This window comes from Alexandromys fortis, unplaced genomic scaffold, assembly GCF_014885135.2.
Source record: "Alexandromys fortis isolate MF-2015 unplaced genomic scaffold, M_Fortis_MF-2015_v1.1 scaffold_78, whole genome shotgun sequence".
NCBI lineage: Eukaryota > Metazoa > Chordata > Mammalia > Rodentia > Cricetidae > Alexandromys > Alexandromys fortis.
The window spans coordinates 4,804,796-4,927,293 of record NW_026067977.1 but is presented as its reverse complement, the minus strand read 5'-3'; the positions used below and the strand labels follow the sequence as shown (position 1 = coordinate 4,927,293).

The 122,498-nt window shown below is 44.7% G+C and overlaps 2 protein-coding genes and 1 long non-coding RNA gene across 7 annotated transcripts; all 3 read left to right on the top strand.

Moving 5' to 3' along the window:
• Nucleotides 1-3,228: 3,228 nt before the first annotated feature.
• Hipk1 (homeodomain interacting protein kinase 1) lies at nucleotides 3,229-53,944 on the top strand. 5 transcript variants are annotated; one of them, XM_050157481.1, is made up of 16 exons: nucleotides 3,229-3,312; nucleotides 15,279-16,356; nucleotides 25,997-26,120; nucleotides 30,699-30,818; nucleotides 31,521-31,607; nucleotides 32,594-32,778; nucleotides 33,085-33,247; nucleotides 35,014-35,239; nucleotides 39,060-39,181; nucleotides 40,029-40,163; nucleotides 42,421-42,563; nucleotides 42,953-43,135; nucleotides 43,778-43,984; nucleotides 46,151-46,392; nucleotides 48,234-48,364; nucleotides 49,265-53,944. In XM_050157481.1, the coding sequence occupies exons 2-16, from the start codon at nucleotides 15,281-15,283 to the stop codon at nucleotides 49,751-49,753; spliced, it is 3,633 nt and encodes a 1,210-aa protein (XP_050013438.1). In that variant the 5' UTR covers nucleotides 3,229-3,312; nucleotides 15,279-15,280; the 3' UTR covers nucleotides 49,754-53,944. The 5 variants fall into 5 exon arrangements, with proteins under 5 accessions (XP_050013438.1, XP_050013436.1, XP_050013439.1 ...); XM_050157479.1 differs by lacking the exon at nucleotides 3,229-3,312 and adding an exon at nucleotides 3,367-3,811; XM_050157482.1 differs by lacking the exon at nucleotides 3,229-3,312 and adding an exon at nucleotides 4,057-4,222 and having other exon boundaries at nucleotides 33,085-33,145.
• A 1,855-nt stretch (nucleotides 53,945-55,799) lies between these two features.
• Nucleotides 55,800-58,452, top strand: Olfml3 (olfactomedin like 3). The gene is made up of 3 exons (XM_050157496.1): nucleotides 55,800-55,986; nucleotides 56,621-56,906; nucleotides 57,208-58,452. Exons 1-3 carry the CDS (start codon nucleotides 55,873-55,875, stop codon nucleotides 58,029-58,031), a joined length of 1,224 nt encoding a protein of 407 aa, XP_050013453.1. The 5' UTR covers nucleotides 55,800-55,872; the 3' UTR covers nucleotides 58,032-58,452.
• A 48,949-nt stretch (nucleotides 58,453-107,401) lies between these two features.
• LOC126510792 (uncharacterized) lies at nucleotides 107,402-109,582 on the top strand. Its single transcript, XR_007594498.1, has 3 exons — nucleotides 107,402-107,589; nucleotides 108,008-108,243; nucleotides 109,415-109,582. It is a non-coding gene; the product is annotated as an uncharacterized lncRNA (long non-coding RNA).
• The last annotated feature ends 12,916 nt before the right edge of the window (nucleotides 109,583-122,498 follow it).

Here is a 122,498-nt window from a genome sequence, read left to right as displayed (position 1 = left end):
AAAAAAAAAAAAAAACAACTTCTCCGGGAGGCTGGCCTGCAAATTTCACTGGCCAGAGCTGGATCTTATACCCACATCCAGATTACCAGAAGTGGTTTATGCTAACTTAGTCTCTGAATTGTATGGGGGAACTTGACTTGTCTTCCTTAAAAATCAAAGGGTCGGCGGTGCACACCTTTAAATCCCAGCACTTGGGAGGCAGAGGTGGGTGGTCTCTGTGAGTTCAACGCCAGCCTGGTCTACAAGAGCAAGTTTCAGGAGAGGCTCCAAAGCTACTGAGAAACTCTGTCTTGAAAAACCAAAACCCAACAAACATCAAAGGATCTTCTACCTTACAGTCTGGGATTAGACTGCTAGGAAAGTGCCTTTGGTTCAGAGGTGGATTTTCCCTTTAAAACATTCTCTTTCCTGGGCACGTAGGCTCAGCTGTAACACCCAGCACACCTTCACATTAACAGCATCCATACCCTAGAGTTCCCACCACTGAAGATGTGCAGAACAGATGTGTGTGTTCATTGCACACAGGCCTGGCCTACAAAATCTTCCCACACTGGCCTGGAGAGATGGCTTAGAGGTTAAAAGCACTTGTTGCTCTTGCAGAAGACCTGGGTTCTGGCCCCAGCACTCACATGGTGGCTCACAACCATGTAACTGCAGTTCCTGGGGCTCTAACATCATGTTCTGACTTCTGAGGCCATGTGGTGCACATATAGACACCCAGGAAAAAAGCACTCACAGAAATCATTTGCCTCTGCTTCCTGAGCGCTGGGTTTAAAGGCTTGCACTACTACACTCAGTTCCAAATGAATCTTTTTTTTAAAAAAAAATTTAAATCCTTACAGTCCACATTCTTCCTTTCCTTTTTTTGTGCTCAGATAAAGGATTAGGTGGAGAAATGAAAGGCTCTAAAAAATAACAAAGCTAAAGAATCTGGTTGAAAGGTACACGAATCTCCGAATGCCTTCTTGGAGTCAAATATCCCTCGTACCCCTAGCTACCCAGTCTATTAAATAGAATTTGATAATCTTAAAACACCAAGGTATTTTTTTTTTTAAGACTGGATATCACTGTGTATCTCTAGGTAGCTTGGATCGTTCTATTTCTACCAGGTTGACCTCAAAGTCATAGAGATTAGTTTGTCTCTGCCTCCTGGAAAAGGTGCTTTAAAAAGTTACTCGAGCCAGGCGGTGTGGCACACACCTTTATTCCCAGCTCTTGGGAGGCAGTGATCACTGAGTTCAAGCACAGCCTGGTTCCAGGAGTGAGTTCCAGGACAGGATCCAAAGCAAAAGAAAGAAAAAAAATAATAGAGACAAGGTCCAAGGCTGTAGTCCAGGCTGGCCTTGAATTCATCTTCCAGCCTGTTCCTCCCAAGGGCTGGGACTGCAGGCCTGTGCCACTAGGTTTGGCTGCAAGTGAGTTCAGACTCTGCTTTGCCCTTCCAGCTTCTCATAGCCCCATCTCCTTTTCCAGCTGCTCTGCCCTTGTCCGGGAGGGAGTACTTCATCTGCCCCTCTCCGGTTTTCTTCCACTCCAGCCAGCTGTCTTCCCCACTCCCACTTCTTCCTTATTAGTCCTCTGATTAAGCCTCTTCATTAATTTTCAAAATGTGAGCCTCCCTGTTTACTAACCTGGCACCAGCGAGAGGAGCTGTAAACTGCAAGCTCCATCAGTGCATAGGCTGTGCCGGTTCATCTTTGGTTTCTAGCACGTCTGGCACACAGCAGTTACCCTAACTCTAGAGATTTGGTGAATCGGTTACTGACTTGTCGCTGCACCAAACTTGGAGCTTTGTTGACTAGTGCATGCTCGAATATGGTCTTCTCTGGTGGTGCTCTCTGACTCCATTATTCAAGTCATGTGTATTTGTATTCATTTTTCCTCACTAAACTGCAAACTCTGGGAGGGAAAAGACTGTATCTTACTCATCTTTCACCTGTGTCTAGGGAGTGTCTGGCATGAAGCAGTTTGTTGGATGAATGAGCGAATAACATTAGCAAGGAAAATACTAGACTTTGAAAAGTTCCCTGAAGATCAGAAAACAAACAAACAAAACAAAACAAAACAAATCCTGGAAGCTGGGTTGTAGTGACACACACCTTTAATCCCAGCACTTGGGAGGCAGAGGGAGTCGAGGCCAGCCTTGTTTACAGAGTTCCAGGATAGCCATGATTACATAGAGAATCCCTGTCTCGAAAAAACAAAAACCAAAAAAAAAAAAAAAAAAAAAAAAAAAAAGCAAACAAAAGTTCCCTGAAGAATGTGACAGATTGAGGAAAAGAGTTAAGAACAGTGGAAATAGAGAGTAATTAATGTAACAAAGGCACAAATAGCAGGCAGATGACGGTGCTAGATCAGACCTGGGAGTCAGTCAGAAAAGGCTCTCTACAGGTAAAATCGGAGACGTTTTACACACAGAAGGGACATAACAAGAGAGTAAATTAGGAGCCGGTCATGGAGTTCTGGTGAAATATGGCAAAATACGCAATTCATGACTAAAGCCTGCTTTTAAAGCAGGATCTGTTCAACCCCAGCCTCAAGTTTCTGCCTTTTTCTTGGCTCACTAAGCAGGCATGCTCATTCATTCTTGTGTATTGATATTTCCAGGGCCAGGCCAACGTGGGGACTTCATGTTCTCTAAACAGTCGAGAAGGAAGTTTCTGTGAGAATGAGCAAACAAACCTGCCCTGTGGGACTGAATGCTTTTGCTAACCCTGGCTCTCCAGGGAAATGAACTTCCCTGTTCCAGTGGTAAGAAGAGAAAGTCAAATGACTTTCCTTAAAAGGTATTATAGGATAGTCTAGAAAAATTTTGTGAGGTGAATTCAAAGAAATCAAGGATGTATATAGTAAGTGAGGTGTCAGAAACATAACAGAAAGGCTTCCGAAGTCTGCTCCCCTCCGCAGAGAGAACATGTAAATTAAATATCCATGGTTGCTGTGGCAGCCAGTCACTGACTTTAGTAATCTGTGAGATGGGACACGTGGATTCTCCCCTAACCTTACTTTGTAGACCAAGCTGGCCTTCAACTCACAGATCCACCTGTTCTGCCTCTTGAATCCTCGAATTAAAGGCAGGAACCATCACACCCTACTCTCATAAATACTAGCCTCTAAAAATGTTCCCCATTTCAGGCGTCAACATTTTACACGGCAGAAGGCATATCTCAAGGCCTACGACATCGCTTGAGGCTGAGTTGGCAACTGTGTATTAAGATAACCCTGAAAACTGGGTTTCAGTGTCCGTTTTCTTAGAACATTGTGCCCAGCGCGCTGTTTCCTGAGTCCTCTGCCTCTCTACCGTCTGTGGAGGTAAGAACATTTTCGTTTACTGCATGCATTTAGGAGCTGAGTTCGGATTAGTTGTTTTCTTCTTTCCTCTCACACCGCAATGGGAGCGCTTCAGTCAGTATAGGGAGGCGTCCAGATCCCGTCTGCTGCCAGAAAGTACTCGACATGGCAGCGAACCACTGAAGCCTAAACTGAGATAATTCTTCATCCTCGGGGCTTCTCAGGTAGTCTATGTCTCCCCGCGCTGCCCAATCGCTAGGATACGCCTGTGTGTGTGTGGGGGGGAATCACTCTGGTTTGGGGTGATGTCACATAGGCTGAGATGACATCTAGCAGCGGGGAAACCCGACAGCCTCCAGACGCCGGTCAACCACCTCGGAGACTGCTGAGCGGAGGGGGCCGGGGAATCCGGTCCCCACACGCCGTCCACGCTGGCTCCCCACGGAGGCCCACCCGCTCCTGCGGCCCGCAGCACGAAGCAATGATCCCGACCGGCCCGCTCCTCCGCACTTCCGCCTCAGTAGGTGTCATGGCGCTAGGAGGCTGAATGGTTCCGGCGAGGCGGGGCCGGCCGGATGAGGGCGGGCGTTCGGGGCTCCATTTGTCGGGTCTGGCGACAACGGCGGCTGCGGAGCGAAGGGCCGGGCCGTGGCCCCGGACGGCAGCGGGAGGGCGAGGCGGGAGCGCGCGGCGCTGAGGCGGCGGCGGCGGCGGCGGCGGCGGGAAGGGGCCGGGCGGCGGGGCAGGCGGGAGGCTGGCGAGGCTCCGGCCGCGGGACGGGCGCGGGGACGGCTCCGGGGGGCGGGGGCCGGGGCCCGGGCCGGCTCGCGCGGGGGGTATGATGACCCGGCGGCGGGGCCCCGGATCGCGTCTCCTCCGCCGCCTCCTCGCGGCGGCCCCGGCTCGCGGCTGAGAACTACACCCACCGGCGGTGAGTCAGGCCGGGCGAGGATGGATGGGGTCCGGGCGCCCTGGGGTGGGCGCCCCGAGGTGGCGCCGAGCGGGCTGCCGGGGGCGGCCGGCTTGCACCGGGAGCCTCTCTGGGCAGGCCCCGCGCGGCCCCGGGAGCCGCGTCCCGCTGCCTGGTCGCGAGCGGCGGGACGCGACCGTGTGCCCGGGAAACTCCCCCTGCCTCCTGCCACCTCCCTCCCGAGCTTGCTGTTGTCCTCAGGTGACAGGGGCCTGTCTGGCGGCTCCCCACCCTCCGGTTCCCCGCCCCTACCCCTGGCTGCGGTGGCAGGTCCCTATGAGAAGCTTGTGCGTGTGCATGTCACCCCACTGCCTGTCGCTCTAGTTCGGGCGTATTTGTGCTTTGGGGGACCGGGAAGCCGTGTCTAGAGAACATTGTGATGGTCGGGTTGGTGTGGAAGCTTTTCTGTTCTCTTCGCTCACGTTCTGTAATCGTTGAGTTTGTAGTTTGTGATGGTGTTGAGGCTCTGTGGGGACCAGCCACTCAGATGTGTTTTTTTTTTTTCCCCCAAGACAAAGCTAGAGGTCTTTTTCAAAAGAAACTTTTGCAGCCTGTCGTTACTTTCAAAGCCAAACCAACAAAAACCCCAAACGGTTAAAGGAAAAGGTGGAAACAACCAAAATGACTTGGGTAGGGCCCGCGCTATAAACAGCTCTGTGGGGAAGAGCCCCCTTTGTGCTTGGCACCTGAGACCTGAAACTTGGTCTCCAGGAGCGTCGGTCTAACCTCCAGTTTGTTGTGGTGACGAACCATGAGCAATGGCCTGTGTGTTTATGCTGGGCGAGCTTTCTTTCCTGTTTGGGGATGGGTACTGGGAATCGAAGGGGGGTGGGGTGGACAACCCCAAGCTCCAGTAAGTAAATCTTTATGTAACCACTGACTCGGTCGTGGATACTCATCTTAAGATGCTCATTCTTGTCTAGTTAGTGACACTGAGAAGTCTCAGTAGTGTGATGCGGCCACATTCTAGTTTCAAGAGTAGATTCTCCTGCCGGAGACCGCCCTTTTTATCTTGTTTCTTAGTAACTCTGAAAACAGCAGTATGGCTTCCTGCTCTAGATGAAGTGGGGTTAATTTAAGCGGCTGATGTCCTTAGCAGAACCTACAATTTTGCTCTTGTTTGTATAAAGCTATTTTTGATTCGTGGTCTGTAAGATTTTTTGTTGTTCTTAAGATTAGAGAGAATGCAAACCTTTGTCAGCTTTTCTTTTTCCATTTAAAAACCTAAAGCTTTCTGTAAAACACAAACTTAACTGATTTTACCTAATCATTGTTATTCAGCTGGTTATTTTGGGTATTTGCATGCGATTTCCTTAGGCGTCGGTTGTTACCATTTGATGAAGGCTTTAAGATAGCTTCTCAGCTTCAAGGGTATTTTGTTGAAGTGTTTGAGATAGAAGCTGGAGGCTTCCAAACTGGTAAAGCATCTGACAGAAACGGTGACTGCGATCTTGTCTGTGTGCCAGCTCTGGTTTGTGATAGTCTCATGGCCAGTTGATCTCTGGACATTGTATTATATTTTACAGATTTTAGACCAAGCTGATTGGTAATTAGATTTAAAATCAAACCAGATCTTCCTCCTGAACAAAAAAAATAAGTCAAAGTTCACATTTCTCTGGAAAACAGAATTCTTTCCTCCTTTGTTTTTGTTTTTATAAGCCCAGATCCACCGATCCACCAGTGGTTTGTTGGTAGAAATCAGTGAGCCAGACCTGCCTGCGAACTTCTTAGATTTGGAACTTGTGCAGCTTGTTGGTTATGTATTTTAACTGGGCCTTTCGTAATTTGAATAATTTTGTAAGCCTGAGCAGTCTGGTCTGTCAGCTGCCCTTTTCTGGACTGTGTGACAACCGTCTATGTTTGGTTAGGCCTTTCCCTACTAGTTCCTCTTCAGTTTCTTCCCTTGTAATTCATGTTGTTTTGCACACTGGTTATTAAAATTATTTTCTTCTTTTTGTTTGTTACTAATGCTTTGTTGACCAGGCTGACCTCACACTCCTGACGTGAAAGGATGGTTCTGAGTTAGCATCGCTGAAACTTCATGGTGCCTGGTGTGGGTCTATTTTTGCCTTTGATTTTGCCTTTTGTCCTTTTTTTATTGTAGAAATTCAGCTAGTGTATTATAATGTATTCCTGTAGTACATACTTTGTCACATGTATTTATTCAGTGTGTGCAGGAGAGGACACATTGCAGGAATTGGTTTTCTGTCATGTTTTCAGGCTTAGTAGCAAGTGCCTCTACCCACTGAGCCATTTTGCAGGCCCTCTAGTGCCTTTTATAGTTTCCTTTTCCTTTTAGGGTGCATATTACTTCAGCAGCCTTCTGAGGTTATTGAATAAGACGTTCTATTTCTAAAGTCACCTGGCACCATGTTTTCCTTGCTGCTTAATGAAAAGGAACCAGGAGACCTGAATTCTTTGCCAGCATTTTGCTCATTAGCTTTGTGTAAAACTTACTTGGCCTTCTTGAGTTTCTTTTTTTCCATATTAGAATTAGAGGATGTTAGAAAGATTCTTTTTAAAGTCTGTTAGCTATAAAAGTCCAGTACTTTCTTTTCTCTTTCTTTCTGCTTCTCCAGTCAAATATATTTCCTTCCTCTACACAGTTCCTCATTTTTCCATAGCCCCTGGATCCTGGCAAAAGGCACCCCATTATTCTTGAAACAGCCTCATCTCCTTCCATCTGCCAAGCCATTGTTACCTTACTTAAGCCCTCCTTCCTTTTCATCTTTGCTGGCTGATCTGAACTGGGCCCTCACTTGGTGGTGTTTGTGTTTTATAGTGATCTTCTACTTTGTTCTTATGTTGGGAACTCTTTGTGCTGTTGTTTTCTTTATCAAACTTTATAAATCTTGTTGATTATCTCTGATAAATATAAAATAATTCACATTTCTAACACAAAGGACCTATTTTCTTTTGTTCTGTTGCAATAGATTTGTTATGCAGAACCAGTCTAAGCAGATATTGAAACTGGGGGAAACATCCTACCTAGGAGGAAAGCATCCTTTTGTTTTGTTTTGCTTTTGTTTTTTGAGACAGGGTTTCTCTGTAGCTTTGGTGCCTGTCCTGGAACTAGCTCCTGTAGACCAGGCTGGCCTCGAACTCACAGAGATCCGCCTGCCTCTGCCGCCCAAGTGCTGGGATTAAAGGTGTGCGCCACCACCGCCCAGCAAGGAAAGCCTCCTTTAGCTTGCTAGTTTGTCAGAACTTGTCAGGGCATTTTTTTAAATGGCTGAAGGTACACAGAGTTGTAGATGATCTCCTGGCAGCTAACATCACCTTTCCCACACCCTGTTTTGCAATACCAGTTGGGAAACTGGTTTGTCATACACAGTCCCATATGAAGGAGGAAGTACTGCCAAGGGGGTGGCAAACTTTGATTCAAATGTTGTTCATTAGGGTTTCAAGCTTACTTTTTTACTTCAGTGTTACTATGCTTAGAACAGTAATATATTATTACAGACAAAAGACTGTAATTTCTGTCACATCATGTATTTCTCTAATTCAGTCGTAATTATTTCTGAGATTCCCCTACATTTATGTATGGAACAATAGTGTGATGTCTTTATAGTCAGTCATGCTAGGAAATACTTGGCACATACTGTATGCCAGCCATTATAATGGGTGCTAGTGATAACAGAAAAGAGAGGAAAACTGTGATGTCTCACTACCCTGATGTTAAGGATCATCCTTACAGAATGTAAACTTGAGAAAAGAAGCTGGCTTTTATTTTTTAAATCATGTACATGCACACACGCACACACACACACACAACATACACACATGTCAGGACAGTTCTCCTCTACTGTAGTTTTGGGGATTAAGCTCAGGTACCAAATGCTTGTATCTGCTCAGTTATGTTGCTGAACCACTACTAGTCGGCTTTAAAATACTTTGTTTCTTAGGTTTATTAATTTTATGTATATCAGTATTTTGCTTGAATGTGTATGTGTACCACTTGTGTGCCTAGTATCTGAGATCAGAAGAGAGTGTCAGCTCCATACACTGGAGTTGCATGTTTGTGAGCCGCCATGTGAGAGCTGAGAACTGAACCCTGGGTCGCCTGCCAGAGCAACAAGCGAGCCAACCATGGAGCCACCTGTCTAACCCTTCCCCTCATCTCCGGAGTCAACTTTTTTTTTTTTTTTTTTTTTTTTTTTTTTTTTTTGTTTTTTGAGACAGGGTTTCTCTGTGGCTTTGGAGCCTGTCCTGGAACTAGCTCTGTAGACCAGGCTGGTCTTGAACTCACAGAGATCCGCCTGCCTCTGCCTCCCGAGTGCTGGGATTAAAGGTGTGCGCCACCACCGCCCCGGCTCCGGAGTCAACTTTTAAATAAATAAGTCTAAATAGTGATACTTAAACTCCAGAGTGGTCTCTAAGTTATGTGAACTGTCCCTACTTTGCTCTTTGGGTCCTACATTTGCTTTCTCTAGTCTTCCCTGTCGTTTGGATCTCAGTTCAATTGCCAGCATCACACAAGGCTTTAATACCAATACCATGCAAGGCTTTTCCTGATGCCATCTCTATTATATTGTGTTTTCTTCATAGCTTACCACTATTTGCATTTCTCTCTCTCTGTCTCTCTCTTCTCTCTGTCTCTGTCTCTGTCTGTCTGTCTGTCTCTCTGTCTCTCTGTCTCTCTCTCTCTCTCTGTACATTAATTGCATTTCTCTTTCTTTGTGAGTGTGTAGAGAGAGAAGGGGTGGTATGGGAGAAAGAACAAACAATGCCCAGCTGGATATAAGCTCTAAGAGATAAAAGACCATACCTATCTTTAATACCACTGTGTCTGTTGTGTCTAGAACAGTTTCTGGCAGGCAGGCATCAGGTTCTCAGTACGTGTTTGTTAAGGGACTAAATTAAGCAATTGTAACTGTAAAGAAAGTAGCGTGTGCTTTGGGAGTATTTATCAGGAGCCTGACCTACTATAAAGTAGCCCTAGGGAAGACTTCTGAGTATTTTTGTCTGATTAAATAATTTAGTAGAAGGAAAAATGTTTCTGTTTTATGTAACAGCCTAAAGTCAATGTTCTGTGTCAAAGTGGTGTTCCAGGTTAGTAGTCTGCTCCCTGCTCCGTGGACACTTCAAACCCATGCTTCCATCTTACTCTGCCATCGCTTGGATGTTGTCTCAGGGTAGAAGCTCGGGGCTCTGCAAATCTTATCCACTCATTGTTCTCTGCTGGCGAGGAAGACTGTTCAACATAGTCTAGTCTTGCGTCTAATAAAGGAGAAAGTAGATTTTTTTTTTAAATAAAAATCAACAAGCTCTAACACACTGAAGTGAGATTTAAATGGGGCCTAGGACACATAGATGTTAGAGAAAGAAAAGGCTAAGAAAGGAAATGAAGTTCAGTTGAGAAAAGCACATTGTATATGAAGGAACTTGGACTGGAGAGGTCAGGGCCTGAGTGTCCTGGGAAAGGAGTGGGTAAACCAAGTCTGTAAAAGTAACCCTAGGCCAGACTCTGTAAGGTCTGCTGATAAACACTGGGGCTTTGGGCTCTTCCTGAAGGTTTAGATGGGGTGGGGGCGGGGGGATGTATATTGTTTTTCCAGATGTACATTTCTAAAGCAAGCTTCAGCTAGGAGGTGAAGAGTGAATTGGGAAAGATGAGCGCGGGCAGGGTGCTTACAAGTACAATTTGGGGAGACGAGGCAGGCTGTTTAAGTAAATAGTTCAGAATTTAAGTTTTAAGTAACTAGTGCAAGAGGACTGGAGAAAACTTGAGTGGAGTAGAAAGATTAGGTTTCTGGCGAAAGAATTTTCTCAAATTTTTATTTTACATTTATATGTGTATGTGAACACATCCATGTATGCCAGTGTGGAGACCAGGTTGGTGTTACGTGTCCCCATTTACTGGTAGCCGTTTTATTTTTGAGACAGTGTCATCTCTCACTGAACCTGGAGCTTGAAAATTGGGCAAAGAGCTCCAAGGATCCACCAGTTTCTGCCCTCTAGCAGCGGCGTGTACCCAGCACCTAACTTTTATGTGGGTGCTAGGGATCTGAACTCCGGTCCTCATGAGTGTACACTATTCCCCGAGCCACCTCCCTAGAGCTTGTTTTACTTTTACCAAACATGTACTCTTGGGCCGGGAAGACGGTCAGCGGTGAAGGTGCGTGTTGTCCATGCCTGGCCACCTGGGCGGAAGGAGAAACGGGTTCCACAGAGTTGTTTTCTGATCTCACATCACACTCACTAATAACAGAAATAATAAATAAAGCATGTTCTTTTACTTATCTAATCTATTGATAAGAATGTATGTCAGAATGTATATTGGAGAATATACATTCTGCATCCAGGACAGATACATGGGAGAACTCAAAATAAAGTATTTATTGGTTTTAGTTATTTAGGTAATCGGTTGTTAGATTGTGTCAGAGAAGAAAGATGGCACTGAAAACCCGAATTTGTTATAGGTACATTGGGGGGAACATGGAAGTTATGTACGCCTCTAATCCCAGCACTTGAGAAGCAGAGGCAGGGGGATCTCAGAGGCTAGTTTGGTCTACAGAGCAAGTCTCAGGACAGCCAGGGCTACGCAGTGAGACAAAAACTTGGAAAATGATTATCTCGCCTGTGGTCCCAACCATTCCATGCAGTGTTGTGTTTCAATTGCTGCAGGGTCACCTGCCTGTGGTGAAAGCGGTGTGCAGTACATGCCAGGGAGTAAGATGCTCTTACAGAGTGCATTTGAAAGCCTTTAACTCCAGCAGGGCACCATTGGTGAGCAGTAGATACAAGTACTAAACAGTCTTTGCCTCTTAGTTCTACTTTGGGATTATTGTGGGGAGCAAATTTGTTGTGTCACGTCTTTGGAAAGTGAATTTTGAAATAAAAAACTTTGTTCATTGCTGGAGCCAAGAGGTGAAATGTTTCAGGAAGTCAGAAATATTTGATTTATCGGAAGCTATCTTCATTTATCCTGAAAAGATTTGTGATTTCTTTAGCAGAGCATTATATACAGTAAAATACAGTCATTAATTCTGCCCCATATTTTTGTTTGACAAGTCTTGCCTAGGAAAATAATTGATCCCCATTTGCAAAGGCAGATTTGTAGGACAGTATCTGTGTCTAGAAATGGCCTTTTTAAGCCTTATTTCAGAGTGGATTTATAAATAACTGTTAGTTTTTCTAGGCCATTTTGATTCTGTGTTTTCTTCTCACCTTGTTACTGAGGTCTGAGTGAGTGTCAGCCACATGAAGAATCCTGGTGCTAAATATGTATGTGTGAGAAAGACTAGTGAAATCCTGCTTGTTTTTGTCCTTTGCATGGACTAGGTTTGTTTTTCTGAGTATGTTATATTCAAAATGTCCTAGGACATGTTTTCTTTCCTCTCTTTTTTGAGGGGTGGGGTCGAGTAATGTTGAGTGAAAATTTGAAGTCATTAGTATTTGTTATTTTGTTATAGGTCAAAAGTTGGCAGTAACATCACTCTGGCAAATGTAGTGTTTTTAAAGAGTATCTGGTAATGAAGGCTACAAAAAAAACAGTGGCCCAGAGTGGTAGTGCATGCCTCAGAAGAGCGAGGGAGGAGGAAGGAGGGGTTCAAGGTCATCTTCAACTAAATAGTTAAGTTTGAGGCTAGCTTGGACTCAGTAAGAAACTGTCTTAAAACTCAGGCAATAAACAAATGGGTATTTCATAAATTCTGATATTACTTTATGACCTTGTCTTTTGATTTTGGGTTTTGTGAGGTAGGGTCATAAAGCCTAGGCTAGTCTCCCACTTAGCTAAGGCTAGCCTTGAGCTTCTGACCCCTCTGCTCTACCATCTCAAGTGCTAATACAAGTGTGCCACCACTGGCCCACGACCCCTTGTCCTTTACAGTGGCTTCAAACTGTACATTTTATAATAAAACTTTTTTTTACGACTTTTAACTACACAAATATCGTGCTCCATGTTTTTGGATGAATTGTTAAATTTATATTTCAATAGGGAAAGCAAATTTGGAACATTTATTTCTTTTTAAGTTTGGCTCAATTTTATGATGGCAAGTAATACTTTGTATTTATTTTAATAGGCAAAATTTGTAAAGGAACTCCAAATTCAGTTTTGTTTTCTTTTAGAATTTTTTTTTTAAAGATTTATCATTTTTATGTGCATTGGTGTTTGCCTGCATGTATGTCTGTGTGAAGGTGCCAGATCCTCTGGAGCGAGTTAGAGACAGTTGTAAGCCCCTATGTGGGTGCTGGGAATTGAACCCAGGTCCTCTTGAAGAGCAGCCAGTGCTCTTAACCACTGAGCCATCTCTCCAGCCCCAAGACTTTTATTAACTTGGTTTTACATTGGTGATGTAGGTAGGCCAAAATACTTTGTATATACATGACCTCCTAAGTTGAAGTGCACTGGCCTTAGCTTTTAATTTGTACTTTTTTTCTCCTTGAGGTTCATATAAATTATGGAAACTTGCTTAAAGTAAAGCCAAACCGCATTTTAGAAATTGAAGGTTGAAGATACATTTCTTCTTTGCAGCTGACTACAGTGCAGATAGTTCTAAGTTGTAATCAGGCACAAAAAAGTCCATGTATTTCTCTCCTCCCTCTTTCATTTAAATCAGTGCCAGGGATCAAATCCAAGGCCCTGTGAATTCTAGGCAGACACAATCTCTGACCTCCACTCCAGCCCCTACAAAATGCTTTTCCATGTTCTGTAACATCTGTTGTCATGTTTCCTTCCTTTCTAATCATATGTTTATTTTCTTGTGACTTGTAAAATTGTACTATGGGGGTTGGAGTGGAGACTTCACCCATATCTTAAGAACCATGCAAACAAAAGAGAAGGACATGTAAAGAAAACAAAACCAAAGCCAAAGCATTTGTAAGTACTACAGTTTATGTCTTAGTGTTAGTGAGTTGTAGATAATGAATTGGTAGGGTCAAGTCTTTCTTCCAGCAAATGTTGTGTTGCATTAACAGATTCTGGAAGGGGCTGGGTGATAGAAGTGAGGAAGAAAACAGATGGTACCTGTCCTCATGGAATTTATACTGTGGGCAGGGATGTGACAGTAAATAATTTAAAATTATAGGAGAAGAACAGCAACTTCATAATGGAAGGGACAAAGGGATGTGTGTGTGCATGCTGAGGGAGAGAAGAGGTTTGTATTAGAAGCTGATGTTGAGAGCCTTACAGGAACTGATGAGCATAAGCCTGTAGTCTCAGCCCTTAGGAGGCAGAGGCAGGGGGAGATGGATCAAAGTAGGGAAGCTGGTCAGCAAGAACATTTTGAGAATTTTTTGGTGAGGCTTTTGAGTCTGTGGACATGTGAGTATGTTTGCAGGAACAGGGTGTGTGAATGTGTGTGTGTAGGCTACAGGCTAATGTCATATCTTTCTCAATTGCTCTCCATCCTTTTTTGAGACAGGGTCTCTCACTGAACTTGGAGCTTATTGATTCAGCCAGACTGGATGGCCACCAAGCCTTAGGAATCCATCTCCCCAGTGTTGGGATTATAGGTGCATACTGCTGTGCTTGGCTTTTATGTGGGTGCAAGGGATCTAAAAACTCAGGTCCTCATGCTTGCATGGTAAACACCTACTGGTCGAGCCATCTTGCTAGCCCCTTGGTTGATGGAGGAAGGTCATTGGCTAATAAAAAAACTGCCTTGGCCCATCTGATAGGGCAGAATTTAGTTAGGCGGAGTAAACAGAACAGAATGCTGGGAGCTACGTAGCAAGCTCGAGGGTAGATTGGATACTAAAGGTCCTGTCTCAACCAAAACAACAAACAACCCCAACAACAAATAAAAGCAGTTCTTTGGAATTGAGTGTGCTTGAGGCAGTTCTTTGGAGGCTGTTTGCACTGTGAACTAGAATGCTGACTTGAACTGTAGTTAGGTACAGATCAGACAGGTAGTGGTTTGTGAAGACAGGGAGAGGCGTGCATGCATGTAATGAGTGTGTCAGGAGCCACTGCTTTCCCTGCCTTAATACCCAATTCTCAGAAGAGCTCTGGACATGGCTGTGCTGTTACCATTATAGAGATGAGGAAGCCAAGGCTCTTTGCTCCCCGATTCTTGGCTTGAGTCGGGAGCTGTTTGGTGCCGTACCATAACTGGGATAGGAAATTGAGAGTGGAGTGAGGCCTGTCAAGTTGGATTTTGGACATGTTGAACTTGAGGTGTCTTATAGTTAAGTGGGCATTTGGATCAAATGTATAGATTTGGTGGGAGGGGTAGAAGAGAAGGAGGAGAGAGAGGGGTCTCCATTTGAAATAGAAATGTTAGTTGTTTTTTTTTTTAAGATGACATTTTGGGTTATAAAGAGGGAAAGTGTAGAACTAGGAAAGGAGTTTGCTGTAGAGCCCCAAGGCCTCTGAAGGGAAGGCCCAGCTGGTGAGAAGAGAGCAGATGAAGATGACATAGCATGTGTTCTATGCTAAGAGTTTGGACTTTATTCTTAAAAAATAGCTTTGGGGGGCTTACTGAACTTTAGATGTCTGCGGGAAATTCAGGACGGCCTGACTTATTTCCTCTCCCCTTATCTTTACATTTCTCTCTCCTTTCTCCTTCTCGCTTTGTCTCTCTCCCTTGTCTGACTCCATCTCCCTGTGTAGTCCAGCATGATTTCATGTACATGATGTGCATGGATGTGTCTGTGTATGTCATCTTCAGACCGTGGAGGTCAGAGGACAACTTGTGGGAGTCACCTGTCTCCTTTCTCCGTGAGCATCTTGGAAGAAAGCTCACATTGCCTGCACTTGCCTTTGTCCACTGAGCTGTCTTACCTCCTGACCCTGTTTAAGGATAGCTTTCTGTACAAAGTCCTCTTGCCTTGTCGACCTGGGTGACTTCTGGTTGGTGGCGGTCTCTCCAGGGCTGGAGAGCAGAACACTATTTTATGTGTGGCTTGTGCAGAGGAATGGACCTGTATCTGTGAATGTCGGTTAGGACTGAATTAGCCTTTGGGAGGCGGGAAACAGCGCGGTTTCAGTCTTTTATCAGCTACAATATGCTGGTGGTAAGCTTTGCATCGCGAACCCTTGTGGTCTCATTCTTGCTTTCTTTCCACGTAGGTATGGCATCACAGCTGCAGGTGTTTTCCCCCCCATCAGTGTCGTCGAGTGCCTTCTGCAGTGCGAAGAAACTGAAAATAGAGCCCTCTGGCTGGGATGTTTCAGGACAGAGCAGCAACGACAAATATTATACCCACAGCAAAACCCTCCCAGCCACACAAGGGCAAGCCAGCTCCTCTCACCAGGTAGCGAATTTCAGTATTCCTGCTTACGACCAGGGCCTCCTCCTCCCAGCTCCCGCAGTGGAGCATATTGTGGTGACAGCTGCTGATAGCTCAGGCAGTGCCGCCACGGCAACCTTCCAAAGCAGCCAGACCCTGACGCACAGGAGCAACGTTTCTTTGCTTGAGCCATATCAAAAATGTGGATTGAAAAGAAAAAGTGAGGAAGTCGACAGCAACGGTAGTGTGCAGATCATAGAAGAACATCCCCCTCTCATGCTGCAAAACAGAACTGTGGTGGGTGCTGCTGCCACGACCACCGCTGTGACCACGAAGAGTAGTAGTTCTAGCGGAGAAGGGGATTACCAGCTGGTCCAGCATGAGATCCTTTGCTCTATGACCAACAGCTATGAAGTCTTGGAGTTCCTAGGCCGGGGGACATTTGGACAGGTGGCAAAGTGCTGGAAGCGGAGCACCAAGGAAATTGTGGCGATTAAGATCTTGAAGAACCACCCGTCCTATGCCAGACAAGGGCAGATTGAAGTGAGCATCCTTTCCCGCCTAAGCAGTGAGAATGCTGATGAGTATAATTTTGTCCGTTCTTACGAGTGTTTCCAGCACAAGAATCACACCTGCCTTGTGTTTGAGATGTTGGAGCAGAACTTGTATGATTTTCTAAAGCAGAACAAGTTCAGCCCGCTGCCACTCAAGTACATCAGGCCAATCTTGCAGCAGGTGGCCACAGCCTTGATGAAGCTGAAGAGTCTGGGTCTCATTCATGCTGACCTCAAACCTGAAAACATAATGCTGGTTGATCCAGTTCGCCAGCCCTACCGAGTGAAGGTCATTGACTTTGGTTCTGCTAGTCACGTTTCCAAAGCTGTGTGTTCAACCTACCTGCAGTCACGCTACTACAGGCAAGTGCAAAATCCTGAAGAACTGTCCTCATGTTTAACATGCATAGCATAGAAATCTAACTATACTACCCAGGAGTCTACTTATTTCTAGATTCCAAGATGGGAGCAGGGTTTGTTTTAGCTCCTTACATGTATATGTGGCATTCCTATAAGTAACGTGCTTTTCTTGCCGACATCCTCTTTAGTACTAGCAAAATGAGCTCAAATTTCATTCTGAAGGTTGTTGCTAGCTGAATTGTGCTAGTTTCTGCCTCATTCCTGACTGCCATTACACCCGACTTTTCCCACTTGAAGGACTGACTGTACAAGATGATCCATCTGGGCAGATGCTGCAGGGGTTTCTTTAGTTCATACCTTGGCATGTAAATGTCTTAGGAACACCTTTAGATGTAACCTAGCAGCAGTTTATTCTTATTAGGTGATTGCTGTGATCTTCTGTTTGAACATCTCTACAGTATTTTGAACTTATTTAGTTATCCTAAGATAGCCTGACCTAAGTATGTTAGTGATTTATCTTTCTAGAGTAGTACTTCTATACAAGGCTCTTTTATTATTTTTTATTTATTCGTATTTTATTAACTTTAGCTCTTTTATTATTTTAAATTCTTGTAACAGTACTTATGTTGGTATACACAATTTTGTGTGTTTTATAACCAAGGCTTTAAAAATGTGCTCTTCTTAGATCTTTATTTTACCTAGTTATTGATCTTAAGAATCTGATACTTAATTTAGTAACATAAATAGCATATTGATTGTACAACCATTCAGTCAAGAAATGAAGCATGGACTAGGGTATGTAGCTCAAACACAGGACTTGCCTAGCCTGCATGAGGCTGAGTTTAATGCCCCCCCCCACACCAGAAATAGGAAACTATAAAATACATATTTATGTGTATTCTCTTAGGAGTGTGTGTGTGTCTTTTTTTGCGGGGGTTGGGAGGGGAGACAAGGTCTTACTATATAACCTTGTTTGGCCTGGAACTTGCTGTGTAGATCAGGCTGGAATTGAACTCACAGTGATCTGCCTATTAGGATTAATAGATTTGTTATCTGTTTTCTTTGAATTTTGTTTATTTTATGTGTATGGGTGTTGTTAGTATGTATGTCTGTGTACCAAGAGTGTGCCTGGTCCCCACAGAAGCTAGATCCAGTCCTCTGCAATGAAGTTACAGATGGGTGTGATCTGCCCTGTAGGAACTGGGAATTGAACACAGGTCTTCTAGAAGAATAGTCAGTACTCTTAACCACAGAGTCATCTCTCTAGCTCCATCCCTAGGTCTTAATGATTTATGGTTTTGAGGTTAATCTGTTCTGTAGCACCCAGCAAGGATGTCATTCCTTCTGTTGAGAAATGTCTCATTGTATGTATACGCCACATTTTGTTTATCCATTTGTTGATAGGCATTTGGGTTGTTATCACCTTTCAGCTCTTGTGAATGATGCTGCTTTGAACACTGCTGTACATGTCTCTAAATTCATATTTTTAGGCTTTTCAGTTGTAGGCTTGGGGTAGACTTGCTAGATCTTAGGGAGTTGTGAGTAGCTCTGAGAAGCTATTAACTTGCATGGAGGCTGTGCTCCTATATTCTTCCCAGCAGCGAAGGAAAGTTCCAGTTGCTTCATGTTTCCTCCAACACTTGTTATTTTCTATATATTTTTAAAATAGCTATCTTTATGGGTATAAAGTAGTATCTCAGGTAGTTTTGATTTATGTTTTTTTAATCAGTGATACATTTTTCATGTCCTTATTTTATACCTTACACCTTTTTTGGAGAGATACTTAATTCATGTCCTCTGCCCAGATTTTCAGTTGATTTTGTTATGTTTTAGAAATTAAAAAATATATATTTGCAAATCATATCTTTTATTGATATGATTTGCAAATATCTTATATCCTCTTATAGCTTTTGAATCTTGCTGGTGTCTGATACACAAATCTTCTGACCTTGTCTATTCTTCAGGTGTCATGCATTACAAACCCATCATTGTGCAGTTTATCTCCTGTTTTCTTCTACAAATCTTAGACTTTTAGCTCCTACATTTATCTATTTCAGTTCTAGTTAATTTATTTTTGTGACAGGTTTTTGCTATATAACTCTGGTTGACCTGGCGCTCACTTGGTAGCTCAAGCTGGCTTTGAACTCAGCAGTCTCCTTCCTGGCTCAGCCTCCTGAATACTTGGATTGCAGGCATGGGCTACCACCCCTTGTTCATTTTTATTGTTTTGTTTTTGTTTATGTTTTTTGAGACAGGGTTTCTCTGTAGCTTTGGAGCCTGTCCTGGAACTAGTTTTTGTAGACCAGGCTGAACTCACAGAGGTCCGCCTGCCTCTGCCTCCTGAGTGCTGGGATTAAAGGCGTGTGCCACACTGCCCAGCTCCCTTGCTCAATTTTTATTGTTTAAAGTAATGCCTAATTTAATTCTTTTGCATGTGACTATTTCATACACGGTCCTTTGCTCTAAAGACTGTCTGTTCCCCCAGTGAATGGTCTTGGCATCTTTGTCAAGTTAATTCGACCATATATTTAAGAGTTTATTTCTGTGTCCCATACTGTTAATTTCTGTATGTCTATCTAAGCAGTGGTTCTCAACCTGTGGGGCATGACCGCTTGGGTGGTCGAATGAGCCTTTCACTGGGGTCATATATCAGATATCCTGCATATCAGAAATTTATATTATAACAGTAGCAAAATTACAGTTGTGAAATAGCAGTGAAAATAATTTAATGGTTGGGGGTCACCACAACATGAGAAACCATATTAAAGGGTCACAACATTAGGGAGATTGAGAATCACTGGTCTATAGGATAGATTTTTCTATTTTTTCCTTCCAGTCACAGGATTTAATAAAAATAACATTGCCATTGCAGATTCTTTTGGGTAGTGCAGTACTGACAGCTTAGTGGTAGTCTTTTAATCTATCCTCACTTTTAAACATCTTTATGGTTTTATAAAACTATGACATGTTTTGCTTGAAATGAGGCAAAGGAGCTCGCAGGGCTGTGGTTCCCAGTGTCATCCTGCTCCTGCAGCCCAGGCTGATGTGGAAACTTTTCACTTCAGTTTACTTATTTATGACTTGGGAGATTTAGGCTCCAACTGCATTTGCTTCTGATACTCCCCTTTGAGCACCCCTCCCCCATACAGTACAAAAGCACCACGTGCTTACAGGTGTGCTGGAGAGCTTCCTGCCCCACTTCCCATTCTCTGAGGCCCGGAGGTGAGAGCCCAGCCGCTCAGGCAGGAGCTTCAGCTTTGAGCCGGTCTTTGGTGTGCAGGTGTTCATTAACCGTTTGTGCGCCCTCTCAGAGATAGCCAGGCGGTTTTAAAACAAAACGGCAGAACAAAAGGGGATGCAGGATATTTTATGAAATCATTTTGATAGGATCTTTACATAGAGACTAAAAGTGATTGATTTTTAGTATTAGGCTACTAAATCTGTATTCTTTTTCCTTTTGGTTTTGATCTTATAAAAAATTAAGGTTTTCTAAGTTTTAAAGTATTCTACAAAGCTACTTATTGGGGCTGGAGAGATGGCTCAGTGGTTAAGAGCACTGCCTGTTCTTCCAAAGGTCCTGAGTTCAATTCCCAGCAACCACATGGTGGCTCACAACCATCTGTAATGGGGTCTGGTGCCCTCTTCTGGCATGCAGGCATACATGCAGACAGAGTACTGAGAATACTGTATACATAATAAATAAATAAATCTTAAAAGAAAAAGCTACTTATGAATTTGGTTGTTGGCTTTAAGAATAATTTCAAGGGGAAGTAAGCGTACTTCTTAAGTGTCTTCTGTTCCCACGCCATCACTGCGAGCAGCTCAGCATCCAGGGCTTGTGGCTCGGCCTAGGATCCCCCTGTGTGCTGTGTTGTCTCATAGTAATACTTGATACGAGCATGAGCAGGAAGAAGAGCTGTGCAGGCAGCCCTCCCTCATCCCTGGTTTTGTCCTCAGTGGGCCTTGTGCATCCTCATATCTCTTTGTTGCCACCCCCTCCTTTTTTGTCTTTTGCAAACCTTTAACCGGGGAAGCTGCCTTCAAATCCAGCCTTCTTATCACTCTTAAGTTTACATTGCTTTGTCCCAATGTTAAACATACCCAGATACTACCATTTGGCAGAAATTTGCCACACTTAGCCGTAGGCATGGCTAAAGGATCCAGGCAGTGGAAATGTTTGAAAGCTGCTGTCTTTGGGGCTGGAGTTTTAGGGACAGAGGTCTGGCGCACTTGAGCTGCAGGGCTTTGCTCTTCTATACAAACTAGCCAGCATTTGTTTCAAGCTTAGATCACTTTGTTATTTATGGGTGGACACTGTAGAGAAGAAAAGTATAGCTTAATTTATCCTACACAAACAATCTAATTTCCTGTAACAGTGAAACTACAGTTTCAATCTGAGCCACAGATGCAGGAAGTCGGACTTTATGTAACATCTCTAATCTAGTAAATAAGTAGGTTTGGTGCCTCAGCTAAGGGAAGAAAGAAACTGAATGTTCATGAAAACAACCAAAGAATGATTTGTACTCAGCTTGCAGTGGGTGCCAGTGAACTAGGGCTTTATGACCTTGGAGGAGCTTTTCAAAATTGGGAAATGAACGTGCAGGGACTGCTGTTTCTGCCATTTGGCTATTTTAATTAGTACCTTTAGTGTTTATGCTTTAAGAATGGGGCTGTATCCTCTAAGGCAATGGCTCTCAACTGTCTTAATGCTGTGACTAAAAATACCATTCCTCATGTGGTAGTGACCCTCAGCCATAAAATTATGTTGTTGTGGCCTGGAGGACTGGCTCAGCCCGTTAAAGGCTAGGCTCACAACCAAAAATATAAGAGTTCAGTTCCCAGCACCCATGGCTGTCCCTCCAGGTGCTAAAATATACTTTTAAAAATTATGTTATTGCTACTTCATAATTATAATCTTGCTACTGTTATGAATCATAAATATCTCTTATGCAGATATCTAACATGCAAATCCTGTAGGGGTTGAGACTCACGAGTTGAGAACCACTGTTAGAGAGAGAGAGCATTACTTCAAAAAGCATGTTCCTATTGAAATAAATGCTGCCAAGTTTGGTTGGTTGGTGATGTAACTCGGTGGTAGAGCAGTTGCCTAGCAAATGCAAGGCCCTGGGTTCAGTCTTCATGGGGGGTGGGGAACAAAAACAAAAAACAATTGTGCTTTCAGGTGGATCTGAGTTCAAGGCCAGCCTGGTTTACAAGGCGAGTTCCAGGAGGGGCTCCAAAGCTACCTGGAGAAACCCTGTCTCAAAAAATCAAGACAAACAAAATACTGCCAAGTTTGTTGTTGTCATCTCTAGCTTTCTCCTACACTTGAGTACATAGTCTTTTTATTGCCTTATGTGTATTACAACGTTGTAACTGGAAACAGACTAGATAAGTAATTATCTAATTCATCCTTCATTTTTTTTTTCCCTTCCTTTCTTCCTCTTTTATTTAACTTTGAGACAGCACCTCCTGGTGTAGCCTGGCCTGGCCTTGACCTTTCAATCTTTGTGCTTCTGTTTCTTGAGTGCTGGGGTAACAGTGTGTGCCTGGTTCGGCCTTCTTAAACACATAGCAGAACCAGGGTTTCCATGTCTGTAGACTTTCCAGCACTGGGGATAAGATTCAGGACTAGCACATGTTAAAAATGCCCCCTACACCGAACTACCCCTCTAGCCCCTCCAAAGACTTTATATTAAGACTGGAGAGTCTAAAGGAGGCCTAGAGGAAAATGCAGTGAGAATAATTTCAACAATTGAAATCTCAATTTAGAGGTGCTGTCATTGTTTGGTAAAGGGGAAGACACTTCATTCACTAACTAGAGGTTAAGATGAGTGTATTTAGCCCAGTGAGGAGAAGCCCCCACTGCAGCTTTCTTTCCTTTCCTTCTTACACTCCCTTTCTTCTTTCCTCTTCCTTCTCCTTCTTCCGCCCCCCCATCCACTTTTTTATTTGTTTACTTGTCATTAGTTTAAATCCATGAGGTTTTCTTTAGTAGTTGCCTTTGTGTAAGGGAAGAGTTGCTTTCTTGTGTGAATTTTCTCTGAGAGCTGTTGGCTGCTTTTGTCATTCCAGAGCCAGTGGATGAGGAAAAACAGATTGCAGCCAACCTTCTCTGTTTGTTTTTGTTTTTTTTTTAATGAGGCTGGAATTAGTGTTTTCCTTAATTTCTTTGACACTTCAAGCTGTGTTATTTTAAAGAAGTTAAAAACTGGGCTGGCCCACTATTCCCTCCTGATCTACCTTTTCAAAAATGTCTTTCTGTAAGGTAGGGCTGCTAAAACCTCTGGGTTCTCAGTCGATGCTTTGGAATGTTCTCAGCCCAGTTTTTATTCCGGCACCAAGCCATGTGCGCTCGCCCTGCCGGCTATTTCTGGCGCTGTCGTGAACTTGGAAATTGATGTTGCTGCTCACTGAAAGTAAGACATTTCCCCCTTTTTTTTCAATTTTAGAAAAGCTTTTATATTTTTTCTGGGTACTCCTATTCTCAGCTTTATTAATTCTCCTAAGAACATGCCGTAGTGGTTGGAATTTAATTGAATTTTGGAATTCCATCAGTCGTAAACGGCTGCAGTTACTTTCAGCATCACACATCACTTTTCTTCCTTCCTTTTCTTTTGTAAGACGGTTTCTGGACCTGCCTGTAGACCAAGTGGGCCTCAGGTTTGCAGTGGTCATCTTGATGGATCACTGTATGAGTGCAGGTGTGATGACTGCGGGTTGGGGTTCCCTATTAGACACTAGAAAAGCTGGTGATATTTGCTCTACTCCAGCTGTCTAGCAGAATGAGTCTGAACAGGCCTAAATTGTCTATTGTTTCAGGGTAAGGATCAGAAAATGTCGTATAACCTACTTGTTTCCTATGGGTGTTGATGTTTAATTACTTGTAGAAGCTATTTTTTTTGGGGGGGGGGGATATCCTAGGCAAGGCATGGTGATGCATGCCTGTAATTCTAGGGCTTGGGAGACCAAGATAGGAGAATCCCAAATTCAAGGGCAGCCTGGGTTATAAAATGAGTTCAAGGCCAAGTGGCTTGCAAGACCCCCTGGCTCAGAATACTAAAACAGCAGACAGCCAAAACCCAACAACAATATAACCAATGAATCTTTTCTCAAGCAACTCAACACACACACACACACACACACACACACACACACACAGAGAGAGAGAGAGAGAGAGAGAGAGAGAGAGAGAGAGAGAGAGAGAGAGAGCACATAACAATCATGTATTACCTAAAACCAAAATTTGGAAAACTTGGGCAATCTGTGAGGATACATGTCCAGTTAGATGGCTCTTTACGGAGGGATCCACTTTTTGTTTTCCTCTTACATGAGGCAGTTGTATCAGGAATATATTTTCAGACCCCAAATTCTTAGATTTATTGGAAGGAAAGGACATTTTTAGAGTAAGTGATGAAGGTATCAAAGAGTTTGGGTCGTAGATCCAGTCTGCCCAGGTGCCATCATTTAGTAGTGTAGCCTCAGACAAGTAATTTAACCTCTCAGTTTCTTCATCTGTCAAATGAAGATAGCGCTTTATCTCATCGACCCTAAAATGCTCTGATTGGCTCCAGGCTGCAGCATTATTGCCACATGAAAGGAGCAGCATCGGCACTAACCTGAGCTATATCTTCATCGTTGAAACGTTAGACAATGAAAACAAAGCCAGTAGGTGGTGGCGCACACCTTTAATCCCAGCACAGAGGCAGAGGCAGGCGGATCTCTGTGAGTTCGAGGCCAACCTGGTCTACAGAGCTAGTTCCAGGACAGGTTCTAAAGCTATAGAGAAACCCTGACTTGAAAAAGAAAAAAAAAAGTGAAAACATGTGCAACTTAAGGATTGCTGACGTGCAACAATGCTTATGATTCAACATTTATGAAGACTTGAGAAGTACACAGTATATGGTACGCACTGTCACTTCTCGTTGTTACTGTATTCATGTTACCTGTTCTCATTCAACTGCTCAACCGTTGTTGTTTGAGAATCAGATCAACCCATTGCATGTGCTCTACCCCTGAGGTCTACTCTTAAACTTTATCATGTCTTTTTGAATCTATTTTTCAATATTTGCTAGTTGAGATTTTAGTGTTTTTTTTTTGTTTTTCATTTTTGTGGGAGAAATATATATATGTATGTGTATGTATATATACATACACATACATATATATACATATACATACATACATACATACATATATGGAGGTCATAGGATAACTTTTTCAGGTTGATTTCCTTCTACCATGTGGATTTTGGGGCCAGAACTCAGGTCCACAGGCTTGGTTTACCTTTTTATCCACTGATATAGTTTTTTAGTCATACTTGGAGAAAAGTCTACTTATGCATGCCACCATTCCAAATAAGTTAATGAAGGTGAGGATGTAGCTAGTATGTATTTAATTCTGGGGTGTGCTGAGAGCCATCCCTGCTCTATCACTTACTGTAGTTTTAGACAACTCTCTCCTTGTCTCAGTTTCCTGTTCTGTCAGCGGGAATAGTAATTTCATTTCAGATGTACTATAGAGTACTCTTAGTTTATGGATTATTGGACTTGAATCATTAATGAAAATCAAATTTCTAAAAAAAAAGTAGAGTTTTAAGACTCAAAATAATGGTGGTGAAATAATAATTTTTATACCTAACATTTACATATTCTTTTTTTAATATTTTTATTTATTATGTACACAATATTCTGTCTGCATGTATGCCTGCAGGCCAGAAGAGGGCACCAGACCTCATTACAGATGGTTGTGAGACACCATGTGGTTGCTGGGAATTGAACTCAGGACCTTTGGAAGAACAGGCAATGCTCTTAACCACTGAGCCATCTCTCCAGGCCTTACATATTCTTTTTATATGCCAACTACTGACTCAAGATTTTATTAATTTATTTCAATTTTGTATGATAGGTGCTCCCACTGTCTGCATTGTGTATCAGAAACCCAAGGCATAGAGTTGACGTTAGATGGTGACAGTTACTAAGTAATGGGCCTGAGGTTCAAACTCCCATAGGTTGGCACTTGAGTCTGCTGCAAATACCAGTTTTTCAGAAGTCCTTTTTGTCATGAAGGTAGTAAAACAACTATTTATGATCTTTTATTTGTAATTATAATATTTAAAAAGCTCTCAAAACAGACATTTTCCTTTGAGTTTAATATAACTTCTTTATCATCAGGACCTGCCTTGAACCAATACAAGATTGGTTAATGTCTTTATTTAGCCAATTTAATATGCTTACTTAGAGTATTATTACAGAGATAGTAACGTATCAATTGTGGGCACTATCATGAACTCTGGTGTGGTTGTTGGATACATAGATTATGTTCTGTATTACCTTTCTGCAGTTCGAAACTTCTGAATTTTTTTCAAGGCAGCGTTCCTCTGTTTTGTTCTGACCGTCCTGGAACTCACTCTGTAGATTAGAGACCTGCCTTTATCTGAGTGCTGGGATTAAAGATATGTACCACCACTGCCTGGCTAAAGCTTCTGAAATCAAGTTCTGACTGTAGTTATGTACTGATGGCTTTCAGTTTCCTTAAACAAATGTTCTTGTTGCTGATACTGCAGCAGGATTTAGTCACCATCCATAGTTAATTTCCCCAATTAATGTTTGCTATTTTACCTTATGTCTCTGTATTTTGCTAGAGCCCCTGAAATTATTCTTGGATTACCATTCTGTGAAGCTATTGACATGTGGTCACTGGGTTGTGTGATAGCAGAGCTGTTCCTGGGATGGCCTCTTTATCCTGGTGCTTCAGAGTACGATCAGGTAAGAGTGCTTGTTTGAATGAACTTGGAGAGCAACACAAACTCAGACTGCACAGGTCCACACATACATAAAAAGAGTGCTTCTGTAACAACTTGAAAAAACAGACCACACAGTGTAGGAATATTGAAAAAAATTAAGGGTGTTATAAGTCCAAAATATAGATGTGGACAAATAGTCTATTATATTGATACCTACCAAAAATATGTATAAATCTATTCTTTTAAAATAATTCTTTTATTAATATAATTAAATTCCTCCCCCCTTACAAATCTATCCTGTTATTCCTTCTTTTTGTTTTGTTTTTTTTTTTTGAGACAATGTTTCTCTTTGTAACAGCTTTGTAGATCAGGTTAGCCTTGAAATCAGAGCGATCTACCTGCTTCTGCCTCTGGTGTGTGCTGTAATCGTGTTAGCTTGGCTTGTTTCTAGCTGGCTTTGCTAGCTTGAATTATCCCATCTACCTTTCCCCTATGGAGTTTTACCTTCTTTTGTTTGTTTGTTTGTTTGTTTTTCGAGACAGGGTTTCTTTAACAGCCCTAGCTGTCTTGGAACTAGCTCTTATGGACCAGGCTAGTCTTGAACTCACAGAGATCCTCCTACCTCTGCCTCCTAAGTGCTGGGATTAAAGTCATGCACCACCATCAACCCAGCCTTTTACCTTCCTTTATTCTATTAACTTCTTCTTATTGTATGGCTGGTTGTGTAGCTGAGTAGCTGGCCCCTAGTGTCCTCTTCCTTTCCTCACTCCTTTCTATTTATTCTCTCTGCCTGGCAGCCCCGCCTATCCATCCCCTGCGTAGTTATTGGCTGTTCAGCTTTTGATTAGACCAATCATGTATTTTAGGCATCAAAAAGTAACACAGCTTCACATAGTTAAACAAGTGCAACATAAAAAGAATGTGACACATCACTAACCAAATATTCCATAGCATGAACAGATAGATCAGATCTTCAACTAATATTCTACAGCAGTGTGCAACTATCACCCAGCTACAAATTTATTCTTAAAAGGTTAAAGCTTTCCAAAAACTTAAACATAAGACCACGCATGTTATGTTGTCATTCTTTTTTTCTTTTCTTTTCTTTTTTTTTCTTTTTTTTTTTTTGGAGACAAGGTCTCTTTGTATAGAGCCCTAGTCCTGGAACTAACTATGTCGACCAGGCTGGCTGATAGGATTAAAGGAGTGTTCCACCAAGCCCAGCCTTGATGCCATTCTTAAATAACCGGATCTCAATCATTACAGTATAGTGCCAACTCATAATTTGGTGTTTGCTGTGCTATCGTAGTATTTTGCAGTCACCTCTTGATGTTGACACACTGAACTCAAGGTTGGCGAGCATCTACTTACAGTGCTGCATACTGCTAATCATTTCTGCTTAAGGTAGCTAAGAAAACTTGATCTCTTGTGCATTTTTTACAAATAAATATGTGTTAATAATACATTTATGGCTTTGCTAAGGTTTCTGGCCAATGCTAGGCTGTTAGTAATTAAGTCTTGGGGGATCCAAAATAGTCAGGTTGGAGATACAGCTCAGTGGTAGAGCCCTTATTAACTAACATCTTGAGAGGGCTAAATCCGATAACCAACCTCGATGTGGGGAAGGTATATACAAATTTTGACTATAAGGATGAAGTGTTGTTGCCTTAACCCTGTGTTCTTTAAGGGCTGGCCATCTGTTATTACTAGTGCAATATATTCTAGAGAAATAAAATGTGCTAGCAAAGTATTTAGATAGAGAAAAAAGGAGTCTAATTGTTATTGAAAATTCAAAACATTTTTTTCTGCCAGGCAGTGGTGCCTCCCAGTACTTGAAAGGCAGAGGTGTTGGAGGCTGCTAGTTCGTTCCTGGCTGCTCAGTCCCAAGATAATCACACAGAAACTATATTATTTGCAGTACTGTTTGGCCAATATCTTAAATGTATTGCTAGCTAGCTCTTATATCCAAAACTAACCCATTTCTCATTGACTCTGCCTTCTTTCTCCCAGCATTCAGTTTAGTTTTCCCACCTACCTCTATTCTGCTAAGCCGCTGGCCAAAACAGCTTTATTCATTAACTAATAAAAGCAACACATATACATAAAAACCTCCCATACCACATAGGAAGGTGGATCTCTGCATTTGAAGCCAGCCTGGTCTACAGAGTAAGATCTAGGACTACACAGAAAAACCCTGTCTTGAAAAATGAAAACAAAAACAAAAATAATTTCTTCTACTGCTCATTTGGTCTAAAGTTGTGTTTTATCTCTGTGATAAAGAAGGATTTTATCTATATTATATATGGTTGGCATTTTTCTAGCTCTGTACTGATTAACTCTAGTCAATTGTGTCTTGTGAGTTAAGAGATGAAAGTAAAGTTTAACTGGAGTTCTGGGAGTGAACTTTGGCTCACTCAGCACTGCTATTATTTATTATTTATTATTTATTATTTTATTTTATATAGAGCTCAGAACAAAGTAACTGAATACATTAGGTTTCAGAAGTTATGCTACAGATTAGGCATCTTCTGAAGTAGGTTTTATGAGAACAGTCATTTGAGTCATAAACCTTTTTTGAATTTATGTTGTGGAGACTGGCCTTAAACTCCCAATCCTTTGGCCTCGCTCTCTAGTACTGGGATTCTAGGTGTGTACCACTTTGTCTGACTCATAGCTGTAAATGCTGCTACTGTGTTAAAACTGACAAGTTTTAGAAGACATAATACTGTTTCAAAAAAAAAAAAAGTCCATTAAAGAAAGTTTTGCTATGGAAATAATTAGAATTCCCATTTCTTGCTCTCCACAATACTGGCAGCTCTTAAAGAGTAGGGACTTGCATTCCACTAGTCTGCCATCCACTGACACCACCACATCCATTGCGCATAACAGACATAAGTTTTGTCTTGTTTTTGAGAAATTTGTTTTGAGAAATTTGTAAAACATTGTTTTTTCTTAGCTCAGAATTCTGTCTCAGTTTTGAGCTGACTTGGAGTAAATTATAAAATAGGTTACTCGTTATAGGTAACTAGTTATGTTGTGCTTTGTAAGTTTTTAATCTTTTCTACCTCGTAAGAAAAATAATGGCTTTCTAATTTAGAAGAAAAAAGTATGAGGGATAGGATATGATGCAAGTCCATAATTGGGATTGTACCAGAGCATTGATTCTCAGTTCTCAGTCCTTCCTGGACCCTTCTGAGAGGCTAATGAAGCTTAGATCCTTACCCTTGAAATATACACACATGTTGGGGGCTGTGGACCCCCAGACCCTGAATTTCTTATAAACAACTTGTTTTGCTTGCAGCTGCTCTGAGCAAAACAGCTTGTTTTCCTATGTTTGCAGCTGCTCTTAGCACGAGACTCTCAGGAATTCCTGATGGCAGGGGAAAGGTTTCTGGTGGGTTTGGGTTGGGTATGGCTATCCATTAAGGATCCTTATATAAGCTGCCCTGGAATACAATAAAGGGGGCATTATTGGCATTCTTGTTTCATATGTGTTTAAACCTCCAGCCGCAAATGGTCCTGTAGTGCAGGTGTTATGCTACAGGCATAGTACCGTAGTACACGTAGTAGTACACGGACAACACACACACACACACACACACACACACACACACACACACACACACACACACACACATTGTCTTTATAAAACTTGAGGAGACTCGTGGATTCTGCTCCAAGCAATCACAGCCTCCAGGAATGCAGTTCTTAGTCCAGCTATTCAGTTGTACTCCTTCAAGCTTAGCAACAGATCAGTGTAAATCTCCTAGAAGCAAGTACAATTGGCTTTAGGAGCTGATAGAGCCATCAGAGCTTTTCTTGTAAAGAAAAAGGATATGGTCCTTTTGGGAATGTCTGTGTAATATGTTGATGGGTGATAGAAGTGGTTTGCCTGTGCTGAGTAAACAGGATGCTACTGGGGAGCAGGACTGGGGCTAGTTTATCTTGGTGCATCTGGGGTAATAAAAAAGGATTGATGCAATAGGGTCCAGCTAAGGTTTTTTATTTGTTTGTTTGTTTTTATAAAAATAACTATAGAGTTAGAATTTACATGCTACACATATCAACCATTTGAAGTGTACAGATTGATGGGTTTTTAGTATGTTTACAGGAATGCACAATAGTTACCAATTTTAGAACATTCTGTTGTTCTATAATAACACCTAGTATCAATGCCTATTTTCCTCCAAACTCCTCGGTTCCTCTTACCTCTACACAAATACTAAGATCTTTTTTTTCTATGTATATTTGCCCGTTCTGGTATGTCATAAATATTCATCACATAGAAAGTGTAGAGCTCTGTGATAGACTTATTTTACTTGTATCAGAACATCACTTTTTTGGCTAAATGATGTTCCATTGTGTATATACCACCTTTTGTTTATCTGTTAGTAGCAATATATATGGTTACTTTTTTTTGCCTATTGTGAATAATGCTTCTGTGAACATTGGTATACAAATATCAAAATTTAGAGCTGGAGAGATAGATGGCTTAGAGGTTAAGAACACTGGCTGTTCTGGCTGGAGTTGATTTCAGTGTAAAAGCTTTTGATATATTTTTCTACTTGAAATTGATGTTTGATGGTTTTGATTTTTCCAGATTCGTTATATTTCACAAACACAAGGCCTGCCAGCTGAATATCTTCTCAGTGCTGGAACTAAAACAACCAGGTTCTTCAACAGAGATCCTAATTTGGGGTACCCACTGTGGAGGCTTAAGGTGTGTCTTCCTTACAACTTTAAAATTAGGTTTTAGTTAATAATTTCTTGACTTAGAGGAAGGAAAGTGTGGGAAGGGGGTATATTTGTAGGAAAAAATCCTTTGGAAAATGATTTTATTACATCATTATGCCTTATGCATGTGTGAAAATCACAAAGATAATGAGCCAGTTCAGCTGTTTGCGATTGTGCTGCGTATTTAGGATTGGCAGTTGAGGGTGCAGAGACTCATGCTCAGTAAGCGTGGGAGCTAGAGAAACATAATGACTGTCACAGGGAGATCACCAGCACAGTGAGACAACCTTATTTCTAACGTTCACATTAAGGCCTTAGAGGTTTTCCTGAAATAAGAGTCTGTTTTTAATACTGAACTTTCTCCTTTAGTGTGAGAAATCAATTAACCTCCTGACACTCTGCCTCTGAGCCTGTTAAACAGTATTGGGGTCTGTTCCATGTCCAAGAATCTATAAGAGGAAATGGTTACATCCCATTCACCTGATCGTAGCGCTGTGTGGCGTCACTACTGCTACGCTTGTTTCGCACTGTTGAAAGGACTCCATCTCTCCACTGTAGGACTCTCAGGTTCTTTCTTTGCCATCTGTAGTTGACAAGGGAACAATACAATCTCTTTGTATTCTGCCTTCAGATTAAAAGAAAAATGTGAAAATAATGTAGAGTTTTTTTAAAAATCCTTGTTTTATAGACACCTGAAGAACATGAATTGGAGACTGGAATAAAGTCAAAAGAAGCCCGGAAGTACATTTTTAACTGCTTAGACGACATGGCTCAGGTAAGTGTGGCAAGCCTAGAAAGGCGGGGCTGGTGTGGTGCTTCAGTCAGACACATGTCTGAGGATTATACATGCTAACATTTTGCTACGTGTTAAAAGAACATTTGAATCCTAGTAGTACATACTTTAAAGATACCTGATTGAGCTTCTGTAGCCCAAATACACCGAACTAAAACAATATTCTCAGACCTGAAGCTCTTTGTGCACCAAGTGATACTAAAAATGCCCATATTTTGGATTTTATTTGGGGTTTTGGTGTCAGGACTGTTCAGCTAGTAAAGTCTGTGCAAATATTCCAAATCTTTTTAGTTTTTAAGACAGGGTTTCTCTGTGTAAAAGTCCTGGCTGTCCTGGAACTTGCTCTGTAGACCAGGCTGGCTTCAAATTTACAGAGATTCATCTATCTCTGCCTCATGAGTGCTTGGATTAAAGGCATGCACCACTACTACCTGGCTATCAATATTCCAAAATCTTAAGGCTCTAAAATAGGCCCAAGCATTGTCAGCCTGTGTCTGTTTCTCCCTTGCTTTTGCTCACTGGATCTTGTTTCATGCCGTTATTTTAAAGTAATATTTATAAAGGTTTCTTTCTTGTCCCATTTTCTATACCAAAATAAAAATTGCATAAGAGCTTACAGTTACTGAGAATGCTTATTATGTTCTAAATTTAAACACTTTGTACTGTGCCATTTAATCTTTTCAATGATAGAAACTTGTATATTTCAATAATTTTTTGCTTAATTATTTTAAGCAATAATTTTAATGCCATGAATTAGCTTGGCTCTGTTGTACCCCACACACAGAGGAGTTTCTGCCTGAGGAAATTATCATTCTGTAATCAAACTTCATTTCCCCAGGTTTCTCTTTTCTGAAATGCTAGTATTAAATATCTATATTCTCTGTTTTGGAGAGAAAAGCAGACACAGTAAATCTTTAATCTACTATTAAACTTAAGTGAAGGAATATGTTTCTAATTTTCTTTGGAAGGTAAATATGTCTACGGACTTAGAGGGAACAGACATGTTGGCAGAGAAGGCAGATCGGAGAGAATATATTGATCTCTTAAAGAAAATGCTGACGATTGATGCGGATAAGAGAATCACTCCTCTGAAAACTCTGAACCACCAGTTTGTGACAATGGCTCACCTTCTGGATTTTCCCCACAGTAACCAGTGAGTATGGTACCATCTGGGGACTTTTGCCATGATGTGTGTGGCTCTTGGTTTAACTGCCATTCTATATGGAGAGCTATCAAGTTAGCTGTAACTTTGGCCTGAGTATTTGGCTCACTGATGCTTTTCTTTCTTACTGAAAAGTTGTGTGACTTAAAGAGAAGTCTTTATTTTTCTTCTTGTTACCATAAAAAGCCTTTTTTTTTCTTGAAAATATTTGTAAGAAGTACTTTGTTCCATGATTGTCTTGAGTTTTTTGTTATGTAAATTTCAGCATTCTTTCAATCATTTTTTAATCTTTTTCAGTGTTAAGTCTTGTTTCCAGAACATGGAGATCTGCAAGCGGAGGGTTCACATGTATGACACAGTGAGTCAGATCAAGAGTCCCTTCACTACACATGTTGCTCCAAATACAAGCACAAATCTAACCATGAGCTTCAGCAACCAGCTCAACACAGTGCACAATCAGGTACTCAGGGAATGATTGGGGAGCTCAAGCCGAAATAGGGCAGAAGGCAGTAAGGCAAAGAGACCAGTCCTTGGGTTGTTTTTTTGTTTTTGTTGTTTTGTTTTGTTACTTCTTAAGCATTTTCTATTTGAGGGCCTGAGCAAGTTGGCTCAGCAGGTAAAAGTACTTGCCATGCAAGCCTGTGACCTCTGTTTCATCATGAGATTCACAGTTGAAGGAGAAAACTGATTCCCAAAAGTTTCCTCAGACAGTGGAACACACATACCCACACTACAAGTATTACTATGCACGCACACATTCAGTAACAATGAAGGTCAGTTCCGAGATTCAGTCTCCTCTATTGAAGAAAAAAGAAATTTCTATTTGGCAAATGTAACAAACAACCAACTAGACTGACGTCCTTGTCAGTCATGTGCTGATAGCATTTAACTACAGCTACTCCATACCCTCAAGTCTTTGCGTATATGGGCTCTGCATATTGAGTTACTTTGCTGCTAGTTTTACTAAGTTTAATCAGATAACCCACACTTTCCAATAGGAGTTTACTTTTTTCAAGGGTTCTTTGAATAATAATCTTAAAAGGGTGGTATTGTATTTGCTTGCCAATGAACACTTAGTCTTTTGTTGTTTATAAAGATGAAAGCTTCTCCGTTTCTTAGTTTGGTCTACTTTTTAAATAGGAATGCTTATGAATTTTAGTGGAATTTCCTATGAAGCAAATTTTGTGCCGAAGTAGCTGAGTTTTATATAGTTAAAACCAGTTTAGCACCTAAGAGTAACCACTTGCCACTCTTTGTGCTTACTCACCTTTGTAGTATTTCTCTATTATTACCTGTTTTGTTCTGGAGCTTGAAACTCAGACCTCTTGTTTGCTAGGCAAGCATTGTAGTACTGACTGTGTATTCCCAGGCCTGGTTTCCTTCCTTCCTTCCTTCCTTCCTTCCTTCCTTCCTTCCTTCCTTCCTCCCTCCCTCCCTCCCTCCCTCCCTCCCTCCCTCCCTCCCTCCTTCCTTCCTTCCTTCCCTTTATTTTGAGACAGGGTTTCTCTGTAGCTAGTCCTGGAACTAGCTCTTGTAGACCAGGCTAGTATTGAGAAGAGATAAGCCTGCCTCTGCCACCCAAGTACTGGGATTAAAGGCACACACCACCACTGCCCGGCTGAGAGTTATTTCAAAGATAGCTAAAGTTTTGTTCTGGGTTAGCAAGATGACTCCATCATGAGTAATTGACACCCTGTTTGATCCCCAGAACCCTTATAGTAGAAGAAGAGCTCCAAGTCTCCCTCAAATTGTCCTCTGACTTTGCTTGCATATGGTGCAATACATAAATTAAAACAAAACAAAAAACACCGAATATAGTGGTGCACACCTTTAATCCCCGTTAAAGGTAGACAGGTCTTTGTGATTTTCAGGCCAGCTTGATCTGCATGATGAATTCCAGGCCATCCAGGACTACACAGGAAGACCTTGTCTCAGAGAACAAAAATATAAAACAAACAAACAAATCCTTTCTTCCAAGTTTCTTTTTTGAGGCTAGGGATATAACGCAGTTGGCAGAGTGCTTGTCAACATGCATAAAGCAAGTCTGGTGGTCCCAGAGAGAAGGATCAGGAGTTCATATGCCGCTCTTGAATGCATAAAGAGTTTGGTGCCAGCCTCGGCTACCTGAGACCCAGCCTCTAAAGTTTTTTTCTTAAATAAATGGCTGTTGTTTATCTCCATCTTATACTGATGTATGTATATAATTTTATTCTATTTTGTTTTTAGGCCAGTGTTCTAGCTTCCAGTTCTACTGCAGCAGCTGCTACTCTTTCTCTGGCTAATTCAGATGTCTCACTGCTAAACTACCAATCAGCTTTGTACCCATCGTCTGCGGCACCAGTTCCTGGAGTTGCCCAGCAAGGTGTTTCTTTACAACCTGGAACCACCCAGATCTGTACTCAGACAGATCCGTTCCAACAAACGTTTATAGTGTGCCCACCTGCTTTCCAGAGTAAGTGTGGACACTCACTCCTGTTCTTACTTAGGAGGACTTTGACTTTCCCACTGTAGGCAGGTCTAGTTGTTTCTTTCTGCTTTTTGACAAGTTTAAACTCTGATGATGAAGAAAGCTGGAACTGGGAGCTGTCACAAAGTAATCTCCCCTTTACATTGATTTTTCTCTAATTAATAATATTGCCTGATGGATTAGAGGAGCTGTTTGTGTTTCCTTAACTTAATTCCCTCATAATGTGTTTGTGCCCACTGAAGCAAAATACCATTTATCTGTAGAAGCATATATATGTCTTAGTATATATAATATGTGCATCTTTAAATTGTCAAAATCAGAATTGTTATGTATTGAATCTAGCTTCATTCTATTTTAAACTAAAATAAAATGTTATTTTATTATAGGATATAAACAGTTAAGAATATAGAAACTAAAAAATTCATTCAGTAATACAGAGTGTTATTTTTGAAGTGAAATTCTACAAGCAAGCTGAAGTTCTTGTGGGGAAGGCATTAAGACATCTGCTTCAGCCTGGCTCATAGTCTTCAGACTCCCATATAATAAGATTAATATTCACATTCCCATGCTTTCTTATTGTTTTATTATTTTCTACTCCAGTCTTCTCAGTTCTTTCCCCTCCCTAAAATATGGGAAATGTGTGTTGATTGTTTTGGTAAGCTATTTGGAAGGCTAAATTATTTTGAATCTTTCTGACAACACACTTGGCTTTCCCTTAAAAGTCTGTCAGGCCAGTGTAGTGGCTCACACCTCTAATTCCGACAGGAAGATTGTGGAGCCATCCAGGCAGTATAGTAAGATGGCATCTGCCAAAAAAAAAAAGTCCAAGTAAAAATAGGAAACGAGCTAGACTGAGACAACAAACACGTTTTCTCTGTGTGGACCCTAGATCTAACACACCCGCCTGTCCTCACCCCACCTCTCTCCTTGTGAGTGTATTTATGGGTGTGTTTGTAGGTCTTGAAATTAGAAAAGGGATGGTGGTGGGGAGAAGAGATCTTAGGGAGTGGGAAATAAAGAGTGTATGTAATTGGGAAGCAGAAGGGAAACTTGCAGGGGAGTGGGGAGGAATAGGACCATGGAGAGGACGAACGAGAGAAAAGTGTCATGGCCTGTGTATGAGGATGCTGTACACACGTATGCAAATCAAAACACTAATTTTGAAAAAAAGAGAAAGAAAAACTTGGTATCACTGTGGGAATGAACTAGGATCTAGACTTCTCAGAGCTTTTTATATAGAAGCAGATAGCATTTTTATCTTTTTACTTCAGTTAAATATTGATTATGACTTTTGTTTGTTTGGTTTCTGACAGAGTCGGAGCAAGCGGAAGGAAATGAGGGGCTGGGGGAGACTGAGAGCTTACCGGGAGGCCAGGAGAGCGATAGCGATGTAAACCAGGGAGAGACCGCAGGGAGAGCGGAGGAGCAGATTCACAATCCGTAAATGCAAATTTAGCCTAACTTACCAAATTATTTTCTATATGTACCTTATAGGAGTAATTTTATACTTTGGGCTGTCACAAACTGATGCTTCTATAGAACCTAGCAAATTAGCCACCCCTTCTCCTATCCTTTCCAAAGTAAATTCTTCAGGAACAGCACTCAAATATGAGATTCTGAGATCCTCTGCTGCTTCTCAGATGATTCTTAGATAAAAGAACTCTTGAGTTTTTTTTTTTTTAATAGAATAAGATGTAAACTAAAGCAATAGAGGGGGAGTGTGGGGGAACTCCTTTTGGTATAATTTGATAAATATAAGCTTGAGGGGAAAAATCTGTCTAAAACTCTAGATAACTTAAGGAAACTGTAAAATAGAGTAGATTTTAAATGTTTGGACCAGAGGGAGGGTACAAATAAGGTAGTGATGGTGACACCTGAAATACATTATTACATATGCCAAGCAGTCCTGCAGTTATCAGTTTATCCTTATATATATTTGGCTCTAGGAGGTGGGTAATATCACCCCGATGTATAAATGATGAAACCTTCTTATGACCAAAGTGTTCTAGTCATGTATGGTAGACAGTTTGAAACCTAGGCAGTGGGGTTCATCACATATGCATTGAAATATTCCATACTGCCAGATAGTTGTTGGTTGACTTGCCAGCTTCTGCTCTGTGCTGATTTCTACCCAGCAGTCCTCTACTTCAGCTTGCTCACATTTCTCTCTTACAAAATGGCCTCAGTGTGAGTAAATGGAGCAATCAAGCATGTATAGCTCAATACTGTAAATCACTTCCTGTACTGTTAGAGTTGACGAGTGTTCATACTTTGCCCAGTGGTAACTAGTCTGTAATTTCCCCTTCACTTTATCACTCTGGAGCCATAGAGGAGTTACTGTAGTGAGCATCTCCTCCCAAAGTTTGCCCCAGTCCCTGCATTTTTGGGAAGCTCTTACAACACTGCATGGAGTTGGTCATGTACTAGAGTTTTGCATTGCTTTGCTTTCCTGTTAGATAATACATAAGGCAGCATGGCTGACAACTGTTCAATTTTAATATCCTTATTAGTTGTTTCTATATAAGTAGCATTTTTTTAAGAAAGCATTTTTTCAGCAGTTTTAAATTTGCTTTTATTAGTCCCCCTCTTAACGTTCCTAGAATGCTTTTTTCTTAATCAAAATTTGTTACTAAATTACTCACACAGAAAATTCGAAGACTGACTGAAAATAGCAGCATTATGCTCTATAAATTATGCTCACTTGACACTTCTATAGTAAAGTTAAAGCAACAGTAAGGCAGACATGGTGGCACACAACTGTAATCCCAGCATTTAGAAGATTGAAACTGTAAGATCATAGCGTTGCAGTTAGTCAGGGCTGCATAAGAAGACATTGCTGAGTAGGAGTGGGCAAAGATGCAGAGAGAGATTAAGATTGGTACTAGTTTTAGCATCTTCTAATTGAAATGTTTATGTCTTCACTTAGCAGAACCGCATGCATTAGTAGACAGGAGGCAGGACAGAAACTTGAGTTTGTAGTGAGAGTGCTGAGGAGGGTAGGGCATAAGAGATCTTCTGGGCTCTTTAGTCTCGACAGAATGAACTGTGTTGTTGGCCCTTTTCCCCAGCTCAAGACATTGCCATTTATAGGAGCCATTTGATATTTATGCCAAATCATAATAAACTGAGATAAATAAGACACAGGGAGTGTTTTCTAGCAGTAGGTCCACTTTCCCAGCTGCCCCTGAACTGTAAGAGTCGGATGAGAAAGCTGCCAACAAGAACAGGTTTCTAGAATAAGAAGTGGATTTCTAAAAACTAACATGCCTGTTACTTTTGTATAATTTCTTCATTTTCTGTTGACTTTACTCTTATCTTTAGCTACAACATGTTACTAATTTTTGAACTAGGTTGTATATTTTTGAGGAGGAAAAGATTCTTTACACAAGAGGGTAATAGGATATAAATTACTGAGCTATGTTCAATTCTCTGTTTTTGATAGATTAGTCTTAAAAGCACTTTCTTCCTCACCCGCTCCCTTAGTGATGAGAGATAAATGTGACTTAAGTGGAGATTGTTCGGCTTTTGCCTGTACTGATAATGGGGATGTAATCATTTGGTAACATTAAGACTTTACATTCCCTTAAGGCACCTTCCCTATATGAAATGCCTTTGCACTAAGTTAACCCTGAAGGGAATAGAGCCTCCTTTTCTTAATGATTTATGTGAATGAAGGGCTTTGTCTTAAGTGTCTAGAATGAAAACCTGAGCAATAGAAAAAAGCTGAAAGTACCCCCCAATGACAACCCACCATTAGTATTCTTAGACCCAGAGAAGCACCTAAATATAATGTTTTTCCCACCAGCTGGGCTGCAAGCAACAACAAAACATTCTGGATTCCCTGTGAGGATGGATAATGCTGTGCCCATTGTACCCCAGGCGCCTGCTGCTCAGCCACTGCAGATACAGTCAGGAGTACTTACTCAGGTAAAAGCCAGAACAACATGCTCAATGTTGCTGAAGCACTATTGAGAATCAGATATTTTATCCTGAAAAAAAAAAAATATTTGCTTTGAGTATAAAATCTTTCTTGTACATGATTCAGAGGTCTTAAAATGAAACATCTATAATAGAACAGGTTACTTATTCCTGTCTTTTGTGGCTCTTCTATTATTACCTCCTTAGACTTGCAGAGGTGACATTTTATACCTTGAGAAATGGTTAAGGTAGTACACATGCATATTTTTTTGCTGTAAAATTAGGGTTTCATCCTTCCCTTTGGTGTCCTTTTATGTTTAGTCTTAGAATTTTCTAAGAGTTAAGGCTAGGTCACATCTGGCTACTTCTTCAAATATAACCCTTCATTTTATGAGTTTAGTAGAAAAACTTTAAAATGTTGTTTTGCCAGATGATTGAGAAACTAAGGTCACAGACAAAATCATGAAGGTTTTGTATGGTATACAACGTTATACTTTGAATTCTATATGTTAGTGTTTGTGGCCTGTGATATACAAGAAATTCTGAAATCCCAAACTTATTGTGTGAGTAGGAGGAAGATTTCCTCATAAATGAAATGCCTATGTTTTATATATTGGATGCTCTGAATCTGGTCCAACAAAGAGTCCTATACTTTTTCTGCCTGATACCATTGACTTTTGACATAGTGGGCCAAAGCCATTCACAGCTGAAAGGGAAAAGTTGTGTTTGGTGTGTGTTTTAGGTGCCATGAAATTAGTTCATGGTCAGTAATAACTTGGGGGGAGTGAGAACCCTTCTGAATCCAGATAAGCTTCCTCGGTGCTTATTTCACTCACCTGCCTGATCTACATTTCAGGGAAGCTGTACACCACTAATGGTAGCAACTCTCCACCCTCAAGTAGCCACCATCACACCGCAGTACGCGGTGCCCTTTACCCTGAGCTGCGCAGCCGGCCGGCCGGCGCTGGTTGAACAGACCGCTGCTGTACTGGTAATTCCCTCACTTGATTGTGTTACTAACGGAGTTTCTTTGGTTTCTTTCTTTTTAATTTTTTTTCCTGTTTGTTTTTGTTCTGTTCTGGTTTTCTCATTTAAACAAACAAACAAACAAACTAGCTAGTCTTTGCAGAGGGCATGGAAGCATGTGCCATCTTGTGGCTGTGTTCTGGCTACTTCTTTAATGTCTCATTACTTCCCAACATTTGCTGAAGCCCTGTTTGACTCTGAGGATCAGCCTAGTGTGGTTAAAGCTCTCTGTGTAGCCTCAGGAGAGCTTTAACACTCTCACCTTTCTGCCTTTCTTATCCTTGGCCCTTGAGATGGAAGAACATGGCCTTCCATTTGGCCCTGCCACAGGTATCCAGATGCCAAACTTTGAACTCCCTACCACTAGCTGCTCCCCTTTTGTTATCTTAATCTTCTAAAATTTCTTTATATGTAGAAATGTTTAAAATGGTCTTAAGGTATTGCTTTATCATTAACACTAACTTCTGTCTGTGACTGACTGAAGATAGTACTTTTGGCATTCATGATCGGTGGTACCTTTTATCTTCCATTTAAAGATATCCCTTTAAAACACACTTAGATCATATTGTTGGTCAGAATTAAAAGATGAACTTATTTTACAAATAAATTCTAATACAAAGAAGGAAATATGGCTGACAAACTTGCCAATACAGTATCTTTGTTATTGGAAGTCCTGAGGGAGAAGTCAGTGTTGATAGCTGCAATTGTAGGTGAGTCCAGTTCAGAGCTGGAAAAAAACAAGTATGGCTTGCTTTGAAGTGTGTTTGGTTTTGGTTTATTTGGGCAAGTTAGAATTGTTTATTTTAAATCCAGCATTTCATTATTTGAGATGTACAATTAGGTAAGCCTCTCCAAGCCAAATGATACTATTGAATTCCTTGTGTTTCTTACTTTCACAGTGGACTTAAATTTCTTTTGTTATCTCTCAAGTGTTCATGAATGAAAACACAGAAACATACGTGGATGGAACTTGTTTGGTTTTCAGTTTAAGTCTTTGTCACCTGTGGATTGTTTCTCATACGCATAGAACCCAAGTGCTAGGGAGTCAGATATAATTCCAACGTGGTTGGTCCACATTTTAACTTGCACACCTGTAGTTTTGAGATTGGAAGTGTCAGTTGACCCTTCACCTTTGCTGCTCTCTTTAAGTTTGCTCTAGCCATTTGTTAAGCTTTGCATATTTTTGTTTTTCCTCTGTCAAAACAGTTCGTCGCTTGGAACGCCAGATTTCTGCCTCACATTGGAATGTTATTTCTTGCTTTGTATTAAACTACATGCTTTGTCTCGTGCAGGTGTTGGCTTTGGAAAGACGCATGGTGTGACTTAACATCTTCTCTTGTTTTCTGTTCTGTTCTGTTTCGTTTTAAATTCTACGTATGGTAGCAGACGTGTTTGCAGTTTCTCTGCTCAGAGGGCTTCTTGTTTGGAACCAGTATTTATAACAGGTGGATCTGTTACTTGCAGAAATATTTTTAAAACTGTTTTGATAGCCTTTCAATTTGAAATTCATGAAATAGAACCATATGTACCCTAGTAGATAATTGAACTACTGAATTCAGGTTTAAAGAAATTTTTGACAACTTTTAAGAATAATGTGGTGCTTTAAAAAACTATTTAAAAAAGTATTTGCTCATTGACTTAATTTTTAATTCTATCATATGACTGTAAATAATGTTAGCTCTTTTGCCGGCAGAAGCTTATTTACCAAGGGATTTGGTATTTGGTCATCCATGTCTGCTGCGTTTTCCACCCTTCTAATAAAGGGAGCAATTCTGCCCCATATTTTAAGGGTTGAATTGATCTGGTGTCTTATCTGATTGGCCTTCAAGTTTTGAAATTTCTATTTTTCAATCTCAAGAGAGTCCCCTTAACTCTTTCTAAAGGATGTATTTTAGAGGCTTTTATTCACCAGGGTATACCTGAACCTTCAGCTTCCTTTTCTCGACACACAGAGACTCATATTGCAGGGACCCTTGTTTGTTAGTGTCCTGCTGGTCAGGTTATGGGGGCAGCCAAAGGAGAGCAATTGGCTTCTTCTCTTCCCACAACTCTTGCAGCCATGAGTAAGCACTCTGTACTGTCTTTCTTTTTTTCTTTTATCTCTGCAAGTTAACAGTCTACAAACTTTTTTTTAAGATACAAATTTTTCTTTCATCTGAAAAACAAAATCAAAAGCTAAGAATGAGTCAAGTCTGGACCTTTGTATGTGTGTTTCCTTTCAGCAAGCCTGGCCTGGAGGAACACAGCAAATTCTCCTACCTTCAACTTGGCAGCAGTTGCCTGGCGTGGCTCTACATAACTCTGTCCAGCCTACAGCAGTGATTCCAGAGGCCATGGGGAGTAGCCAGCAGCTAGCAGACTGGAGGCAAGCACTCCCCCTTTCTCTGGGAAATGTGTATGGGTAGGAGCCTGTGGAGTGGGGGTACTTGATGTGAAGAGACTGGAAAGAAAAATTAGGGAAAATTTTATATTTGAAATTCTTTGAGAAAAGGACTCATTATCTAGAAAAGGAGTCATAAGGAAATTTGGAATATATGAAAATGAGGTTCTGTGGTCAGGAATCATTTACTTCTCTTTTAAACAAAGCCTTAAGTGACTAGAGAGAACATAGTGAGATCTTAAAGCCTTAAAATCCCAGTGACTGGTCATAAAAGTAAAACACAGCTGTGCTTAATCTCTTCCTCTCTAATCCCCGTTCGCCCCTGGACTGGGAGGTTTGGAGAGTCACTCTTCTGTTTCTTTATGTTGGTACAGGAATGCCCACTCTCATGGCAACCAGTACAGCACTATCATGCAGCAGCCTTCTTTGCTAACTAACCATGTGACATTGGCCACTGCTCAGCCTCTGAATGTTGGTGTTGCCCATGTTGTCAGACAACAACAATCTAGTTCCCTCCCTTCAAAGAAGAATAAGCAGTCTGCTCCGGTCTCATCCAAGTAAGTCTGTGTTAGCTTATGGTTAAGACTTTGAGAGTTAGATTGTCCAGCATTCAGGGTGTTACAGTGTAGGTGTTTTGGGTATGAAGCAAGTGCTTGCCAAATTGCACTTAAACTGACCCCTTCATCTGTGCAGGTGTGTCCTCAGTATGCTGATGCTTCCTCTCTGCTGTCACTTTATATTGTTTTCAAGTTTTGTTACTTTTCTTGTTTGTACGTGTGGTATGGGGTGTGTGCTCGTGAGTGCAATGCACATGCCTTGGCAGGTGTCTGTAGGTCAGAGGACAAAGTACAGGAGTCAGTTCTCTCCTACCATATATCAGTTCCTGCGTTGAACTCAGGTCATCAGGCTTGGTGCAAGCAACTTAACCTGGAGACAAAGATGCATAAAAATGCAAATTCTTTTATATGTTGCTGTTCTTATCTTTGGAAACACTAGCCAGAATCATTAATTTTTTTATTAATTTGTTAATCGTAATGATTAGGTAAAAATTAATTGTTAATTGTAATGATTAGGTAAAAAATGATTAGGTTAAAAAAAAAAAAAAAAAAAAGAACCAGAAAGCAATTAGAAAGTCAAAGGAAAAGATGCATAGTGGGAGCAAGGAGCAAATAGTCTGAACTTGTGAACTTTCCCTACAGATCCTCTCTGGAAGTTCTGCCTTCCCAAGTTTATTCTCTGGTTGGCAGCAGTCCTCTGCGTACCACATCTTCTTACAATTCTCTCGTCCCTGTCCAAGATCAGCACCAGCCAATCATCATTCCAGATACCCCCAGCCCTCCTGTGAGCGTCATCACTATCCGTAGTGACACTGATGAAGAAGAGGACAACAAATATAAGCCCAATAGGTAAAGCTAGCCAGATGGTTGCCAGCGCTTGTCTTGTCTTTGACTGTTAATGTTAGTATACCTTTGGTCAGTTTTGACTGAAAAAACAAAAAGAACAAGCAGAAAAATAATTTGTAAGCATGTCAGTCGAACTCAGAAGTGCTCACAACTGAGCCCGTCAAGTTTTCTGTAATGTTATTCATCAAATAAATCAGTCTTTCAGACACATTAGAGAGCAATTTGATATGGCTATCCTGAAAACAGCCATAACAGGAATGTATAAAAAAACAGTTCATCATAATCAATAGACAGATAAATTATTTGAAACTCATATATGTCTTAATCTGGGAAGGCTTTGTTGGGAAGGGTAGGACCCTTACCTTATATGATCTGAAAGGTGAGGAACTTAAAATCAGCTTATTTCCTTCTATCCTAGCATTTTTGCAAGCGTATTAGTTATTTTTATGTTGTTGTATTGAACACTGTGACAGAAAGCAACTTAGGGGTGAAATGGCACGTTTTGGTTTAGAGTTTCAGAGAGGATAGCTCTGGTCATTCCATCATGGAGGGGAAGACATGGATGCAGCAGCATGAGTCTGGACTGACAGGAAGCTGGCTGATCAACCTTGATCCACAGAGAGGAAGCAGAGCAAAGCAGGGAGTAAGGCCAGGCTATAAAATCCCCTGCTCCAGTGGGTATGCTTTCTCTAGCACAGCAGTACCTCCTAAAGGTTCCACAACCTTCCCACACATTGCCACCCGCTGGGAACCAAGTGAGCTTATGGGGCCATCTCATTTAAGCCACATCATCAAGTGGGCAGCTTACTAAGAGGGAACCGGTGAGTTTAGGAACTATGTGCCATACCTTTCTCTTAGTGTGAATGGCTAATGCCTTGATTGGTCTGTGTTATATTTTTCGATGAGCTTTTGGTATTAGGTGTAACCTTTTACCTACAATTCACATGTGAAATTAAATTAAGAAGTGTTACAGAATTATAACCGAGGGTTAAAGCGTTATTATTTCTGGTGTGGTGGCACACGTCTTTAATCCCAGCACTTAGGAGACAGAGGCAGGCAGATCTCTATGAGTTCAAAGCCAGCCTGGTCTACATTGCAATTTTTAGGCCAGCCAAAGGGCTACTACTCAGTGAGACCCTGCCTTAAAAACCTATGAATAAACAAATAAGTAAATGGAATAAAAATTTTACATTTCTGCTCAGGTTCCTCTGGAGGCTGGAGGAGGCCATGGGGTTAAGGCTGCCTGACTTCAGTGCTGGAAACTGACCTCTAGACCTCTGGGAGAGCAGCATGCACTCTTAATGAGCCATAGCCCCAGCCTATTGAGTGAAATTTGGATAAACTTAGAAAAGCAAAATTAGAAAGCATTTTGGGCCTTTAGTTCAAAAGTACAGTGTGAAAGATGGTAAACTTGCAAGTCAGGTTTTGAAAGTGACCATTGAACTGCTTTGGGGAAGAGAAAGCAGAGTAATGGCAAAGATTATGCATGAGATAGAGCCAGTATGATTTCTTTGACTGAAGCCAATCCTATTAAAAAATAAGGAAGCAGAAAATGGCAAAGTGAGAGTCACAAAGGAATCTTTTTCAAAAACATAGTGAAGCTGGCCATGGTATTACAGTTCATGCCTGTTATTCCAATATTTGGGAAGCAGAGGCAGGAGGATTTTGAGTTTCTGGCTATACTCTGCTACATAACAAGACTCTGTCTCAAAGAAACAAAAACAAAACCTATACCGAAAAGTCAGATTAAAGATCACGTCAGGAACATTTTAGTCTAAGGAAATGATAAAGGAGAAAAAGCAGTGCTTGAAGAATATTATTAAAAGAATATAAACAAGAATAGCTAAGAGGCAGCATGGATTAGTTGTGGATTTTAAAATCTTTGGGTTCTGGGTCTGAGTGCTGTCTTTACCATTTATTCTTTGTGTAACCTTTATGAATCCCTGGACTATGTTTTAATTTCCATATCTACAAAATGGGGTTAATAGTGCCAATTGTTCAGGGTCAGGAAGATTCGCTGGGTTGTATAGTATGTGAAAATACAGATAAATGCTTCTTAGCCATTTGCTACTGTGGTTACTGCTGTCATTGTTACGAGAGAACCACAGACCGTGTAGGACACATTGCCAAATCGGGCAGTTATAATTGTCTGCATTTTCTTCTCCTCAGCTCGAGCCTAAAGGCAAGGTCTAATGTCATCAGTTACGTTACTGTCAACGATTCTCCAGATTCTGACTCTTCCCTGAGCAGCCCATATTCCACTGACACCCTGAGTGCTCTCCGGGGCAACAGTGGGTCACTTCTGGAAGGACCGGGCAGAACTGCCACAGATGGCACTGGCACCCGTACCATCATTGTGCCTCCACTGAAAACTCAACTTGGCGACTGCACTGTAGCAACCCAGACCTCAGGTAAAAAGGGTCTTAGCTGTTAGAATTGAATTTTCCTTGGATGTTTATATGTTTAATACTTAGTTAAACTATGCCAGTGGTTAAGACTAAGCAGAGATACTCTTAAACAGTGCTTAATTCAGAAATCAGTTCTTCATAATAGCAGAGTTTGTTTGCATCAATTTATCTTCCTACATTTATTTGCTTGGATTAATATGAAAATAAGGTTGTATTTGGTGCCAGTATAGTATCTTAGGTATATTCATCTCTGGTGGGAAAAGTTGATAAGACATACCCTAAGTAGCAGGAAGAACCAAGTAAACAGTTTTGCCTGCTACATGTGATTTGAATTTGATCTAGAATAGGTTTAATTTCATAATATTAATGATGACCATGATCTGGAGACGGCTTAGTGGTTAAGGGTGTTTGCTGTTCTACCAGAATCCTGAATTTGGTTCCCAGTCCCACATCAAGGAGCATACAACTACCTATTTAGCTCCAGCTGTAGGGAACATCACCACCTTCTGGACTCTGGGCACCCTCCAACATAGACACACATACACATGCATAAAAAGAAAATAAATCTCTTAAAAATGACTTTAACATGGCCTTTAGACTTTCAGTCATAGCAGTGATACTTGGTTAGTTTCATTTTTACCTAATTACTTCCCTCGATTTTTGCTGTTGGGTACTGTGTTAGTTGTGCAGTAATAAATCCTGATTTCATAATAGAAGCTTACTTTTACTCATGTGACTTCCCACTGCAAGTGTCTCTGATTGCTAGACTTGCATGGAATTAAGGACCAGAACCTTGGAATCTTAGCATCCTATCAGAAGTTTGCAGGAGACAAACCTGTCTTAACTCTAGATGCAGAAAGGCCGAGGAAAGGTAGTCTTGTTAGGCAGCAACTTCCTATGGGCAACTTCACTGCAAAGTTGTTTTCACTTCAGCACAGTGACGGCCTTAATCCATTGCGGTTTCAGCCAGCATTGCAGCTCCACAGCCTGCTTCTCTAGCAGTGGCCTGGCTGCTCAGACCCAGCCTTCCGGGAAGTTTGTTCCCGCCGGCACTGGCTCTGTTGCTGTAGCTAAAGGTAGCTTTAACTAAAAATCTATCCTTCTATTTATAAATAAGACTCAAAATTCAAAGGCTGTGGTGAAAACCTGCAAGCTCAGAGGCTTAGTAGCCTTGTTGGCATGGGTTATGCTACTTTCTGCTTATAGGCCTTAAAAGGTTCTGATTTAAGAACTTGTGTTACGTCAGTATGCTTCTCCTCCATAGGGGTAGTCAGCTGCCTTGGAGACAAGGTAGAACATACTGATACCAGGTTTCTGTATATAATTATTGGGAATATAAATATTATACATGAATAATATAATCCCTAATAAGATAATCCACAGTCCAGTTTTCCTACCAGGAATACAGGAAAAGCCAACTTTTATATTCTATCATTCTTTAATCTCTTAGAATGTGAAGACAGTACATACCCAAAGGATAGAATTTTGCCTTCATCTTAGACACTTTGAACCTTCAAATATTCTAAGAATTACAAATATCTTTCTGAGTTCCCCATTGTCATTTTTTATTTAACCCCATTCCTATATAAAAGTATAGGTTTATTGAGGATACCGTGTGTGTCCTCTATGTAATAGGAGACTAGATAATTTTACTTAAGTGACCATTTAAGGGTCTTTGTGGGCTTTGTGGAAAGACAGCGAAGGGATGGAAAATACAGTTTCTGTTATTGTGGCACAAATGTAATTGAGGAAATAAGAATACTTAACTCTTACAAACTACAAATGTGGACCTACATGATACCCTAAGGTTAGGGCAATGATGCTAACCCTCGATCTCTTTTTAGGTCTCCTTAGCAGTAAGACCAAGCCAGTGGCCTCAGTGAGTGGGCAGTCATCTGGATGCTGTATCACCCCCACAGGGTACCGAGCGCAGCGAGGGGGGACCAGCGCAGTGCAGCCACTCAACCTTAGCCAGGTAAGCGCTAGGGGCTGCTACCTTCTGTTTGAGTTCTCCCCTGTTGTGACTCTCTGGAGAACCTTGCTTCTGGCTGGACTGCTGAATAAAGCCAAATGAAGCTCCTTTTGTGTTGACCACCTGGTGTTCTGTGCCTGCGTCGTGCCTGCATGTGCTGTGTCTCTCATGTGATCTGTGAGTGCGTTGGCGATGCACTGCACCACCATACATGCTTTGGACCAAATTCTCTTCCGTTGTCTCCAGGCCCTATATACCTGGAGCCTTATACTGTTTACCTGAGTCAAGACAGAAAGCACTTAAATCAGCTGGGTCTAACCCTGCCTATTCCTAGAGTTTGGAACATCTCCTGCCCTGCCATGTGATCTTCTAATGGGATAGTAAGGGGTACTTTATTCCATTTCTGTTCCCCTTTTTCTCAACTAAAACTTTGGTGTTCATATGGTATCAGAATGAGGTTTAGCTATGTGTGGGAGAGAGTGGAGAACACATGGAGGTGCAAGTGGAAATGGAGTTAGTGTGTGCACTCAAGGTTCCACACTTTAAGAGGCCTGTGGAGACCTTAGAGGAGAGCAAAAGAAAACAGCAAGGAAGGTTAAAGAAAAACCACGGATTCCAGGATAGGTGTGTTAAGTTACTAACATGCAGGCATGGACACCCCTGTGAACTCGATTCTCCACTTCCTCTCATACTGTCATACTTGTGAGCAAACCGTTGCTTTCTTGAACAGTTAGGATCTGTTCTTCCAAAAGGCAGAGGCATAGTTGGCTATCTTCTTACAGCATCGACTGCCAGTTTGTTCCAAGGCAGTCCTGAAAACAGTACACATCAGAACCTCAAGGCCTTGGGTGCCGTGAACCAGACTGACCTCAAGATTCCTCATTCCCTTCTTCCTCCTTCCAGAACCAGCAGTCATCGTCAGCTCCAACCTCGCAGGAAAGAAGCAGCAACCCTGCTCCCCGCAGACAGCAGGCATTTGTGGCCCCACTCTCCCAAGCCCCCTACGCCTTCCAGCATGGCAGCCCACTGCACTCGACGGGGCACCCACACTTGGCCCCAGCCCCTGCTCACCTGCCAAGCCAGCCTCACCTGTATACGTATGCTGCTCCTACTTCTGCCGCTGCACTTGGTTCCACAAGTTCCATTGCTCATCTTTTCTCCCCGCAGGGCTCCTCAAGGCATGCTGCAGCCTATACCACCCACCCTAGCACTCTGGTGCACCAGGTTCCAGTCAGTGTTGGGCCTAGCCTCCTCACTTCTGCCAGCGTGGCCCCTGCTCAGTACCAACACCAGTTTGCCACTCAGTCCTACATTGGGTCTTCCCGAGGCTCAACAATTTACACTGGATACCCACTGAGTCCTACCAAGATCAGTCAGTATTCTTATTTGTAGTTGATGAGCACCAGGGAGGCTTCACAGCTGCCTGCTCCTGGCCCTGAGTTCTTAATGGGCTCTGGTGAGCACCTCCATTGTCTTCTCATGGACGTTCCTAGCCCGCAGCCTGTTCTGCAGGGGTTCACTGAAAGCAGGCTTTGCTCTGGGGAACCGCGCTCGGTGTTGACTGCATTGTTGTAGTCTCCCAAGTCTGCCCGATTTTTTAATTCTTTATTCTTGTGACAGCATTTTTGGACCTTGGAAGAGCTGAGAAGCCCATCTTCTGCAGTCACCAAGGAAGAAAGATCATTCTGATGTTATCCTCTGACATACATTTTGTCTCTTTAACTTTATTTCTATAAATGCTTTTAAAAACAAGTGAAGTGTTTCTTTACTTAACTTTGTTTTATTAAGATTGCTGGTCAGAGGAAAAATGCTAATAGAAAGATTTGAAATGTAACAGATGAGAAAAAGTCATTACTTTTTGTTTGTTTAAAAACCAAGACTTCTTGCCTTTTATTTTACAAGCAGCTTTTTCAAGGCTGTACTTTTCCTGTCAGACACTTTTACTCAAAAGTTGGTCTTTGCTAATGGCACATTGAAGCTTAAAGTGATTTAGGTTTTTTTTTTCCATGTTGTATTTCATTATTGGGCAATTATTACTACTGTTGGCAAAAGTGGCTAAGTATTGAAATGTTTGCAGTTGCTTCTGTGTTCGTTGCAGAGTGATGTTAAAAAGGCAGCCCAGCACTTGCTGGACCTCGGTGTGAGAGGACCTGTGTCCACCGAGGATTCTTTTTCAATGAAGCACCATGAATTCTTTCTTGGATTATTTTTTTTTTAAGTCCTCCTCTCTATGGTTCAACTTAAATTCTTAAATTCTACTAGAAGAGCCAGTGAAATGATGTGTTTGGTGGGTTTTTTGTTTTGTTTTGCATATAAAGTGAAGAATCTCTCTCTAGGAAGAGATACTGGCACTGGTGAGCTTTGCCCAAGATTCCTATGAATTTTCAATAACGCACCTCTGTGTTTTTCTCATCTCTCCCTTCTGTTTCATGTGACTTATCTGAGGGGAAAGCTAAAGCACTAAACCAGATAAGTTGTGTATAGCTTTTATACTTTCAAGTAGCTTCCTTTGTATGCCAACAGCAAATTGAATGCTCTCTTATTAAGACTTATATAATAAGTGCATGTAGGAACTGCAAAAAATATTTTAAAAGTTTATTACTGAATTTAAAAATATTTTAGAAGTTTTGTAATGGTGGTGTTTTAATATTTTGCATAATTAAATATGTACATATTGATTAGAAAAATATAACAATTTTTCCTCTAACCCAAAATGTTATTTGTAATCGACTGTGTAGTGATTACACTTGAATTGTGTATTTAGTGTGTATCTGATCCTCCAGTGTTACCCCGGAGATGGATTATGTCTCCATTGTATTTAAACCAAAATGAACTGATAACTTGTTGGAATGTATGTGAACTAATTGCAATTATATTAGAGCATATTACTGTAGTGCTGGGTGAGCAGGGGCATTGCCTGCAAGGAGAGGAGACCCTTGGGATTGTTTTGCACAGGTGTGTCTGGTGAGGAGTTGTTCAGTGTGTGTCTTTTCCTTCCCCCCTCCTCTCTTCCCTTATTGTAGTGCCTTATATGATAATGTAGTGGTTAATAGAGTTTACAGTGAGCTTGCCTTAGGATGGACCAGCAAGCCCCAGAGGACCCCAAGCTGTTCACTGGGATTAACAGAACAGGTTTAGTAGCTGTGTTGTGTAAATGCGTTGTTCTCAGTCTCCCTGCCACCAGAGAAAAATCAAAACAGCAGCCTTCCTTCTTTACTGCCACTGCTGTCCCGTTTCATTTTGGATCCTTAGCTCAGTTCTCATGGAAGCATTCCCCTATGTGGCTCTCTCTCTCTCTCTGTGCCTTGCTACCTGGCTTCTGTAAGAGTTCAGGGAGCAGGTGAGACAGTGAAGCCAGTACTAAATATGCATATTTGAAAGTATGTGCAATCACTTAGGATGGGATTTCTTAATTCTCTTTTCCCATGCAGTAGTCCTTCCTGTGCATAGGTGACATTACTAGTAAACTATTTACTTGGTTTTTTTTTTTAAAGCATGTAACAGACGTGTTTATACCAAAGAGCCTGTTGTATTGCTTAACATGTCCCCATATTATGAGGAGGCTTTTGTAGAAACTACTGGTGACAAGAAGCTCACCGAAAGGCTTCTGAATCAGTGAAGAATCTTAAACAGAAACCAAAGCCTCTTGAATCAACAAGGTTTTTGAGGTTTCTTTGTAACAACATGTATATTCTTGGGGCCCGTCAAGCTGTGAAATTGTCCTAGTATTCAACTCCTCCATGGATTAGGGTCAAGCTGAAGGTACTGGGGATGAGGACATCCCTGCCCATGAAGGATTGGCGGGGAGAAGGTTAACCCTGAGCTACAGATGTGTTCCACCTGAATCGAAGATTACACTTGAGTGAGAAGTCTAGGATTGGTTCTGTATAGAGATGGTGTCCGGAAGGTGCAGGATGGAGATGGGAGATCATGGAGCCTGGTCAGCAAGCTCTGAACCAGGTGAAACACCGAGGAGCTGTCAGCGAATTTGGAGTTTCTTCATCATGGGGAGTAGGGGTTTCCAGGACGGGGCAGGTCGTCAGGACAGCCTGCCAGGAACATGGTGTATTTTCTGTCTGCTCTTTAGTTATATTAAGCTGTACATTCAGCAGTCTGTTGTTGAGACAACCACGCGTTTGTGTAGTTTGTCACTAGTTTCAAACAGTGTAAGTCAGTGTGTGTGATTTTTGTGCCTCCTTTTCCCCAAGCATTCTGGTTTTCCTGTTTAAATACAGTTCTAGTTTCTAATCGGAACATTTAAGGACAAAATTTATTGGTTTTGTAGGAATGAGATGCAGGGGAAAAAAACCAAACCAACCCCAGCATGCCCCCTCATCCAATAAGCAGTTACTGAAGATGGGTGTCTTCAATCCACGGGGAAAGAATGCCTGAGTGCTCACATCATCGCCTTTAACATCTGCCTAGCAGTGTGACTGACAGGCTCTGAGGTTGTCAGTCTGCAAAGATGACCCACCGCTCTGCTGAGTGTGTGTCCTGGACGTGGTTTTACATCCACTCTGGCCCGGGGCGTAAACATTGTCTGCCTGCCCTGCTGGCATGGAAGGAAGCCCCATGAATATAGTGAGCCACTGGCCTGGGTCAGCATCGCCTGACCTTGGACTAGCTTAAGGCTTAAACCCTCTTTTAGAACTTGCATTTCTAGCTTCTCCCTTTCCAGAGGAGAGGAAATGGGGAGGGTTCATAGAGCCACCCAGGCACGCTAGGACGCAGAATCACTCCAGAGGTCCCAGTCACTGTCAGGTTCCGCTGAAATGCCAACCCCATTTCTAACAGTTCTGGCCATTGAGAGCCTGCCTTTGTGGTCGCTCATCCACCATCCTCCACTAGAGGGGCTTAGCTTGACTGCCCTTCGCCAGGCAAGCACAGAAATGTGTGCTTTATTCTGCATTATTTATTATGCAGAGATCTACTAGTTGAGATGGTTTGTTTTAGGATAGGAACTGAAGTTGCCTCTCAGTGACAGGAATGGCCGAGCCTGCTTTGTGTTTGGACTTTTTTTTTAACTGATGGATGGTGCAGCATGTCTCCATGTCTCCATGGTGTTTGTTGCTAAACTTTATATAACGTGTGGTTTCAATTGAGCTTGAAAAATAATCTCACTATATGTAGCAGTACATTATATGTACATTATATGTAATGTTAGTATTTCTGCTTTGAATCCTTGATATTGCAATGGAATTCCTACTTTATTAAATGTATTTGATATGCTAGTTACTGTGTGTGATTTAAACTTGTTTTTTTTTTTTTTTTTTCCCTTTCCTGGTTGTGTGCTTCCTTTTACAACAAGCTTCTAGAAACAGGTAGTTCTGAGAATTACTGAGCTTTGTTTGTAATGCAGGTGTACTTAGGGAGTATGTAAAATAATCATTTTAACAAAAAGAAATAGCTATTTAAAATTTAATACTAACTATGGGAAAAGGGTCCATTGTGTAAAACATAGTTTATCTTTGGATTCAATGTCTGTCTTTGGTTTTACAAAGTAGCTTGTATTTTCAGTATTTTCTACATAATATGGTAAAAAGTAGAGCAATTGCAATGCATCAATAAAATGGGTAAATTTTCTGACTGTGGCTGTTTTTACTTCCTAGTTAGGGCGTGAAGGGGTTTGATCAATGGCATGTCTGGAGTGACTAAACATTCTGTTTGAACATGAGTAGAACACTCTTACATTAGGAGATCTTTGTACAGGACTCTAATGGGAATGAATCCAGTTTTGTGAGAAATACTTCCCAAGAGTAAAGTGTCTCTTGGGCCCTGGACCACAGCTACCTAACTTCTCTCCCAGTGTGTGTCACCAAACATTTAAAGCAGGAGAGTGAAAACAAGAGCTGCAGAAAGATGTTTTTGTTTCCCTCCTGTGGCCCGGTTGGAGCTTGGCCCCTCTGTAAGAACAACCTGGGCCTTGAGAGGTGACTCAGCGGTAAGGCACTTGCTGCTCTTAGGGAGGGGTGGGTTCCATTCCCAGCACCCACTTCAGATGTCTCACGATTGGTGTTAACTCTAGCTGCAGGGGGTTCTGGCCTCTGTAGGCACATGCATGCACACCCATATAGAAATATAAAAATATAAAATTTAAAAACAAGGCGAACCTCTGATCTGAAACAAAACAAAATTTCTCTTGATTCCAAAGTTTTCTCATGCAAAGAAACAGGAATCTGTCTAGATTAGTCACTACAGGTCCCTGAGTAAATTATGTATGTTCCTGCCTAACGTTAGGCTGGCCTGGTAATTTACTTTGGGCAGATTTGCAGTTTTAGCTGGGTAGACTTGAGAAACCCTGGGGCTGGTGAGCCGTCTTAGCAGTTGAGGGTGGACTGCTCTTGTAGGGTTCAGTTCTCAGCGCCCGTGTCAGGCCCCTCACAACCTCCTGTATCTCAGCTCTGCAAGATCTGATGCCCTCCCCTGGTCCCCACAGGCGCCTGCCTCACATGCACATACCTGTATACAGCTACCCAAAAGTATACATAACATTAAAAATAATAATAAAATGAGAATACTTAGAAATACCCTACTGAACCCTAACCAAGAGAGGCGACTAAAAAGCCTGTTCTCTCCCAGTGATAGGAAAGTCGGAATGCATTTGTTTTGACTTAGCTACATTGTATTTTTTCAGGTTAAGCCCCCTATATCCACGAATGTAAATTACCTTGTCCCTGCTCCTGTTTTGGCAAGGGAATTCCTGGAAAGTCATGTTGAATAGCTCTCAGGTCCTAATTTAAGTCCGCTAGTTAAACAAAACAACAAAACAACCTCAGGTTTTATTGTTGATTTTTATCTTCTGCATTTCTTTCCTTGGGCTAAATCAGAGATGCAGTACTCTATAGAGAGTCCTGTATTTTAAAGCCTACAAATTCAACCCACTTGGCTTGCTTGGGTAGTTTTTCCACATGGGTGAAGTCCTACTCCGGTTTTTCTATTTATCCTGAGCGATGGCCTTAGGTGCTCAACACAAGGTGGCGCCAATGAGCTGTAGAAATTTGACTTCACGTTGCCCCCGGCCAATCCCCACCCCTCAAACCTCTTCTGTGTTTCTGGCTTCACTGAACAAGGCAGAAAATCCATTCTGTTATTGCTGGGGAAGGGAAAGTGTTGGGCTCTTACTAAGTCAGTACTGGGAGCCCTCTCCTAAAATGAGTGGAGTTTGCTGAGTTTTCCCGGGGTCTCAGCCTCCCGCCGCTTCCTCCCTTCCCCTGTGACTGTCCAGAAGGCCTCTGCCTTCATTTTGCCATCTCTCCCTTCCCGAGGAGCTTACAAACCTAAGCTGCTGCTGGTTAAGGCTTCTGGCGACCGTGCAAAGGGGCCATCTGTGTTTGATCAATCCGGGCGGGAAGGGGGGGGGGTTGTAAAGAGACTGAACGCATTCCAGAGTAGTGAGAGACACCCGGAGATCAGAAAGAGGAGGCGCCGCCCCCACCCCGCCTCCAAAGCTAACGGGCTGGAGGGAAAGAGGCCGAAGGCACACTCCTACTCTGGCCCCACTTAAGGCTGCCATGGGGCCCCGTGCTCCTCTGCTGCTCCTCTTCTTTTTGTCATGGACGGGACCCCTTCAGGGACAGCAGCACCACCTTGTGGAGTACATGGAACGCCGGCTAGCTGCCTTAGAGGTGAGGGATACGTTTCTCTTCTAGCCTAGCCCAGAATGATCCCACGTCTGTTGGTGCAACTAGTTATCAGGGCTCCGGGAGTGACAAGATCAGGCTCTGGTAAGAGGCTGCAGAAAACACACAGCGTAGTGCGGAGGGCCCTCCTAATTACAGACTCCTGTTTCCCCAACATCAAGCAGTTGCACAGCAAATAAATGCACCACTCTCCCCTCGGCATTAGATGGAGTAAGGGGCCAGAGTGGAAATGAGAGTCAGAATTGGGCTACATTTCGGAACTAACTGGCTATAGTGTTGAAGTTTCCCAGGTAAAAAATCTGCCTCCAACTTCCCGTCCGTCTCTTCCCGGCACCCCATGTCCACCCCCTTTAAAACAGTTTGAAGTCTGTAGCATCTTGATTTCCTGGAGGCTCAGATCACAGACAGCACAGGCTGAATGGAGACTCTTACTTAGGTGAATTAAGCCAGGTTCCTTGGATGGGTTAGCGCTTGACGACTTTGCTGTGGGAGCAACAGAGCCTGTTGGTGCCCAGCTGAGTGCTCCTTTTCCTGGTCGTGTCTCCCTGGTTGGGCCTCTGCTTGCCTGGGAGTTTTAACCCGGCAGCCTGCCTTCCCTCTGACTCCCCCATCCCTTCAGGAACGGCTGGCCCAGTGCCAGGACCAGAGTAGCCGGCAGGCTGCCGAGCTGCGGGACTTCAAGAACAAGATGCTGCCCCTATTGGAGGTGGCAGAGAAGGAGCGCGAAACACTCAGAACTGAGGCAGACACCCTCTCGGGGAGAGTGGACCGTCTGGAACGGGAAGTGGACTATCTGGAGACCCAGAACCCAGCCTTGCCCTGTGTGGAGCAGGATGAGAAGGCGACTGGAGGCCCCGGGGCCAAAGGCAAGGGCCGAAGAAACGAGAAGTATGACATGGTGACAGGTAAGAGATCTCAGAAGAGACCCAATCTCAGAGCTCCTCTTCCCCGCTTCTCTCCTTGTCCAAAGCCGCCGTGGCTCCGTCTTCCAGCATACATTTTGAGGAAACCCCTAATGACAAGTCCATAAAGAGTTTCTAGAGGCCCATGCCTTATTGGTCCCCCACGTCTTAAGCCTCCATGAGTGAACCCGCACATAGGGACATGTCTCCCTGTTCTCCAGATGGCCCGCCCTGGGGGAGTCCTGCTGTAGATGATCTAACTCTTGGCCTCTGTGTTCTCCTGTGCTCTCTCCTTCCTCACCAGACTGTGGCTACACCATCTCTCAGGTGAGGTCAATGAAGATTCTGAAGCGGTTTGGCGGCGCCTCTGGTCTATGGACCAAGGATCCCCTGGGGCCGGCCGAGAAGATCTACGTGTTAGATGGGACACAGAATGACACGGCTTTCGTCTTCCCAAGGCTGCGTGACTTCACCCTTGCCATGGCTGCCCGGAAAGCTTCCCGAATTCGGGTGCCCTTCCCCTGGGTAGGCACCGGACAGCTGGTGTATGGTGGCTTCCTGTATTACGCTCGCAGGCCTCCTGGAGGTCCCGGCGGCGGGGGTGCTGAACTGGAGGATACTCTTCAGCTGATTAAATTTCACCTGGCCAACCGAACGGTGGTGGACAGCTCAGTGTTCCCGGCGGAGAAGCTGATACCCCCCTACGGGCTGACGGGAGACACCTATATTGACCTGGCAGCTGACGAGGAGGGCCTTTGGGCTGTGTATGCCACTCGGGACGATGACAGGCATTTGTGTCTAGCCAAGTTAGATCCGCAAACGCTTGACACAGAGCAGCAGTGGGACACGCCATGTCCCCGAGAGAACGCAGAGGCGGCCTTTGTCATCTGCGGGACCCTATACGTAGTCTACAACACCCGCCCTGCCAGCCGGGCCCGCATTCAGTGCTCCTTTGACGCCAGCGGTACGCTGACCCCTGAACGGGCCGCACTCTCTTACTTTCCACGCCGATATGGTGCCCACGCCAGCCTTCGCTATAACCCCCGGGAGCGCCAGCTGTATGCCTGGGATGATGGCTACCAGATCGTCTACAAGCTGGAGATGAGGAAGAAAGAGGAGGAAGTGTAAGCACCTTGTGCTTTTGGTTCCCCTGTCCCCACACGGTTATCTTCTTATTAGACCTCCTGCTGTCCTTTCTTCAGAGGAAGGCGGTGGTGGCTCAGACCCCCTAAGTTTTTAAACAACAACAGCCAAATTCTCCTAGCCCCTTTGTTTTATACAGAACTCCAGATCTTGAGTAACCTTTTAGAACCAAAACAGCAAACACCCCAAATCTTCACTCCTGCTCTTTATCCATAAATTTTAGTCCCAAACCCAGAACCCTGACTTTTGGATAGGGTCAACCCCAGACAGGAGTATGACCCAAGGGAGAGAAGAACTCAAGGAGACAACTTTTCCCTCCTTCATTCACCCCTCCAGTGTGGGGAAGAAGGGGGCTTTCCCCAAATCACTTTGTATGGCAACATTTTGCATTAAAAGGAAAACCCACCATTCCTCTCCTGTGTGTGTTTGGGGGCAGCTCTCAGATCAGAGTCCCTGTGGCTGTTCTCTGCCTCCTGCCAGTTAGGGATTGGCTGGGCTCCCCTCGTTCCCTTGGGAACTTCTCTAGTTACACATTTTACTGTGGGGCACTTTAGAAGGTTGGACGAAATGCCTCCCTCTCCACGCCCACTGTACGCCACAGCAGCCACAGCGAACCACCCATGGCACAGCCCCTCTGACGGCTGGACCCTGGAGCCCAGGAGCAAAAGCAAGGCTTCCAATTCCAGCTCTTGGTAGACTTTGAACCAGAATCAGAGCCAGATCTTACTGGCTTTGAAGTTTAGAGCAGGAACCCGCCTGCAGCATACAAGAGGGTCTGGTCTCCCCTCTGAAGTGGACTCTGTCTCTGAGCCCAAGTCCCCACTCCCACCTCCAACACTGGCTCTTCCCCGGGCTGGGTTGCACAATCCTTGGTCTGAAACGCTCTGATTTTCCTGCTGCCACAGCGTCTGCGGTTTGGGCAAGGAGGAGGGGCAGTGACCATCCCAGATGTTGGTCTCACCAGTTACCCAACATATCCTCTCCTCTTCACCCTCATCTGCCCACCCTCCTACCCCAGTCCTGGAAGCCACTAAAGTCTGCCCTGGAGTCCTGGAAACTTAACCCCTGCTGGTCTAATCGCTTAACTATCTGCACCAGTTTGCAGGGGGCAATCCGGAGGCAGAGCGGACTGTAAGAGTGTCTTTGGGGGCCTGCCAATCTCTGCATGAGATTCCTCTCCCAGGCCCCATCCGATGTTCAACTCACAGGCTTAAGGCTGGCTGATGGATAGAAGCCCTGGCTTCTGTGGGGGAGTTTACCTCAGGCAGCCCTCTGGATTATTTACCAGGCGGAAGGAGAGACAGGAACACAGCCTCCTCTCCAAAGTACAGCCCTCCCTCCACCCCAGAATGGGGTGGATCAGTCAGGGCCTGTGATCCTCCTTTTGTCTTTCTTCTCTCTTCAGGCAGAGCTGCTCCTGACGTAGGTTGGTTAGGAAGAGGAAAGGAAGACAGCGAAACACCTCACAAAGGCGCTATTGTGGGGAGCCTGAGGCGGGAGGGGGCTCTCTCCCATTCAATCCTCTCCTAATGTGGGGCTGGCAACAGTAATCACTGCCTGTCAGCCCGTAGAGGGGTCTGCCCACGGAACATCTGGCTGCAATGCAGGGCACGCACGAGGGTTGTGGAGGAGGGAGCTAGCTCTCTGTGGAGGCCTGGAGCACAGGACCAGGGGATGGAAGGTGCAGTGTGGTACTGTGGCATGTGTGATGCGCTCGTGTGCCTCACTGCATGGCTGTGAGTCTGAGCAAGTGTGAGACGGCCTGTGCACAGATGTGTGGGTCTATGAGGCTGCATGCAACTGTATGCGATTATGTGTGTGAGAGAGACGGAGGAGGGCACTGTCTGGAACTCTGTGTTGTGTAACTGTCTGCATGTGTGTGTGTATAGGACTTGTCTCCTTTGCTGGCGGTGTGATCGTGTGCCTGGAGAGAAACCACTGGAGGGGGCAGCTGGGTCTGTGGAGTTTTGTTGATGTAGGCGTGGCTTTCTGGTGACCCTAATGAGAATAGCTCAGATGGTGTGTGTCAATATCAGCCGGAACATTGCATGGATTGTATCTTTAATACTGCATCCATTTTCTACAGACTGGGGCCTCCTGGCCCACACAGGTGTGTACTTGGGACATCTTTCTTTGCCCGGAATCCTTAATGGGAAAGAAAAAAAAAAGCAGCTGGCTTTTGCTTTTTGTTGATTTGTCTTAAAATTTCCTTGGAAAAGCTTGCCTAGACTTATCTGAAAGGGCGGAGGCCTCCGGGGCCTTGTCACTTGGTCCTTTTTTTTTTCATTTTGTCTCTTGAGCGGTGGCTGGGCCTATTTTGGAAGCCTTTCAGAAGGTGAGATGTACTGTGTGGGCAGATTCTGTGAACTGACCAAATTCATTAAACCAAACTCCCGTTGCTCAAGGAGACAGTCTGGCAGCTGAACCCTATCAAAACCAGCCTTACTTACCCCCATCCCCCAGACCTCCTGGGCCTTCCCTTGGCTGGAACAGGCCATGACCTCTGTAGCTGACCAAAAGAGCACGGAGGGCGAAGACCTTAGTGGAGAAGAGTGAGGTTGCAAGCCACGGAGAAGCTCCACACCTTCCCATATCCCAGGACACAGGATAATCCCCACTGAAATCCGGGAAGGGCTGCAGTCTCGAGATACTGTCCTTTCAACTGCTGGTCCAGCGGTGCTCTGCCACCATGAGTCGGGGTCGGGAGGGCCTTCTCATCCCACCCCAGGCCCCCCGAACTCCCTGCCTTACTGGTCAAGCTCTCCTGTTTGTTTTCAATGTGTTTGCCTCCTTGGTGCCTGCCAGAGAAATTGGAGTGCTCGTCAGTTCCTGCTAATGGAGGCCCATGAGGCCCAGGTGGTGGGGAGGGGCAGGGCAAAGATAGAGGGCTGACATTGAGCTGTCACGGCCTCCTCCGTGTCGGGGCTCTGAGCTGAACAGAGGCCCATCACAGCCTCTGATTTTCCAGGCCCCTTTTTGATTCCCGCCCCTGTACAGGCGCCTGTTCCCGAGGCTTCTCACGGCTCCCTGTTTGTCTATCTGGCTTCGTTCAAAACACATTCATTTTTGAGAACTGCTGAGCCTGCCGTAGTGTTCCTCCTGGCCTTTAGATTAGGGTCTCTTGGGCTTTCTATCTGGCCCGCCTAGCTGCTTTGCAGCATGCGCTTGGCAAGCTTACCATTTCAGCAGGAGGATGAGACCTGTTCAACTTGCTGGGATCCTTTTGGTCCCAGAAGCCTGGTAGAGGATAAGACCTTCTCTGCTGCAGCCACCAAGGCTGCTAAGTGCTCTCTCTCTCTCTCTCTCTCTCTCTCTCTCTCTCTCTCTCTCTCTCTCTCTCTCCCTCTCTCTCTCTCTCTCTCTCTCTCTCTCTCTCTCCCTCCTCCTCCTCCTCCTCCTCCTCCTTCTCCTCCTCCTCTTCCTCCTCCTCTTCCCTCTCCCCTTTTAATTTCTTTTGTGTGTATGTGTGTTTTATCTGTGTGTACATCTGTGCACCAGTTACATGCCTGGTGCCCACAGAATCCAAAAGAGGGAGCTGGATCCCTGGAACTGGAGTTAGAGATGGTTGTGAGCACCCATGTGGGTGCTGGGAATGGAATCCGGGTTCTCTGAAAGAGCAGCCAGTGCTCTAACTGCAGAGGCATCTCTCCTGCCCACTTCTCCACCTCTTTAAGGTCTACTACACTCCCGAGGCAGAGCTTCAGAGATTAAGTCATTATTTATGGATTTAATAACTGCATAGAAGGATGAAACATAGATGCCAGGTGTCATCTAAAGGGCAGCAGAGTGAGACAGCTTGAGTCAAACCTTAAACTGCTATGCAGCTTTGCACTGGTGGTTGGCTCAGCCCCATTTGGTCCATGAAATCTAAGCTTTACACCCTGTGAGTCTGGCTAAGAGCTGTGTTCGACTGGGTACCGGGTCTAACCAGATGCTGCATTCAACTCCCAAGGTCTAGGAAGTTGGTACCTGCAATGTAACAGGCTAAGTTTTACTTAGGTTTTTTGCTTTTACTTAGTGTGCCAGCTATTCAAGTGCTTGCTGTATGACAAAATCTCTTAAAGGAGCTGTATCTTTTTTTTTGTTTTGTTTTGTCCAGCTTTCTCAGGCCCTATGTGGAAATTTGGGTGAAATATAGTAGGCTTCCTTTTGGGCCACCTTCATTAATTGGAGATTTCTTATTAGTTATGAATGTTTGGCCTTACCTTATGCTTGTCTCATTGACTCTTTTTTTAAAAAATATTTATTTACTTATTATGCATACAATATTCTGTCTGCATGTATGTCTGCAAGCCAGAAGAGGGCACCAGACCTAATTACAGATGGTTGTGAACCACCATGTGGTTGCTGGGAATTGAACTCAGGACCTTTGGAAGAACAGGCAATGCTTTTAACCAACCACTGAGCCATCTCTCCAGCCCCTCATTGACTCTTTTTTTTTTATTTTTAAAAAATTTCCACCTCCCCCCCCCCCACTGACTCTTATAACTTAATTTAACCTATTTCTCTTCATCTACGTTTTACCTTGGAGCTTTTTATATTCGTTTCATTTTGTGTGTCCTACTCTGTGTCTGCTGTCTGGCCCCAGATGTCTCCCTCTTTTTCTCCCTCATTCTCTTCCTCCTATTAATTCTCTCTGCCTCCAGCCCCACCTATCTCTCTACTACCTAGCTATTGGCCATTTAGCTTTCTATTAGACCAATCAGGTGCCTTAGGCAGGCGCAACACATCTTTACATCGTTAAACAAGTGCAGCATAAACAAATGTAACATCTTCACATAGTTAAAGTAATGTTCCACAAAATATCTTTGTGCTTTACTATCTTCAGAGGCAACCCACATATTATAAAGGGTTTCAGATTCTGCCCTCTAGTACAAATTATTAAATCCTACTCAGTAGGATTCTTACTATTGCATGAATACAACATATGCAAACTTAGATGGTGCAGACAAAATGTGGTGGTTCTCAGTTATCACCGCCTATCAGTTATTTTTTCTGATCATTCCCGCGATCACGCACATGGGGTTAGGTGCTTCTGCTATGAGCACCTATTCTCTCTGAGCATGTTATCACAGCTATTTGGTTCATCTTTGTGTCCTCAAAGCCTAATGCAGATTCTAGAGAAAGGGATTAGTAAGTGAATGAGTAAATGTTGGTACGTATGTATTTAACATTCACAATACACTCTGAGCCTTTGAGAAGAGTTCTTAGAGGAACATGCTGTCCCCCGAACTCAGAACCTGACTCTGGAGTAGCACACAGTGGGCTAACAGTAAATGTTCTTGACTTTTTTTTTTCTATTAAATTAGACAAAGACCAGCAGTATATACACACTGAAAGTGGTCCCAGTTCAACTGCAGGGCCGTCCAGTCTTCCCATGGTGATGACATCTCAGGCAGGACTAGTCTGTCTGTGCCTGTCTATGTCCTGTGACTCCAAGGGAGGAAAGCAATGAAATGCCAGAGTAGAGTGGGAAGCGTTGGCGCTCTGGAGTAGTTAAGCCTGGCTTCACGGCACTCTCCTTCCCCTTGCTAGAGTATGACTTTGGAGCAAGTTATTGCATCTGCGTTTTACTTCTGTGTCCGCACAGGGAGACGTAATTCCAGCGTGACAGACTGTCATGAGAACTGAGTGAAGCAGTCTGTGGAACAGTAAGTGCAGGACCCTGCACATAGACGTCACTGTCATTGTTCATGGCTTTCTTCTTTGCTCTTCGTCATAATCCCAGGAGACAGGCAGGTCCTAAGAAGGTAGGAACTAATGGAACTAAAGTAATTTATTATATAAAGATTACATGGCTGAGAACCATGGTGACTGGAATCTGTCTTGAAGGTGGTGTGGTAGAGTGTGAACATCTGGGAACTGTGAACTAGGGTTGAACTCGTATCTTCCTCCACCATGAACTAACCATACACTCCTGTACAAACCACCTCTCGGAGCGTCATTGGGTATTTCTTGTCTCGGAGACTGGTTGTAAGGAGTGGATGAGATAGTATGTATTAAATATCCAGGAGATCACCCAGTAGGTGCTCAATGAGTGTTCATCCCCGGCCTATGTTGCTTGCTGTGTTGATGCTGGGCAGTATGCTTGTGGTCATCTCTGTGTGGCATTATAAACCATCTGCTTTGAACCAGTGGCTTTCAAGTTGCCATCCTTCTTCATTTACACACTGCTGTGTCCGAAGACAGGGTACCTGTTCCTGTCATAGATCTCTGTAACAGTGGAGGTGATGACATTTGGCGCCAGCCATCAGGGAAGAAAGCAAGGCTTCTGGGATGGCTCAGTGCTCTGTTTTGAAGTGGAATACCCTCCTCCACAAGCTCATGTTTTGAATGGTTGTTCATCAGCTGGTGATACTATTTGGGGAGAGCTGTAAAGGCTTTAGTGGGTGGGGCCTAGCTAGTGGTAGTTGGTCACCAGGGGTAGACCACTGAAGGTTAAGAGCCTGTCTCCTAGTTTGGACCACTCTCTGGCTTTTGCTCTGCTGCCCTATGAACATTAGCTGATCCTACTGGAACAATGAGCCCAAGCCAGTCTTTCCAGCCTAAGCTAAGTATTTTGGTCACAGTAATGTAAAAGTAACTACTATTTTATGATGCAAGTCCCAGTGCCTGAAACATCCTAAACCCTTGGGAAGGGCTCTTAGGTATCATCTGCTTTGACTCCCTCATCCTTTTGTGGTTGAAATTGAAGTCCACAGAGCCTTTTGAGGGCAGGGGCCAGGCTCCAGCTATCTTCCAGCTATCTTCCTAGCTCTGGGGTTCAGACAGAATCAGGTGCAACCAGGTGAATGGTGTTTTGTAAATGACTTGATGTCCCGCTCCCAGTGACATAGCCAGAACTTAACTTCTCCCGATGACTCAGTTATTGCCAAGTTCAGTTACTGTCCCGTGCCACCATGCCAAAATGCCACCAGAACCCATTACACCATGCAGGAGGCAGCTTCTTCCACTTCGGCTTTTCCGCTTCGAGCCTCGTCTTGCTCTCCCTGTAATCAGCAGGTGAGCTTGGAGGAACCTGTCTCACGGCTCTAAACCAGCTGTCCACTCTAGCCTGCAGCGGAACTGCAGTGAGAAGGACTTTGAAAGACTGACAGTTGGCGTGCACGCCAGCTGCCTTTATCGATCACAAGAAGATTGGCAGAGCTGTCTGGAGACAAAGGCACCACCTGTTTTAAGCTGGAAGGAGCCCTCAAAGTCATCTATCTGGTCCACCCCTTCCCACCTTGAAGCCATGGGAGTGTCTCCTAGTTCGCACACCCTGTCTGGTTCCTTCTATGCGTGGTTTTCATTTACTCTTGACTTATGAGGCAGGTGCATGTTTTATGAAGGCAGTGGCTGAGGACACAGTCGTTTCTATGCCCTGGAATTGCTACTCAGTGACCTGAATTTGCAAGCATCTTTTCCTCCCAGCACGGGGGAAATACTATACACAGATGTGAATTCTCCGCTGGTTTCTAATTACGACCCAGCAAATTTGCTTCTCTTCCCCGCTCTGTCCTTTCCAGCCCTCTTTAGTCGCAACTGAAGTGGAATATTTTTACCGTCACATGTTTGTTAGACATCTATGGCAAGCTTAAAAAAACGTAAACTGGAAACACGTGGGCTAATTAAGTAGTAAGGGGAGACATGGGGGAAATACTAATTGTGTCGGTGGATTTTAAACTGAGAGAGGAATAATCTCATTTAAACCCAACTTCACTATTCATTTGAAAGCCTGTAAATTACAGGCAAATTATTGGCCATAAGTTGTGATTTATGTTCTGAGGGTTTTTAATGAGGGCAAGCGAGGCAGAAAAACACTCTTAGCCACTTGCATCCTGGAAAAGACCAGGCTGATTTTCCTCTCTGAGGGCTGTGTAGTTGAAGGACTGCTGGAGCCTGGAGACTGTGGTCAGCCAGGGCAGCACAGAAGAAGAAAAAGGAGGAGGAGAAAGAGGAGAAGGAAGGAAAGGAGAAGAAGAGGAAGAAGAAGAAGAAGGAGAAGAAGAAGAAGAGGAAGGAGGAGAAGGAGAAGAAGGAGAAGGAGAAGGAGAAGAAGAAGAAGAAGAAGAAGAAGAAGAAGAAGAAGAAGAAGAAGAAGAAGAAGAAGAAGAAGAAGAAGAATCCAACATTGACTTGTCTCCATACCTATGGGACTATGGGATGTGCCAGTGTGACAGGTGTATGGTGGGACAATGTTTTACTCCTGCGTTGCCTAGGGGACGGAATGGATCGCTGAAGGCCCCTTAGCCCGAGCTGAGGAACCCACGAAGACTCTTTGTTCATGCCCGCGCCACTGTTGTGAACTGGGCTACTGCAGGAGCTCCGGCTTGACCTCGCCAAGAGTTTCTCCTGGCATTGACACATGTGTTCTTGCCTCCTTATGTGCCACTATTTGTTTACAGATACAATTCTGCAGACTAGACTGGGACTTTGTCCTTTCCTGTGGGGAGCCAGTCTCTTGCAGTTTGGGACAATGAAATGCTTTTCAGCCTTTAGTGCCCAGTGGTCTGGCTCATTAGAGAGTGGATGAATAGGACAGAAAAGGACTGGGGTAGGGGGCACGAAGGAAGGAAGGTCTTTGGCTCCCCAGGGCTGTCCTTTCCCTCTGAGGATGGGAGGTGAGCGCCTGGCACCGTGTCTGTCTCCAGGTCTATGTTCTTCCAGAAGCAGTTGTTTCTCCCCTGGGCACAGAACCGTGTCAGTGGGCAACAGCCAGCAAGCCAGGAAACAATAGGAATAGAGCCCATTTGCTGTTGCATAGTGTTTTTTTTTCTTTATTTTGTTTGGCTCTTTTTTTCCCCCATGTTTACCGCTCCCCCTGGACATCTTGAATTCACCTGTGAATTCTTCTTTGCCTCGAGCCTACAGCTTCTGCAGGACACTTACCTCTGGCCCCAGTCACTCAGAGAGACAATGAACAACAGCACTGTGGGCTTCTGGACATCCTGCTGTGGACATCCTGCTGGGGGGCAGGCCTTGTCTCCATCCTCCAACCAGCTGATCCCGGCTGCAAGCAGTTGACAAGAGCCAGGCTTTGTTCGGAGGTGGGGATGGGGGGAGGTGGGCTGAGTTCTCTGCCTTCAAAAGCCTACAGCTCTCAGAGAACGGTTGGGTTCAAAGGCTCAGAGTGGGATGATTAGAAAAAAAATATGTTGTCTCCCTCTGCTAATTAAGCTCACCTCAGTGGTTTAAGACAAGTGCCCTGAGAAAGAGACAGCGTGCGGCGAGGATTCTAAGGAGGAAGAGGCTGAGCGCCAGTGAGGGACATTTGAAGAGGGGGATCTGAGAAAGGGACCAGGTATTCAGGAGGAAGGAGGAGTATGCACACGCCGGGGGGGGGGGGGGTAGGACTGCGTGGTAACAAAACAGGTGTGAGTTAATTTTGTGAGACTGGAAGTGAAAGACCCTCGAAGAGGACTTTCTCTCAGGAGGAGACCTCCCCATGCCAAGGAACAGGCCGAGACCATACGGATGCAAATCGCAAGAGGTTTATTGGGTAAACACAGGTACCTGCGGGCGGCAAGTCTTTCGGAAGACTTGCGCGCCTGCCGACTGGAGGGCAGGTTTTTTATAGGGAAGAGCAAAAAGCAAGTCTACAGAAGCAAAAAAAGCGTGGTTATCGGAATGAGGCGGGGGCATGAATGGTTTCCTCTCTCAGCATGGGTGTCAGCAAAAGTCATCCTGTTCCTATCTTATAGATATCCTGTTTTGCAGTCAACCTGCTTTGTTGATGTCCTATCTTATTGATATCCTGCCTTGCAGTCTTCCTATCTCATCCTGCTCTCTCAAGCAGATGGGATGTTCTTACAAGAGCAGGCTGGCTGCTGCAGGTTTTGAGGAGGGGGTCTGTAGGGTCTTTCAGAAGCGGCCTCTAAGGTGGTAGAAAGAAATATCCCAGCAAACAGCAGCAAGTGAACAAACAGCCACCAAGGCTGCATTGCTGCGGGGACTCACCTGAATGAAGGTAAACACATTAAAACTGAATATCAGCGAATTAACGGTGAATTAACTTGCCTTGTTTCATACCACAAGCCCACAGATGAGGGCGCAGAGGTCTGAACTTGCCGTGTATCCAGGGCCACACACAAGGGCTCCCTCCTGAGCCAGAAGCCTGGGACACTTAGCCAGCACAGGCATACTGACTACTGAGAGCTGAAGATTGTAGGGGGCAGCCATGATCAGCTAAATATGGACAGATCACCCAAAGGAAGTTCTTTACTTCCAACCATTATCACCTGCCAGAGTAGGACTCAGCCATTCATAAATTTAACAGAGGCCTGAGTCTCAGTAGTTTACCCTGAAGTAATACCTGGTTGAACCACAAACTGAGATTACCCGAGCACCACCCAAGAACAGACCATCCAAAGGAAATGCATAACGTTCCAACCTCTATAGACAGGATCACCCGCCAGCACACACTCACCAGGACACCCCTAGACAAATGTCAGCCAATCAGGGGTTCCGAACCTCAGAAACCTTTACTACTATAACAATCCTTCTCTAACTGGGCTCGGGGCTCTCTGTTTATTCCAATACGTTGAACATGTGGAGAGACCGAAGTTGCAAACTTGCATAAAATAAAGGCTCTTTGCTTTTTCATTCAGGACACAGTCTCCTTGTTGCTTTTTGGGGGACTTTGCGAATTTGGGCATAACAAAGAGAAGGCAGAAGAGGCAGTGAAGCTATCAGGAAGAAAAGGTGATTCACGGGTGCCCAGAGAGGGCACAGGAAGCAAGAGAGGAGAAACAGGGTGGAGTGGCGTTTTTAATTATAAACTATTTTGCATGTACAGAAAATAATAAAATGAGACTTGGAACCACCACTCAGCCTTAATGCGTTGCTGTAGTCCTGTATGTAAAAGCAAAGAGCCTTTATTTTATGCAAGTTTGCAAACTTGGTCTCTCTGCATGTCCAATGTATTGGAATAAACAGAGAGCCCCGAGCTCAGTTAGAATTGGGTGGGGGTGAGGGGTTTCTGAGATTTAGGACTCTTGATTGTCGGACGTTTGTCTAGGGGTGCCCTGGTGAGTGTATACTGGCAGGAGGTCCTATCTAAGCGGTTGGAATGCTAGGCATTTTCTTTGGATGGTCTGTTTTGGAGCAAGAGTTTAGCAAAAGTTCAATACTACATATTAGGTAGGATGAGAACTAGGAAAAACCATAACAAAGAATTTTTTAAAAAATTTGAATCAAGGCTGGAGAGATGGCTCAGTGATTAAGAGCACCGCTTGCTCCTCTAAAGGTCCTGAGTTCAGTTCCCAGCAACCATGTGGTGGCTTACAACAATGAGATCTGGTGCCTTTTTCTGGCCTGCAGGCATGCATGTAGGCAGAATACTGTATACACAATAAACAAATAAATCTTAAAAAAAAAATCTGAATCAAAGTCCACTAAAATCCCTCCATATGTTCACAAGAGTATTTTCCAATGCCTTTCTTGTTGGACTCCTTTTTTTCTTCTGGCCTCTAAAGGTCTCAAAAGTGATGAAATCAGAGTCCACTATTAGGCACTTTTATAGCTATTGGATTGGCTAGAGGCCCCTTCCCGGTGGGACACACACACACACACACACACACACACACACACACACACACGACTCAGCCAACCATGTTAAGCTTAATAGAAACAAACTACACAAAGGAAATCTTTAACTTCCAACCACTATCACCTGCCAGTGTTGGACCTAGCCCCAGTAAGCTTACTGAAGGCCTGAGTCTCAGTAGTTTACCCTGAGGCAATACCTGGTTGCAGGAAGGAGCACAAACTGAGATTACCTAGCACCACCCAAGAACAGATCTTCCAAAGGAAATTACTGATGTCCCAACTGAGGTAGATAGGATCACCTGCCAGCACTCACTCACCAGGACACCCCTAGACAAATGTCAGCCAATCAGGGGTCTTGAACCTTAGAAATCCCTCACCCAGACCTCTACTACAATAAAAACTCAATTCTAACTGAGCTCAGGGCTCTCCGGTTATTCCAATACATTGAACACATGGAGAGACCCTGTTTTATTATACAAAATAAAGGTTCTTTGCTTTTACATATGGGAGTTGGTCTTGTTGGCTTTTGAGGGGGGACTGCGTGGATCTGGGTATAACGATATACAGTTCAATTATTATGCTTTGTAATTTCCCAGGTGTTATGGTTTTTGTCTCTTTAAAGAGGCAAGCCACGCCCACCCCCGGTGACCCCTGCTCCCCTATCATCTTGAATCTCTTACTGTCCCCCTTTTGGTGCACGTGCCTCCCCGCTTCCCCCCTTTTCTGTCTCATTCTTCTCTTCTCCTTCTTCCCCCACACTCTCTTGTTCCTCTAAGTAATAAAATTCAATTCTATTCTGTATGATGTGTCTCTGTGCCTTTTACCCACCGCCTGCTTAGCTGCTTGCCGCTGGGAAACCACACTGGGTGGGACCAGCTCGCCGGGGACCACTGCCTGCCGCCACATGGCCCTCTGCCGTCTCTGCCTTGGGACTGGATGCTCCCAGAGCCTGCTGCCTGCCTACTGCCTCCTGGGACCCGCCAGCATTTTTTAAAAAAAATCATAAAACCAGGCAAACTGCATAACAAACACAACACAGCCAAAGTCTTCTTGTTTTGTATAGAGAATGATATACTCTAGTTGGCTGTGGTTACCTGTTCTGTTCTCAGAGGATTGTCTGTAGGGTCTCTTCATGGTTACATGTTATTTGACACATGGGGAGTCCCATATTGGGCACCATATGTTACCAAGGAAACTAGGGTTCTTTCTTTGCATTTTTGGTCCCACAAATAAGCGAATTTAGAAATGGATTTGGGAGTAAGCTCAAGGACAAATTTATTTGAGTTTGAGAGAAAATGCAGAGGTCAGGGAAGCTGTACATCTCAGCAGCAGGGAGGAATGGGAGATGGAGAAGAAGAGAGAAAGCCCTAGCATTTGAGCTCCGCTGGTACATCCAGCAGGGTGGTCAACAAGCAGACACAGGGCAGAGGAGGCTGCGGGTGCTTCAGAGAAAGAGAGTGAGAAAACCCAGAGCCTCAGAGAGAGCATGCTCAGACTTCCAGCAAATACCTGAAAGGAAAGCATAGGAAAAAGAAAAAGGACAAGTTAGGTTTTCCCGAGTAACTCAGGAAAGTGGGCACACAGATGTTCTGTATGAAGGAATCTCCGCAAGCAGCAAACAGCTCCGAATTCTTGATTTCCTGCCTCTACCTCCTGGTAACACAGTGTCTTGAATTCATGGAAAAAGTATTCATAAACACATTTGTGCATTTTTTACCATGATATTTTTGAGATTGCCTATAATGACACATAAAGCCTGCTTCGTTGACTTTTTAAATACTTTATTATTACTCTTATTATTATTATTATTTAGTGGTGGTAGGTGTGTGTGTTTTGGGAGTGCACACGTGTGCATGTTTAGGTCAGATGGCAACGTTCTGGAGTTTGTTCTCTCCACTACCTTTATGTGGCTTCTGGGACTTTTACCTGCTGAGCCACCTCTCTGGTCCCTGGCTCACGTCTTTGACCAGCAGTGTATTAATAAACCAGCTCTCTCTTCTGCCGCCATCATTTCCGTCACTACTGTTTCTCCCTGTTCACAAGCGCTGGATGAACCGCCTGTCTATCTCCAGTGCCTACATGAGGGTCGTTCCTCGGGCCCTTGTTGAGACGTTTTTCTGTTGCAGGGATAATATACTCGGACAAAAGCAACTCACAAAGGGTTTATGCTGCCTCGCAACTCCAGGGGACAGTCTGTCAGGTCAGGGAAGCCACGATAGGAGCTTGAAGCAGTTGGTCAGTCACCCTGCACCCATAATCAGGAGTAGGGAGCCATGAATGCACACTGTTGCTCAGCTTCCTTTCTCCTTTGTAGATTCAGGGGATTCCAGAGAGAGAATGACCCCATCCCTGGGGCTGGGTCATCCCACCTCTGTGAACAAAAGATAAACTCCCCATAGGTCCATCTCCCAGACGATTCCAGATTTTGTCAAGTTGACAGCACTATCAAAACCCCCAAGAAGTGGAAGCGTCTGCCTGTGGCTTCCCTGGGCCACTACCACAAAATGAGGGTACCGCTGCTAGCCTGATTCTGTGTCCCCAGTCCTCCTCCACAACTAAGGTGTTGTGTGTTGATTTTCACCAACCTGGTGAATGTGAAATGCTACTATTATTATTATACTAATTATCAGAAGAGGGAAAGTTTTTTGTTGTTTTGTGTTTTGAGACAGGTTGGTCTGGAACTCATGGCAACCTTCCTGCCTCAGCCTCCCAAAGGCAGAGTACAAGCAAGGGATGCAGAAAGCACCTGGACCGGAGAGACCTCGCCTTGGAAAATCCCAGGGATGCTGGGAAAACAACAGGGAAATAAATGACCCGCTGGAGCCAAGAGGGAAACAGCTACCCTTGGGCTGAGTGGAGGGGAGAGGCTAAGCATCTGCTGTGGACCCTGCTTGAGTCTCCTCCTCCTCTTGAACTGTCAACTGGACATGCCAGCTTCATCCTCAGCCAATAGCATCTTTCCTGCTCATGGCCCTTTAGACTGTCTAAATGCGGGGAGGGCTCGACAGATGGCTAAGCGATTAAGAGCACATACTGCTCTTGTGAAAAACCTGAGTTCAGTTCCTAGCACCACATGAGGCGACTCACAAACACAACATCCAGCTCTAGAGGGATCTAGCACCTCTGGTTTCGATAGCCATCTACACACACATGTGCATAACTACACATAGACACACATATTTAAAATCTTTAAAAAAAGACTTAAAGCCACACATGTAATTCTGGCAGTTTGGGAGCATAAATAAGAGAGAGCAAGAGTTCAAGGCCAGTGTCCACCACATAATAAGTTTGAGCTACCCAAGGTCCTATTTAATGAAGAAGAGGAAGAAGAGGAAAGAAAAGAATAGAGAAGAAAGCAAAGAAAAGGAAAGAAAGGTAGGTTCGGTCTGTTTAAGTCAGCCATACGCCCAGTTGCTTTGCTACATGTTAGGAGTACACCTCCTAGTCCTGGGGGTGTTCCAGCAAAGGTTGGACGAATGCTAGGCAGAGCGGTATAGAGGACACGCCTGTAAGTTAAGGAAGGCCTTTCAGTTGGGATTTCTATTGCTACTATAAAACACTAGGACCTGAGAGCAGCTTGAGAGGAAAGGGTTCATTTCATCTTACACTTCTAGATAATCGTCCATCACTGAGATAAGTCAGGGCCGGAACCCAAACAGGGCAGAATCCTGGGGCAGAAGCAGAAGCCACGGAGGGGTGCTGCTTACTGGTGTGACCCTCGTGGGTTCCTTAACCTGCTTTCTCGCAGAACCTAGGACCACCAGCCCAGAGATGGTACTGCCTTCTCTGGGATGGGCCATTCACATCAGTCAGAGACTGTACCAAAGCCTTACCAAAAGGCCAGTTTGGAGGGGTGGTTTTTTTTTTTTTTTTTTTTTTGTTTGTTTTTTTTGTTTTTTCGAGACAGGGTTTCTCTGTGGCTTTGGAGCCTGTCCTGGAACTAGCTCTGTAGACCAGGTTGCCCTCGAACTTACAGAGATCCGCCTGCCTCTGCCTCCCAAGTGCTGGGATTAAAGGCGTGCACTACCACGCCTTTAAAGGGTGGAGGGGTGTTTTCTTAATTGGGGTTCCTTCTTTTAAAATGACTCTTGCTTGTGTCAAGTCGACATAAAACTGGCCAGCACAGAGAGAAACTAGATGTCCTTCACAATATTTTCCAGCAGTCCATTTTCCTCCAGTTTTCAGTAAGATGAAAGAAGTGAAGGCCAAGAGTAGACAGCGGGAGGGAGAGGTTCAGCGAGAGATGGCTCAGCGGGAAAGCATGCTTGCTCTGAGAGCAAAAGCCAGTGTGTTACAACCGCGGCACTGGGAGATGAGAGACGGGCAGATCCCAGGAGCCTGCAGGACAGGTGTCCTAGTTTCCTTCTGTTGCTATGGTAAACACCATGACCAAAAGCAACTTGAAGAGGAGAGGGTTTAGCTCATCTTACTGTGCAGTTTACATAAAGGGAGGGCAGGGCAGGAGCTCAGGGCAGGAACCTGGAGGCAGGAACTGAAGCAGATCCATAAAGGAATGCTGCTGATTGGCTTGCTCTTGATAGCTTGCTCAACCAGTTTTCTGTACCACCCAGACCCGCCTTCCCAGGTGTGGCACCAGGCATGGCAGTCTGAGCCCTCTCAGAGAGATTTTTTTTAAATATTTTATTTATTTATTATGTATACAATATTCTTTCTGCGTGTATGCTTGCAGGCCAAAAGAGGGCACCAGCCCTCATTACAGATGGTTGTGAGCCACCATGTGGTTGCTGGGAATTGAACTCAGGACCATTGGAAGATCAGGCAATGCTCTTAACCACTGAGCCATCTCCTCAGCCCCTCAGATCAATTGTAAGAAAGATCCTCTATAGACTTGCCTACAGGCCATCTGATGGAGGCAATTTCTCAGCTACAGTTTTCTCTGTCCAAAACACTAGGTTTGTGTCAGTCACATTGACAAACCAGCCAAGCCAATGCAGAGAGCTGCAGGCTCAGGCAGGTTACCTGTCTCAAAAAATAAGTCAGAGCTGGTGTAGTACCACACAGCTTTCATCCCAGCACCCAGAGGATAAGGGGTGGGGGGACCAGGCATGGGTAGATCTCTGTGAATTCAAGGCCAGCCTGGTCTACTCAGTGAGTTTCAGGGCAGCAAAGTTGCATAGAGAGACCCTGCCTCAAGAGAGAGAGAGAGCAGGTACGAGACCACAAACCTGAACACACATGGGCATGTCTATCACATACACACACACACACACACACACACACACACACACACACACACACACAGGAGACAGAGAGACGGAAGGAAACAGACACACAGAGACAGAGAGAGGGAAGATTCACAGGCATTGGGACGGCGGTCACCACGCAAAAGTCCAATGTTGCCTTTAAACAGTGATTCTCAACCTTCCTGATGCTGCGGCCCTTGGTGACCTCAACCATAAAGTTATTTTCATTGTCACTTCTTAGCTGTAATTTTGCTATTGCCATGTATTGTAATGTAAACATCTGTGTTTTCGGGTGGTCTTAGGTGACTCCCGTGGAAAGGTCTTTCAGCCCCACAATCCATATGTTGAGAACCACTGTCTTTTGTTTGTTTGTTTTGTTTTGTTGATAAACCTTTAGCCAAATTTACTGAAAGACAGATATTTAAATTAATAAAATTAGAAATTAAAAGGGGGTACATCTTAATAAACCCTGAAGAAATCCAGAGAATCTTAAATATATACTTTAAAAATACGTACTCCACCAGGTCCCCTGGTGCGTTCCTATTTATTTATTTATATTTTATTGAGCTATACATTTTTCTCTGCTCCCCTCCTTGCCTCTCCCCTCCCCTTCAGCCCTCCCCCAAGGTCCCCATGCTCCCAATTTACTCAGGAGATCTTGTCTTTTTCTATTTCCCATGTAGATTAGATCCATGTATGTCTCTCTTAGGGTCCTCATTTTTGTCTAGGTTCTCTGGGATTGTGATTTGTAGGCTGGTTTTCTTTGCTTTATGTTTAAAATACACTTATGAGTGAGGATATAGGATAATTATCTTTCTGGGTCTGGGTTACCTCATTCAATATGATGTTTTCTAGCTCCATCCATTTGCCTACAAATTTTAAGATGTTATTATTTTTTCTGTTGTGTAGCACTCCATTGTGTAAATGTACCACATTTTTTTTAAAATCTGATGTGGTGGCACATGCCTTTAATCTTAGCGCTCGGGAGACAGAAGCAGGCAGATCTCTGAGAATGAGGCCAACCTGGCCTAAAAAGTGAGTCCAGACAGCCAGAGCTACACAGAGAAACTCTGTCTTGAATTCCTTCTCTGCCCCACCCAAAAGAAAAAAGAACAAAAGAAAGAAAGAAGAAAGAAAGAAAGAAAGAAAGAAAGAAGAAACAAAAGGAGAGAGAGACAAGACAGAAGATTCTCGCTGTTAGCGTCAGGGTCACATGGAGGCTCTGTCTGACCTGACCCTATGCTCGGCCGCAGGTGAATCTTTCTGGCGAAGCCACAGTGTAAGTCCGGTGTCCGCATTTCTGCCTAAACATCTCCTATTCCGTTATTCCTTTCTCTCCAGCCCTGGCTGGGTTTGAAGCTGATTTGTTTGCATTTCTGCGGCATGCAGTATCTGGCTGGGCTGCAGAGGGAGAGATTTGCTTTGCACATGATTTAATCTAGGGGTGAGGTAATGAGTTTGCTCCTCTCAGACAAGAGACCTCCTCCAGCCTTGCTGAGCAGGGTTAGGAGCCAGGAAGCTGCCCTCTGGACCTTGTTAGATGGCGCTCCTGCTCACGTGACCGCAGGGGTGATTTACTGTAACTCCTGATATTAAAAACCTCTCACTGAGACAACACAAATGAATAATGCGCTGTGGTGAATTTGTTAATGAATTTCTCTGCTAAACATGGGTGGGGGCGGGGATCGTCATGGGGGAAACAAAACGGTGTTGGCCAGAGAAAGACCATGAAACTCTATAGATCAAGGTTCTTGAGAACTCTGGAGAGAAAAATAATCAAACCACTTGGGAAAAAAAAAAAAGGAAAAAAAAAACATTCTGTTCTCAGCTAAGGACAGTCATTAATTTCAGGTAGAAAAGTGACTTGACATCCTTTTGGTATTCTTAAAATAAATAAGCAACTGCCTTTAAAAAAAAAAAAAGGAGGTTATGACCCAGGTTTAAGTAATCTCACTGGCTCTGATTTGCATGTATATGATAAAGCATGGCCCTGTTCTGGAGGTTGATTGCTGGAAAGTTCGACTTGTGCAGAGTACAGATGTGTGCGCTAGAAATGTGAGGAGGCCCTGGGGCAGCCCGTCAGCATCTCCAGACACTGTACCCGCCCCATCCAGCATCTCCGGATGCTGTACCCGCCCCACCCAGCATCTCCAGATGCTGTACCTGCCCCATCAGCATCTCCAGATGCTGCACCCGCCCTATCCAGCATCTCTGGATGGTGTACCCAACCCACCCAGCATCTCTGGATGCTGTACCCAACCCACCTAGCATCTCCAGATGCTGTACCTGCCCCAGCCAGCATCTCTGGATGCTGTACCCAACCCATCCAGCATCTCTGGATCTGTACCCACCTCATCCAGCATCCACCCCATCCAGCATCTCTAGATGCTGTATCCCATTCACAACCCCTGCTTGCTGGGCCAGGTTGTTGGGCGCCAGGCCAGTGGCCAAGGCTGGTTTCCTGGGAATGTGAACCACACAGTTACATGCATACAGAGGCTCCAGCTTGCAAAGACTCTAGGCTGTTGCTGTTGGAATTCTTTGTTTCTGAACATGGAAACCCATCTTCTTACTTTGCACTGATGCTAATAGCTGGTCCTGCCAGGGCTCTTGTGTCAACATGTATCCCTTGACTTCTGCCGGCTCCAGCCTCTTCTCAGGAAGCAATGTAACAAAAAGTTTGCCTTCAAAGGATAAATATATATAGGAAAAAAAATTGTCTGCCTTTTAGGAAGACAGCCAAGTTATTGCTTTTTTAAGAAATATATCTCAATTAAAATTACAATACATGCTGGCTATGGAAATTGTGAAAGAAAAAAATCACCCCCTATACAACAATATGCCTTTCTAATCATTATATACTTATTTTGTTTTATTTGCATATATACCATTGAATATATCCAAAAACGATGTCTTAGAAGATGTTTTTAGATTTCTCTGTACACGGGGAGCAAATTTCTCATATCAGTCATTTTCCTTCGAGAGAGTTTTATGGCTGCTTAGTGTTCTGCTGCATAAAAACCCCATCATTTCCTCAGCCCATCCCTGGCTGTCGGGACATTTATGTTTATTGCAGATAACACTCTGTATTAGTTACTTTTCTCATGACTGTGACAAAATGCGAACAAAAGCAACTTTGAGAAAGACGGGGTCCATCCTGGGCCCCATTCTGGAGGGGAAGGCGTTGTGGCAGGTCACACTGTGCCTGCAGTCCGGAGATTGCCACTAGTGTTGGTGCTCAACTCACGGGGTCCTTTTCCTTTGCTCTGGGACTCCAGCCAATGGGATGGTGGTACCCACACTTAAGATTGGCCCTCCTTTCTCAAACCTCTCTGGAAATACTCTCCCAGACACACCTAGAGATGTGCTTCTTAGGTGATTATGAACCAGTCAAGTTGACAATGGGGAGTGAGCGCCATGCCTAAGAGAGGACATCCATCCAAAGCAGACAAACCGGGTTGTCAACTGGGGTTAAATTCCTAGAAGTCAAATCTAGGAAGGCCTCTGCCAGGTATGGCCTAGCTGCCCCTTGGAAACTCTTCCCATTTGCAGTAGGAAGGAAGCTGTGGGGTTCTGCTTGGTTCTCTGAACTCTGTCAGTCAACACGGCAGTTTCTCCCTTTCTGTGGTGGCTTAGTCATTTCATGCACTAACCTCACCCTTTTCTGGGGGTGGCTGGGCCCTAGCCTGCCTCCACCAGCGCTGTCGCAGGTGAACCCAGGCCTTCTGATAGGCTCCCAAGAGCAGTTCCGTTCAGTCGCTGACGGGACAGCAGCTCTGTGCCTCTGCAGTCACCACTGGGTACATTCTAGAATGCTGGCCTTGGTTGAAAGTTTTTTTTTTTTATCTCTCTCTCTTTCTCTCCTTCTCTTCTTCTTCTTCATCATCATCATCATCATCATCATCATCATCATCATCATCATCGTCATCTCCTGGGGCAAGAGGAATAACCTTCAAGCTCTACAGCTCTGTCTGCTGCATCTCCAGTAGAGAAAGAGCTTCAGGGAAGCACCCCTGAGGCAGGCTGCTGCTGTCTCCCGGATCCCGGCCACATGTCACCCATCCCCGTGCATGTTTGCAGAATGAGTGTGCTAATTTCCTTATGATCATTTAGGCCTGTTCTTAGGTTTGGAAAAAGAGAATGGTGGGAAGCTACGTTGTTTACTACTGAGACCTCTGTGTGTGTGTGTGCGCGCGCGCACGCGTGTGAAAAGCTGCCACATGCTACTGGTAAGGAGGGAGCCCGGAGATCTCTTCGAAACCAACAGTGGAACTATCTGGATGGTTCCATTCTGGGTCTGTGGCCAGGGTGACTCCCAGAAGCTGGCTTCTGCTAGGGAAGAGGAGAGGCCAGGCTTGAGGTCTGAGGCTAAGCTGAAAACCGGCAGTACAGACCGGCTCTGCAGCAAACCCCAAAGGCTCCTCAGGTTGAACAAGGCTTCTTTTGCCACTGTGGTCTTGGAGCAGTGGTAGAAGCAGATACAGACCATTTTTCTGTCTAGCTGCTAGGTCTTGTCTGCTGGGGCTGGCCCTCTCTTGGGTAGTGATGTCCCCATCTGCTAAAGATGTAAGGTTTGGCGTTAGGTTGTTAGATTGTTTCCCCTGAGCTACATTTCTCTCTCTGCCCAGAAGGCCTCCTGTTGCCACAGTCTGTTCCTCTCCATCTTGTGCAGAGCATTGCGGCTTCTGGGGGGGGGGGTGAAGGATGCATACAGCCACGGGCTGCCCAATACCAGGCAGAGTCACCAGGGACAAAGCAGTGGCCTCTGGCTCTTCCTCACGTGCCTCCCACAGACATCGTGGGAGAACGAAAGGCTGAGGTCTCTGCAGCCTACCACACGAAGAAAACCTACAGGGACACTCAAGGGCCGTGAGGACAAGGGCCTACGGCCCCTGTTCATCTTCCAGCTTAGTAAACAAGAGTTTCTCCCACTGGGGCCAGAGGACATGTCTCAGGTTCTGCAAGTTTTCCAGAATTTGCTTCTTCAAGTTTGAATTCTCAGTGTAGGATATGCTGTGCAAAAATTCTTACACCATTTGTAACATGAAACTTACTGCTGGCCAGGGTTTCCTGATACACATCCTGGGGGAGCCTAGGGAAAACTCCCTCTTTAAGAGGACTGAATTCCACACAAGTCGGTGGAATATTCCACAGTGCTTCTCCTGGGAACAACTGCCTTTCCAGAACTTTTCATCAGTGGCACATGCAGCGTAGCGGCTCGTTTCACTTCATGGCACCAAGAGCGAGGCAGCATATTGCCAGCTCCATTGGGCAAAGGAGGAGAGAGAGGCTTAGAGGCCTAGTGACTAACCACTGCCACATGGGACAGTTAGCCGTGACCAACAAGCCAATCTGATTCCAAAGCCCATGCCCTTGGATCTGTAAGAATTACCCTTGAGAGGCATCAGTGTAGATGAGGAGACAAGAACAGAATGTGGTTACACAAATGCATTCCAACGTTTTAGTTTACACACCAGGAAGGGACTTAGGGTGCACACACTGAATCAGCAAAGACTGGACTGAAGCTATGAGCAGGGAGTACGCCTGTAACCCCAGTACAGGGGAGGCTAAAGGTAGGAGAACTGTGAGCTCCAGGCTACTCTAGGCTATATAACAAGATTCCATCTCAAAAGAACAAACCAAACAAAAAAGACCATGCCGTGGGAATGGCCAGGGGAATGCATAAGCGTGGTGGCAAGACCATCTCTAGTTTAATGGTTTGGATTTTACAAAGGCAAGAAAGACAGAATTCCCTCCTGAAGAGAGATTTCATTGAGCTTCTAGTATGTTCTTTACTGAATGCTAGCAATACCAAGAAAAGGGCACGGTCCTACTTTTCAAGAGGAGACATTTGTGGGACGCGACCCCTGCCTGGGTCAGCGCGTGGGCTGAGAAAGCTGGGATGCCCTGGCCCACCTGAGAATGAGGATCGGCTCTTCGCATTTTTCAGGGCAGAGAGGGTTGCTTCGATGGTGTGTCTGTCTCAGAAAAGTCTGAATGGCAGGCCTAAGCCTACACCATAGACTTTGACAGTTTCTCCGCGAGAAATCTGCGCAGCTTCTGGCATCCCATGGAAGGTGTTAAGAACAGGCATTGTAGTTTTTGAAAGCTGGATCTGGCAGCTGACGGTGGGTCGGAGGCTCCAGAGAGCTGGAGAATAGTTAGTTACTGCAGCGACAGTGATGAGAATGGGACTGTGCAACTGAGAGTCTCCAGCTTGTAAGCAGAGAGCAGTGTGATTCCTGAACCCAAGAGAATACGCACAACTACGGACTGGTGAGGATAAAGACTCTTCGGTGCCGGAGAATGGTCTTTTATCTTCGGAGAAATGGGGGTAAGGGCCACCGTACTGCGGCACACACCCGGCTCTAACTGGTGGTAGTTAGCCATCGGTTCATTCGCCAATCAGAAAGGAGGGAGCAGTCGGAGAGGGCAGGTTCTCAGGAAGGCCCCGCCCACTCATGCTCAGGTCTCTGCAGGTACAGAAACTTGTGCTTTGCTTCACAAGGATGAGGCTTTGCTTCCATGGCGAAGCCCACTACTAGGCCAAAGGCCTTACAAGCAATGCTGAACCGTTAAAGTCTGATTGCTGGGGAAGAAACATTTTCCGGTATATGAAGATCACAAACAAAAGACATAAATTGGGGTGGAGCAGCCGAGTCATCAAACCCAAATTGGCTCCAGGTGGGGACCATGCAGGGCCATGCCCCAGCTGAAAGGCAGCTGCCGTTCATAACTTGCTAATTCGTCCCACCGGGGAATACGGGCTCAGGGTTGTCTTATTTCCCCAAGTATTTTAAAAGCCACAAATCCGATTTTGTGTGTGTGAAATCATCTGACTTCTAAAGGTTGGCAAACTCGTCCGGCGCACAGTGAGGTCCAAACAATACCCTCGGAGGGCCACATCTAGCTTTTAGGCCGTGATTTGTGTTCCTTTGCAAAGATTTTTAACCTTCTGAGGTCCCGAGACTCTGATGGAACGCTGAGGCAGTTTTCAGAGGCACGGGAAGCAGATAGCAAACTTTACATGAAAATCTTTACTGTAATTTCTGGTTGTTCCTTTGCGTCAGTAATCGTCCTTTTCTAAAGGTGCAGTTTACAATGACAAAAGGGACAAGGGCTTCTAGACAGGAGAGTTGAAATCCTGGAAGGTACAAGCTGAGCTGCTGGCAAGTAGATACAGCGTGGGCTATGTCTGAAGGAGACCATGGGGTTCATGTGGGTTCAGTCGGTTTATCTTGACACTCACTTTTCCTTTCCTATTTGATTGTTGGATAATTATTTTTGTGACAGGGTCCTGCTATGTGGTCCAGGCTGACCTCTAACATAAGATCCTCCTGCCTCAGACTCCCACACACTGGAAATACCGGTGTGCAGTACCACAAACAGCTTTGCCTCCGTGAGTCTCCTCTCTAAATAAACTCAGGCTGGAAAGGTTCCACGGGGAAGCAGAGGGGAGTTTGAGAGGCTGGGACACGGGCTTGCATGGTACAGAACAGGGATGCAGAGGCTGTGTGAGCACCGGAGTTGGGAGGGTTCATCAAAATTAACCAGAGGGAACGAATTGGTTTTCTGTTCTTGGCTAAAGAAGAGGGGTGTGGATTTAGAGTTGGAACATCCTAAATGCCAAGGCTCTCTGTATCGAGGACAGGTATTTCTTGGAAGAGGTTCTCCTGCCAGCCGACAGATGCCCTAGCCAGGCTCCTGAACTGTCATAGATGGCTGACAGCCCATCTCCTGCTCAGTCTATTAAAGAATATTGGTCTGTCCTTAACCGCTAGCAGGGAGGAGCTGAAATCCGTGTACTTGTCAGAGAGCAGAACATTGAGATCCCTGCAGCTCAACATTTACCAAATGCTCATTTGAGAAAAAAAGCAATGTTACTGGGGGTAAAAGTTATGCATTTCCATGCTCCCTCTAGAGTCCATAAACTGAATCCAATAACAAGAAGAAGACAGCCCCTAAGAGAATTGGGTACCTATATACATACTTTGGGTCTCTGTTTAGCTGGGACTTTTGATTAAGATTTCTGTTATGTAATTGTCCTACCTCCTCATGTCATTAAGAGTGTTCAGAATGGGGGCTGGAGAGGGCTCCGTGGGTAAAAGCACTTGGTGCTCTTGCAGTGGATCCAGGTTTGGTTCCCAGAGCCTCCAGTTACAGGGGATCCAATGTCTTCTTCTGCCCTCCTCAGGCCCTAGGCACTCATGGTGCATATACACACATACTGGCAAAACACCCATTACATAAAATAAAATAAATGAGCCTGAAAATGCAGACCATTACAGATGACATCCAAGTTACTAGGCAAGTTTCTACTTTTTGAATGCTTGTTATTGATGTTACATGCTTCTTAGCATTTATACCTTCGTACAGTCGTGTCCTACATCAAATAGGGCTGATGTGTGTTAGCTCATATGATGTGCCAGAAATAACAGCGTGACTTCTGAGGCTAGGTTGTCGAAGATACTGTGATTACCGGGGCTGGGGTGTATCTCAGTGCTAGGGTGCTTGCCCAGTGGGCAGGAAGCTCAGAGGCAATAGTTTTGACACCCAGGACTCCTTTGCAACACACACACACACAGACACCAACGCACACACACATGTACACGCACACACTATGGTTTCTACTGTATTTTTTCTTATATTGTCCACGCTAGGAAAAGTTAAGTGCCAACACCATGGTCACTGTGGCAAGGAAACTTCCATGTATTTATCGCTCACTGTGGTGGTTTAAGTAGATATCCCTCCCATAGACCCATGTGTTTGAATGTGTAGCACATCGGGATGGCACTATTAGGAGCTGTGGCTTTGCTGGAACGGGTGTGACTTTGTTGGAGGAAATACATCACTGTGGAGGTAGGCTTTGTGGTCTCATATGCTCAAGTCACACCCAGTGTGGTACCCAGTCTCCTGCTGCTGCTTGTTGATCGGGATAGAGAACTCTCAGCTCCTCTCCATCACCATGTCCACCAAATGCCACCGTGTTTCCTTATCATGAAAGACTAAACCTTTGAAACTGTGAGCCAGCCCCAATGAAATGTTTTCTTTTGTAAGATTGGCCGTGAAGCAGGGTGTAGTGGCAGAGGCAGAGGCAGGTGGATCTTTGTAGGTTTGAAGTCTGGTTAGTCTACAGATTCAGTTTCAGGACAGCCAGAGCTATACAGAGAAACCCTGTTTCAAAAAACAAAACACAGCCGGGCGGTGGTGGTTCACGCCTTTAATCCCAGCACTCGGGAGGCAGAGGCAGGCGGATCTCTGTGAGTTCGAGACCAGCCTGGTCTACAGAGCTAGTTCCAGGACAGGCTCCAAAACCACAGAGAAACCCTGTCTCGAAAAACCAAAAAAAAAAAAAACACACAAAAACAAAAAACACAACAACAACAACAACAAAATAGCTGCCATAGTCATAGCGTCTCTTCACAGCAATAGAAACCCCAACTACAACACTCACTTAAGCTCAACTTTCTAAATCTGAATACTTTAAATTTATCAAATATTCCATCAGTTTTCTCCAATGATGACGGCTATTCAGAGAAGGGTCCTAGCATGGACTGGGACTTAATCTTGGTACTTAATCATGGGTTTTTCCTTCATTCACACCTTCAGAGGTTCTCTTTGTTTCTCTTATTTTTAATTTCCTGGTACTTGTGTTTCAGTGCTTTAAGAAAAAACGTAAAGTAACTATGAATTGCACACATCATTGTCTCTCTTTCCCCACAGTGCCTGTTAGGAAGCTCTGAACTCATGTATGACTATTTAAAATGAAATGTATGGAAGCTAATGGAATGCATTCTTGGTATTTTTACCTAACCATTGGATATATCATTTTTCTTCCTTTAATTTCGCTTTTATTTCTATTCATTATCTCATTTTTTAGGAACTCTGATACCACAGTGTCTTTGGGTTACTAATGCTGTGATTAAGCACCACGACCAAAAGCAACTTTGGGAAGAGAGGTTTATTTGGCTTATACTTCCACATCACTGTTCATAATCTAAGGAAGTCAAGACAGGAGCTCAAGCAGGGCAGGAACCTGGAGGCAGGAGCTGATGCAGAGGCCATGGAGGAGTGCTGCTTCCTGGCTTGCTCAGCCTGCTTTCTCATAGAACCCAGAACCCCCAGCCCAGGGGTACTACCACCACAATTGACTGGGTTCTACCCCATCAACCACTAATATAAAAAATACTCTCGCTTTCTCAATCGAGCTTCTCTCCTCTTGGATGACTATAGGTTGTATCAAGTTGACATAAAACTGGCCAGCACACACAGTCAGCATGTCTTTGTTAACTAACTCAAATCCATTTTTTAATAAGGAAGGGATGTTTATACCTGAGTGTGTCCCATGACCATCAGAAGCAATGGTATAAAACAACACAAGACAAAACTCTTAAGCAGGAGCCAAGAATGAGAACTCAGAAACAAGGAAAGGACCCTTGAGTACCAAAGTCGGTTAAGTGAATAGCTGAGAGGCGGGGAGCTGGGGAGGTGGCCCAGCAGATAAGTGCTTGCTGCACAAGTATAAGGACCACAGTTAGGATCCCAGCACCAGTGTAATTGCTGGGCATTTGTGGTGGCACACTGCTTATAATCCCAGCACATGAGGTAGAGACGGGATCCCCAGAGCAAGCTGGCTAGCTAGACTAGCCAACTTGGCAAACTATGGGCTTAAGCAACAAGTCATGATTCAACATAAAATATGGAGAGCAATCAAAAGAGGCCCCCAATGTCAACTCAGCCCCTGCATATGTATGCTCATGCACGTGTATCTACATACATGAGAATATGCACACACACACATATTCATGTGAGTACACACACGTGCACACACAGTTGAGAGGTGGATCCAGAATTGGGAACTGGGGATGAGAACAGGTTTAAACTACAAAGCCAGGACAGTTTCTAGGCTAGTGAGTGGCCTTATGGTTCTGTGGAGCACTGAGTTGAATTAGGAAGGTGTGGACACTGTGTCCATGCAATCTGGGCTCCCTTCCCTGTTCCCACCTCTACTAGCTTCCCATTTTGGCCTTCCCTCCTGGTACTTGGGCAGACAGTGTTCTTGTCACTATTGGAGGAAGCCTGGGAGAGGAAATGGGGAAATGAGGGAGTGGAATCTCCTCAGTGGTGCCTGTCTTGTGTCAGAGTGAGTAGCTGGGGAGGGAGTATTGTAAAAGCAGACTGTTCGTTTGTTTCCCGGCCACCCAGACCTGAATAATCACACAGAAACTATATTAATTCCAACACTATTTGGCCAATGGTTCGTATTTCTAACTAACTCTTACATCTTAAATTAACCTATTTCTATTAATCTGTGTATCACCATGAGAATGTAGCCTACTGGTAAGATTCCAGTGTCTTTCTCAGTTAGCAGCTACATGGCGTCTGCTTGACTCCACCTTCTTTTTCCCTGCAGTTTAGTTTTCCTGACTAGTTCTATTCTGCCCTGTCATAGGTGGAAGCAGCTTCTTCATTAACCAGTGATAATAAAATATATTCACAGCATACAGGGGGCATCCCACATTAGAGTGTCATTTTAGGAAAGCTCTCTTTGCATCCAGGGAAGAAGTGTTCCTCTTCCGTCTACACAAATCCCTTCAGCAGGGCCATTCTGGGTTCCTTCCCAGCATCTCCTTCCAGCCACTGTCCCTTCTCACCTACGGCTCCACTCTCCATTTTACCCTAGTGGTGTGGGAGAATTGTCTGTATTCTGTCAATCATGTTATAAATAAATGCTGATTGGCCAGGTAGAAAATATAGGCGGGAAAACCAGACAGGAAGTAGAAATGATGTAATGAGAGCAGGAGAATTCTGGGAAGGAGGAAGTTGATTCCTCCCACTCCTGCCCAGACCACCAAAGCAGCAGGATGTGATCTGCCTCATTAAAAAAGGTACTGAGCCACATGGGTAACATAGATCAGAAAAATGGGTTAATCAAGATGTGAGAGTTAGCCAGTGAGAGGCTAGAGCTAATGGGCCAATCAACTTATAATTTATGGAGATCTATGTGTGATTTTCTTTGGGGCTAAACAGTTGTGGAGTACCAGGCAGGACAAAAACCCTAAAAACAAGCAGGCCTGGCCCATCATGTTACACCCCAGTCCTCTCCTGTGGATCGACACAAGGTATTCTCATCCTTTAAAATATCCCTTTTGGATCCTCTAGCCACGTATCTGTCACAAAGAACCCTTCTTGGAAATTTTTTTCTGCTCCTGAATCATCTACTTTGTTTCTCAACACTCTGAGACAAAAGCCACTCCCTGCTGTGACCAGTGACTTTTGAATTCTTACAACTTTAGTCTTGATGATTGCATGGATTAAATGCATCAGTGGTTAACGCCAAGTCACCAATAGTGCATCAGTGTCACATTAAAGGAAGAAATAAAAGTGCTTCCCCTTCGAGTCATTTAATCAAGAGCAAGCCCAGATTTTAAATCTCTACTTCAGGCTCCCTATGTCTTCTGTCCTCCTAACAAAGGACTCGGCTCTGTATCTATTGAACTGCACAGAAAGCATCACATGGGGGAGGGAGTGGGATACTTTACAGAAATCCTGAACTGAGGCTTTAAAAGGGATTAAGTCACTGGCTCCGACTGACCCAGACCACAAACATCATTTGTTATCAACCAGTATACAGATGTTGTGTTCAACATTTATGGCAGATATTCATCTCAGATTATTGTATTTGCAGCTTTCAGCAATGATGCACGGGCATTGTTCTGGGCCAGGGGCGTGGAAGAGTGAGGAACTGCAGATAACAGCTCTGCATCATGGAAATACATGGGAGATCCAAGGCAGGTAAGGTTGATCGTCACACTTGAAAGCAGGTTCAACAAGTGAGCTGAGCACACAATAAGATAGCAGTCATAAATGAATTCGAGGTGAATTATTAACTCTGGCTCTGAAGTTCAGCAAATAACGCCAGACTCTTAGAATGCAAGAGATATTTTTATCCTGATGCAAGCCGCAGGTCTTATCTGACTTGTCTGTGTTACCTGTTGACCCCGGTTCCTCATCAAACCTTCCTCCTTGATCTGATTGATTAACTCGTGTATTCAGTAAGAACTGGGTCCAGGCTGACCTTAAACTCTCGGATTCAAGTGATCCTCTCACCTTGAAAGTGCCAGGATTACAGGTGTGCCGCTCCACCTGCCTCATTCCTTCTGATTTTCTTCTTTGAATGTCCCCCTCCTCCCCCTCTTCTTTCCTTTCTTTCCAGAGTTCCTATTTCTCCATGGCTCTATGTCACAGGGCTCCAGGTTCAGATATTCCAGCCCAGAGTCCTCTCTAGTTGTACGTGTGGCTACCACCCCTGCTCCCCAAACCCCGCCCTCCCAAACTGCATTCAGCGTCTCACCCGCACGGTTCTTCCTCCTGCATTTCTTATTCTGAGGAACATTTGGAAGACAACCAGCTAGACACCATGAACACGATTTTAAATTCTACCTCTTACCCCCTCTTGGGCTTCTCTGTCTCCAACCTTTTACATGAGCGTGTTGGTCAGAGCTCCTACAGCTCCTACGTGGGCTCACCACCCCCAGATTCTCCTCTTTGAACTGTTCTGCACACAGCGCTTGGAGTGGAGGTTCAGTAAACACGCGTTTTTATTAGTTAGCTGCAACTTTCTCTGTATTTGGGGAAAATCAAACTCCCTGTCTTGTTCTCCTAGGTCCCTCCCCATGGGCTTCTGCCTGCATCCCTGGCCCAGCTCATCTAGGTTCCGTGGTGGGGGTGGGGTAGTCACGGGCCTGCTCTGAGACACCACTTTTCATCTTAGTACCCCTGGACTTATGGCTTCCAGTTTGTGGTGTTTCCCCCATTACTATTCAAGGACCTCATTTCCCAGGCTAGGGCAGCATCTGTCCCTGTGGCTGTTTCTCTGGACCCCAGGCTGTTATGGTTAGAATCTCTAATGTCTCCCATGAACTCATGCATGGATGATTTCCCCCGGTTGGTTAAGCTGTTTTCAGAGACTCTGGAACCTCTAGGAGGTAGCCCTAGCTGGCAGAAACAGGTTACAGGGAGTGACCTTTGAATATTAGCTCCCCCCTCCTACTTCCTGTGCCATGCTCTCCGCTTCTAGGTCTGCTCCCACAGGAATAGCTCTTCTGCCCACCGCGCCTGCCACCGTGGTCTGAGCTGCTTCTCCCTGCCGTTGCCGCTGAGATGGCATGAAGCCATGAGCCAAGCTAAACCCTTCCTCCCTCATGTTATTCTGCCGGAGGTTGTGTCAGGCGGACACAGAGGGTTCTGCTACTGAAAACAGGCGCAGGGAATGGCTGTTAGTTAGGCCCGACCACGTGATTTTTAGGTCTTTGGAACTGATGGGCAGAAAGGGGATGAAAAACTGTGGAAATGTGGGTTGCGAAGCCCTTGAAGTGAAGTTGAGCTTATAATTCCGGTGGGAATTTGGAAGCCCCAGATGCCAATAGACACCTGGCTAGTAAGACTGTTCATGAGGTTGACTTGTTAAGTCTATAGGAACTTTCACCCCTAATATGTATTTCTATGATATATATCATATATATTCATATATATATATGAATGCTTTCTCTGTACATATGTACATGCAACACATGTGTGCCTGGTACCTTTGGAGGCCAGTAGAGGGTGTCTGACCCCCTTCCCCCGGAACTGGAGTTACAGACTGTTGTGAGCTGCCTTGTGGGTGCTAGAAACTGAATCCAGGTCCTTTGCAAGAGCAGCTAGTGCTTTTGGCCTCTAAGCTTCTCTCCAGCCCCAATGGGAACTCTGTAAGTTCTACTAACTTTATTTATTTATTTATTTGCATTATGAAAAGTCTGTGAACCTTTGGGGTCAGGGATGGACCATCAGGGCTTGATTCCGAAATCTCCCCTGCAGGCTCATGTTTGAATACTTGTTTTTAGCTGGTGGTGCTATTTGGGGGAGGCTATGGGACTTTGGGGGAGGTAGCAGAAGTACGTCATTGATGTAGGTTCAAAGACCACCTACATCAAAGTAGGTGGTCTTTGAACATTAGCTCCCACCTCTAGTTCCTGCCACTTCTCAGGCTGTGAACAGCTCCCCTCCACCTCATCCACCTGCTGCTGTGGACTGAGCTGCCCCACTCTGCCTTCCCCACCACACTGACCTGTAACTTCTGAAACCCCGAGCCAAAGTGACTCATCCTCCCCACACTCCAGGGATTCTGTCGCGGTGACACAGAAGTCGTGCACACAGAGACACTACCTTCTGCATTGTGACTATTTTTATCTTTGTCTTCAAACAAGCGAATGTAAAGGAGGGATTTCAAAACAAAACAAAACTCCACCCTCCTGGTAGCTGGCTTGCAGCCTCCTGCCCCAGATGCTCAGCAAATGTGTACTCAGTGGATAAGTAAGTAAATGGCTACATCCCAACAGACTGTCCATTCTCTTACCTTATAAAGCTGATATTCAATAATACAGATAGCTTTTTCCCCCTGGGTCTCAGGTACACACGATTGGGTTAACCTATGCTTCATGTCACATTATGCCATTGGTCCATGCAAGACCCCTGCCGTTCACTCATTCATTTTTAAACCAAGGCTTCCCCATCTCTATTGCATGTATTTAATGTTGAATTTTCAAAAAAAAAAATGACCATTTTATAAGCATGTGTTTTAATTCCTGTGAATAGTATTGTGATATAACTCACTATGTTATTTTATGTGTATGGGTGTGGCTACATGTGAGTAGGTCACACATGTGTGGGTGCCCACAGAGGCCAGAAGAGAGCATTGGACCCCTGGAGCTAGTGTTACAGGCAGCTGTAAGCCGCCCAGTGTGGGTACTGGGAACCAAGCGCAGATCCTCTAGATGAACAGAAAGTACTCTTAACTGCTGAGTCATCTCTCCAGCTCTTTACTATGTTTCTTGAATTTTGTATTCATGGCCATGTTTTTAAGACACAACTCTTTTTCTTTGAGTATGGCTCTCTGTGCTAGTGGGCTTCTTTGCCACTGTCACAATGTTGGACCCTGGAGTCCAATCACCAACGAGGAGTCACCCCAAGAGACCACTCTCACACCATAGTTGATGTAAAAGCATGAGAATTTAATTAATTCTGTCGTGACAGGGTCTTTCAGCATTCGAGAAGAAAGAAAGACCCCAAATAGCTGGTACAGGCTACTTTTAAAGCAAAAAGCCACAGAAACAATGGGGGGGTAGTCTGGGGGTTGTTTTCCAACTATTGGGATTGGCTTATTTAAAGGGCTATTACCCATAATTGGCTGGAGAGCGGTTGCCAGATCAGGTGAGGTAAGAGGAAACATCTGAGGGTCACTTTGACCCCTTCCCAGGGACTGAATCAAAACACCAGGAACTGAGTCAACACCTAAGGGTTATCTTGCCCCAGTTTTAATAACTAAGTTCTATCTGGAGAACATTCACAAAGACTCAGGGAGATGGAGAGATTTCAACATTTCAGTACACTTGTGGGTAATTGTTAGATTCCTTGTTCCCAGGGGAGGGGGGAAACACTAAGGCTGAGAGGCCTCAGGGTTGTCTTAAAGTTCTATAACAAAATGCTGACCAAAAACAGCATGGGGAGGAAAGGGTTCATTTCATCTTATGGGTATGGTCCATGACTGAGAGAGGCCAAGACAGGAACTTACAGCAGGTACTGAAACAAAGACCATGGGGTAACACTGCTTACTTGCTTGTGTGCAGGCTCAAGTTCAGGGACCGCTTTTAAACAGCTCAGGCTCACAGTATGCTGGGCCCCACTCCATCAACTACCAGTCAAGAAATACTGCTGCAGACTTGTCTATGGGCCGTCTGATGTAGGCCGTTTCTCAATTGAGCTTCCCTTTTTGACTCTATTTGGGGTCAAGTTGACAAAATGAACCTATTGTGGTGAAATGCTTTTTTGATAATATCTCTTGACCCCAAAGAGACTGAACTTTTCTCCTCTATCTTGTCATCAAATTAATAATCTGCCTGGAGATCATTTTAAACTATGCACTCAACATGATATCCTACTGTGTGTTTGGCCTGTTTAACCTGCCTTTAGGAGAGCAATGTAACCAATCTCGCTGTGCCTTAGATTTCCCACGTAATCAGATTTTGCAACTTAAGGCAAATACTTGTACGCTTAATATCCCTGACCCAGAATAATGTACGTTTGGGTGGATGTGGATGTAGCTGAGGATGGCCAGCAGGTTCAAAGCAATATTAAACAAAACAAAAATCCTATAAATGTTAAAAGTAACATGTAGATACAGGTTGGTAACATCTGTGCAGACTTTTGAGTGCTGTTCAGGGTCCTTGGCAATTCTCACTTCTCTTGTAAAACTCTTAGATTTTTTTAAAAAGAATTCTCATACTGTGCTGTCTGCGCTGTTCAATAAATACAGAGCAAAGCTCTTTGTTAGGGATGCAGGCAGGACAGTAACCAGACTCCAGATAGGAGAGGGTTGTGGAAGACTAGCTGAAGATGTGTTCTATTTGTTCATGCTGTGGAACATTTGTTTAATGATGCAAAGAGGTGTTGCATTCTTTTATGTTGCATTTGTTTAACTCGGGGAAGCTGTGTTACTTTGCCTGTCTAATACACCTGATTGGTCTAATAAAGAGCTGAATAAGCCAATAGCTAAGCAGGGCTGACAGAGAGAATAAATGGGAGAAAGAAAAGATAGAGAAGCAAGAAAGGAGGAGAGGAGGATGTCAGGGGCCAGCCACCCAGCTACCCAGCAAGTCATGGAGTAAGAAGTAAAGAATGATATCTGAATAGAGAAAAATAAAAACCCAGAGGCAAAAGATAGATGCAATAACTTAAGAAAAGTTGGCAGCCGGGCTGTGGTGGTGCACGCCTTTAATCTTGCACTTGGGAGGCAGAGCCAGGCGGATCTCAGTGAGTTCGAGGCCAGCCTGGTCTATAAGAGAGAGTTCCAGAACAGGCTCTAAAGCTATAGAGAAACCCTGTCTTGAAAAACCAAAGGAAAAAGAGAGAGAGAGAAAGAGAAAAGTTGATTAGAAACAAGCCAAACTAAGCTGGGCATGCATAAGAAAGATTAAGACTCTGTGTGATGTATTTGGGAGCTGGGTGGCAGGCCCCCAGAGAGCCAAAGAGTAAAAAGAATAAGAGGTGAAAAGCAAACAGCTACAGAGAAGTGGAGAATTCAAGTTTGGGTCTACTGCTGCCAAGCAAATCCAAGAAGAACCTGCTTTATTTTCATCATTTAACGCGTTATTGACCCTGTACCCTAGCCTGTCACTTTTATCTGACTCACCAGTTCCCTAACACCAGACACTTAAATAGCACCTTTGTTCTCACGGTTTTTGGATTGTTCTTGTTTTAAAAGTCCATCTTCACATCATAGCATAAGCAAGTCAGGGAAAATGGTAGTTTCTCCTTTTTACTGAGGAGGAAACTGAGGCTCCAGGAGACTGACTTGCCGTAAGTGATCTGGCATTTTTGTGGCAGACTGTGTTTCAGGTTGTGACTGACCGGGTTCATATCCAGTCACATCTAATGATGGGTTATCTTGATCAGGTTTGTGGAGGTGGGAAGACTCCCTCCAGCAGTGGGTGGCACCATTCCCTAGGCTTGGGTCCTGGGCTGTACATACAGGAAGAAGCTAGCTGAGTATGAGCGTTCGTTGTTCCCTGCTTCCTAACTGCCCATGGAACCTGACAAGCTGCCCCAAGCTCCTGTTCCCAGGGCTTCCCTGCATGAGGGACTGTACCTTGAAATGTGAGCCATAATAAACCCTTTCTCCTTTACACTACTTTTGTCAGGGGGTTTTATCATACCCATAGGAAAAGTAGCTGAGACACTGGTGTTCTAATACTAAGTTCTATGTTTACTGGCAACCATGCTGGCTTCTGAATGTGGGTGTGGTTTGACACGGAGCTAGGGCTGTGCAGGTCTGTGGTTACCTCTGTAGTGCAGGCTCCCAGGGTTCCTTGGCAATTCTCACCTGGTGTCCTCTTTCTTCCAGCCTTCTTGCCTCTCTGTGCTCAGGTTACAGTAAGTGGATGAGTCACTGTGAATAAGCCTGGGCATGGGATTCATGTGGGTTGGGTTGTGGGATGATTGCTGTCTCCGGGTGATGGACTCCAGCCTCTTCCTCCTTCAGTTAGCTTCGTGGGTGGCCCACAGATGATGGCTCTGTCCCCACAGAGCCCAGGCCAGGCTCTCGGCTTTTCACATTTGTCTAGCATCTCTGCTGCCTCTTTCTCTGGTGCACACGTCTTCCTGGAGTTCTGCTCAGTGATACATGTGGTTTTTCTGTTTTGTAGTTTTGTTTTTGTTGTTGTTTGTTTTATGTTTTGTTCTTTTTTTGGGTTTTCAAGACAAGGTTTCTCTGCATAGCTCTGGCTGTCCTGGGAACTTGCTCTGTAAATCAGGCTGGCCTTGAACTCAGAGACCTTCCTGCTTCAACCTTCTGAGTTCTGGGATTAAAGGCATGTGCCTGACTGCGTATTTTTTCTTCTTTATTTTGATTGATGAAAACTCTGAGGAACCTTGAGTGAGTGTCCTAAAGAAAGCAGATGAGGGGCTGGAGAGATGGCTCATGTTTGAGAGCACTGACTGCTCTTCCAGAGGACCCAGGTTCAATTCCCAGTACCCACATGGCAGCTTATAACTGTCTGTAACTCCAGTTCCAGGGGACCCAACACCCATGGCAAAATGCCAATGCATATCTTTAAAAAATTAAAAAAAAACAATAAACTAAAGGTATATTTAAAAAAAAAAAAGTAGAAAGCGGATGAGTCTTCTGTACGTTCCACTCCAGAATATCTCTAGGAGCTCACTCCATTGGCTTCCGCCTGGTCTCTCCCCACTACTAGAAAAAGCACACAAGTAATCGCAACTAATGTTTGCGATCAATCACAAACGCATTGTGTGCAAAGTACCCATTACCGAAATTCATACATCTCCAACCCGTTAGTTCCACTAGCATCTTCTTATAGATGAGAAAATCGAGGTTCAGAGAAGGTAAATCACTTTCTCAAGGTTGCAGAGCAAAACACGTGAGTCAGATGGAACCCTCAGGATTACAGGTGCCACAACTTTAATGCATCACTCCCCACTGAGGGCAGATGTCCTAGGTCTCTGTAGGAGAATTCCAGTTTGGTGTCCCAGACACAGCAGGAAAATGATTCCATAAAGAGAAACGGCTCCTGTTTTTAGCCAGTGAGCACTCTACCCGGAGCAACAGGGTCATTGATCATTTAGCAGCTGTGCCTCGAGCCCCTGCTGGGTGTGCAGCCAGCTCTGGGTAAGTGAGAAACTTCTAAGTCTCCTTCTAGCTCCGGAGGGACAAAGTCATTTCCAGTGATTCATCGGTGACTAACTAAAACGCAGGCTCTCCTGAGCTCTCGGGTTAATCCTTTCCCAAAACAAGCACTGGCTGGGGGTGGAGTTGCTGCAGTATAAACACCAAGAGGGGGGCTAGGAAAGAGATGGGAGTGGAAGGGGGAAGGGGTAGGAAAATAAATAGAAGGGATAAGAAGAAGTAAGGAGGGAAACGGAGAGGGAGGGAGGGAAGAGAGACCCTCAAGGAAAGTAGACATTTTGTCTAACAAATGCACTGGGTATCGCTTTGTGTTGTATGGTATTTGTGTGTGATTCTGTTCAGTCACACAAAGACTCTCTCTGTTCCAAGTCTATATGGTTTTTTTTGTGGTCCCCACAGCCTGAAGCATGCTTGCTGCGTGACCTACGGACCCACACTCCCTGTCTGGCCAAGGAAAATATTATTACCCGCCCTCCTTTAAATTTTTAATGATGGAAACAAAAATATACCTAAAATTGAAATTTCTAGAAAAACCACTTTTTCTTCCCTGACTTTTACCTTTCCTCAAACTTGACTTTGGCCTCCTGCCTGGCCTTGGGTTTCAGAACTTTTAAAGGGTCTCTGAGACATCCTTGTTGACAATGGTTTTGTTCAAGGGACTGGCCACAGAGTACCTTGTGGGCATGAGGGGATTTTAGTTAGATATTTCACAAAGGATTTGATCTTTGATCTCTCGGTGGTTTTTGTCTTGCCCATGGCAGTTGTCATACTTTGGGGATAGCGGTCAGTTCCAGCCACCAGAGCATGGCTGTGAGGGCGAAGGTCTAGGGACCATCATCCATGTTCTTCACGACGGCAGATTTGCATCTAGCAATCCAGCCCAGGACCAGCACCACTTCCCCAGGTTTCATGAACTTGCCCATTTCCACAGCAAGTTTCTGGCACCCAACGGAAAGAAACTAAGGCTTATTTTTTATCCCACTTTACAATCGAGGGAGCTGAGGTCCTGGAGATGAAAGATTATCTAACCTTGGAGATTACTCTATGATTACCAATACAACCACCTGCAGGCATCTCAAAGCTCTGTCTTCTTCCTTTGAGATGCAAAGCGCTCATCCTTTGGGGTCATGATGAGGATTAAACACAAGGCCTATAGAAAGGGCTTCATAGATGCGAGCTGTGTCTGCATTATTGTTACAAAGCGCCTGTCAGTGCTAGTTCTAAGGCATCTAACAAACATCAGTAGCCTCTACCCAGGCTCACATGCCGCTTGCCTAAGGGTCAGGATCAATTGCTATCTCAAACAAGCTGACCCTAGCATATCGATTTATGATCCACGCACCTCCACAGTGTCTCACCCCTCTATTTAGCATATTAAGAATGTCATTGGGTAGAGTATGGTGTAATGCCTTCATCCCAAAGTCTCCCCATCTTGAAAAGGATATCTAGATATTTTTCTTCAAATTTTTAATCCTTTATTTTTATTTTATGTGTATGCACGTTTTGCCTGCCTGCATGTCTGTGCACCCTGTTCCTGCAGTGCCCAGAGGCCAGGGGAGGGTGCTTAGTCTCCTAGTACTGGGGTTACAAGTGGTTGTGAGCAAGCTGCCCTGTGGGTGCTGGGAATCGAACCAGGGTCCTCTGTTAGAGCAGCCACTGCTCTTAACCACTGGGTCATCCCACCAATCCCAATATTTATGTATCTTTAGAGCTGTTCAGGATCCCCAGCTGGGGGAAGGCTGCTTGAATCATTTGTATTCTAGCCTGGCGTCTTGGGAGATGATGTTCCTCCTAATTCTTCTTAAGTTTGTGTACACAATCAATTCCGTACACACAACAAAGAAGCCTGAACCAAAAAAAAATATGCAGAAGTTTAATGTTGAAATTAATCTTAAAGCGAAGTTAATCAACACATAATCATCTTTGTGCTACATGGTGATTAGCTATAAATGAAAGCTATTTGTGTAAATGAAAATAATCAGTAATATTTTGTGTAATCAAGCTAAGCACTCACAGAAGTCAAGCCCTTCTAGGGTGATCAGCAGTCTTGAGTGTGGGTGGGTAGCACAGTCAGAGCTCCCAGGGCCCCTAAATCGTTTGTGGAAAGGGTTGATCCGGGTCCCTCCGATCCTTACTGCAATGCCTTGTGGATGTGAGTGCGGTAATCCGTTCTCTTCCTCTTCCATGTCCGTTTCTTCTTTCCTGTCCCTCTCACAACCGTTATTGTGGTCATCGTAGTATCTTAGCCTTAATTCAAACAGTCTCAGGACCACCCGTCCAGGGCTCAGTGCCCGAGGGTCTAGGGCCATCCGTCTTCTAGGTACTTTTAACATTTAACAAGGTTAGAGGCTTGGGAACAGACTAGCTATCATGGCAGAGTAAAAAACTAAATGGCCAAAAGTGGGGCTGGAGAGGTGGCTCAATGGTTAGGAACGCTTGCTGTTCTTTCAGAGAACCAGAGTTCAGTGCTCAGCACCCATGTCAGGTGGTTCTGTAAGACCACCTTGTAAGCCCCGCCTGCCCAAGGAGCAGGTAGCTTCCTGGAATGCTGCCAGTTTTACCAAGCCCTATGGGAAATACTGTGGCCACATGATTTTGTCCTTATAAGTCCCTACGACATGTGTCTCAGGGCCACTCACCGGGCAATCAGGAGAGGTCCTGACCAAAGTTCATCCTGGTCAGTATTTAATTAAAGCTCGCTTCAAATTTGGCTCAAATTTGCCTCAAAATTGTGGAATTGGTTTTTCTCTTGCGAATCTCAGGATTACTAGTTCGCCGCTGCCTGTAACTCCAACTCCAAGAGATCTACCACCTTCTTCTGGCCTCTGTGGGCATCTGCATGTATGTGTGCACTTATGCATGCATACACATGAACAAATAAATAATAAAAAGAGGTTTTATTTAGTGGCGGTATGTCTAGCATGGTAATGCTACTCGGGAGAGTGCTGTCTAGACCTCAGTAACCTTGGCCTGAGACCCCTCCCTGTCTGGTCTGTCTAGTCACTGGGAAAACTACCAAACACATACACGTGTTTGTTTACCTGGCCGGCAGTGGATTAGATCAAAAGTAGATTCATACTCAAGCTGAGACCGCCAGAGTCTTCTTCCTCTGTACAGAACTGTGGTTCACAGAGAGAGACCCTGTGAGGGCTTAGAAACACGGACATCTGACCTTGGGCGTTGATCGCTAAAACTGCAGGGAGAAGCAGAGGCAGGAGTCCACGTTACTTTCCTCACCACCTGACAAGAAGCAATTTAAGGGATTAAGGATTTACATCTGCTCACAGTTTGAGGTACAGGCCAGCGTGGCAGGAAAGGCATGGTCACAGGGATGTGTTTTCTCCCACTTCCCTGGACCAGGAAACAGAAACCAGACAGAAGCTTGGCCTGGCTACAAAATCCAAAGGCTTCATCTCCTAAAGGCTCCATAGACTTTAATATGTCACCATCTACCAGGGACCAAGAATTCATACATACGAAAATGAAGGGAACATGTCACATCTAAACCCACAAAAGAGTTAATATGATCTAGCATGAAAGACAGAGAAAGGATGGGTTGGTTGGGTTCCTGGTGGACTTCCGGAACTTTTCTGAGACCACATTTCTTTCCTCATCCTCAGATCTATGAGGTACTCTGGTTTCTATACAGTTCATTTTTTTTCTCTCTAGTGTAAGCCAAACGGGTTCTGTTATTTGCTAAAAAGACAGCCCTGACCAAAAACACAGAGAAAGGCAGACTGTTTTCCCAACTCCTTTTATAAAACAAAGAAGAATTTGAGAGGTTTTGCTGAAAGGTAATATTGTCCCCAAATTAACTCTGTTGCTTCTAAGAGGTGAATTCCAAGCTTAGTTAACCTTCTTTAAAGCATTTCTCCCTCCAACCGTGTTTGGAGGAAATTAGACCAAATGGGAGTGGGTGAGCAGAGTCGGGCAGGGATGTGAACTCCCTGTGACGTTACAGTCTCAGAAGAGCAGTGCCCATGTCCAGGACCCATCATCTGAGGTTTGGTGTCAGGGACCACTGTCCTAAAGATTATGATAGCAGGCACCATTGTCCTAAGGATGTTTGCAGAGAGCCCCACATCCCAACTATCTTGAGAACTGTTTGTTAACGGAATCACAAAAAGAATGTTTCCCCGTACACAAAAAAACACCAGGTGTGCTAACTGGTGACCTTTGCTACCCCCTACCCCTCACCCCAAGCCAAGTTCCTCATTCAAGGGCTATATAAGCTGTAACCATCACCCTAATAAAGTGAGACCTTGACAATTGAATTCTGCTTGGTCTCCTTCTTTTCCCTCGCCCATGATTCATACAGGTAGAGCCTCTTCAGACCTGATGGACGGGTCAGTTTGGCTTCTCTCTGCCCACTGCTTCCTGTAGACTTTTGAAGGGCCTCTAGAGACTCGCTTCAGTGGGTCTGATTTCTGGGCCTGGACTGTCTACCCAGGGTCTTTGGAGCTGGGGACAGGTTTCAAAGTTAGCGGTGTGGGGCTGGCAAATGGCTCGGAACGTGAAGTTACTTTACTGGCAATCCTAAAGATCTGAGTTCAATTCCTGGCACCCATGTGGCCAAGGGAGAGGACGACTCCCGCGCAAATCGTCTTCTGACTTTCACACGCGTCCCTTCCGATAAATAAATAAATGTAATAAAAAAATTTAAAGTCAATGGTCCATCAAAATAGAGCGCCGAGGGAAAGGGAGAAATCAATTTCAAGAAAACAAACATTCCCAATGATTTCAGAAGATGCAGGGCATCTGAGAACGGCACCAAATGCAGACTTCATTTTAAAATGGTCCTTGTTTTCTTTTGTTCCTTTTACTCTGTCTCCCGAGGCAAAAGAGCTCATTTTCTTCAGCGGCTCGGTGTGGTAAGAGATGCTGAATGACCGGCAAGGGGCTCTGAACGTGTTCTCTATGCTGGAAGTAGTTAAAGATCCAGGAAGTGCTTACACATCCGAGCTTAGCTGGTCGGTCAGGTGCCACACTTGAGGCAGGTCAAGGCTTCATGCATGTGGAGGGTGACCCCGTTTCCTGAGTGGAGACGTCCTTTATTTTTTTATTTTTATTTTTTTGTTTTTCGAGACAGGGTTTCTCTGTGCCTTTGGAGCCTGTCCTGGAACTAGCTCTGTAGACCAGGCTGGTCTCGAACTCACAGAGATCCGTCTGCCTCTGCCTCCCGAGTGCTGGGATTAAAGGCGTGCGCCACCACCGCCCGGCTGGAGACGTCCTTTATAGAAAAGAAATTGGGGTACGTGTATGTTTCTGGGTCTTTCCTATGTGTGTGTTTCTGAATGAAAACTCCTTGAACTGCCAGAAAAATTCTATATCCAAGAAGATTAACTGTAGAAGAAAGACCTCTCTGTGTGGCCCATAAGGATTTGATGAATACCTGCTTGGACCTCAGTAGTGAACAAGGAGCAGCAGACAGAAGAGAGACACCAAAGGTGCAGGCTCCAGCTGGGAACCCGAGGTTTTTTTTCTTGCCAGGCAGCCTTTATGAAACACCCATGGAGCCAGCCTGTAATATGAGCATTAGAATAAAATGATGGACCAGGATTTAAAAGACCCCTGGTGTTGTGGAGGGACATGAAGGACAAGCCAAAAAGTAAGTTTATAAAAAATATGTTAGTTTTCAGAGACTGAAGGAGTTAAAAACAGGTAATTGGATGGATTGGAGCTAGGGGATGGGGCTAGTTTTAATAGTGGGGTCAGGAAAGGACTCTGAGACCTGAATAAGGAGGAAGCAGCAAGATGAAGCTCTGGACAGGACAAGATTTTCATATCAAAGGCCCAAGAAAAGTTCCAGGACTACAGAAATGACTGATGGTGAGGCTACAGGATAGGGCAGAGGTCAAAGGAGTCTCAGGGACCATGAAAAGTTGTTTCTTTAGTTTCTTTCTTCCTTCCTTTGTCCTCCTCCTCCTCCTCCTCCTCCTCCTCCTCCTCCTCCTCCTTCTTCTCCTCCTCCTTCTTCCTCTCTCTCTCTCTCTCTCTCTCTCTCTCTCTCTCTCTCTCTCTGTAGGGATAAGCTCAGCCCATTAGGGGGCGTGTTCGCCTCGGGCTAATGTAAGTCTATTTCCCCATTAAAGCTGTAAATATTTTTACAATCTGTCTGCATTCATTTATGCCTTTACATCTCTTGACACAGAATCTCACATGATCCAGGCCAGCCTCAAATTCCCTGTGTAACTGAAACTGGCCTTGAATTTGTTATCCTTCTGTGTCTGCTTTCCAGCCCTGGGATTATAAGTGTGTACCACCGTGCTCAACTTCAAGCAGTGCTGGGGACTGAGTCCATAGTCTCTACATGCTAGGCAAGTCCTCCCCCAACTGAGCCATGCCCCCCAACCCAAGCACTGGTTTTACTCAAAGGCTGACGACATGGCTCTGGAAGGTTCCGGCAGGAAGATTTCATAGAGCATTGAGCTCAGAGTAGGGACACTGGAAGCTAGAGCCAGGGTAATGGCCATAGAGACTGAGAGCCATCATTGGTCTTAGTATACAGCCAGTGGGCTCAGGATTTGATGGGGGAGGGAGTCAAAGTAAAGATGATTTGCGTTAATACACAGAACCACCAACTGTGGAAGAAAAATGTCCTAATGGGAAACTGAAGAAGATAACTAGAAGGGGAAAAGAAGATTGTGGTTTTGGATAAGCTAAATCTGCGGCACTTTATTGTACAATGTCATTACAATCAAGTAAAATGAAACAGCAAGTTTAGAAAGTGTGGTGTCCAGAGAGACTTCAAATAGCCAACACCCTTCACACTAAGATCCTTATAATGGGATCCCAATTTTTTTTATTGGTTTTATTGAGCTATATATTTATCTCCACTCTCCTTCCCTTCTACCCACTTCCATGGTCCCCATGTTCCCAATTTACTCAGGAGATCTTGTCTTTTTCTACTTCCTATGTACATTGGCTCCATGTGTGTCTCTCTTGGGGTCCTCTTTGTTGTCTAGGTTCTCTGGGATTGTAATTTGTAGGCTGTTTTTTTCTTTCTTTCTTTTTTGTTTTATGTCTAAAATCCACTTATGAGTGAGTACACATGATATTTGTCTTTCTGGGTCTGGGTTACCTCACTCAATATGATGTTTTCTAGCTCCACCCATTTGCCTTCAAATTTCAATATGTCATTTTTTTTCTTCTGTGTAGTATTCCATTGTGTAAATGTAACACATTTTCCTTATCCATTCTTCTGTTGAGGGGCATTTAGGTTGTTTCCAGGTTTTGGGTATGACAAATAATGCTGCTATGAACATAGTTGAGCACATGTTCTTGTGGCACGATTGAGCATCCTTTGGGTATATACCCAAAAGTGAGTGGTATTGCTGGGTCTTGAGGAAGGTTGTTTCCTAATTTTCTTAGAAATCGCCATACTGAAATCCAAAGGGGCTGTACCATCTTATATTCCCACCAGAAATGCAGGAGTGTTCCTTTTTTCCTACATCCTCTCCAGCATAAGTTGTCATTAGTGTTTTTTGGGGGTCCCAATTTTTAAAGATGAACTTCACCCTGGCATGGGTGGTTGTGGAGATATTTGTATATCATCACTTGTAAGACATGGCTAAAACATTGATGTCTTTCCAAGATTTCAGCAAAGATTGAGTGAGCAGCATACAGAGCACTTCACATAGCTCCTGGTCCATAGTAAGCATCTGAATAAGCCCTAGCTATTGGTGGGTACGTTCATTCCCTAAGTCTGCTATAACAACGTGCTACCAACTGCATGGTTCAAACAGAGCTTTGGTGCCTCGTAGTTCTAGACTTGGGAACTTGGGTACCATGTTAAGAATGGGGTTATGCTCCTCCTACAGCAGGCGTCTTTCTGGCCTCTTCCAGCTTTTGGAGTTCACTAGCAACTCTAGAATTCCTGGGCTTGGAGCTAACTCTGCGGGTGCCTTTGTCTTCATGTGCTATTCAATCTCTATCTCCCCCTTTTCTATCAAGATACTGGTACTTTATTTAATTATTTTCCATTATTTATTTCTTGGAGGCAGGGTGTGTTAATTAATTTTCTCATTTAGTGTAATAAAATACCTGAGCAAGGGGAGGAAGAAGGGCTTTATTTCAGCTCACAGTCTGACAGTGCAGTCCATCACGGTGGGGAAATGGCGACAGGGAACATGACGTCCTGGCCACACGGAATCCACAGTCTTAAAGTAGAAAGGGAAGAATTCTGGTGACCATTTTTTCTCCCGTTTTCCTTCTTATTAGCTCTGGGACCTTAGCGAATGAGGTGGTGCCACCTACTTCCCATTCACGGAGACTCCTCCCTCCTCAGGTAAGCCTCTCTAGAAGTGTCCTCATTGACAGATGCCTCTGATTCTAAGTCCACTCAACGTGACAGTAAATAAACATCAAGTGTGATTTCACTCTGTGCCCCAGGCTGGCCTTAAACTCATTATGTAGCATAGGCTAGCCTCAAACTTACAGAATCTGCCTGCCTCAGGTCCCAAGTGCTGGGATTACAAGTGTATACCACAGGCCCAGTCGAGACCTCAGTCATTTTAGATCAAAGACGGATCCTACGCTAATGTGGTCATATAAACTTACCCAGCTATATCTGCAGCAGCCCTATTCCCAGATGAGATCACAGTCGAAAGTACTGTAGACTTAGGAAAAAGAGTCCTGATTCTACCCTGTGATAATAGCCTTAATATGATGGTCAGCACTAACTTCTGTATCTTGGTGCACAAAACCATCGACTACTGGTTCTTTCGATTTGAGGGCAGTCTTCTTCTCTAACAGTGGACACGGTCACGGGCACTAGACATTTAGTTAAAAGGTTGAGACGATCTGTTTATATTTAGAATCATGGGATTCTTTAAAGCGAATCTGAAGTGACTAGGAATAATTTAGTTCGGTTCCCTTATTTCATGGTTGAGAAGACTGAAGCCTAGAATTGTGATGTGATTTGACACAGGGCACATAGCTGGACAGTAGCCGGTCCAAGTCTAGAAACATTGTCGTGTGTGTGTGTGTGTGTGTGTGTGTGTGTGTGTGTGTGCCTGTTTGTATGTGTATGTGCATGTGTGCATATGTTTGTGTGTATTTTTGTGGCTGTGCATGTTTGTGCGTGTGCGTGTTCATGTGCGTGTGTTTGTGTGAATGTATGTGTGAGTGTGTGAGTGTATGTGAGTGCATGTACATATGTGTGTATGTGCATGTTTGTGTATGTGTGTCTGGGTGGGTGTGCATGCTCATGCATGTGTGTTTGTGTCTGTGTGGCTGTGCTTGTTCAAGTGTGTATGTGGGATGTTTGTGTGTGTTTGTGTGAACTTACGTGTGAGTATGTCTGAGTGTGTGTACATGTTCACGTGTGTGAGTGTGTGTGTTTCCCTTCAGTGTTGAAGATGTAAACTCCAAGTCTCGGGTGCACTCTCTAAGCTCTCTCTGTCATGGCCTATTGTCCCTGCAGCACTAAGAAACCTTGTCTTCTCTCTTCTAAGATAGTGGTCCTGCAGTTGAATAGAAATTACATTTCATTCCCTTCATCCATACTGAATCAAGTCCCCTCTCCCAAGGTATAGCACCCACCTGAGGCCGACTGCATCTTTTTTTTAAAAATATATTTATTTATTTATTATGTATACAATAGTCTGTCTGTGTGTATGTCTGCAGGCCAGGAGAGGGCACCAGACCTCATTACAGATGGTTGTGAGCCACCATGTGGTTGCCGGGAATTGAACTCAGGACCTTTGGAAGAGCAGGCAATGCTCTAACCACTGAGCCATCTCTCCAGCCCCCGACTGCATCTTGAAGAGAAAACATGGGCTGTGAAGATCCTGGAGTCAGGAGAGAAAGTACACGGGTCCTTTCCCCTTCTCAGCTGGGCTCAGGGCGCCCGTCTTTGCTTTCTACTTGATTCTGGGAAGGTTCTGTAGCAACGAATGAGGCCAAATTCTACAAAACTGGAAACAATTGTGAAGGCCCACTCCAATGCGCTCTGCAGTTCCTATAACCTTGGGGGTGATGTCATTTCAAGCGACGAACCCATTCTCTAAAGAGCAATTCTAGTTCAAGAACATAGGTCAGGGTTAGGAAGTTTAGAGTAAACTGAAGGACAGGAGATCGTCCTAGGATGCTTTCAGCTGCAGACAGTACAGTGATGAAACAGGAGAGGCTAAAGCAGGCATTTGCTAGCTCATGGTGCGAGGACATCAGAGGTAGGCAGTTCAGGACTGCGCAGCTTGGTAGCATAACTCAGCAGCTGGCTTCTCCCATGATCACAAAATGGTTGCAGCAACTCCAAAAGTAGTTGCTGCCTTCCGGATGTTGCTGTCTCCTGGAAAACTTTCCTTTCAGTGCCCCTCAGGTACTGGTCACAGGAAGCTGCTAGCCCAGGCGTGTGTTGGCCTTTCTTATGCAGATTAACTAATACAGAGTCCATGTTCCAAAGTACTTTTTACCAGGCTCTTGTCCTTCAGGCCTCTCTCCACCTGCTCTAACCACCCCACAGTCAGCCAGGAGGCAACTGGAGACAGTCTCTAGGCTCCAGAGCTAGCTGAAGTTCAGTTAGTCCTACACCTGGTCACGCCACTGTTCACGCTGCAGAAGGACTTTAGGGGAACTTTCCTTAGCTCCCATCTCTTCCTGCTCCTCCTGAATGCCCTTGGGGGTGTCCCCAGGTGGCACTGGAAACTGTGGCACACTGCTTTCTCTAGAAAACTGTGAGAACAAACTATTTTCTTTCCATGGCAACTAGAATCTTAATAAAGCCTATATTTTAAAACGGACCCAAACCACGAATGGGTACATAACAAGATTAAGTCCACTCTGAGGACACTGGACTGAAGGTACCCGGGATGTCGGGTAGACAATTTCATTCCTGTCTTAAGCCCTAAAAGACTACAGCTAGAGAAAAGAGAGAATTGGAGTGGGTGTGATCAAGGCAGGTTTTCTGGGATGGGTGTGCTCCCAGGGAGAGCTGAGCGTCCCAGGTGGACTGGATGTGTGGCTCAAATGAGCTGGACCTTGACGGGGTGGCTAACAGGTGTACTTGATGTGAGGAGAGTGGTTGACTTGCCCAGAAAAAAAATGTGTTTGGGCCTTGGCTTGCAATCAATCGTCTGCCTTGGGAATAGAACCAGACAGTCATCTCATCAAATGAAGCAACCTGGCTGTGCGGAGCGTTTGGATGCCTCCCCTCCTAGGAGTCCTGGTTGCAGAAACGAGATGCTGTGACAAAGAACAGTGGCTCATACGATCTATTTCTGCCTCCTACTAGTGACTCACTGGATGACTCAAGGTGAATCTACCAATCTCCGAGTCCCGCCCCCTTCCACGGGGGAAAAGAGCTCGTCAGAGTTTCCCAGAAGGCAAGGTCGGCTGTCAGGAGGGGCTGGGCAAAGACCACCAGCCTGTCTTCCCGGTGTCTCTCTCCCCTCGGGCCTTTCTGACTCTTTCTCTCTCTTCCCTCCCCAGCTTTATTTCAGGCTTTTTCTTTTCCCAAATAGCTCTGCTCCCAAGTAACCCAGGCACGCGTCCTGGGATGACATCGCCAACAGCGCAAACTCTGAAGGCCCCCCCTGATCTGCAGGGGAGCGAGCCCATGATTGCTTGTTGTTTGCAGGATAAATAATTCGAACCTGAGTGCTGGCCCCTGCGGGTTAGGGCAAATTTCCATTTTGCAGCAGGTCAGCTTCCCAAGTGCTGGAGCTTTGAATGCTAATAGGCGGTTCTCTCCAGGCTCCTCTCTTCTTTCTTTACAACGGGCCGGGTCCTGGTGGGACTTTGCATTAGAATCCAACGGAGAAACTATTGCATTTCTCATTGTTTTCCTTACAAATTAGTTTTCTAGATTTAATGGCTCTGGTTGCTGAGCAGATTGAGGAAATTGGGGTGGATGGTGGGGTGGGGTGAGCTGGAGAGGCCATTACAGGCGCTTGGTTATTGGTTGTTCCCAAAACGGAGGGGTTTGAGATTTAGGGGGAATTAACTCTCACCAGAGTTGGGGGGCGGGTTGTGAAGTGTGTGTGTGTGTGGGTGACTGTTCTCTTTCTTTGGAAGGGAATTTTATTTGTTGTTATTGCGTACTAAAAAAAAAATTAGAGAAATTGTGGTGTCACAATGTAATAGATTGAGAAGGTTCTCAATGGGGTGTGGGGGTGTGTTATATTGCTCAGTTATGGGAAGATCTTGTTATAGTCAGACCTGGGAATTGAGCCTCGTCTGAAGATGGCTTCATTAATACCACGCAGCACAAAAGTGCAAACCAAACAAGAGGGGGACAACCAACCCAAGCTGGGAAGCCCTGGTCTAGACATGTGGGCTTTGGTACATTTCGGGTGGATAGAGAGGGGCACAAGATGCAACTCCAGTTCCAGGAGACCAGGGCTGGGCTGGGCTGGGGCTTGGAGGAGGTCACCAGGTCTGGGAGAGAGTTGGCAGGCAGGAGCTGGTAACCTGGGTGATTTATCTTTGGGTTTGTGTTAGTCATCTCTGCAGCAAGCTGAGACCAAACAGTGCCTTTCAGGCTGGAAATCAATGCTGAGTGGGTGTTCCCACGCGGGCTGAGCCTCCAAGTAGGGAGATGGAAGTGGACTGTGGGATGCGCAGCAAGGTAAGCCGCTCTTCTTAAAGGAGAAAGTGAGGAGCCGCGAAATTATACCAAGAGTTATCAGCCTCTGCTTCGGGTGGAAGTCTTTTGGGGCCAACAAGGTGGTATTTCACAATAAAAACTAAGCTAATAAGGAGGTGAATATCCCTATAGGTAAGACTAGGCTAATTTCCCAAAGAGTAGGATTAACACCCGTGTTGATAGAATACTATGTATCCTTTCCCTATCCCATACTTAGAGGAATACTATGTATCCCTTCTCTATCTTATATTTACTGCAGTCTTTGGAAAAAAAGAAATTTGTTATTGTACCCAGGGGTGTTTGTTTTCAGGTCATGCAGGGAAAAGCAGATTGTAACATTTGTTCTGGAGAGAGCAGAAAGAGTGGAAACAGTTCATCATGCCCCTCCCTCAACACACAGGCGTTGTTCTCGGCTGAGAACCCATCCACTCATTGAATGGTGGGACCAAGAAGAAAATGGTTGAGTCTTGCTCCTTCCTGTGATGGCTAATCTTCATTGTCAAGCTGATTGGTTTAGGATCACCATGGAAACATGCCTCTGGGTGTGTCCATGAGTGTGTTGGCAGAAAGGTTAAACTGAAGAGAGAAGACCTACCTTGAGTATGAGAAGGCTCATCCCTGTGGCTGAGGGCTCAGGTGAGTAAAAAAGGAGATAGTAAATGGAGTACCACCATTCAGCTCTCTCTGCTTTCTGACTGTGGGTGTAATGTGACCAAATGCCTCCACATGCTGACTGCCCTGCTATCCCCACCACGATAGACTGTGTCTCCTTGAACTAAAAGCCAAAATAAACGCTTCCCACCTTGTGTTGCTTCTTGCCTGGTATTTTGGTCAGAGCAATGAGAAAGGTAACTAGTCCACCATGGGAGGGGAAGAACAGCCCAGCTGTGGTGGTTTGAGTGAGAATGGTCTCCAGGGATGAATATGTTTGAATACTTGGTCACCAGCTTGTGGAAGGGTTTGGAAAGAGTGTGGAGGAGGTGTGTTACTGGAGCAGGCAAGCTTTGAGGTTTCAAAAGCCCACACCATTTTTAGTTAGCTCTCTCTACCTTGTGGTTATGGATCAAGCTGTGAGCTCTCACCTGTGCCTGCTGCCATGGTTTTTGCTCTGCCACCAAGACGCTAACCCTCTAAAACAGTAGGCTCAGTTAAGTCTTCCTTTTGTAAGTTGTTTTGGTTATGATTTTTTATCATGGCAATAGAAACGTATCTAATACATCAGCAGAGGACGGGCTTTTTAAAAAATATTTATTTATTCTGTATACAATATTCTGTCTGCATGTATGCCTGCAGGCCATAAGAGGGCACCAGACCTCATTTCAGATGGTTGTGAGCCACCATGTGGTTGCTGGGAATTGAACTCAGGACCTTTGGAAGAGCAGGCAAAGCTCTTACCCACTGAGCCATCTCTCCAGCCCCGAGGACAGGCTTTGAAGGAAGAGGCAGAAGGGATGGAGTGAGACAAAAATTTGGGAGAGCGAGGGATGCTCACTAGGTCCTTGTCTTCCTTATATGCAAACATAGAATCTGTCATTGATCAGAGGACCTACTGTATTCTAAGTTCCTTTGCACAGAGGTCTCATTTAACTCTCATAATAATATTAAGAAGGCACCAAAGGATGAAAAAGTTCTCTGATACTGAGAGGTGGTAGCAAATACTTAGAATCCCAGCACTTGGGAGGCTGAGACAGGAAGAGCACATGGTTTGTTTTGTTTATCTTTTTATTGATTCTTTATGAATTTTACATCCTGCACCCCACTCCTACTCATCTTCCCATCCTTCCATATCTGCCCTCTGCCTTTGCAGCCTTCCCCCCACAAAAGGAAAGAAAACAAATCTCGCCATGGATGCTGCACTGTGTCACTGTGTTTCACACAGCTTTACCTGCAAATGTTCATCGCTATGAACGAGTCATTGGTATTGTTTGAGGCCCCTGGCATCTGTTACTCGATTATCAATTCTGGGTTATCAATACTGGATTATCAATACCAGGACTCCTCTTTGATATCCTGTTGTTTTGTGTCATGAGGTTCCACAGCTTTGGTTCTGCAGGACCGGTCCCTTCACATGCTTCAGCGGTTCCTAAATGGGGTAGGTGTTGGGGTGGGCCAACTCAAAGCCTTGGATCTGCACTTGAGTGGTAGCTGAGTTAGTCAGCCTGCTCACTCTCTTGTGCCTGTACCACCAGGGCCAGCTATCTCACTCTACCCAGGCAAGGGACGTGGCAGGTCTCCTACATCTATGACACCAGGGCCATCTCTCCCATGCTCCTGCCTTCAGGGCCCAGCTCTCCCACACCTATGCTACCAGGGCTAGCTCTACTGTGCTGCCTAGGTGAGGTGCGGCCCCACCCCCACCACAGGAAGGGGCAGGGCCAGCTCTTCCACGAGAAGAGCACAAGAAGTGGTTAAGGCCAACAGGGGTATGTAGTGAGATACCTATCTCAAAAAAAAGTTCCTGTGACTTGTCCAAGGTGATTCCATTAGTCACTGGTGGATCCCAGCTCTGTCTCAGGCTAGAGCTCAGGCTTCCCACAGTGTACACCTGGTCCTAGGAAACAGGGTGGGGACATGTGAATTGACATTCTCTGAAGAAGCTGTATCTAAAGATCCAGTGAACTGTTTGGCTTTGGCCTTGACCTTGGAGACTGTTGTGGCAGTGGAAATATGGAATGCTATAGGTAGGGCCAAGTCAAAATTACCTGGGATTATTTTAGGGCCTCTTGTAGCCAATTACTTTAACTTTTCTATGTGACCTAACTCTTTTAGGACTGAGAGATAAATTCCTCAGAATGCTTTATGGGGCTTAACCTCCACGAAGCCTAAAGCGGACAGTGCGGTCAGATATCATCTGAAGCCCACAGAGGAGGGTTATGGTTTCTTAACTGGACTTTTTATGGAAAAAGCCTAAGCCCCAACAGCATCCTCAGAATGCTGACTGGGCCGCCCATCATCACAGACGCTCGGTAGAGAGATGATTAAAGCGGTGAGAAGAGATTTGGTTGTGGGGATGCTGGGAGGTGCGACCAATAGAGGGGTCTAGAGACAGCAACTTCAGGCTGAAGTAGAGAAAAAAATAGGGTACGTTCTGAATAATTAAGCAGTCTTGGTCAAGTTGTGGTCTTGTTGACTACTGCCTCTTTTCTGGCTGTGCAAGGTGGTCTTGAAGTTGTCCCTGCCCTCGTTGCTTGATGGGAAGGAACAACCTGGTTCCACCTCCTCAGCCTGGAGAACGGTACTCCCTTCCCCCACCCTGCCTCCATCTTGGGCACTGCTGTTCTGGGAATCCCAGGTGTGACTGGAGAAAAGGTTAAGGGTAATAATGACTCATCTCTGCATTTTCTGCCACAATAAGGACAGACAAGACACAGAAACCAAGACACTGGTGTCAGGTGTTTGTCCTGCTTTAGTTACTGTTGTCATCTAGGGCCACCCCGTCTTGTAAAGCTTGTCCACTCTTGCTGAACTGTGACAATTGCAGAGACTGAAGTAATTTGATTCCTCGAGCTAAGCAACTTCCTTCTGCCCTCCCAACCCTATCAACCCCTAGCAATGCCTTGCCTGGAAAGATGTTTATCCATCACTTGACACCCTTAAACTGCCATTCCCTGGTTACCCCTAGCAACGACCAACAGTGAGCCAAAAAAGGAAACTTCAATCTCCTTTCTCTAAATCCTATAAGAAAGGGCTTCTACTCTTGTCACAGGGGCCTGGGCTCCCCTACGGGGTCCTGCCATGCTTGTCTATCTGCCTGTCTGTGGAGTAAATAACTCGTCTAGTAATTCTCTTACCCAAAGGGACAGTCTGCCTCAGTGTCCCCCTCGAACCCCAAACCCAGAACCTTTCAAGCTTGTCAGCCTGAGTGTGGAGTGTCAATGCTTTATAGCAAAAGAGCAAAAGCAGTTTCTAAGCCCTATGAGTTTAGATACCAAGGGTCCTCCCATCTCTCGGCCCAAAGACTCATGAGTTGAGGGCTTAGCAGTTAGAGAATGGGTTTGGGGGAAGCCATTGGATCCTAAGGGCTCTGGCCTAACCAATGGCTAAATTCCTTGTATTGATAATCTGTCAGTATTATTAGGAGGTAGGAGAAAGAAGGAGGCAGGGGCTGACGGCAGGAAGTAGATCACTAGGGGCACGCCCTGGAAAGATGTCTCTTTGCTTCCTGCAGGCTGTGAGGTGAACAGCTCTGCTTGTCTAGGGCCTGCTGCCACTATGGTGTTCTCGTCCCCTCAGGCCCAAAGCCACCCAGCCATCCAGCCATGGCCTATAATGTCTGCATCTGAGCATCACCTCCAATTGAGTGGCTTATGCCAGGGGTTTGTCACAGTGACAGAAAGGTGATGGAGAGAGACTCCTCCAATCCACTGCCACCAGCCGACCTGATGCTCCCACCCTGCAACTGAGGAGCGAAGCCACTGATCTGTGGCTTTCTCTTGTTCGTATCTATTAAAGTGGCTCAGAAGGACTTCCATGTGTGTTCCTGGATCATCATCCCTCACGGCATAGAATGAATGTTTTTTCTTCTTTGTTCTAAAGTAGGATCTTTATTGGAGGACTGGGGATTGAGCACAGGGCTTTGTGTGTGCTGGGCAAACACTGTACCACTGAGCGACACCCCTGCCTCTGAGCTCGTATTTTAGGTCCACAGCAGTCACAACCTTCAGGGCTCTGCATCCTTCTAACTTTGGGTTTCCCTGGTGAAAGACTGTCACCTGCCATTAGAGGTGGGACCATATAGCCTCGTAAAGAATAGACAAACTGTTAGAAAAGGGGCAGTGGCCAAAACCAGTGGTCACCCTGCAGACCTGGATGACAGCTTCCGTTAGTCACACAGAGAAGACGAAAAAATGTGACAGTCAGTCCCTTGTTCTTTGGGGACTTGTCACATGGGTCACAGTGGTCACTGACGATTATGGCACTGGGGTGCCACATTCCAGGGTTAACAAGACTCGTTGGAAGGTGGTTCAGGACAGCAAAGGTCACAGAAGAACTGAGCTCCTTGGCATTCATCTGTCCCCTAAGTCAGAGTTCTTCAGGCAATTGTGTGTTACAGGAGAATAGGACCAAGGTAGGCCTTCCAGAGAACTACCAGGGACACCTGGGAGACAGATGTTGAAGGACCTCTGTTCATTCATTCATTCATTCATTCAGATAACATTCTGTAATATGGAGGGGGTCAGGCCTGCTTGTTTTTTTTTTTTTTGTCCCAACCAGTACCCCACAGCTGTTTAGCCCCAAAGAAAATCACACATAGGTCTCCATAAATTATAAGCTGATTGGCCCATCAACTCTAGCCTCTCACTAGCTAACTCTCACATCTTGATTAACCCATTTTTCTGATCTATGTTACCCATGTTGCTCAGTACCTTTTTTCAGTGGGGCAGATCACATCTTGCTGTTTTGGTGGTCTGGGCAGGAGTGGGAGGAATCAGCTTCCTCCTTCCTGGAATTCTCATGTTCTCATTACATCATTTTTATTTCCTGTCTGCTTTTCCCGCCTATATTTCCTGCCTGGCCAATCAGTGTTTATTTATAACATGCTTGACAGAATACGGACAATTCTCCCACAACATTCACTCTGCAAGTACTGTGTGCCAAATACATTAAGAATATAGGATCTAGGTTAGACCTTCAATATTTTAAAGTATAGCTAGACCAGAGGCATACAGCTACGTGTGAAAAGTGAGATCAAGTCCTGTGGGCTAACTTGGAGTAGGGGAAAGTGTAAAAGCACTCGGGAGACAGAGGCAGGCAGATCTCTGTGAGTTCGAGACCAGGCTGGTTTACAAGAGCTAGTTCCAGGACAGGCTCCAAAGCTACAGAGAAACCCTGTCTCCAAAAACCAAACCAAACCAAATCAAACCAAACAAAACAAAAACCCCGACAGTCCTGTGGTGCCCTGTATCACAGATCACAGGACCTGTTGCATGAGCCAGAAACTGACCTGGAGACTTAAAATCACATGCACACACAGACAGACAGAGACACGAGTACACAGGTCATCCTTGATACAAGAATTATTGTGTTTATTCTGCTCAGGGGAAGCTTCTATAGTGCTCTGGCCACGCCCCAGCTCTCGGGATCTTTCAGCTGCAGACCCACCAGAACCCACTCCGCCATCGGGGTCTCATGCTCAGAGCAGCTGCAGGCTGCTCAGAGCAGGGGAAAACAAGCTGTTTACAAGAAATTCAGGGCCTGGGGGTCGACAGCCCCCAACAGCTCCCGACAGGAAAGCCAGACAGAACTCTTGAAAAAGGTAGTGTTTATGCTGACTCCTGAGAACCAATGGGCATGAGGCTTAGTGAGAGGTGGGCAGACAGAGAGGTGAGCTTTCCCAGGTAGAGGAAACAACATGGATGAAGACCCAACCCACAAGGGAGCAAGAACATGATAGGCCTAGTTCTCCCCACCGACTGAAAGCCCCTATCAGGCTGTGTCAAGGAAAGCCTTGTGAACTTTGTCCAGACATGTGGACTTTGCGGGCAAGGTGCAGCCATTGATGGGCCTTGAGAACAGGAGCATCAAGATCAGACTATGGATTTAAGCCACTCTGGCTGAGATGTGGAAGGCTCTTTGGAGGTAGACCAGTTACACAGCTATTCAAGTTTTCTAAGGAAGAAATAACATTGCTTGGCCTTCAGGTAGGACATTCACAACCAGGGGAAAACCTTTTGGTGCTGTTTGGAGCCAAGATTTCCTTTGCCATTGTTCATGGATCAGGGTACACCTATAAGTGACAGTGTGGGCAGGAGTCTAAACTGGAATAGCTCAGAGGGATGTGGTACCTCACACTTGTAATCCCAGCACTTGGGAGGCTGATACAGGAAGATTGGAAGTTCAAGGCCAGTCTGGGTTACATAGGGATACCCTGCTTCAAAAATCAGAGCAGTATCATAACTAGAGGTGGTTCTAGAAGAGACCAGAAATTCTATCAGATGTAGAAAAGTCAAGTAGATATCCTTGGGCTAAGGCCTCAGACGCTCAGCAGCATAGCCAGGCAGGAAGCACAGGTGAGTCCAGGATGAGACCATCAGAACCAGGACATGGGGATCCATGAGTTTCCATCTCTGCTGTTTTGTCAGTTCTTGTGATTTTATTATTTCTTTAGATCTGTCATTTCAACCCCCTTTGCCTCTATTATTTTCAGTGGAAATTGGTAATATGAATTTTTGAAAATGCAAAGGGTGGTTGCTTGTTTTGATGAGGTTGATATGGTAGATGTTGGGGCGGCGTCTATGTCTTACTTGGTAGGAGAAAGTTTATAGAGGAGGGGTTGGACTGAGGTGGTTCCGCTGGAGAAAATAAATGAATCGATTTGTTCACTACTTATTTTTTTTTTTTTAAGGCAGGGTCTTACTTCTAGCTGGTCGGAACTCACTATGTAGACCTGGTTGGCTTTGAACTCGCAGGGACCCACCCTACCTTCCAAGTGCTAGGATTAAAGAAAGACATTCACTGCTACACCTGCTTCACAAATTCTTTTAAACCTCTCCTTTCAAGAGGTGAGGTAAAGTTCTTGTCCCCTGAAATACAGGTTAGGTTGAGCAGCGTGTTTCTCGTGACCTTCTAGAATATGGTGGAGCTGACAGTGTGTAAGCCCCGAGGAGAGGTTATCAGTGACATTTCTCACGGCTCCCCTCAGATGATTTGCTCAGGGGAAGCCAGCTGCCATTTGTGAGGCTGCTCAGCTAGCTCTGTGGAGAGGCACACACACAGGCAGGAACCCACTTGTCATGGGCATGGGAGGAGGCAGTGTCTGCCTTCAGTCAAGCCTTTAGGGGCAATCAGGTCCTGGCTTTCAGGTTTGCTAGCTGAGATCCCAGAGTGGAGAGCAGAAATAAGTCATTCCTGTTGGGCTTTGTCTACAGTTGTCACACAGGAAATTGTCTTATGTTTGTCAGTCATAGGGTGATTTTTTCCATAATGAAAGAGACTCACCCAGAGATGGAGTTGTATCTGACTGTGTTAACTATACCCCCATAAGGGAATAGAGGGAATATACCTTCTCACTTATGAGCTTCAGTCACTTATTCATCCATCCACCCATCTATCCAATTACCTCTCAGTCCACTCACCTACCAATCCATCTATTTATCCATCCATCCATCCATCCATCCATCCATCCATCCATCCATCCATCCTCCAACCTATCCATCTGCCTATCAACCACTCACCCGTATATTCATCCATCCATCCTTCTACCAATCCATCTACCCATCTATCCATCCATCCATCCATCCATCCATCCATTTTTCCTTTTTTCCTTCCATCCATCCATCCATCCATCCATCCATCCACCCACCCATCATTCCACCCATCCATTCAACAAATTCTCTGTAAGTTCTGGGAGAGCAGGAACTCTGCTGCCCACCCATTCCCCTCCTACTCTCTTTTTTCTTTTCAGGTTTTTGAGACAGGGTTTTTGCCCAGCTGCTGAAACTGGCTCCTGCCTCCGTCTGTTTAATGCTGGGACCACAGGCACATCTCTCTACACCCAATTTTCTTTATTTGTTTTTATGTCTCCAACACCTAGCTGTTAAAGAGACAAAAATTGTCCCTTTCAGGGAGTTCTCAAACTCAGGGTGTTAGATGAGAATATCAGCATCCAAAGAATGCTAGAGTGGAGATAGTTACCACAGAGGACAAGGTTGTTTAGGATGGTGGAGTCAGAAAAGGGCTGTTGACTGAGCTGAGTGTGTTTTTAAATTTGAAGCAGGATCTCACTATGGAGTCCAGGCAGACTTCATATTCAGGGGAATCTTTTTATCTCAGCCTCCCAAGTGCTAGGATTATAGGCAAATGCCACCACACTGAGCTTTGAGCCCAGTTTTACAGATAGATAATTGCATAGGAAGTTGAGGCAGGCTGTCATGAGACCATGTGGTACATATGGAGTCTGATAGAGTCCAGGATACCTGAAACCCTAACCTGGGCTCTTTAATTTGGAGAGGGTAGGACTGCTGAGAGGCACACATGTAGGAGAGCCTCATACCCTGACCTCAGGAACAGCAGACAACCTTGTCATGGTGGTGCTGGGTGTTCTTCAAGGGAACGCAGCCTTTATGTCTCACTCCCCGCCCACAGGGGTGCTCAGTCATGTCTCTCCAGCTTGCCTTCTCCTCTTATCAGGGTGCTTCGCTCACCTTCAGTTCATTTTCTTTGTCTGGTTAATACACAATCACCCTTAATACTCAGTGCACGAATCCTTTCTTTTCCGATAGCTGTCCCCGATCAACCTGCCTGCTGGCCCACTTTACCCTGGTCCCATCCTTCCTTTTCATCCTGTTGGGTTCGATGCCTGCTACTGATGGGCTGACTCATTCTCTTGGGCATTCTCAGGTCACGTTTCCCAGAGAGAGGACCTAATCTCTCAGCTTTCTCAGAGAACTGTTCTTTAACTAATTATGAGTTATCAGTCAACAGCTGTTGGGAGCACAGAGGTCCTGGTGCTCACAGATAACCACCAAGGGAGCCAGAAATGTTAAACACACAGACTTATTCCTTCCAAGGAAAGGATACATAATTTATGATCCACCCAAAAGGCTGGGAGTGGATGTGGTTAATTGCCGGGTGACATCTGCACTATCTGTATGGCCAAGACCACACTGGATCCTTATTGTGAGCTTGTCAGTCTGTAGAACCTATCTTTATGGAAGGTGTCACATGTATTTTACAAAGAGTTTTGATGTAGTCATATCTTAAGCTTTATTGTGCGTGTGGTAGTGAGTTCATTATTACCAGGAAAGTTTTCATCAAATTACACCGTGCTTAAAAATTACACGTAGTCAGACTCTCAAAGTTTGAGCCAACACCGGCTACTGAGTGGTGATGAACTCAACTACCTTCCTACCTTCCTCAGATGGTTACTCTGTTGGCTGCGGTGGTTGCAGAGACCCTAACAGCGTAGCTCAGTGGCAGGGAAAATTCCCTGAGGATCTAGGGGAAGATGTCCTAACTCACTTTGTGCTGCTCTGCCAGGGTAGCATAGCCAAGGTCATTTAGAAACAATAGAAGTCTATTTGAAACAATAGAGGTTTATTTGGACCATGATTTTGGAGACTTCACAGTTCAAGATTGAGAGGCTACATTTAATGAGCACCTTATGTTCTGTAATAACATAGCAGAAAGAAACAAGTGATGTGGTGTGTGTTGTGTGTGTGTGTGTGTGTGTGTGTGTGTGTGTGTGTGAAAGAGACAGAGAGAGAGAGAGAGAGAGAGAGAGAGAGAGAGAGAGAGAGAGAGAGAGAGAGAGAGTTTTCAGATCCACTCCTGGGATGACTAACTCACTCCTGTGACAATGGCATTAGTCCAGTCATATGCAAGAGCTGATCACCTCTTAAAACAACATGACACTGTTGTCTGTTAGAGATTGACTAGCCGACAAACCAACTTTGGGGGAAATGTTCCAAGTGCAGCGGACAACAAGCAGCAGACTGAAGGGTGTGTGCTTTTGTAGCAGACAGCCTTTGTCCATCGCATCTCATCTACTCCAACGCCAGCCGCTCATCTACCTCCAATGTCAGCCACTCATCTACCTCCAATGCCAGCCACTCATCTACCTCCAACGGCAGCTGCGGCTGTGTGGGAAGGTTATGACTGACCCTGTACCCAAGGAGTTCCACACTAAGCTCACCCTGCCTACTGCTTCTGAGTATCCTCAAAGCCATGTTCACTTGGAGCAAGGGAAGGTTGGTCAGTGTACCAGGACATCCTCCGACAGGGGAGAGAGTGGAGCTGGTGGATAAATGTTCAGCAGCCTGCCTTGTAGGTGGGCAGTTTGAGAAATGACTTGCAAGCCTGTGGTGGAGTCGATCCCTCTGTTGTCTCCATCCCTCCACTGTCTCCAACTGGCGGTGTCCCCATTGCATTGTCTCTTCCTGTCCCCTCACTCCTCCGTTTTGATAGCCTCACAAACACTGTTGCATTAGAATCCTAATCTTAGACTGTTCGTAGGGGAATGAGGATTTATTCTGAAGGCAATGAGGAATGCTCGCGGCGCTTTCCCTCTCTCTGATAATATCCCACGATAAATGCGATGTACTCTTCTGGGCAGAGAGGGCACAGGCAGAGTAGGTCACAGTCCTTCAGCCTAAGGAGCTTACGGCCTCCCCCTCTCTGGTAAGCGCTTCTGGTGTTTGTATTTCCGTTATCTCCTTTGGCCCTCTTGGCAACCTTTGCAGAGAACCAGTGCAAACATCATTATCCTCATCTTACAGGGAAAGCAAGAGGAGACAGAGGCGGTCAACACGGCCTACAAGGTCACGCAGTGGTCAGTGGCCTTTTAAGCAATTAAAATCTTTAGCCAAGTATATGAATTATCTTAGTTACTCGGAGAAAGCAATGTTAAAAGCAATGCATTTGCAATAATTTAATTATCCGCTTGCCTTCATTATTTTTTTCTTTGCATTCTCTGTTTCTCCTTAACTTTCCAAATATTGTACTGGCTTTTAATCAGCGCTATATAATTTCTTCCGAGAAACTAGGTCAATCTACAACATGTTAACACAGCTTTCCTTTTGCAGTTTAAACAAAATTTTAGTAAAATTTCATCTCACAAGGAGGGAGGGAAAAAAAACCCTTTGAGTGCTATTGCATAATTTGAAGCCGAATGGCATGATTGCATATGCATTTTAGATGATCAGAGGGGCGGGAGGGCAGCGTGGAGGGAGCCTGGCAGGGTAGGAGTCTACCTTCTCTCTGTAGGTGGTTCTAACCCGCTGGGGGCTTTAAATAACACCCTCAGGCTGGTGACTCACACTTTTCCATCCCCAGCCCCGAGGAGGTCTCCTGCACTCCCTGCTGGCATATTCAGCCGGTAATTGACATTGCTTCTCTACTGGATGTCTCGCAGACACTCAGACTTCACGAGGCCAGAGCAGAAACTCTTGGTTTCCATCCCCCTTCCACAGAACTGCTTCTTTCTCAGTGTTTTGTCTCTTGGTGGGCGGCGCCACCCTCTGCGCTGTTCAAGCTACAGGAACGTAGAAGCTGTCCCTTGCTCTCTTCCCCCTCACCATCGGTTTCCATTCCATTGCCAAGGCTGAGAGCTTGTGTCTCAGATCTGCATCCTCTGCCCTATCCTGGCCTCCTCACTGGTGGAGCCACCATCAGCTCTTGTCTGGGCTACGCCTGGGTCCTCCCAACAGGTCTCTCCCTCCTCTCACCCTTGCTTTCCGTTGAGTGAAGGGAAATTTTTCTTCCATTGTCTTGAGTGTTCCTGTTAGACTGAGACACTGGATAAACAGCCGTGGCTGCTCTTGGTGATCCAGGGAGCCTAGGACCTGGCTCATCTATTTGTCTTTTGTCTCTGAGAGATGCTGAAGCATTCAGATAGAATAACCCACTATCTCAGCTACATAGCAAGGTTTTTTTTTTTTTTTGAGACAGGGTTTCTCTGTGGTTTTGGAGCCTGTCCTGGAACTCGCTCTTGTAGACCAGGCTGGTCTCGAACTCACAGAGATCCGCCTACCTCTGCCTCCCAAGTGCTGGGATTAAAGGCAAGCACCACCATCAACTGTCTAACACAGCAAGTTTTGGAAGTCAAATCCAGCTTGGAATATATAAGGGCTTTTCTCAGAAACAAACAAGAACAAAACTTTTCAATGAATGTGATTCCCTGTGAGAATAATAGGAGAGTTTCTGGAATACAAAATCCACAAGTTTGGAAGCACCCCAAATCTCAGAGTAGGATGGAAATGATTGTAATTCAGGGTGTAACCGAGTGGTTAGGGTCTCACCGTTGCAGCTGTGTTAGGGACAGTCCGTGAATGCTGCAGACTGATCAGGCTCAGCCAGGATGAAAAGTTTCAACTTTGGGGTTCAAGGAGACACTGAGGCAGATTGTCCTCTGGGGTAAGAGACTTATTAGAGGTTATTAACTCCATGACAGACAGGCAGACAGCTGCATGGTGGAGGCTCTGAGGAGAGTTCAGGCCCCTGTGGCAGAGCGGCGTTAGTGAGCAGTCCACAGCACGTGGTTCTGTGATGCATGTTAGTGAGCAGTCCACAGCACGTGGTTCTGTGATACAGTGTTAGTGAGCAGTCCACGGCACGTGGTTCTGTGATACAGTGTTAGTGAGCAGTCCACGGCACGTGGTTCTGTGATACAGTGTTAGTGAGCAGTCCACAGCACGTGGTTCTGTGATGCGTGTTAGTGAGCAGTCCACAGCACGTGGTTCTGTGATACAGTGTTAATGAACAGTTCACAGCACGTGCTTACCGTCAGGCTGTCTCTGAATCAGTTATGAGGATGGGCAAGCAAGAAACTAGAAAAGTAAGTTTCTTTAGCTCTGAAAACAAAATTGCTGCAGTTTTGGAAATTGTTAAGGTTCATCCAAAATGGAGGAGCCTCATAAAATGGTGTGACCCTGGCTAACTTTGAACATAGCTGGCCGCTTTTTTGTAGTTTCTGCACATAGCAAAATGCCTCAAACGCGTATCCATTTGTAACCCTTGTTCCCTACTCTCTTTGCAGCTCCCCCTCGCCTTGCTCCTTCTCCACTCCTGTATCATCTGTAGTTGACAGAGTCAGTACCTGAGCCAGGGACAGGCATTTATGATCAGCTGTCTGCACCGTACTTGTAAATGACCAACAGCACGGCCGGCGATTTTACACTCCACAGATGCCTGAGCTGAACTATGACATCACAAAGTCACTGTGTATGAAAGGTCTTATATTCAGGTTCAAGAGAGACATTTAGGTGGATTGTTGGGGCAAGGAATTTATTAAAGGAGTTACTAACACCATGGACAGACAGACAGAAAGCAGCATGGCGGGGGCTGTGAGGAGAATTCAGGCTCTAGCACCAGAGAAAGATGATCAATATGCTGGGGCCTCTCAAGAGAGAAGTCAGGGTGTGGGCAGAATCTGCGTGGTAGGAGTGGCGTCTCTTCTCTTCCCGCAGCTTTCTTGTTGGGGGGCGTGTTTCACAGCAAGAGCGTGCAACCGGACTTTCTGATTCCCAAACAGGCAGCATGCAAGGGGGTGGCCACCAAACTCAGTTTTCCAGATGAGAAATCCAGAAACCTAGAGATCCATAGACAAGGCCCTCAGGAGGCCTGTCCATGCCTGTGAGCCGGGAGGACAGCTGCAGGTGTCCTGGCCAGGGCACTCGGCTGGCCTGGATCCTAACATTTAATGTGTGTTAGCCAGGGTTTTCTAGAGGAAAGGAACTCATGGAACGAATGCATTTTAAAAGAGGATGCATTGATGTTGAATGAATGCATATTAAAAGAGGATGTATCGATCGGCTTACGCGAAAGTGGTCTGTGTTATTCTTGGGTCCCTGCCCTAGCCACGCCCACTCCCATAACCTCTGACCCGCCCATCGCCATCTTGGGACCCCTCTCTCTCTCTTTCTGCTTCCTTAGCGTGTGCACGCGTTTTCTCTGTCTCTCTCTTCTCTTATCTCTCCTCTCTCCTTTTATCTCTTTTCTCTGTCTTTCTTTCTCCCCCTTTCTTAATAAATACTTATGGCTATTTCCTGTGTTTACGTGTCTGTTACCTGCCGCCACCGTGGGCCAAGGAAGCGTGCCCTTCTGTAGCTGCTTTCCCATGGCGGGCTCCGCCAGCCCGCCCGGGGACCGTTTGTAGACGCTCTCTAATCATTTTTTAAGAATAACAGTCTGAAGAGTTCAATCCTGGCTGTCTTCACACTAGGCAGGCTGAAAACTCGATATCTGCTTGGTCAATGGGGCTGATGTGTCAGGGGTCCCAACCTGGTGCTGAAGGCCTGGAGGATTCCTGGAGAGTTGCTAGTCTCCAGGCCATGTTGGAAGGCCAAAGAGGGTACTTCTGTGAGCAAAGGAATGTGCCAGCAGCATCAGGGTAAATAAATGAGCAGCAAGACATAAAGCAAGCAGGCAAATGCGTTCTTCCTGGGGCCTCCTGC

Excerpts from the sequence above, each read along its gene's own strand:
- Hipk1 (XM_050157481.1), top strand. The coding sequence starts at position 15,281 with ATGGCATCACAGCTGCAGGTGTTTTCCCCCCCATCAGTGTCGTCGAGT. Across the intron at positions 30,819-31,520 it reads ACCCACTGTGGAGGCTTAAG|ACACCTGAAGAACATGAATT; the intron begins GTGTGTCTTCCT and ends CTTGTTTTATAG. Across the intron at positions 43,985-46,150 it reads AACAAATATAAGCCCAATAG|CTCGAGCCTAAAGGCAAGGT; the intron begins GTAAAGCTAGCC and ends TCTTCTCCTCAG.
- Olfml3 (XM_050157496.1), top strand. The coding sequence starts at position 55,873 with ATGGGGCCCCGTGCTCCTCTGCTGCTCCTCTTCTTTTTGTCATGGACG. Across the intron at positions 55,987-56,620 it reads GCCGGCTAGCTGCCTTAGAG|GAACGGCTGGCCCAGTGCCA; the intron begins GTGAGGGATACG and ends CCATCCCTTCAG. Across the intron at positions 56,907-57,207 it reads GAAGTATGACATGGTGACAG|ACTGTGGCTACACCATCTCT; the intron begins GTAAGAGATCTC and ends CTTCCTCACCAG.